The sequence below is a fragment of the Pleurodeles waltl genome, chromosome 2_1 (assembly GCF_031143425.1).
Source record: "Pleurodeles waltl isolate 20211129_DDA chromosome 2_1, aPleWal1.hap1.20221129, whole genome shotgun sequence".
Taxonomy (NCBI): domain Eukaryota; kingdom Metazoa; phylum Chordata; class Amphibia; order Caudata; family Salamandridae; genus Pleurodeles; species Pleurodeles waltl.
Genome location: NC_090438.1, coordinates 726,295,509 through 726,423,720, shown reverse-complemented (window position 1 = coordinate 726,423,720; position 128,212 = coordinate 726,295,509). Strand labels below are relative to the sequence as shown.

General features: G+C 46.3%; 1 long non-coding RNA gene across 2 annotated transcripts; it reads right to left on the bottom strand.

The window, feature by feature from the left end:
- Positions 1-6,568: 6,568 nt before the first annotated feature.
- On the bottom strand, positions 6,569-67,107 carry LOC138259121 (uncharacterized). Of its 2 annotated transcripts, XR_011198643.1 has the most exons (3): positions 66,983-67,084; positions 45,710-45,894; positions 6,569-6,783 (listed from the first exon to the last, which is right to left on the bottom strand). It is a non-coding gene; the product is annotated as an uncharacterized lncRNA (long non-coding RNA). The 2 variants fall into 2 exon arrangements; XR_011198644.1 differs by lacking the exon at positions 45,710-45,894 and having other exon boundaries at positions 66,983-67,107.
- Positions 67,108-128,212: the final 61,105 nt, after the last annotated feature.

The following is a 128,212-nucleotide window of genomic DNA, read 5'->3' as shown; positions in this document are numbered from 1 at the left end:
TCCAACAGCAGGGGCATTCATGGAGTATCCCATTGTCTGGGGAGATCCATGTAGTCTTGTTATATGCAGATGATGCATTATTCTACATCCGAAACATACAGGAGGGCATAGCTGATATCCAAGACATACCCCTGGAGTTTCATGTTGCTTCTGGCCTGGGGGTGACCTGTGCCAAATCATGCCTGTTTATGCTGCACCCGAACTGTCCCCAGCAGCATTTCATTGTGGATTCCAATCCTTTGTGTTAGGAGCCCCACACGTTTTGATACCTTGGCATAAACATCTATCACAAGACAAAGTATCTAATAGATGGCAACCTTATAAGAAGCATAGCAACCCACATCCCCACATGGCTTTTTGGAGCACTTTGCAAGGTAGAGTGTCCCTATCTAAGATGGTAATGCTCCCTCTGCTACTTTACTTTTCCTATAACCTCCTGGTCTGTGTCACCCAGAGGCACATCCCATCCATTACACTTGGCCATAAGGAGTTTCATTCAAAACAAGGGGAGTTGCCACATTGCACTCCGTAAACTACAGTTGTCCCTAGACTAAGGGGTATTTGGGGCTCCAGATTTTGAACATTACTAGTTGGCGGCCCAGGTGCATTGGTCGGCAAGTTGGTTGTCAGGCCATCACACAGAAGAACTTGAATCTCCCACAGCAGCCCGAGCACACTTTGTGGTCTAGCGGATCTTCCTTCCCCAGGACAGGCTTTCACATGATGCTAATGGATTATTGCTGATCACATGAGAGTTTTAATCAGAACTTGCGATACATCACGCAGATTCTTTGCTTGAGATACCACTGAGCTACATAACCTCATTCAGCAAAATGTTTGGTAGCGTGGGCACGAGGGCCTGGGTAGAGGCAGGCATAAGTACACTAGTTGCTTTGTATCAGGAGGGTACATTATTTTCTTATAAATGCTTACAGGAGGAACATGCCCTTCCAGCATGTCATTTCTTGGCATACGGGCGCTTGCTGGGCCACCATAGAAATACTCTGGGCCGTCACAGACAATATGCCAGTAGAGCGACAAACAACACATTACACATAGTTTATACAGTGGAAAAGGAAATTTGGCAGTGAATTACATCATGCAATACATAGCTATCAGCTATGTAGGTACCTTGCAATCTCATGTGCATGGGAACGTCACTCGAGGGTGGCCGTACTCCAGCTTGGGGATCATGTGCACTGCATTGTGAGGGCTGTCTGGTTGGGGCAGTGGAAATGGCCTGGTACGATTTGCAATTTGAGGGCGGCTAACTATGGTGGAAGGCTGCTGGTCAAGGAATTCAGGAGCACTCGGAGTTACGCTGTATGTAATAAGTGCTGTGTTGGGAAATAAACAGAAATAATTATTTGGAAAAGAGCTGAAATCTCTAATTGGGAGCAGAAAGGCAAACTTTGGCCGTGTGTCGGTTGTCCTTCAGGCCTCTTAATTGTATGAAGCGCCTGGTGACAGTGAGCACATAAAGGGTAGTTACATGAGAGGTTGCTTTAACAGGAGCGGATGGGTGGATTGAGGAGAAAGGTGGCGGTTCTCCTTTGTGATGTGTACACCTGCATAGGGGCATTGCAAGAGAAGTTCTCATCTGACTGTGGAATTGAGAGGTGTTGTGTGGGTAAACTGATGAAATCGTGATGCCTTCGTCAATATGGGGCCTCCCGTTGGCATGGGTAAGGTTCCACTTTGTCATTGGGTAAGGCTGTGGTTTAGTGAGTTATGGGTTTCTCAAGGGGAAGCACCTGTTGTAAGGGCCTTATATTGTAGCAACATCACATCCCATGCAGCTGCGATGGGGCACCGTCTGATACAGCCGGCCTCCTACCAGTGTAGTGCAAGCCTATCTGCCTCATCCTAGCAGGACACTGCCAATTGCCATGGGCCTGCGACGCGGTTGCGGGGCCTTTCAATACAAAGAGAGGAGGCATTTGGCCAATATGAGGGCCAGCTTAGCAAATTTGGCTTATACTTTGTGTTGGTTCCATCAATGGGAATAATCCTAGTGCGGTGGCATCCCATGTTTTCAGTGCATTAAGTTATGGGACTGTGGCCAAAGTGCTATGCATCTTGTCCCAAAAGTGTGCCAATGTGTAGCAGGACTAGAACATGTGTTGAAGGTGCACCACTGGGAAACAGCATCTCAGGCAGGTGAGGTGTGCCACTAGGAATATTCTGTTAAGGGGGGGAGGGGTTGAGGTAGCCCCTATGTAGAAGCACTTATTGGTTATTCTTTTAGCATGCTTTATGTGTTACCATCTTATGTGATTCCAGGGCCCTGGCACATTCATGGTCATGAAAATGCCTCCTGTGGTTCTCCGTACAGAACTGCCCAAGTTGCATCAGGGGTGTGTCAATGTGTTCCAATGGCTTTACAAAGCCAAATGATAAGATGTCACCCGTGTACCATTTGATATATTGTACAAACAACTTTGTGTCTAGTTTTTTCTGTAAGGATTTACCACAGGGAGTCCATTGAGGCAGCAGGCATCAGTATGTGAATTGTCCTGGGAGATGGCATAGTCCTGGTCAAAAGCTGGCCGTCCCGGAAGAGGTCTTCCACTGTGTCAAATGAGTGTGCCTGCCAGTCTGGTAGCTGCTCTCTTGTCAATGAGCCCTACACGCTGGTGAGGCCCTGTATTGCTATGTTAGGGGCATATGGAGCAATCTGGTTTGTTTGTTAGGTGAAAGTTTCTGGTTAGACATTTCCACAGCAACCATCCAGGAAAGGAGCAGGGCATCATCAGTGGTGATCTTGAATGTGTTTTTGCCCACCAGCCATCGAGCCACCCAATCAAGCTGTGCCACCAGGTAGTAAGACTCGAAACATGGGTCCCCTCAAACCTCCCTGAACCACTGTCAACCCATCATTCCAGATTGTATCCCCCATCAAATGTTCTAGATCACAGAAGTGGTATGGTGGAAAGGCTGGTACGTTGACAAAATACTGCAATTGGGGAAGGATTATCATCTTTGAGAATGCAATCTTGCCGGTGAGGGCTCTGGGGATCTGCTGACAGAGTTGCCCTCAAATTTGTCTTCCTGCAAGTGGTGAAGTGGAACCCCAGGTAACGGAAGGCTGTGGACTTCCAAGCTAAGGGTGTAGGGGCAATGCTGGCGGTGTGGGGTTTCACCTCGGAACAAGAAAGTATAGAATTTTCCCCAGTTAACTTGGAGCCCAGTCACCGCTTCGAAGTCCTGAAAGGCAGATGTCGAACAGGAGGTGTCGATTTTCATGTCTCGGATGTAAAGTAGAACATAATTTCCGTAAAGGAACACTAAGGGGGTCATTCTGACCCCGGCGGGCGGCAGGAGCCGCCCGCCTGGAGGGAACCGCCAGAAGACCGTACTGCGGTCAAAAGACCGTGGCGGTCATTCTGGGTTTCCCACTGGGCTGGCGGGCGACCGCCAAAAGGCCGCCCGCCAGCCCAGTGGGAAACAGCCCTCCATGAGGATGCCGGCTCCGAATGGAGCCGGCGGAGTGGAGGATGTGCGACGGGTGCAGTGGCACCCGTCGCGTATTTCAGTGTCTGCAATGCAGACACTGAAATACAAAGTGGGGCACTCTTACGGGGGCCCCTGCAGTGCCCATGCCATTGGCATTGGCATGGGCACTGCAGGGGCCCCCAGGGGCCCAACGACACCCCTCACCGCCATCCTGTTCCTGGTGGGCAGAACCGCCAGGAACAGGATGGCGGTGAGGGGGTCGGAATCCCCCATGGCGGCGCAGCAAGCTGCGCCGCCATGGGGGATTCCCAGGGCAGCGGAAAACCGGCGGGAGACCGCCGGTTTTCCACTTCTGACCGCGGCCGAACCGCCGCGGTCAGAATGCCCAAGGGAGCACCGCCAGCCTGTTGGCGGTGCTCCCGCGGTCCCCGGCCCTGGCGGTATTTACCGCCAGGGTCGGAATGACCCCCTAAGTTCCTCCATCCAGCTGTATCCCCCCCCGACAAACGGGGATCTTCCAACTGAGGCAGTGCGCCATTGGCTACATGGATATGGAGAACAGGATTGGGGAGATGGGACAACCCTGTTTAACCACGACCAACAGGAAAGGGGGGCAATATTAGGCAGCCCACTTGGACCCTTGAAGAGGTGTTTATGTTTAGTAGTTTGTTGTAAGCTAGGAGGCATGGACCTAGAAAGAAGGATGATAGGGTCGCAAACAGGTGCTCCATAAGAGTCAATCAATACAGACTATTAGGCTGATCTAGTATATAGTGGGGATGCCTGGTCTATTACACTGAATAGGCGACAGATATTATAGGGGTGGCCAGTTAGCTGTGTAGGTCAGAGTGATACATACTGAAGAATGGCAGATTGCAATTGTAATATCCAGCCTGTAGGCAGGGTGATTTCTGTTCTAGTAGGGGACCACCACACCAGCAGTTATCCAGGTTTGTCCCCTTATGAGTGGATTCGAGCTGTGTATTTGCTAGAGTTAGGCTGGCAATCTGAGAGATACTGCAGTACGGTGCCTCAGGAAGCCCTCGTTAATAGGGTGGAGCAGACTGATTAAAAAGCCGCCTACAGTGTTGAAGAAAGAAGTGGATGGGCTGGCCCGTGGTCTTTGGTTTTTACAGGTAGTCTGCTAATGGCAGGGTCACGAGTTCCATTGGCATGCTTCACGTGGCGTTAGCCTGGCATGACTCAGCATGTACCTAACAAGTGCACTTTGTCCAGAAGGTCTTGGGTGGTCTGTTTTTGGGTCTTCAGCTGTGGTACCATCTCTGTGATATTACGTTCTGTGTTGGTGAACCGGGAAGCCAGTTTTCGCAGGTCCTTCTGAAGGAGACCAAATTCCACACATATCTCCTTTATGTGCGCTTCTACTGATGAGCAAGAGGATTTATTGGTAAGTAGGATGGTGGCCTGTTTTTCACCCAAGTCCTGTGGAGAGCTGGAGGTCTTTGCCACGTGTCAAGGCTCCTCCCCATGATGGAGTGTGGGATAGGGTGGACGGGGTGAGGTTTTGGTGATTTCGGTTTACCCATGGTGTGCTCCCAGTCTACTGTGCCAATACGTTGCTGGATCACTGTATGCAGGATGACTCCAATCATGTTCCGCGGGGTAAAAGTCTGCTAGTGTCAGCTGTGGTCTCTGTAGTAGCCAGCTCCCTACACCCTCCCCCTCTGCCGGGCATGCCCCGGTATGGTATGCAAGGTTGGTTCTGGCCAGTCGACAGTCTGATGCGGGGGGGGGGGGGGGGGGTGTGTGTGTGTGTGTGTGATGGGAGGATTAATGTTGATTGAGGCATTCAGGTCCTGGAGCAAAGTTACTCCACGGCTGCCATCTTTGGCTCCATGGCAACCCCATAAGCACCCTTTCATACACACACTGTATATAATGGGTTGAGGCTGTAGACTTGTCACCTGGTTTGTTTGTGCACTAGCATACACCGCACACAACTTGTTAAATGTAGTCCTTAGGGAGTGGGGCTTAGGGGGCGAGTCGACAAGGAATACCAAGTTCAGTAGATCCTGCATAATATATTTCATATAGCTTACCTCACTCCTGCAACTCTGTCCTAAATGTTTGGGTCCTCCTCTGTTTGCCCAAGATGCCAACATGCAGGTGCTGACACGATGCACGTATTCTGGAGTTGCTCAGTCTGTAACCTTATGGGTGTCCGTGTCCAACTTACTGAGAGGTGACTGGATGTGTTCACAATGTAAGTCGCACTGTTGGGATTGTTCAGGTGCTCAAAAACAGATAAAGCTGCTAACCGGTTTATAAACCAAGCATTGCTGATAGCATGCAGACTAATTGCCATGCACTGGAAAGCCCAGGTATTGTTAGATATAGCCCACTGGTGTGCGGCAATACTGAAGTGGGGACAGGGAGAGGAGCTCAGGAGGCAAGAAATATGAGGACTACGCAAATACCACAGAAATGTGGAATGGGAAGCACTATTACTTGACTTGCACACATACAAGAGTTGGTGGCCAGTCACTTAAACCTACCCTGGCGGGGACATAACCCCCTCCTCCCCTGTCCCCTTTTATCCACATTCCCACACCTCCATCATAACCCCTTCCAGCCTGTCCATGGGTGAGTGACAACACCCTTCTGTTACACCCTTTGATGTCCCCGAATAGCTTCCTAGTGGCCATTATAGCTTCATGGATGTCACTGTTGATTTTCAATGTTTGCAGTACTTGCTTGAGATAGGAAGATTGAATAGCACTTATGGTAATGGCAGAATGTGAGTTAACATCGACACATGACTTGTTTTTTCCAATGTTGCTGTTTAAGGACTGAACCAAGGACTCCTGCTGATACTGATGTGAAACTATTTTATTAATGACGATGTAGCTGGATTGCGGATTTTACTAATGATAATGTAATTTTCATAGATGTCATTTATTCAAGATTGTGATCTTGAAAATGCAATTTAAAACTGGTTAAAAAAAAGTTATTGGAGATGCAGTTGGGTAGTTAGCTTTCACAAAAAAATACTAATGGTAGGTCAGCACTAATGAGGGACACATTAGCAAAGCACATTTACTTTTGATAATTATTGAGATTATGAACTATGATTCAATCTCAAGACCGGAGCCATGGATTATGCATTTCCTTTGTCCATTTTATTAATCAGCAGCATTTACAATTAGAAAAAAAACTTTATTTCACAGAAATCTTAGGGAAGGGGTATTCCACATAACCTATCAAACTCTAAATTCATAACATAGTCCATGTTTATGTCCCCTCTTTCTTCGTGAGATTAAAACGGTCAGTTCCTTCTTGTTCACTCCCGTTTGGAGCAGTCATTCCCTAGAAGAGAAAATACACCTTGTAACTATTCCATGCAGAACCAATATGACGTTCAAGTGGAGGGCACGCAAATAGCAATGTCACCTTAAATCTCAAATACAGTATTCAAAAGCATGATAATGGCAAAATAGTCATACTACTACCATAGGAAAGTCCCAAATGTATCCTGCATCAACTTTGTCACCGGGTCAACAGAAACCTCTTGCTAAAGCGGGTGTTGTCTTCATGTCCTTGACCCCTTCACTGCCATGGACATAATGCTATTAAAGAACAAGTAACTTACCTTCGGTAGCGACTTTTCTGGTGGATACATTAGCTACCTGTGGATTCCTCACCTAATGAATACTCCCATTGCGCCAGCATTCAACGAAAATCTTCTTCCTAGCTTCTGCACGTCGACGAGGACGTCACAGTTGCCCACGCGACGCCGTCTGACGTCACAGGCAATAAGAGGTCCTCGCCGACGTGCCGACGTCAGTACCAACATTTTTTACGTGCCTGAGAATAATAGGCCATTGAGATGAAAGAACAATAGTAATATTTAATGATATTCCAAACAAACACATCATTCTGAGAATTCAACCTACCATTTTTTTTTTAAACAAGTAAATAAATATATGAACTATATATATATATATATATATATACATATAAACATATATACATAATATATACAAATCCTCAAAACCAAGAGGAGCACACTCAAGAATTACTTGGTTAGACCAAAAAGGCAACGGGGAGGCAGGTGGGACCGTGAGGAATCCACAGGTAGCTAATGTATCCACCAGAAAAGTCGCTATCGAAGGTAAGTAACTCGTTCTTCTGATGGATACAACTACCTGTGGATTCCTCACCTAATGAATAGAGTCCCAAAGCAGTACCGCACTCGGTGGTGGGTGCCTGAATGGTCAAACCAAGAAATCCTGCAGCACTGACCGTGCAAAATGGCCATCCCTTCTGACCTCAGAGCCCAAGCAGTAATGCTTCGCAAAAGTATGAAGGGATGACCAAGTTGCGGCCTTGCAGATGTCGACCACAGGAACACCCCTAGCCAAGGCCGAAGAGGCCGACTTAGCTCTGGTGGAATGACCTCTTATACCATGAGGAGGATCCTTCTTTGCTAAAGAGTAACACATTTTAATGCAAAGAACAACCCACCTGGAGAGTGTTCTCTTGTGGACTGCCTTTCCTCTCCTCTTTCCCACATATCCGATGAAAAGCTGATCCTCCAGCCTGAAATCCTTTGTCCTGTCTATATAAAAGCTTAGCGCCCTCTTTGGGTCCAAGCGGTGTAGTCTCTCTTCTTCCTTTGATGGATGAGGCGGAGGATAAAACGTGGATAGAGTAATTGTCTGGGCCAAATGAAAGGGTGAAACAACCTTCGGAAGGAAAGCAGCCTTGGTCCTCAACACCACCTTATCCCCATAAAAAGATGTATAAGGGGGTTTTACCGATAGAGCCTGCAACTCACTCACTCTCCTTGCAGAGGTAATTGCAACCAGGAAAACCATTTTAAGAACCAATAATCTTATGGGGCAAGAATGCATAGGCTCAAAAGGGGACCCCATAAGGAAAGTTAGAACCAAGGTTAAATCCCATTGAGGCATAACAAAAGGAGTTGAAGGGAATTTATTCATAAGGCCCTTCAAGAATCTAAGTACTATTGGGGATTTAAATAAAGAAGGCTGGTCTGGAAGACAAAGAAAGGCTGACAAGGCAGACAAGTAACCCTTAACAATAGCCACTGCACAACCCCTCTGTGCTAAAGACAAAGCAAAAGATAAAACATCTGACAAATGAGCACGTAAGGGATCAATCTGCCTCTCTCCACACCAAACCACAAATTTAGACCACCTATTAGCGTAGATAGATTTAGTGGAGTGTCGCCTGGCCGATAAGATAACATCCACTACATCAGGAGGGAGAGAGAAAGAACTCAGGTTGCCCCCTTCAATCTCCAGGCATGAAGGTGCAGACTCTGGAGGAGGGGGTGTAAAACCTGCCCCTGCGACTGCGAGAGGAGGTCTGCCCTGAGAGGGAGACGGAGCGGAGGGCACAGTGAGAGTTGGAGAAGGTCCGAGTACCACACCCTCCTTGGCCAATCCGGAGCAATTAAGATGACTTGAGCCCTGTCTTGGCGAATTTTCCTCAACACACGAGGAATCAAGGGTATGGGGGGAAAAGCGTAAAGCAACTGGTCGCACCAGGTCATCTGAAACGCATCCCCAAAAGCTCCTTGTACCGGATACTGGAGGCTGCAGAATAACGGGCAGTGCGAGTTCTCCCAGGTGGGAAACAGATCTATCCGAGGAAACCCCCACATCTGGAAGATTAACCGGACTTGATCTGGATGGAGACGCCACTCGTGATCGGCCGAGAAATGGCGACTGAGATTGTCTGCACGTACGTTCAAGACTCCGGCCAGATGATTTGCTACCAAGTAAATCTGATGGTCCTTTGCACAGGACCATAGCCGTAGAGCTTCTCTGCAGAGAAGGTACGACCCTACCCCTCCCTGTTTGTTTATATACCACATCGCGGTAGTGTTGTCCGTCAGGACCTGAACCGACTGACCACGAAGGGATGGGAGGATGGCCTTGAGAGCCAGACGTACAGCCCGTAACTCCAACAGATTGATATGAAATACCTGTTCTACTGGAGACCAAAGTCTCTTGATCTCCAGGTCCCCCAGATGCGCTCCCCACCCTAGAGTGGAAGCATCCGTTATTACTGTGGCCACAGGTGGAGCTTGCGAGAACGGCCTTCCTCTGGAAAGATTGCCGTCCGCAATCCACCATTTCAAATCCATGGCAGCATCTCTGGAGATTCTCACCGAGCCTTCGAGATCCCCTTTGTGTTGAGACCACTGCCTTCGGAGGCACCACTGAAGAGCCCTCATGTGCCAGCGAGCATGCGTGACCAACAGTATGCAAGAAGCAAACAGACCGAGCAGACGTAGGACCTTGAGGACTGGAATGACCGCTCCACTTTGAAACATTGGAACCAACGCCTGAATGTCCTGAATCCGCTGAGGCGGAGGAAAGGCTCGGTTCAATGTTGTATCCAGTACTGCCCCTATGAACAGGAGGCGCTGACAGGGCTCTAGGTGAGATTTGGGCACGTTCACCGAAAAGCCCAGGTCGAACAACAACTGGGTTGTCGACTGCAGGTGATGCAACACGAGCTACGGACACCTGGCTTTGATCGACCAGTCGTCTAGATAAGGAAATACTGCTATCCCCTTCCTTCTGAGCTCTGCCGCAACCACCGACATCACCTTCGTGAAGACTCGAGGTGCTGAAGTAAGACCAAACGGGAGGACCGCAAACTGATAGTGCTGCGACCCCACCACAAAACGGAGATACTTCCTGTGCGACTTGAGTATCGGGATATGAAAGTAAGCATCCTGCAAGTCGACAGACAGCATCCAATCTCCATTGTTCAGCGCCAAAAGCACCTGAGCTAGGGTCAGCATCTTGAACTTTTCCTGTTTGAGGAACCAATTCAAGATCCTTAGGTCCAGGATTGGTCTCAACCGACCATCCTTCTTGGGAATCAGGAAGTACCTCGAATAACAACCTTGACCCCTTTCCTGCTCTGGAACCAACTCCACCGCGCCCTTTGAAAGGAGGACTTGAACCTCCTGTTCCAACAACAGGAGGTGTTCTTCTGAACAATAAGATGGGCGGGGCGGGATGGGGGCGGAAACTCCCGAAAGGGAAGGGTGTAGCCTTTTCTCACAATGCTGGTAACCCAGGAGTCTGAAGTTATGACCTCCCACTTGTGGAGAAAATTCAGTAACCCCCCCCCTACAGGAGTGGAGTGAGTGGGAATTGGTGGAAGCCTAAGGCTGCTTCCCCTGCTGTACCCCACCAGAGGAAGAGGCAGAGTGCTGCTGAGAGGCTCCCCTGGTACGGACCCTACCCCTCCCTCTAAAAGATCTATAGGAGAGAGCAGAGGTAGGCTGCTGGAATTTCCCTCGAAAGGAGGAGGAGGAGGAGGAGCCACGACCAAATCCTCGAAAACCTCCTAAAAAATCTGGAGGAGGCGGAAGAAGTGGCTTGCAAGCCCAGCGACTTGGCCGTGGCCCTGCTCTCCTTGAACCTCTCTAACGCCGAATCCGCCTTGGCACCAAAGAGCTTGTCCCCATCAAAAGGAAGGTCCAGTAGGGTCGACTGCACATCCGAGGAAAATCCTGAGTTACGAAGCCAAGCCTGCCTCCTCGTAACTACAGCAGTGCCCATTGCCCTAGCAACCGAGTCAGTTGTATCCAACCCAGATTGGATAACCTGAGTTGCAGCTGCCTGAGCGTCCGATACTAGATTTAACAGCCAGTGAGGGACCTCCGTATGCGTTGATGCAATCTCGTCCATCAGGGCATAAATGTACCTTCCTAAAATACATGTAGCATTGGTGGACTTCAATGCCATGCTACATGAAGAGAACACCTTTTTGGATGCCATGTCCATCTTCTTGGAGTCTCTATCCGAGGGCACAGATGGAAAAGAGCCAGGAGCAGACCTTGCAGAGCAGGAAGCCTGGACCACCAAGCTTTCAGGTGTTGGATGTCTGGTAAGAAAACCAGGGTCAGCCGGTGCAGCCCGATACCTCCTAGCCACAGATCTATTGACAGCTGAAGAAGACCCCGGCTTCTTCCAGACTTCCAAAACAGGGTCTAGCAGCGCCTCATTGAACGGCAAAAGTGGTTCTGCCGATGTAGAGGCCGGGTGCAACACCTCTGTCAACAAATTCTGCTTGGCTTCAGTTACCGGCAAAGGAAGATCCAAGAAGCTAGCTGCCTTCCTGATAACCGAATGGAAAGTGGCCGCCTCTTCTGTATACTCCCCAGGAAATGACAAGTCCCACTCGGGGAAGTATCTAGGCCACTAGCAGTGTCCAGCCCATGGAGACCCTCACGAGAGTCCTCAATCTCTCCTTCTTCCAGGTTTTGTCTCTGGTACTCCTGCTCTTCAAGGAGGCGGAAAGCAAGCCTCCTCGAGTGCAGCCTCTCCTCTATCCTCGGCGTCGAAATGGCATCAGCGGATGTCGAAGAACGACGCCGGTCCTCGGATCCGTCCGACGCCAGATCTACAGGCGACATAGGTCCCTTCGCGCCGAACGAGGAGTCGGATGGAGAGAAGACTGCTTCAGAGTCGCAGGAGTTCTAGACGGCGCCACTGGTTGAAACATCGAAGCCGCCAGAGCCGAAGTCTCAGGAGCCGATACCGGCGCCGAGCTCACGTTCCCCAGGGGGAGAAAGGGCATAAAGGGTGCCGGTCGAAGCGGAGCCGGAGCACCCATGTTGAAGGCCAAAGGGCCCGAAGGACCAGCCGGTCCACCACCTGGAGCCATCTGCTGGAAGATGGAAAACATTGCATTTAAAAATGCGGTACTATCAGCTCCAGGAGCCGGGAAATCCGGGTACTGGGGTGCCTGGTTCGAAGGCGACACCGACGCCGGTCTCGACGTCTGCAACGACTGAGAAAACATTTGAGGCTGCGGAACCTCAAACACTGAAGGTGGTTGGCCCGACAACCCAGGCGAAGTCGGTGAGGCTGGAGAAGGCAACAGTGTCGACGGATGGGGAGTGACAGTGGGACTGCCCCCCCAAGTCTTCCGACGTCGAGTTGATGGTGACCTAGACCGAGACCTCTCTTTACTCGACCGGCGCCGTGATTCTCGATGACGCCGGGAGTCCCGATGACGCCGATGAGACTTCGGTGATGAGGATTTTCGATGATGTCTCTTTTCCTTCCTTTTCGACTTCGCCAGAAAAAGCTTAGCCTTGCGCTCTTTCAGGGCCTTAGGATTCATATGTTGACAAGAATCGCACTTGTCAACATCATGATCGGAACTAAGACACCACAAACAGTCAGAATGTGGGTCCGTTACTGAAATTTTGCCCCCACACTCACGGCAGGGCTTGAATCCTGACTTTCTTTGCAACATTGTAATCTCAAAGAAAAAATAGATCCAAAAAACACACTGTAGCTGTCGAACAGCAACAGTAGCTCCCTCGAAGATAACCGTTTCGAATGGCACGGAAAAAAGTGAACTGACGTCGGCGAGGACCTCTTATTTCCTGTATGACGTCAGACGGTGTCGCGTGGGCAACTGTGACGTCCTCGTCGACGTGCAGAAGCTAGGAAGAAGATTTCCGTTGAATGCTGGCGCAATGGGAGTATTCATTAGGTGAGGAATCCACAGGTAGTTGTATCCATCAGAAATAGGCCGATCTGCCCCCAGGGAGGGCAGAAGCCATTAGGCACCAGGGATGTTTTTATTTATATTGAGAACAGGAGCGACCCCTTAGGCAAGGGTTTGTTCCCCCCCTCAACAATTTTTTTAAAAGACCATTTCTGCCCCCCCCCCCCAGGGGGCAGATTGGCCTTTATTAATTAGGCCGATCTGCCCCTTTTGGCAGGGGGTGGGGTGCAGAAGCCACTAGAAACCAGGTTTTTTTTTTTTTTTTTTTTTAAACCTTTATACTGATAAGGGGTGCGACCCCTTATGCAAGCTCCCAAATGGCCTAAAGTACAAATTACTTACCTTCGGTAACGAAATATCTGGTAGAGACATATTCTAGTTGCAGATTCCTTACCTTAGAATTTCCCCCCAGGCGTTAGACTGTATCCCGAGATTTTTCTTCGAGCAATACCCTTGGGCGTCTGTAGGTGGCGTTGTTCGACTCCGCAGGCATCGACTGATGCCTTGATGACGTCGGGAGTAGTACATTGACGCCGCCCTCGCGCAGTGATGTCAGTTTCTTTTAACGACTTTCCATGCCAGAGCGCAGAGCCGCTAAGAACACTGAGATTGGTGCGACAGAGCTAAGGACCTGAAAGGGGGAACACCTGTCCCTAGAAATAATTTTGCAAAGCGGGGAGGATGGGTGGGCGGTAAGGAAGCTGCAACTAGAATGTGTCTCTACCAGATATTTCAAATACCGAAGGTAAATAACCTGTACATCTGATAGAGACTTCTAGTTGCAGATTCCTTACCTTAGAATTGATACCCAAGCAATGCCACCCTATGTGGTGGGCTGCGAACAAAGATTATACTAGAAAGTCTTGCAGGACTGAATGACCAAAGTAGCCGCCTCGACGGACCTGACTATCCAGGCAGTAATGCTTGTCAAACATGTGCAGGGATGCCCATGTAGCTGCCCGACAGATATCCAGGACAGGAACACCGCGTGCTAACGCAGTGAAAGCCGCAGTTTCTCTGGTGGAATGAGCACGCAAGCCTTCAGGAGGTTGCTTTTTAGCCAAAGTGTAGCACATTTTGATGCAAAGAAGCACCCATCGAGAGATGATATGCTTTTGCACCGCCTTCCCTTTCTTAGCACCCACATAGCCAAAGAGTTGATTGTCCACCTGGAAATCTTTAGTACAATGGAGGTAGAACACCAACACTCTTTTTGGGTCCAGACAGTGGAGTCTCTCCCCTTCTCATGGGAAGGGTGTGGGAGTGTGTAGAAGGTAGGCAAAGTGATGGACTGGCCTACATAAAATAGTGTTAATACCTTAGGAAGGAATGAAGCTCTAATGCATAACACCACTTTGTCAGGGTGTCCAGACAAGTTTGGAGGCATTGAAGAAAGCACCTGGAGCTCACTCACCCTGCAAGCAGAGGTGATGGCGACAAAGAAAGACAGTTTGAATGCGAGGATCCGCAAGGGAAAATTATGCATTGGCTCAAAGGGGGTACACATTAAATAAGTAAGTACAAGATTAAGATCCCACTGAGGCATAATAAATGGAGTGGGAGATAATAAGTGGGTGAGCCCTTTTAAGAACCTACTGACAATAGGAGATTTAAAGAGTGAGGGCTGATCAGGTAACCTTTAAGGGTGCCAAAGCAGAGCCCTGCTGGGCTAAATAATGAACAGAAGAACCTCTGACAGAGGGGCACAAATGTGATCAACAGATTTGTTGGTACACCATGCCACAAGATTTATTCCAACGACAGGCATATACAGTTTTAGTCAATGGATGCCTGGCTTCCAAGAAACATTGCAGACTTTGGGTGGAAGGGCAAATGCATTCAACTGTTGCAGCTCAATCTCCACATATGGAGGTGGAGGTTGGACAGGTGCCGGTGGAGAACCGTTCCCTGCTGCTGTTACAGAAGATCCGCCTGAAGAGGCAGTCTGAGTGGAGGATAGATGGACATGCTTAATAGCTCTGGATACCACACTCTTCAAGCCCAGTCCGGAGCCACCAAGATAACTTGGGCCTGGTCGTACTTGATTTTCTTGAGAACTCTGGGTAGAAGAGGGCTAGACGGGAAGGCGTACAGGAGGCTGGAGCTCCACTCGAGATGAAAAGCGTCTCCGAGCGAGTGCCGTCTTCGAAAATTCCAACGTGCAAAACAGCTGACATTGCGTGTTCTCTGCGGAGGCAAACAGATCTAACCAAGGCTCTCCCCACTTGAGACCTTGCGTCACCTCCGGATAGAGACGCCATTCGTGATCGACTGTGTGTCGGCGGCTGAGTTTGTCTGCTCTGGCGTTGAGAGCCTGCCAGATGTTCAACCATCAGCGTAATGCCCTGATATTCCAGCCATGTCCAGAGGCGTAGTGCTTCCTGACAAAGGGTCCAGGACCCTACCCAGCGTTGTTTGTTGGAGTACCACATGGCGGTAGTGTTGTCTGTGAACACCTGCACCACTTTCCCTTTGAGAGAGGGAAGGAATGCTTTTGACCTAAGCCTGATTGCCCGGAGCCCGGAGCTCCAGCATTTTTATGAAACCAGAGGCCTCTGATCTCTGCTTCTCCCATGTGGTCACACCAACCCACAAGTGATGCATCTGTCACTATAGAGAGATCTGGTTGGGGAAGGGAGAGGGATCTGCTGTTGACACAATTTGGATTCTAAAGCCACCACTGCAGGTCTTTCGCAGTCCCCTCCGAGATCTGGACCATGTCTGAGCGATTTCCCTGATGCTGCGCCCACTGGAACTTTAGGTCCCACTGCAGAGTGCGCATATGCCATCTGGCATGTGTACTAGCAGGAGACAGGAGGCCATGAGGCCCAGCAGGCTCACACTCACCGAAACCCAAGACCGAGGCTGAAAGAAAGATCTGAATCATAGCCTGAAGGTCTTGGACTCGCTTGTCTGGAGAATAAGCGAGAAATTGCACTGTATCCAGAACAGCTCCAATGAAAGTGAGCGTCTGAGAGGGAGTCAGGTGTGACTTCGGCACGTTTATAGTGAACCCCAGCTTGTGCAGGAGGTTCGCCATAGTCTGAAGGTGAGAGACAACTGTCTGGGGAGAAGGCGCCTTCAACAGCCAGTCATTGAGGTAGGGGAAAACTGAGACCCCTAACCTGCACAGATGAGCTGCAACCACCGCCATCATTTTTGTGAACACCAGAGGGGCGCTGGTAAGGCCGAAAAGGAGCATGGTAAACTGAAAGTGCTTGTGACCTACCATGAATCGTAGGTAACGTCTGTGGGCAGGCAGGATGGGGATGTGAAAATAAGCGTCCTGCAAGTCCAACGCTACCATCCAGTCTCATGGGTCTAAGGCAGACAGAACCTGAGCCAGGGTGACCATTTTTAATTTCTCCTTCTTGAGGAAGTAGTTCAGGACCCGAAAGTCTAGGATTGGATGTAAGCCCTTGTCCTTCGTTGGTATAAGAAAGTAGCAGGAATCACGACCCACTTCTGGCACAGGGACTCTTTCTATAGCTCCCTTGGCCAAGAGAGCCATGACTTCCTGGTGGAGAAGCACAAAATGATCCTCCGGAAGATGATGGAAGCATAGTGGCATGTGTGGTGCTGCAGATTAGAAAGGAGGGTGGGGAGGAGTAGCCCTTCCGAATGATCTCCAAAACCCACCCATCAGTGGTGATAAGTTCCCAGTGGGGCAGGTGATGGCGGATCCTGCCCCCAACTGGGTAGGAGTGACGGGACGGACTAGGAGGGTTTGGAGACTGCAGCAGGGGGGGGGACAGAGGTGGAATGGACAGACCTATGGTTCCCTGTCTCACAGCCACGTGGAATTCCGCGACCTCGGCCATGCATAGGCTGCCCAGCGTGCGTGGCACGGTGACTGGGTTGAGGACGTGACAGGGTGCCCCTTCCGTGTTCCACGAAATGGATGAAAAGCTGAATGCGGTGGGCGAGTGGCAGAGGAAAGACCAAGGGACCGAGCCGTAGACTGGGAATCATTGAATATCTCCAAGGCAGAGTCCGCTTTGTCTCCAAAGAGACGGGTGCCATCAAAGGGCATGTCCATGAGTGACTGTTTGACATCCCCCGAGAAGCCACAAGTGCGTAACCAGGCATGGCGCCGTAAGACCACTGTTGTTGCAACCGATCTGCCCAGAAAGTCTGTCATATCCCGCCCACAACGGATAGTGAACTTTTCTGCATCTCTCCCATCTTTCACTGCTTGGGAGACGATAGCACGGGCCTCCTCCGGTATCTGCGGCAGGACTTGCGCAACTGTAACCCACAGGGAGTGGGTATAACGTCACAAAAAACATGCAGTGTTCACAGACCGCAGTGCGAGGCTGCAGGAAGAAAACAACTTCTTGGCAAATTGTTCCAGCCTTTTGGATTCACTATCCTGGGGTACGGAAGGGAATGCGCCTGAAGAAGTGGAAGCCTGGATAACACGACTCTCAGGAGTGGGGTGTTGGAACAGGAATTTTGGGTCGGTCGGTGCAGGCCAATGGCGGCTAGCAATAGTCCTGTTCACAGGAGCCCCTGTGTTGGGTTTGGACCATGTACCCAAAAGGACATCGGTGAGGGCCTCATTGAATGAGAGAAGGGGTTCTGAAGTAGAAGCCCCAGGCTGAAGCACCTCTGTCAGGAGATTAGACCTGACTTCCACAGTAGGTAGCTCAAGGCTGCCCTACTGACCACCAATACTGTAAGTTGCTCCCTCCGCCGTAGCCACAGTAGGAGGAGACAGCATGCCAGCGTCAGGAGAAGTATCCAGACCACTGGCTTCGCCCAAATCCTGTTCCCAGACCACAGCATGGTCATCCTGGTATTCATAATGGTCCAGGGATCCATCCAATTCCTCCCCATAGGAAAAAGGGTCCGAATCAGACCTTGGGTGAATAGGCCCCACTGAAGCCGATTGTGCCGTCGACCGATGCTTCTCCGAGTCGTCTGGGATAAATTCTTGTTCTCCTCCAGGGGAACCCACAAACTATGGGTACCTCTTGAATCCCTATGAAGTTGGCAAAAAATATAAATAAAAATAAATACGTTTAAAAAAAAAAAAAAACGCACATTTGGCATGGGTAGCTTATGTGGCCAAAAAGTAATGAAAGCCTAAGCACGAACTGCCCCGAATAGCCAAGAAAACGCCTGGCACCTGAGGGGGAAAGGCCTGGCAGAGAAGCGGTTAGTAAAATGTAAACTTTGTTATTAAAGCTGGGAAATGTTATATTCGGTGTCAGGAAAAGAGGTGAGGATCATGCTAGCCGCAGACATCTAACCTTAGAATCGATACCCAAGCAATACCATCTCCGGTGGTGTGTTTGCAGACCAATTTCAAAGGCGTAAGTCCTGATGGGGCAAAGGGGCAAAATTCTCATTTTTATGGACCTGGGCCTACCTGGCAGTAGTGTCTGATAAACATGTGCAGGAAGCAGACGCTGCTGACTGGCAGAGGTCCAGTAACAGAACTCTTCATGCCAACGCAGGGGTCGCATCTTGAGATCTGTTGACATGAGCCTGCAAACCTTCACATGCATCAAAAATGCATAAATATCTTACCCGGCCTGCAGAACGATTAGACTGAATCTACTTGACCTATCTGTAATATACTTGACCTTCACACTGTTGTTAAGTTGTGTGATCCTAGGCAATATTATATTTAGCTGTCATTTTTTCATTATCGTATATGAGAGCACATTCAAATATGAAAGTTCAGCATTTCTGCTGTTCAAAAAACCCTTTTTGATTTAATAGGCCAAACGTTTGCTTCATGCATATTACAAATCTAGCCCACATTAGGCTACACATGAACCCTGACTTGCCTCTTAGTTCACTAATATCATTGTCATCAGGGTGGGGGCAGAAATCTGTTAATTATTGATAAAGATCTCAGTTAAAAAAAATATATTGCTAAAAAGTGATATGGTTGTGCACTGTCATTTTCAAACATTTTCCATTGACATAATACATTTTCAGAATAACCTTCGGTAATAATTTATCTGGTAGAGACATTTTCTAATTGCAAATTCCTTACCTTTGGATTTCTCCCAGGCGTCAGACTAGATCCGGAGATTTTTTTTATTATCGCAATACCCTTGTGCACAGTCAAGTGGTGGCAGTCGTCTCCGCGTCTGTCGTTGGCGTCGTGGTCGCCGTGATGGCGTAGGAGGTCGTATGTAGACGCCACCTCAGCGTAAAGACGTCAAGTTTCTTTTCACAACTTTTACCTCAAAGCACAGAGCCATGAAGAACACCAAGAACGGTGTCCCAAAACTAAGGCCCTGTAATGGTTATCCCTGTCCAATGAAATCAGTTCGCGAGCAGGAAGGATGGGTGGGTTGGTAAAGAAACTGCAACTATAATGTCTCTACCAGATACATTTTTATGGAAGATAAGTAACTAGTTCATCTGATAGAGACTTCTAGTTGCAGATTCTTTTCTCAGAATAGATACCCAAGCAAGACCATCTTCTGAGGTAGGCTGATAATCTAAGCTCATACTAGAAAGCCCTGCAGGACCGAATGACCAAAGCAGCCGTCTCTGCGGACCTGACTGTCCAGAAAGTAATGCATTTTAAATGTGTGCAGAGATGCCCACGTTGCTATTTGACAGATATCAATGACAGGAACTCCAGGTGCTAACGCTGTGGTAGCAGCATTAGCTCATGTAAAGTGAGCACGCAACCCCTCAGGGGCTTGCTTCTTAGCCAAAGCGTAGCACATTTTGATGCAAAGAAGCACCCATCGTGAGATGTTACACTTCTGCACCGCCTTCCCTTTCTTCGTGCCCCCCCCCCAAAAAAAAGAGTTCATCATCCAACCCGAAATCTTTGGTAAGATTGAGGTAGTATGCCTAGGCTCTTTTTGCATCCAGACGGTGGAGTCTCTCCTCTTCGTGAGAAGAATGTGGGAGTGAATAAAAAGGGAAAGTGATGGATTGGGCTTCATGAAAGGGCGTGACCACTTTGTGAAGGAATGAGGCCCTCGTATGGAGCCCCACCTTGTCAGGGAAAACAGACAACAATGGGGGTTTAGAAGAAAGTTACTTACCTTTGCTAATGCTTTTTCTGGTGGATACATTTGCTACCTGTGGATTCCCCACCTAATGAATTCTCCCCATGCGCAGCATTAGACAGAAACTTCTCTCTCTAGCTCTGCACGTCAGGCGAGGACATCACAATTGCCCGACTCCACGCGGCTCCGCTTGACATTATCGTGGCAATAAGAGGTCCTCGCCGTCGTGCTGACGTCAGTTCATGCAATTTTTTAGGTGCCTTTGAAACATATAAAGAACATCGACAATCTACACCCTTTAAGATTAACAAGAATAAACTTTATAGAGAATCTTCATCTAAAAACTTTTGCACAGTTCTTTAAATAAGGGCACATACCAACATGAATGGTTTGCAAACTTGAAAATAACTTGAATGTGAACTATAAACATATATACATATGTAGAAACATTGAAACTGAAGTGCACACCCAAGGCGATCCTGGTATGACCAGACAGACAACGGGGAGGCGGGAGGGACCGTGAGGAATCCACAGGTAGCTAATGTATCCACCAGAAAAAGCGTTACCGAAGGTAAGTAACTTGCTCTTCTGATGGATACAACTACCTGTGGATTCCTCACCTAATGAATAGAGTCCCAAAGCAGTACCACCTCGGAGGGTGTCCGTCTGGTCAAACCAGGAAATCCTGCAGCACCGACCGTGCAAAATTGCCATCCATTCGCATCTCTGCATCCAAACAATAATGCTTCACAAAGGTGTAGAGGGAAGACCAAGTCACAGCCTTGCAGATGTCCACCATCGGAACACCTCTGGCCAAAGCCGATGTGGTTGACTTGGCCCTGGTGGAATGAGCCCCGATCCCCTCAGGAGGATCCTTCTTTGCCAATGAGTAACATATTTTAATACAAAGAACGGCCCACCTGGAGATCGCTCTCTTGTGGACGGCCTTCCCCTTCCTCACGTATCCAATAAAGAGTTGTTCATCCAACCGGAACTCTCTCGTCCTGTCAACATAAAAACTGAGAGCCCTCTTAGGGTCCAGACGATGGAGTCTTTCCTCCTCCTTAGATGGATGCGGAGGAGGGTAGAACGTCAAGAGAGTTATTGATTGTCCCAAGTGAAATGGAGACACCACCTTGGGTATGAAAGCCACCCTGGTCCTCAAAACCACCTAATCCTTATAAAAAGTGGTGAAAGGCGGGTGAGCAGAAAGAGCCTGCAGTTCGCTAACACGTCTAGCCGAAGTGATGGCCACCGTTTTGAAAAACAAATATCCTAATGGGCAGCAATGAAGTCAACACCAAATTCAAGTCCCACTGCGGCATAATAAAAGGCCTGGGAGGAAATTTATTAGTAAGCCCCCTCAAAAATCGAACAACCAAAGGAGATCTGAATAGGGAGGGCTGATCTGGAAGATATTAAAAAAGTCGAAAGGGCCAAAAGATAGCCCTTAACAGTGGGCAAAGCACAACCACGCTGAGCCAATGACAACGCGAACAACAAAACATCAGAAGGATGGGCACTTAAGGGGAAACTGGTAGTGCTGCGATCCTACCACAAACCGGAGATACTTCCTGTGCGACTTGAGAATGGGAATGTGAAAATAAGCATCCTGCAAGTCAACCAACACCATCCAATCCTCCTTGTCCAACACCAAAAGCACCTGTGATAGAGTCAGCATTTTTAATTTCTCCTGTTTGAGGAACCAATTCAAAATCCTCAGGTCCAAAATAGGCCTCAGATGACCATCCTTCTTGGGGATCAGGAAGTACCTGGAATAACACCCCTGACCCCTTTCTTGCTCTGGAACCAACTCCACTGCACCGTTCAATATTAGGGAAGAGAACCTCCTGTTGTAACAGCAAGAGATGATCTTCTGAACAAAAAGGAAAGACGGGGAGGGAAGTGAGGCGGAATCTCCCGAAAGGGAAGGGCGTAACCTCTTCTCACCAAACTGATGAAGTCTGTTGTTATGGACTCCCATATGGGAAGAAAGAGTGAAAGCCTCCCCCCTACCGGAGAGGTATAAGAAACAATGGTGAGAGGACTAGGGCTTCTTTCCTTGAGGTAACCCTCCAGCGGAAGAGGAAGGGTGCTGCTGCTGGGTGGCACCTCTTGTGCCGACTCTACCCCGCCCCCTGTATGAGCGATAAGGGAGGCTGGAGGACTGCTGCGATCTCCCACGAAAGGAAGAACCTCTTCCAAAAACATGCAGCCGTCTAAGAGATCGAAATGGGGTAGCAGCAGCCTGTAGACCCAAAGATCTAGCTGTGGCCTTCATTCTTTAAAGCGCTCTAGCGCAGAGTCCGCTTTTGAACCAAACAGTTTTGCCCCATCAAAGGGCAGATCCAGCAACATAGACTGGACGTCTGTCGAAAATCCGGAAGTGCGTAACCACGCATGCCGTCTAGAGGCAATGGAAGTCCCCATGGCTCTTGCAATAGAGTCCGTGGTATCCAGCCCTGTCTGAATAACCTGTGTAGCCGCCACCCGAGCGTCCGAAAGAAGACTACACAAGTCCTGGCACATGTCCGGAAGTACAGTCTTCGTCGCATCCATTATGGCATGGATATACCTGCCCAGAATACATGTTGCATTGGCAATTTTAGAGCCATGCTGCAAAAAGAAAACACCTTCCTGGCCGATTGGTCCATCCATTTGGATTCCCGGTCCGAGGGTACTCCCGGAAACGAACCAGGGGCCGACCTCGAAGAGCAGGATGCTTGCACCACCAAGCTCTCTGGTGAAGGGTGTTTGGATAAAAACTCCGGGTCCCCAGGCGCAGATCTATAATGCCTGGCCACCGACCTACTATCAGCCAAAGAAAAAACAGGCTTCTTACAAACCTCTTCGATCGGATCCATCAGGGCTTCATTAAATGGTAAAAGAGGATCCACCATGGCTGTAGCAGAATGCAAATCCTCAGTCGAAAGGTTGGTCTTCACCTGCGCCGTCGGTAAAGGAAGATCCAGAAATGCTGCAGCCTTCCTAATAAGATTGGTAAGAGGCTTCCTCCTCTGTATATTCATCAGGGGAGGCCAGATCATATTTGAGAGGTATCAAGACCACTTGCTGTGTCCAACCCAGGGAAATCACCCTGGGGGTCAGTGATCTCCCCTTCTTCGAGGAATTGCTGCTGATATTCCCTCTCCTCTAAAAGTCTAAGTCATGGAGCAGAGCAACGTCGGTGAATGGCGCCGGAAAGACGTCATGACAGGTTCTCCGGATCCACCGACGCCGCAGATGGATCCATCAGCGCCATGGAGAAGGCACCCGCATCCGATGCCGACATCCGACCTCTCGGCCCCATCACCTCCAGCACCAGCATCAAAGGTCTCTCTCTCGACGTCGAGGGCTGCACTGTCGGCAGAGGGGCCTGACTTGAATCTCCAGCCAAACAAAATGACATAAACGGCATCGGTTTATATGGAGCTGGAACGAGATTGAAAGCCAGGGGACCAGTGGGGCCAGCCGGCGCACCACCTCCCGGAGCCATATTTTGAAAAATCTGGAACATGGCATTAAGGAATGCCGCAGGATCGGTACCTGGAGCCGGGAACGAAGGATAAGCCTGTGGAGCCGGTGCCGGGCTGGACTCTTCAGGTTCAGTATGCACCGGCGAAGCCAGATGACTGAGGATCCACAACTTCAAAGACTGACGGGGCCGGGGACGTTTGCGGCGTCGCAGGTTGAGGGGGACACAGTCGGACTCACTTCTCAAGACTTTTGGTGCCGGGACGATGGAGACCTCGACCGACTTCTGGACTGACGTCGGGAGTCACGATGACGTCACTTCTTATGGGATGACTTTCCAGAAGAGGACCGATGGTGCCGCTTCCTCTCCTTCTTGGACCTTGCCAAGAAAAGCTTTGCCTCGCGTTCCTTCAATGCCTTCGGATTCATCTTTTGGCAGGATCCGCATTCTTGGAAGTCGTGATCGGAACTGAGGCACCAAAGACAATTGTTGTGCAGATCAGTCACAGACATGCAACCTCCACATTCCCTGCAAGGCTTGAACCCCGACTTTTTCGGAGCCGACATCCTGGAAATACACAAAGTATACCTTCCGAAGAGCTAATGATACAGGTAACAGAAAAGTAACTGTTATCGAAGGCACGGAAAAAAAGTGAACTGACGTCAGCGAGGACCTCTTATTGCCACGATGACGTCACACGGAGCCGGGCAATTGTGATGTCCTCGCCGACGTGCAGAGCTAGAGAGAAGTTTCCGTTGAATGCTGCACATGGGGAGAATTCATTAGGTGAGGAATCCACAGGTAGTTGTATCCATCAGAAATGCAGTTTTAAGAATAAGGAGCCGCACAGAACAGCTGTGTAATGGCTCAAAGGAAGCACATATCAGCTAAGTAAGAACAACATTAAGGTCTTACTGAGGCGTGATAAAGGGGGGGGGGGTTACAAATGGGTAAGACCATTAAGTAATCTACCCACAAGAGGAGACTTAAAAAGAGAATGTCGGTCCGCCAACATTAGGGAGGCTGAGAGCCGCCAAGTAACCTTTAAACAGTGCCAATGCAGAGCCCTACTGGGTGAAAGATATGATGAACCAAAGAACTGCAGAGAAAGAAGTGGGGGTGGGGGGAGGGGGTCGGTGGAGGAAATCAAGAGACTTGTTTCTACACCATGACACAAATTGATGCCGACAAGCGTATACCATTTTGGTAGAGGGACTCCTGGTTGCCAAGATAAACTCACAGACTTCGTGTGGAAGGTAAAAAGCCGTCAACTGCCGCCGCTCTATCGCCACATGGAAGGCGAAGATTGGACAGCTTCAGATGGAGAACCATCCCCTGCTGCTGCACCAGAAGTGCCTCCCTAATTTGCAGTCTGACTGGAAGATCGGTGGCCATGCTCAATAGCTCTGGATACCGTACTCTCCGTGCCCAGTCTGGAGCCACAAAGATTACTTGGGCCAGAAGTGGTATTGGCAGGAAGGCATAAAGGAAGCCCGAGATCCACTCAAGACTAAAAGCGTTGCAGAGCGAGTGCAGTCATGAAAACTTCAACATGCAAAACAGCTGACATTGAGTGCTCTCTACAGAGCCGAACAGATATAACCAAGGCTCTCCCCATTTGTGAAAGAGACCTTGCACCTTTTCTAGATGTAGACGTCATTCTAGATCGACTGACTCAATGACTGCATTTGTCTGCTCTGACGCTTGGGGATCACACCAGATTTTGAACCACCAGTGATATGCCCTGATGTGCCAGCCATGTCCAGAATCACAGAGCCTCTTTATAAAGGGTCCTGGACCCTACTCCACCCTGTTTGTTGCAGTACCACATGCCAGTAGTGCTGTCTGTGAACACTTGCACTTCTTTCCCTTTGAGAGAGGGAAGGATTTCAATGCAAGCGTGATTCCCTGGAGCTCCAGAAGGTTGATGTTGGGCCCAGAATCAGCATGAGACCAGAGGCCTATGATCTACGCCTCTCCTATGTGGCCGCCCCATCCCAGTAGTGAGGCATCTGTCACTACTGAGATATCTGGTTGGGGAAGCAAGAGATCCAGATTCCAAAGCCACCACAGCAGATCTTTCACAGTCCCCTCCGAGATCTAGACCATTTCGGAGAGATTACACTGATGCTGTGCCCACTGGAACTTAAGTCCCATTGAAGAGCCCGCATATGCCATCTGGCATGTGTCACTAGCAGGATGCAGGACGCCATGAGGCCCTGCAGCCTCTGAGTTGTTTTCACCGAAAGCCAGGATAGAGGCTGAAACATCAGAATCATGGCATGAATATTCTTGATTCGCTTTTTGGGAGGATAGGTCCGAAACTGCACTGTGTCCAGAACAGCCCCGATTAAACGGAGCATCTGATAGGAAGTCAGGTGAGACTTTGGCATGCTTACAGTGAACCTCAATGTATGCAGGAGGTTCGCCTTAGTCTGAAGGTGGGAGACAACTTTCTGGGGGGGTGTCTGCCTTCAACAGCCAGTCGTCGAGATAGGGGAAGACCGAAACCCCTAACCTGCGCAGATGAGCTGCAACCACCGCCATCACTTTCGTGAACACCCGAGGGGTGCTGGTAAGGCCCAAAGGGATCACAGTAAATTGAAAGTGCTTGTGATCTACTAGGAATCGTAGACAGTACACGTGGGCAGGCAGGATGGGAATATGGAAACAAGCACCCTGCAAGTATAACGCTACCATCCAGTCTCCTGGGTCTAAGGCAGACAAGACATGAGCCAGAGTGAGCATTTTGAACTTCTTCTTGCAGAACAGAATGAGGGCCTGAAGGTCTAGGATAGGACATAAGTCTTTGCCTTTTTTGGGCACCAGAAAGTAGCAGGAATAACAACTACAACCTACTTCTGGCACAGGGACCCTCTCTAAGGCACCTTTGGCGAAGAGAGCCGTGACTTTCTAGCAGAGAATTGCCAGATGATCATCTGGTAAGGGGCCGTAAGATGGAGGCATGGCCGGTGGGGATTACCCCCTTTGTATGATATGCAAAACCCACCTGTCTGTCGTGATGGTCTCCTAGTGGGGCAGGTGAAGGCGAATCCTGCCACCAACTGGTATATGAGGGTGGGTACGGACTAGGAAGGTTTGGAGGCTGCACCAGGGTGGAGTGGGCAAACCTGTGTTTTCCTGTCCCATGGGCCTGCAGGACTCTGCATCCCCGGTAGCTGTAAAAGGGACACAACAGGAAGCCCGTTCCGTTGCCACGAAAGGGGCAAAATATGGACTGTTGGTGGTGAGGTGAAACAGAGAGGCCAAGGGATCGAGCCATAGCCCAGCACTCAAACCTCTCATGCGCCGAGTCCGCCTTGTCCCCAAAGAGACAGGTGCCATCAAAGGGCATGTCCATGAGGGTCTGTTGGACATTTCCTGGAAAAACAGATGTCCTCAACCAGGCATGGCTCCTCAAGGCCACCGTCAACGCAGCCCATTTACCTGTAGAATTGGTTGTGTCCATTTCACAGGGAATGGTGAACTTAGCTGCATCTCTCCCATCAGCAAAGGCTTGGGAGATGTTAGCCCGGGTCTTCTCCAGGATCTGCGGCAGAACTTGCACGACCGTATCCCACAAGCAGTGGTTAAAGCAGCACAAAAGGCATGCAGTGCTCACCGACCGCACGAATATTATGATGATGAGTGGTGGTGACTCCGCGAACAGTCTCAAGACACTCCTCATGAGTGACACCATGAACGATGCAGAGTCGAGCGTCGGGCCTTCATGAGCTTTAGGGACCGCTCCCTCAAAGCCTTCGGGTGCATGGCCTGGCACTCAAAGCACAACTTCGGGTTGCACTACAAACACAAATGGACCGGATGCCGATCTGTCCCCGACATCATATGGTGACAGGCCTCGCAAGGCTTGAACCCGTTCTTCGGGGACATCATGATGCGCCAAGGGTCAACACAAAAAACAGACAAAAGGGTCCAATACACTTAAAAAATTAACAGGGTATCTCTTCTCCAGATCAGCGTGTGGCACAGAAAAGAACGGACGTCACTACGCCGATTTCCTCAAGTAGTGGAACTAAAATGTTGTGGATGATTGCATGGCAAAGTAGTGGCTTATGGAAGGTAGGTATCCATACATAGACTTTTGAAAGGTTTCCCTAATGGAAGGTAAACCTCAGTCAATTTCGAAGTACTTAACTTTTGTATGATACAACAAGATACAAGTAGGAAAATACAGGTCTGGTTGAGATGGGAACTGGGGGCAGCAAACAACACTCTACAGCCTTTTCCCCTGCTTAGGTCAGACTTTAGAATGACAACATGGTTGAGCCTTTTTTGGGCGTTTCAGGTATGAAATCACAAAGGGGGTTATTCCAACTTTGGAGGAGGTGGTAATCCGTCCCAAATGTGACGGATTTACCACCAGCCGTATTACGAGTTCCATAGGATATAATGGACTCGTAATACGGCTGGTGGTATAGCCGTCACTTTACCGTCACTTTTGGGACGGATTACCACTTCCTCCAAAGTTGGAATAACCCCAAAGTGTCCTTTTCACCCTTGCTACGTTCTGCAGAACATATGAAGTGGAGGCTGCCGCTTCTGTAACAGTAAGACTTTCAATGACAGGCAAAAGAAAGTGAAGGAAAAACACAAGACTTCATGTGGTTGTCTGATGAGGAAAAAAATACGCAATGTACTTTACCCTCTGGATTTGGAGGATAAACAATTTCTAGCACCAAGAAGTTTTATGACAAACATTGTATGGATGAAGAAACTGGTTCTTATGCAGTCCGCCCAATGAAATCAGGTGATCAGAAGATGAGCTGGAATCCAAAGGCACCTAACAGTGAGCTGTAGCCTCGGAGTTCTGAGCAGTATCCACCAACTGATAGGGAGTAAGAACCGCAAGTCCTTAGGATTCACAAAACCTATTGGTCCTTGAGGTGGGCAGAAGACTTTAGTAGGAGTGTGAACCTCTGGGGCTCTGTGTATACTATTTCAAAGTATGAAATAGTCTGCACAAATTCCAAGGTTTCCCCTTAGAGGTAAGATGGTGGCAAAATCAGATAATACTAATGCACTATTTGTGGTAGTGTGGCCGAGCAGTAGGCTTATCAGAGAGTAGTGTTAAGCATTTGTTGTACAGCCACATGCAATAAATGAGGAACAAAGACTTACTCCAGTCCAATAGGTTTTTATATTGAAAAATATTTTCTTAGTTTATTTTAAGAACCACAGGTTTGCCTTTGCTGATGCCAAGTTATGACTTGAAAGTATGCTGGGACCCTGGTAACCAGGCCCCAGCACCAGTGTTCTTTCCCTAAACTGTACCTTTGTCTCCACAATTGGCACAACCGTGGCACTCAGGTAAGTCCCTTGTAATGGGTACCCCTGGTACCAAGGGCCCTGATGCCAGGGAAGGTCTCTAAGGGCTGCAGCATTGTCTTATACCACCCTGGGGACCCCTCACTAAGCACATGCCCATTGCTTCACAGCTTGTGTGCTGGTGGGGAGAAAATGACTAAGTCGACATGGCACTCCCCTCAGAGTGCCATGCCTACCTCCCACTGCCTGTGGCATAGGTAAGTCACCCCTCTAGCAGGCCTTACAGCCCTAAGGCAGGGTGCACTCTACCACAGGTAAGGGCATAAGTACTATGCCCATACAGTGGCCAAGCAAAACCTTAGACATTGTAAGTGCAGAGTAGCCATAAGAGTATATGGTCTGGGAGTTGTTCAAACATGAACTCCACAGTTCCATAATGGTTACACTGAAATCTGGGAAGTTTGGTATCAAACGTATCAGCACAATAAATGCACACTGATGCCAGTGTGCAATTTATTGTAACATACACCCAGAGGGCATCTTAGAGATGCCCCCTGAATGCCAACCAGAATTCTAATGTAGGCGGACTAGTTTTTGCCAGCCTGCCACAGACCAGACATGTTGCTGGCCAGGAACAAAGCCTGTACTGGGTGGAAGTGCTTCTCACCTCCCCCTGCAGGAACTGTTAACACCTGGAGGTGAGCCTCAAAGGCTCACCCCTTTTGTTACAGCACCACAGGGCATCCCAACTAGTGGAGATGCCCGCCCCTCCGGCCACTGCCCCTACTTTTGGCGGCAAGGCTGGAGGAGATAATGAGGAAAACAAGGAGGAGCCACCCACCAGTCAGGACAGCCCCTATGGTGTCCTCAGCTGAGGTGACCCCTGCCTTAAGAAATTCTCCATCTTGAGTTTGGAGGATTCCCCAATAGGATTAGGGATGTGCCCTCCTACCCACTGCGAGGAGGCACAAAGAGGGTGTAGCCACCCTCCAGGACAGTAGCCATTGGCTACTGCCCTCCCAGACCTAAACACACCCCTAAATTCAGTATTTAGGGGCTCCTCCTGCAACCTAAACCAAGAAGGACTGCTGACCTGAAGCCCTGCAGACAAGACGGAGACGACAACTGCGTTCGACCCAGCCCTACCTGCCTGTCCCCTGACTCAAAGAAAACTGCAACAGCGACGCATCCGACAGGGACGAGCGACCTCTGAAGCCTCAGAGGACTGCCCTGAACCTAAGGACCAAGAACCTCCTGTGAACAGGGGCCCTGTTCAAAACCAGCTACTTATTTGCAACAAAGAAACAACTTCCAAAGATTGCAATTTCCTGCCGGAAGCGTGAGACACTACACTCTGCACCTGACGTCCCCGGCTCGAGATGCAGAGAACCAACACCACAGAGAGGACTCCCCGGCGACTGCAAGCCTGTGAGTAGCCAGAGACGACCCCCCTGGGCCCCCACAGCGACGCCTGCAGAGAGAATACAGAGGCTCCCTCTGACCACGACTGCCTGTAACAAGGGACCAGACGCCTGGAACCAACACTGCACGCGCAGCCCCCAGGACCTGAAGGAATCGAACCTCAGTGCAGGAGCGACTACCAGGTGACCCTCTGCCGAGCCCACCAAGGTGGTGGCTGTCCCGAGAAGCCCCCGCTGTGCCTGCCTGCAACACTAGAGTGACCCCCCCACCCCCGGTTCCTCCATTGTTTTCAACCTAAAACCCGATGCCTGCTTTACTCACTGCACCCAGCCGCCCCTGTGCCGCGGAGGGTGTACCTTGTGTGCCTTCTCGTGTATCACCCCCACCCCCCGGTGCTCTACAAAACCCCCGTGGTCTGCCCCCCCAGAGGACGCAGGTACTTACCTGCTGGCAGACTGGAACCGGAGCACCCCTGTCCCCCATAGACGCCTATGTGTTTTGGATATCTCTTTCCTGTGCACGTGACCAGCCCTGAGCTGCTGGTGTGGTAACTTTGGGGTTGCCTTGAAACCCCAAAGGTGGGCTGCCTATGCCCCAAACTTGAGACTTGTAAGTGTCTGTCTTACCTCCAAAACTAACCTTTACTTACCTCCCCCAGGAACTGTTGATTTTTGCACTGTGTCCACTTAAAATAGCTTATTGCCATTTCTAAAAAGACTGTACATGATATTGTGTTTATTCAAAGTTCCTAAAGTATCTACGTGAAGTACCTTGCATTTAAAGTGTTTGATGTAAATCTTGAACCTGTGGTTCTTAAAATAAACTAAGAAAAGCTATTTTTCAATATAAAAACCTATTGGCCTGGAGTAAGTCTTTGAGTGTGTGTGCCTCATTTATTGCCTGTGTGTGTACAACAAGTGCTTAACACTACCCTCTGATAAGCCTACTGCTCGACCACATTACTACAAAATAGAGCATTAGAATTATCTCGTTTTGCCACTATCTTACCTCTAAGGGGAACCCTTGCACTCTGTGCACACTACTTCTCAATTTGAAATAGTATATACAGAGTCAAGGTCCTACATATATGTACTCCCTTAAACACACTGCAACCTGCCCATGAGGCTACCAAGGGCCTACCTTCGGGGTGCCTGACAAGTAGTAAAAGGGAAGGTTTAGGCCTGGCAAGTGGGTAAGCTTGCCAAGTCGAATTGGCAGTTTAAAACTGCACACACTGACACTGTAGTGGCAGGTCCGAGCCATGGTTACAGGGCTACTAATGTGCTGCAGGCCCACTAGTAGCATTTGATTTACAGTCCCTGGGCAACTCTAGTGCACTTTACTAGGGACTTACCAGTAAATCAAATATGACACTCATGGATAAACCAATCAACGGTACAAGCTCTATAGGGAGCACTTGCACACTGATTAGAAGTGGTGAAGTGCACAGACAATAAACCATCAAAAACGGACCAGAAAAATATTGTAGGAAGGCAGCAAAACGTTTGGAGATAACCCTGCAAAAAGGGCCATTTCAAATATCACACCTGCAGGAGCTGATGGTGAGCCTCAAAGGCTGAAGCCTCTTGTTACAGTGCCATGGGGCACTCCAGCTAGTGGAGTTGTCCGCACACGGACAAAGCCCCACTTTTGGCAGCAAGTCCATCAGGAAAATTATGGAAAGCAGGGAGGAGTGACCCCACAAAACTCACCCCTCCCCCTGCCATCCAAAGCTAGGGCCATCCCTAGGGTGTCCAGAGCGGAGGTTGCCCCCCCCACCACCCCCCCCCCCCCCCTTCCTGCAGAATCACCCATCTTAGTTTGGAGAACAGAAACCAATAGGGTTAGGTTTGCGTCCCCCTCCCCAAAGGGAGTGGACACAAGAACGGGGTGTAGCCACCCTCTGGGACAGTAGCCATTGGCTACTGCCATCTGACCCCTGTAACCCCCCTAAATCCAGGATTTAGGGGCTTACCTGAACCCAGCTCATGAGATTCAGGCTGACCTGACAAGAAGGAAGGAGGACTGCTGAGCTGAACCCCCAGCAGAGAAGACAACGACAACTGACTGCCTCAGAAAACCTGCACAAAAACAGTGAGGCATCCAGCGGGGCCAGCCACCTCGACCAAGTTATAGAAGTCTGTCCTGCACCCAAAAGGACCAAGAACTGCAGTGGACAGTGGCCCTGTCCAAGAAGGAAACATCCAGGGACTCTGGCACACCTCCAGACACGCGAGTCCTGACCACCCTGCACCAGACACCCTACGGCCGGTGACCACGTGGCCCAACCAGCTAAAGAATCATCAGGTGATTGTGAGCAAGTGCCCACCCTGGGTTGACCTTTGACCCCCCCCACAAAGATGCCTGCAGAGGGAAGACCGAGGACCTCGACCCCTGAACGCGAAAGCACTGGATGAATATACCCGCACTGTGAGAGGCTGGCACCTTATTGCAGTACTCCCCCACATTTTTGCCTGGTTTCCGAATGCAACTTGGACTGGAGTGCACTGGGATCCTGCTAACTAGGTTCCCGGTACCAGTGTTCTTTCCCTAAAACATTTTAAAAGTAATTGGATACATCTTTAGCTATCACTACAAGTCCCTAGTAAAAAGGTACTTAGGTACCCAGGGCATGCAGTACTTTGGATAAGCCCCTGGTGGCAGTGGCACTGATTGTGACAACCTCAAGGGACATGCATCAACATGTGCACAGCACTGCCATAGCAGACAGAGTCTCCTGCTGCAAACCTAAAATACAAACTCTACTTGGCACACTACCTGTGTGCCCGGTCCACCGTACACTGCATTAACTATGGGTAAGACACCCCTATAGCAGGCCTTACAGACCTGAGGCAGGATACTCCATACTATATGTGAGGGCACAGCTGAATGAGCAGTATGTTCCCACCGTGTCCCTGGCAAACCTGGGATATAGTGAGTGAATAGAGCTGCCATTTTAATGTATGTCCTGGACAATGGCCAACATGAGATTCCCAGCAAAATAATGGCTACTCTGAACCCTGGGTTGTTTGGTATCAAACCACTCCGAATGATAAATTCAAACTGGTACCATTACTGGATTTATAATAAAATGTACCCAGGGATCACCTTAGAGGTGTCCCCTGCAAAAGCCAACTATCCTGGCATATTTTCTGACTGGTTTCATCCAGCCTGCCACACCCACACAGTCCATATACAAACCTTGGTGGAGAGCCCAGTCTCCCTGGTTCGTAAACCAATGCCCTCCCTTGGTGGAGGAGCTAACCACCCACTCCCCCAGGAACGTGCAAAACCCCGGTAGTGAGCTTCAAAGGGCTACAGCCCCTGAAACTCGAGCCTCCAGGCCTGCTGCTAGCATCTGAGGGGTTGCCACTTTGCAAAACACCCACTTTTTGAGTGAGCAAAGGTGGGAAACCACACAAAGATTAGGAGTGGCGGCCTAGCATGCACCACCTCTAAGGTGTTGTCTGCGAAGTGGACCCTCAAATTCAGTTTCCTCCATCTTGAAATGAAGGAAACTAGCCAATCAAGTTTAGGGAAGTCACCCTTCCCAAAAGAAGTGGACACTAAAGTGGGTGAAGCCACCCATAGGTAAGTGTCCCATTGGACATTACCAGGTTTCCCCTAGAACGCCCACTAAATTCTGTATTTATTGGACATCCCTAGAACAAGAAATCAGATTTCTAAATACAAAGAAGACCTGCACCAAAGAAGATCCAAAGCAAGAGAACTACAGACCTGTTGCACAAGAAAAGGCGCCAAACCCTGCCTGCTGCACCCAGGACCTGCAAATTGCTGCTGTGGAAGAGCTGGACACTGGACCGAGCCCAAGAAACCCAGGTAATATCCAGGCTTAAAGAATCACCCCAGATATCCCTTTTGAGTAGAGGCACCACTCAAAAACCAAGCAAGATCCAATAAGCCAGTGAAGGTCGCTTCACTGGCTGGCCGATATGTCCACAACCGGAATTTGCAGCCGGACCCCACGACACACTAACTACCGTCCCGGACGTGACCTACAAGTGTGCCAAGATTGGTGGCACTGTGCCCTCCAGTGGGCGAGTTACGCCAATTCCCTGGGACAACCTCAAACCAGCTCCCCAAGAGCTGAAAGGATCAGGAGGAAGCTCCTGTAGAGGGACTTTAATAACACCCTGGGACCTACCACCAGAATGCTCACAGTGTCCTGTAAGCAGCCAGAGAGACTCACCTCCAAAAGGACTCAGTTGCGCACAGCTCTGGATCTCACCCCGCATCCGGCCGCTCTGCGTCCGTAACAAGGAACCAGCTGTGCTCCACTGATCCCCAAACACTTGCGACCTCGACAGCCCAAGGGGACCCCCATAAACCATCTTTTCCAAGTGGCCCCTAGAGGTGGCCCTGTGCCAAAAGCGTTTCCTACACTCCTCCCGCCGGAAACGGGAGCCACAAGAGGCTCTCCGGCTGGTGCAAGGTGCCTACTGACTGCTGCGACCACCCTGTAAAAAAAAAAAAAAACACAAAAGAGACTGGTAACTTAATTGTACGATTTTGAATGGTAACTGTACATTGATTCCAATGATGCGCAATTATGCGCAGAAAGACTAACTTTATTACAACTTTTAAAACTAATATCTAAAAAAGTATTTGAAAGATCTTGGTCTTAACAATTAAATAAAACTGAAGTATTTTTATAAACTCTGGTCTCGAGTTATTCATTGAGTGCATGTGCTGCATGATTGGTTTTGTGAGCACAACAAATGCTTAGTACATCTCCTGGATTAGCCTAACTGCTCGACCAGCTACCTTAAAAATTGTAGCATTAAGTGGTCTAATTTTTGCTCATGGAAACCAAAGTGTGGTCGCCTGGACCCACTGCATAGTGTGCCTAGTTTTGCACACTGCATAGAAGGCCAGCCTCCTACAGATGCCTAAAAGACCACTGCACCCGCAGCCCCCAGAGAACCCGACCTCCAGCACAGGTACATTCCTCCCTGTCTAGCTTAGGGTTTGCTCCAGGGGACCCCCTGGTCCTCACATGCAGCATCTGAGTGACCCCGCGGTCTCCTCACAGAGATCTATTGGAAACCCAATGCCTTGTTTGCATCCTGCACCCAGCTGCTATAGTGCCACTGAGGGTGTGCGTTTGATGCCTCCTTGTGGCCCCAACAGTGCCCCTCTAACACTCCCCCTCCTACCCCCAGGTCTGCCCACCAAAGAACAGGTACTTATCTTCTGGCATATCTGATTCAGAGTGCACCCTGTCTCCGTAGGAGCCCACTTTAAAATGGCTCAAATTTGCCCTCTGCACCCGAACGGCCCAGTGTTGCTGGGAGGTTGGGGTTCACTTGAACCCCCAGCTGTGGACTTCCTAAGCCCCAGAGACTGAAACTGTAAGTCAAGTACTTACCTCTAAAACTGTGCTTTAGTTTCTTCCCCAAGGATGTGTCCTGAATATTGCAGTGTCAACATTTAAAATAGTTTTATTGGCATTTATTCAAAAACTGTATGCTATATGAATTCCATTCAAAGTATTATTATTGATATATATGTGAAATAATATCTATTGATGTAATTACATGCAAAGAGAATCTTGTGATTCTAGAAATAAACAAAATTTATTTTTCTATATAAAAACCTATTGGTCTGTAGTTCAGTCATTAAGTGTGTGCTTCTTCTATTGTGTCTGTGTGTAGAACAAATGCATTTGTAGTATCTACTTTAGCCTCTGTGGAACACCTGGAGTCTGTGCATGTCATTTTGATATAGTATATAAAGAGTGAGCTTCCTACAAAGGGGGACTGACTGAGTTGGCGAGGTAGCATGTTCCAGGTCTGTGCTGCGATGTAGGAAAAGGATCTCCCTCTGGCTGCATTGTTACCAATTCTAGGGGTGGCAGCAAGGGCAACTTGTGCAGAGCTGAGTTACCGGTCTCTGTTTGGGTCTGAGAGACTCAGTTGGTGCACGAGTCGCTGAGTCTGAGTGGCTCTGTGAGTGTGCGCATGAGTACCTCAGTGAGTGTGAGTGCTTGGGGATTCTCTGAGCAGGTCTGTGTGAGTTCAAGAGTGCCTCTGTGGGTGTATTACTGGGTGCATGAGTATGTGAGTATTGTAGGAAGCAGCATATATAGTGAACCAAAACGAGGTACACTGCGCAAAAAGTCAAAGCAATCAGAGGAACAAATTACATCCCAAATGCTCCTTTTTTCGGTAGTGTGGTCAAGCGACTCCTACGGTAAGTGAGACACACACTGAAAGAAATCACACCAATAACATGTACTTTTATATAAAGTCTGATATTTTGATTTATGAATTTTTACAGCTTGCAAAACTTGATACAGTGCATTTTTCAGATGTGGTAAAGTTATCCTATGAAGGAAGAACTAGCACTGCATACAGGTATAGTAAAGCGACTTACGTGATCAATCTCCTGGACTTCGGCCACACGGACCATTCACCTCAGGCAGCAGGGTGCATGGGTACAGCTCAGCGTCAAGTGCCCCATGTAAGTCTATGGGGACCGGTTTGGTCACAAAGTTGCTTGAGGGATGGATTGGGAGTCCACATCAGAGGAACCCACGTGGGTTTCGGACCTTGAGACCCTTAGGCACGTAGGGACACCACCGATCCACTTCACCTCAGGCTGTGGGGTGCAGGTGCAGTGGTGTTTTATCGCATCAGGTCTGGTGCTGGAGTTCCTTGTGGTTGTAAGGAGCCCCGCAGAAACAGTCTATACAGTAGGCATCGACTTGGGGCTTAGTCCGAACAAGCCAACAAGTGGCCTCAGGTCTCACGAGGCAGAGAGATGTGGGGACAGCCTTGGTCCTCTTCTCCTAGGCCCAGGGCAGACGGGTGCAGAGGTGTCCTGAGACATGGGGTCTTTGTCACTCACTGTTGCTAGGGGTCTGCAGAATCAGGCTGCAAACGCTGTCAGGAAGTCCACATAGGGCAAGCTCTGGGTAGGCTGTGTGACACCACTGGACCACTTCAACTCGGGCTAGGCAGCTCAGCTGCTGTGATGTTGCCCAGTGTTGGGTTTTTGGCAGTCAAGGTCCTCATGGTTCTTCCTTGGGGGCCTGCAGATGCAGGGCAGCAGCTCCTGTAATCCAAAAGAGTTCTTCTTGGTGATTTGTGAAGCACGGACAGCGCTCCCTGATTTTTGGAACCTGCAGTGGCAGGACAGGTCAGACGCTCCTCAAGGGCCAGGCACAGCAGGCTTGGCACCACGTCAGTCGTGCTTCTTAGGTCTATGGTTTTGCAGTCTTGTTGCACACTCCTTTTGTGTCATGGAAGAAAGTCAGAGAATCTGTGTAGGAAAGTGCCCTTGTTGGCATGGTTGCCCCCCACTTTTTGTCTGATATTGGTGATAACTTGACAGAGCGTGATGGGATCCTGCTAACCAGGCCCCAGCACTAGTGTGCTTTCCCAAAACTGTAGCATTGTGTCCACACAACAGCACACCCTTGGTACACAGTTAAGTCCCTTGTAAAAAGTACCCATGGTACCAAGGGCCCTGTTAACTGGAAAGTCCCCAAGTGCTGCAGCATGACTTATGCCACCCTGGGGACCACTCACCTAGCACATGCACATTGCCATTGCAGCTTGTGCGCGCTGGTGCTGAGAAAAAGGCAAATTCGACATTAGACCTCTCAGTGTGCCACACCACAAACCACTGCCAATGGTATACGCAAGTCAACACTCAAGCAGGCTTTACAGCCCTAAGGGAGGGTGCACTATACCATAGGTGAGGGCATACCTGCATGAACAATATGCCCCTAAGTGTCTAAGTCCATTCTTAGACATTGTAGGTCTAGTGGGGCCATATTAAGTATATGGGCTGGGAGTTTGTCATTATGAATTCCACAGATCCATAAACTAAAGTCTAGAATGTTTGGTATCAAACTTGTCAGCACAATAAACCCAAACTGATGCCAGTGCTGGTTTTATTGAAACATGCACCCAGAGGGCATCTTAGAGATGCTCCCTGTATTTACCCATTCCTTTAATGCAGGACTGACGGGTCTGCGCCAGCCTACCACGAACAGACAAGTTTCTGAATCCCTGGGGTGAGAGCTTTTGTGCTGTCGTAGGCCAGAAACAAAGCCGACACTGTGTCCGTGCTTCACACCTCCACCCTGCAGGAATTCTAACACCTGGTGGTGAGCCTCAAATGATCAGGCTTCTTACCTAGAAGCAGGCCTGATTCTGAGTGCCCCCAGTGTCCATAGGTTCCCACTGTAAAACCCGGCAGCAACGTTGACCTCTGCATAAAGCCAGCCCCGTGTGGCTGGTGGAGGGTGCTTGGCACTAACTCAAACTCAGACCCATGGTATTATAACCCCCAGAGAATGGAACTGTAGGTCTGGTACTTACCGCCATAACTGTACTTTCTTTTATTCCCTACGGAACTGTTACTGAAAATTGCAGTGTGTCAACTTTTAAAACATATTTGCTATATTCACATAAGCCATTTATATTGCCAAATTAAAACAAATAGGTATTGATACATATTTTGGATACTTACTTGTAAATGTGCTTTCCTTGCAAATTGAAATTTGTGGTTCTAGAAATAAATGGACAAAAACAAGTTTTGGTATCTAAAAAGAATTGGCCTGAAATTAGGGCTTTGAGAGCATGCTTCATTTATTGCCTGTGTGTACAAAAAATGCTTTGCACTACCCTCTGATAAGCCTAACTGCTCGACCACAGTACAACAAAACAGCATTAGTATCATATTTGTTGCCTCTAAACTCTGGTGAATCCCTGTACAGACTATATCTCAATTTGATATAGCATATCCTGAGCCATCTTCCTACAATCTGGTATCAGTGGTTCCCCTAAATACTCAATGTAGGGGGCGGTATTGAGAGTGAAGGGTAGTAATCACTGGAGTACTGTAGGAATCTGGCCTGGTGTGTGCTAACTACCTATGGTATGATCACCTTATACAAGGTCCATGTATCCCTTATGAGTGAGGTGGAGTCAGTGTCAAGGAAGCCAGGCTCTCTAAAGGTAGCTGTGGATAAGTAGCCAAGGCTTATTTAGGAGACATGCAAAGCTCTCATGCAATACCACTGTAGTCATACAGCAGTTATACAAATGAAAGAAGGCACTCAGTGCTACGAAAATAGAGGCTCTTTATTAGAGTAATACAAACACAAACACTAGTTATGCAATACTCTAATTGTAGCTAAGTAAACATACTATACATGTACAGTAACAATCAGGAATAGGCTTAAAAAGCAATTGAGAACACTGAAAAACAGCAGACAAAACTCTAGACCAGGGGGAGTGGGGGTGGGGTGGGGTGGGGTGGGGTGGTTTTGGTGTTGGTGTTGGTGTTAGGTGGATGCAGGAGTTGGTCGACGGAGGAAAGAAGACGGTCAACACTGGGGCAGGTGAAGAGTTCCTGGCTGATGCGGTCGAGGTCCCATGCTGGATGAAGGATTGCAGTCAGTCTGTGGAGTGAAAAAAAAACACATACAAGACCTGAAAAAGGAAAATATTGCAGTTGCTAGCAGTGGAGCTGTTGGGGATCAGGAAGGCCAAGTGAGGGGGAGAGGGAACTAAACCCACAGGGGATGTCCGTAGCGACCCTCGGCAGTGTGGAGAGTCCAAAGAAGAAGATGCAGCCCACACAGATGACTCACAGGCAAGGAGCACAGGAGTCATGGTGAGGCCCATGCAGGACACTTAAAAAGAAGTCCCACGTCGCTGAATAACATGCAAAGGGCTGAGCGTCACAGGGAAGAGTGATGTGGACAGGAGCAACACAAAGACTGAAGTTCCCCTGGAGGCGGTGCCATCAAGCCTTGTCTGTTGCAAGAGACACTATGCATGGAGAAGGGAAGGTCCTACCTTCACCCAAGTTGGACAGCTGGTAGGGAGAACGCAAAGGACCACCAACTGTGATGCAGGATCCACACAGTTCCATAGAAGAGGAGATCCATGCAGCCGGTCATCATTGCAGCAGAATGCCTGCAGATGCACAGGAGCGACTCTTTCATTCCACGGGAAGTTTGCTTCTTAGGGCAGACTGAAGACTCGCCACCCTCATATGATGCACAGCTGGGGAAATGTTGCAGTTGCTAGAAGAAGCCAGAGAAACAATGTTGGAGAGCAGAGGCGTAGCTGTAGATGCGGACTGTAGGTCCCTGTGGAGTCCAGCTGCGGTTCGAGAGGCAAGTTTCAGTAAACGATGCAGATGATTCCTGCTGGAGTCTTGCATGTCGAATCTGGGAACCCACCCATGAGGAAGACCCTAAATAGCCCTGGAAGGGGAACTGGTCACCTAACCACATGGCCACTAAGATGCCCCCAGAGGCCTCTGCCCACCCTAAGGTCAAGATGGCAGAATCAAAGGGCCATCTGGAGGAGCTCTGGGCACCAACCCTGGGGTGGTGATAGACAGGGGAGTGGTCATTCCCATTTCCATTGTTCAGTTCCAGGGCAGAGCAGGGATTATGGGTCCCTCAACTGGTGCAGATTGGTTTTATGAAAGGATGGCACCAATGGTGGCCATCAAAGCATACCAGTGGCTTGGCGAGGCTACCCCTCCCAAGTCATTTAACACCTTTTTTCTACCCAAAGGCAAAGGGTGTTGCCTCCGTCACCTAAAGGAAATTCTTTTGTTCTGCCTTCCTGGACTACAAGTCGGAAACGTTTGATAACAAACATGCCCATGTTCAGAGTTACCCTTATGTAGCTGGCAAAGGTAGTGACCTATGTCCAGTACACGCGTGAAAATGGCATCCCCGCACTAATGAAGTCCAGGAAAATGGAGATGAGTCTGTGGGGGAATCTCGGCTCATGCATCTCGGCATCTGACATCGGTACTTGCAGGAGGCCCTGCCTTAGGAGTGACTTACAGGGACCTGGTGCAGTGGTCTTCAGTGAAAGGGTGCATGCACCTTTTCATGCAGGCTGCAATGCCAGCCCTGCAAACACATTTTACATAGGTCCCCATGGGTGGCATAACATGCTGCAGCCCATGGGGAACCCCTGGTGTCTCCCCGCCCTGGGCACCATATACTAGGGACTTACATGGGGGCACCAGTATGCAAATGTGGGAAGTATGAAGTCATAGCAAACAAATGTATAGGGGGAGTGCACAGTAACTGGGGTCCTGGTTAGCATGCTGACAAGCAAAAAGTGGGGGTAACCATGCCACAATAAGGGTACTTTGCTACAGCTACATACCCTGGAGTCACAACACCCTGTAGATGACCACTTTCTGTGGGGAGTGGGCAACACCATGTCCAGAGGTCCTAAATTCCACCAGACACAAGTAGAATTTCCTAGGCTGTGTCCATTTCGGGCTGGTCACCCTAGGGGTGTGTCCAGCCTCGAAATGCAAAATGCCTCCTACATAGCTAATGTTCCTGAATATCCAGGTGCCAGATGGGGTCTGGGGGTGGGCATCTCCCTCTCAGAGACTAGATCTGTCTTGGAATGCAGATCATGCTATGGGAAGGGGTGTCCAACACCTCACCCTGAGAAGCTTTGTGTCTGACCTGCAAAGAGCAAAGGATCTCACCCCTGGATCTCACTCTAGTCTGTTGGTGGCAAACTGGCTAGAACTGGTCAGTTAGCTCAGAAGCAGTTGTTATGTTTTCAGGAGGAAACTGTAAGGTACACTCTGGATGCGTGCATTAATAAATCCATCGCCAGGGCTTATAAAACATGAGAGGTTCAACATCCCTATTTTCATTGAAGACATCATGGAGTTGGGCAACTAATATTAATCAGTGGCCAACACATCTATTTAAAATGGATTCCCTGTTCACCTAATATATCTAAGAAACGACAGACCTAGCAGGGGCATATCTTCTCTTGCAGATATGACCACGCATATAATAATATGCACCCTGCCTTAGGGCTATAAGGCCTGCTATAGGGGTGACTTACAAATATTACATGCAGTGTTTTGGGGACATGGCACACAGTCCATAATTTATGTTGCGTTTTCACTTTTAGGGGGCACCTTGTCAAGCAGTCTGCATGAGGTCAGTGCTGGGCCCCCTAGAGAAGAACAAGTTCTGCTACAGCTCTTAGCGACCCTCTGCAGTACCGAGGCACTCTAGGTAACACTTACTATGGGACTTAGAAGGGTGCTACAGAGCCTTATCACTTGGGATCAAGGGATCAGGTGTCTTGTTTTGGGGAAAGACTGACACTGGGGACCAGCTTACCAGGAAGCCAGTGAACTTCAGTTAAAGCTGCATCAAAACTTGGCAACAAGTTGGGAGGGGGCAAGGGACGGACAGCTAAGTACAAGTGTGAGTATGACTTTTTTGTGATGTTTGTTAATTGGTTGCAATGTTACACAAGGAGGACGGGCTGGGAGTTGAGATGAATTTGTGAGTATGGCACGTGGTGCCAAAAAAATCTTGCCATTGAATGTATTATGACCTTGGCCTAAGTTGTTAAATATAGGGCTGCTCAGTTCCAAGGCAACCAAGACTTACTTGGTTTCACCTTATCCCATTTTCTTCTACCGACCTACTCTTCCTTTCTCCTTATTTTATCCTTGCAGGTTCATTTTCTTCTCTACTTTCTCCTGGTGATTGCTTCTCTATGACCCTGTTCCCCTTCCCATTCTGCCTTTTGCTCTTTGGCCAGGTCACTGGCACACTGGTCTACATTCTAAAAGTTTTAACATCTCATTTTCAGGGATAGGGAGGTCTTTCCATTATTGTAACACGGGAGCAGCTCACTACTATTCATGGAAATAATATGTGTGACACCCTCACATTTACAATATATGAGGTTCTATTTTGATATATGTAGGAAGTTGGCTCTGAATATACTATCTTAAAGTGAGAGATAGTGTGCACAGAGTCTAAAGGTTCCCCTTAGAGGTTGATAGTGGGAAAATTAGATAAGTTGAATGCTCTATTTTTTGGTGGTGTAGTTGAGCAGTAGGCTTGTCAGAGGGTAGTGTTAAACATTTGTTGTACACACACAGGCAATAAATGAGGAACACACACACTCAAAAGACTTAACCCAAGTCCAATAGTTTGCCTGCAGAACATCAGGATCCCTCGGCGCCGGCGAAAAGTGAGGGCTACTTTGAGCGACCTCAAAAACTGAAGGGACCAGTGACAACTCCGGACTCTCCTGCTGAGGCGTGACAGTAGGACTCATTTCCCATGTCTTCTGGCATCGTGAAGATAGAGACCGCGACCTCGATCGGCTCCGCTCCGAACGGCGCAGAGAGTCATGATGACGCTGCTTCTTATGCTTTTTGGGAGAAACATGGAAGGAATCCTTTTTATGGCCCTTCTTCTTTGCTTTGGCTAAGAAGAGCTTCGCCTCGCACTCCTTCAGAGCTTTTGGATTCATGCTCTGATACGAAGAGCAACCTTCCACATCATGCTCTGAACTAAGGCACCAAATACAGTCCGAGTGGGGGTCGGTCACTGACATCCGACCCCCTCATTCTCTACACGGCTTGAAACCGGACTTCTTCGGAGGCGACATTGTAACCACCAAAAATCGTTACAGTTAACAACGAGCCAGGAAGAAAAACCGTTGGCGTCGAAGGCACGGAAAAAAGGAAAACTGATGTCAGTACGCCGACAAGGACCTCTTATTGGCACGTTGACGTCAGACGGAGTCACGTGGAGCCATGCCATTATGACATCCTCGTCGACGTAGACAGCTAGGAAGAAGACTTTCCGTCGGATGCTGGCGCAAGGATCCAATTCATAAGGTGAGGAATCCATAGGTAGTTGTATCCATCAGAAATATATTTTAATTTATTTTAGAACCACAAGATTCAACTCAGGTTACTCATGTTATCGCAGTCGCCTGGGAGACCCCTCTGCGGTATTTGTTTTCTGGAGCTCGAGGTGGGGGCATTGGATGCAGAGTGAGAAGTCTCACGCTTCCGGCGGGAAAGGAGAGTTCTTTCAAAACTTGCAAAAATGTTGCAGTGTCCTCAGAGGTCGCTGTTCCCCGACAGATGCGTCGCTGTGCAGTTTGAGTCTGGGGACAGGCCGATAGGGCTGGAGCCAAGTCAGTTGGTGTTTCCGTCATATCTGCGGGGCTTTCAGGTCAGCAGAACTTATTTGTGCAGGTTACAGGAAACTGATTTCCTGGGTTCAGGGTCGCCCCTAAATACTCAATTTAGGGGTGTGTTTAGGTCTTGGGGCAGTAGCCAGTGGCTACTGCCCTTGCGGGTGGCTACACCCTCTTGGTGCCTCCACCCTGAGGTGATGGGGGCACACCCATATTGCTTTTGGGGGCATCTTCCAATCTCAAGATGGAGGAATTATAAAAGTTAAGCGTCACCTCAGGGCACCTTAGGGGCTGTCCTGGCTGGTGGGTGGCTCCTCCTTGTTTCCCTCATCATCTCCTCCAGCCTTGCTGCCTAAAGTGGGGGGGGGAGTCCATCTCCACTAGCTGGGATGCCCTGGGGTGTTGTAACAAAAGGCATGAGCCTTTGAATCTCCCCGCCAGGTGTTACAGTTCCTGCAGGGGGAGGTGAGAAGTATATCCACCCAGTACAGTCTTTGTTCCTGGACACAGATTGACAAAGGTACTCTCCCCATGTTGCTAGAAACTCGCCTGGTTGTGTCAGACTGGCAGAAACTGGTCAGCCTAGCACTAGGAGTCGGACTGGTATTCCGGGTCCCTCTCTAAGATGCCCTCTGGGTGTATTTTAAAACAAATACCACACTGGCATCAGTGTGCATTTATTGTGCTGAGAAGTTGGATACCAAACTTCTCATATTTCAGTTTAGCCATTATGGAACTGTGGAGTTCGTGTTCGTTAAACCCCCAGACCTTATACTCTTATGGCTAACCTGCAATTACAATGTCCAAGGTTTTGCTAAGACACCGTAGGGGCATAGTGCTCATGCCTTAGGGCTGTAAGGCCTGCTAGAGGGGTGACTTATCTATGCCATAGGCAGTGTGAGGTTGGCATGGCACCCTGAGGGGAGTGCCATGTCGACTTAGTAATTTTCTCCCAACCAGCACACACAAGCTGGCAAGCAGTGTGTCTGTGCTGAGTGAGGGGTCTCCAGGGCGTCATACGGCATGCTGCAGCCCTTAGAGACCTTCCTTGGCAACAGGCCCTTGGTACCAGGTGTACCATTTGCAATGGACATATCTGTGTGCCAGGGCCGTGCCAATTGTGGGTACCGGTTAGGGAAAGAACACCAGGCAGATCTTATCCTCCAAACCCACCCTTGCTGCCCTCCACAGAATCAGGAAGAGCACATCTGAAGGCAGATGCTTTTCTTACCTTGTAGCCCAGTCAAACACGCTTCCACTCAAACTCAGACATGCAGACTCACTGAACCAGCTCACAAAGGATCTAAAGACATGGATCGCAGAGTGTGCAGCACGTCCGCAACAGCTATTTGAGCCTCCATGGGTGATAAGCCGCCCTTTAAAAGCGTCTGATTGCTCAAATGACTGATGTGTGCAAAAATACCTTTATTAGGAATGAAAAACTTTCTAACAATAGCTTTACAAGTATGTCTCAATAAAAACATAAAAGAAAAGAAATGTTTTACCTAGAAGTTATTTTGAAAGATTAGCAACACATAACTCACCCACTGTTGAATATCAGTCATGTTTGGCCACTAGAAATGGCTGCCAATACTCTTTTTAGTTTTGTTAGTTCCAGAGTGACCTCCAATTAGTGAAGAATGTAACTTATTAAAAATGTGTTTTGCCAATTCTTCACCAACGATAACTTGTGCCTTCTTCCCCTTTCCTACAAAGAACACCTTTTCACCTAATTTGCCAAAAAAACATGAGAACGTTTAAAGGACGATTTCTATTTACTGCAGATATTGCACGAGAGATACATTAAAAGCACGTAATATATATATATATATACACACACACACACATACACACACACGCTAACAATCATTAAAAAAAATAAAATATAATGAAATGAATCAGACTAAACAATATTTGTTAACACATAAGTAGGTAGATCAATATAATTGAAAGGATCACCAATTCATGAAGCTTCATTCAAACAAGTACAGTAAATTGTATGAATGTATAACAATTTTCTAATTCCAAAGTAATTTGAAAAATAACTTACCATCAATGGTGATTTTTTTGGAAAGTCTCCGTAATACATACTTCATTATTTTACTGAAATCATCAGGGTACACATTACTGCGTATATAAAATTCAGAATCTGGTTGTACTTTGTAGCATCCATTGTTCTTTACAATAACAAAATAAATATAAACTGAAGAATATCTAAACATCGTAATAGTAAAAAAATAAAATCACATGGATGAATATACGTTAACAAAAGGTAAATAATGTGTTCCTCTGATTGACAATTTGCACCCACACATTCGTTTTTTGAGAATGGATACCATAAGAATATCTCTCCACAGTAGCTGCCTCCGCTCTGGTGGGAGGAGCACATAAGGCATCAGAAGTCTGCTTCTTCGCCAAGGCATTGCACCTTTTAATAGGAAGAAAAAGATAGTTGGAGATGGTCCTCTTCTCTCATCAGCTTGCCTAATTTTCACAGCAATTAAGCAAATAAAAAGCTGATCATCCATTTAGCGTTGTTTAGTACAATGAATGACCGCTGTGGGTCAAATATATGTAAGAATGAGGAGGTAGAGAAAAAGTCGTCAGGACAATATTTAGACCAACGTGAAAGAGTGAACACTTTTGGAAAAAGAGAACCAGCTTGCCTCAATAGATGGTAGTTAAATGTGTGGCTACAGAGAGGGTTAGATGCTCGTTAACCCTTATGTAAGAAGTAATTACGGGAAAAAAAGAATATTGTATCGTCAACAAACCTATAGGTCCTCATTACAACCCTGGCGGTCGGTGTTAAAGCGGCGGTAAAACAGCCAACAGGCCGGCGGTAAAAAAAATGTAATCACAACCGTGGCGGAAACCGCCAACATAGACAGCCACTTTAACACTCTGACTGCCACAGTGGTACAAACAAACAGCATGGTGGTCACCACCAACGACAGGCGGAAGACAATGTATCACCCACAGTATCATGAGAGGCCAATCCGCCACCTTTTCAGGGGCGGATTCAACGCGAAAAAAAACACGGCGGAAAAAGAACTTGGAAGGAAAAATGCTCACCTCTACACACCATACGAGGAACCAGGATGCCATGGAGCCGGAACTCCATATTCTACCAGCCATTGTCTTCTTGCTCCTCTACCAGGAGCACGAACGCCAGCGGCGAAGACCACAGTGAGTACTGCACCTACGACACAGGGGGGGGGGAGGGAAAAGAGTGACACACACACGCAACACCCCCACCCTCTCCCACTACAACACACACACAAATACATGTTGATACATTACAGTTACACCCCCCCAAGGCCCCCGGAAGAATGCAAGGACAATGGAAATGATTGTAACGATTCTGATCAATAAAAATCCAGTACTCATAAATATATATACACACTATTAACAAATATATACACCAAGAATTAAAGTCCATGTGCTGCACATACATAGTCCGTGGACCACTGAGCCCAAAATGCATGGGCGAGGCCCACACAAGATATCCAATCAAAACGGAGCGAACACTGCAGGGGCATCAGATCGAAATACAACAGGCACCTCAGGGGGAAAGGAAAGGGGGCACCTCAGCCGGATGAGTGCACAACGCCAGATCCATGAGGGGGCTCCATGCCCATTGATGTATCCTGGGGAGTGCAACGCCACAGTCTCACAAGTCTTTTCAGTGGGTGGTTTGCCCACTGCTACATCCTGGGGAGTGCAAAGCCACAGTCTCACAAGTGAATAACAGTCTCCACTGGTTCTGGAGGGGGGTTTGTGCCCAGAGTGCTTCAGCCTGCCAAGGACTGAGGTAGTGGATGCTTTTCTCCACTGGTTCTGGAGGGGGCTTTGTGCCCAGCGTGCTTCATCCTGCCAAGGACTGAGGTAGTGGATGTGAATCTCCACTGGTTCTGGAGGGGCCTTGGTGCCCAGAGTGCTTCATCCTGCCAAGGACAGAGGTAGTGGATGTGAATCTCCACTCACGGTGGGCCATGGAAGCTGTCCAGGCCCCTGAAACTGACCACCAGCTTCGTACGACTGACCACGGAGGATGGCAGCCATATCTGCGGTGGTGCCACTGACATATGTGGCGTGTCCACTGGCGGTGATTGTGGCAGCCTCAGTAGCGGCGGTGCTTGCGGCGCTCATTGGCCTGCAGTGCTGGTGGGTGGCTCAGTGAGCGTGCTGGTGGCGGCGGTGTCCTGGGACGCGGTGATGGTAGCGGCGGTGTCCTGGGAAGCGGTGCTGGTGGTGGCGGTGTCCTGGGAAGCAGTGCTGGTGGCGGTGGTGTCCTGGGAAGCAGTGCTGGTGGCGGCGGTGTCCTGGGAAGCAGTGCTGGTGGCGGCGGTGTCCTGGGAAGCAGTGCTGGTGGCGGCGGTGTCCTGGGAAGCGGTCTTGTCCGCCGTGCAGGTTGGCGGCGACTTCCCTTTCTTTCTGTGCCCCTTCCCCACCTTGGATGGTGGCGCAGCTGTCTTCACACTCCCAACTGTAGTCCTGGGAGAGCCCTTGGTGGCAGGTGTTTTGCCCTTCTCCCTCCGGGCTGTGGCCAACTTCTTATGTTTCTGAGGTGGGGGACTGTCTGTGGTCTGGCTCCTTGGTACACTGGCTGCCCTGCTGCTTGGCGCACTCCAGAAGCCGGTTACTGCTGGCACCACTGTTCCCGTTGATGTGGTGGCTGAGGTGCTGGGTTGTGACCTGGAAAGCCGTGCCATAGGGGACGGAAGGGGTGGTGGAGGTGAGGGGGAAGAGGTCAAGGTTTGACAGGAAAAGTTTTAGACACACTGGGAAGGGTAGATGGAGGGGGTTTGGGAGTGGAGGAAGAGGTAGTGGTTGTAGGAGGTGTACATCTGCTGAATTTGGGTGAAGGTGCATGGACTGGAGGCTGTTGTGAGGTGGATGGGTGTTGGGTGGGTGGGTGCCTGCGTTTGTGTACTTTGGGAGGAGGGCTCACAGACACACTGGGAGAGGAAACTGGGGATGTGTGACTGGTAGTGGTGTGGTGAGTGCACATGAGCGGTGTGTGGTGATGGACGTAGTGGCTGAAGATGTAGTGCATGCAGGTGTGAGTGGAGACGTGACAGGGAGGGATGAGGGAGACGAGGATGAGGGGGACACAGTGGAGGCAGTGGATGTTGGTATGTCTGCATGGGTATGATGCTTGTGTGAGTGCCTGTGGGATGTGTGGTGCTTATGTTCGCCAGAGCTACCCTTGTGTGTTGAGGTGTGTGCATGCTGGTCTGATGGTGTGCTTGGGATAGGCTGAGGTACAGGGGATTAGGTCTGGGTGGAGGAAGTTGGAGTGGGGAGGCTGGACACAGGGACAATGGCTGCCATCAGTGCTGAGGCCAGCGTATGAAAAGCTTGCTGTTGGGCTGCCTGACCAGAATGAATGCCCTCCAGGTATGCATTTGTCTGTTGCAACTGCCTCTCTACACCCTGGATAGCATTCAGAATGGTAGACTGCCCAACAGTGAGGGATCTGAGGAGGTCAATGGCCTCCTCACTGAGGGCAGCAGGGCTGACAGGGGCAGGGGCTGAGGTGCTGCTGTGAGGGCGGTGCTGGTGGGGGGGGGGGGGGTGGCGGCTGTACCTGTAGATACAGGGGGCACAGAGGGGCCCGCCACCGCAAGGGAGCTCCCATCAGAGGAGGAGTCCGTGTCGCTGGTCTCAGCTCCTGTCCCCGACGTGGAACTCCCCTCGCCCGCCGTTTCGCCCTCCAGGGCCATGTGGGATGCAGCTCCCTCCTGCTCCGGTGCCACTGCTCCTCTGCCTGATGATGCTGATGCACACAAGAACAGGTAGACCACAAAAAGGTGGGGAAGACAGAAGAAAGACATGTTCAGTGCATGCAATACCGCTACAGTTGGCGGACACTACAGACACAGCAGCCCTCTGCACTACGCCATGCACTTAGAGTTCCCTAATTAATCACAGGGACATGGGGTACAAGGCCTATGCCCGACTGCTGCACACATGAGTCACAAGAGCCTGACTAGGTGTAGATGGCTCTTAACACTGGTGGGGTGCCACATAGCCTGCCTTACGGAGGGAACATGCCTACAAAACTCGTCCTGTCCAAGGGGTACCCACAGCCCACCTCCCCCAACCAGACACCTCCAATGTGCGCTGAATCAGCTGAATGAGAGTGTACTCACCCCCTTGTGGCTGCTGTGATGCTCAAGCGCCCATCCAACTCCGGGTACGCCACCGCCAGGATCTGGAACATCAGGGGTGTCATGGTGCGACGGGCAGCCCCCCCCACCCCCCATGTTGGGAGGCCATCCCCAGCTGGGCCTCCGCTGTCTTCTTGCTCAAGCGGCGAATGTCCTCCCATCTTTTACGGCAGTGGGTGCTACGTCTGTGGTGGACACCCAGGGTCCTGACTTCCTTTGCGATGGCACGCCAAATATCCTTCTTCTGGTGGGCGCTGACCTACAGGAATAGGACAGGGGAAAAGGAGAAGATATAACCGTCCGCACCGTCACAGTCATTGGCCCGCATTCCTACCCTTGCCATGACACACATACACTCACCGTCATTTCATGCATGCCTAATTCTCCCCTTCCATCTTCCATCCACACAGGCATTGCCCATACAGCATGCTCACAGTGTACTTACCTGTTTGTCTGGAGGAACGTAGAGCAGCGTGTACGGGGGGAGGACCCCATCCACTAGTTTCTCAAACTCCTCCGTGGTGAAGGCAGGGGCTCTTTCCCCAGACACATGAGCTATTGTCTCTTCCAGACTGAGGTCACAGCAGCACTTGCAGTGTAGGTCATCTCCTGTTGAACATCAGGTATCAAGTGAGTGAACAGATAGAAAATGGCGGTCACGTCCACTGCGGTGCGTACCGTCACCGCCAGCGTACATCGTCATTGGCTCCTGGGACCCATAGGGCCCAATGTTAACCAATGCAGGATTGCGCCGCGGTCTTCGACCGCCTACTGCGACGGTGTACAACGCCAGCGCAGTTACCTCATATCCCATTGTCCCACCTTACAGGTCAGGCAGCCGCCATTTCAGGGGGCCACATGGCATTATGTTTAAATGCGTCACACATACCTAGGCCTTGCATACACACTAAGACAGGCACATATCGGATTGAAAAATATGTGCAATAAAATTGTGTTTTCGTACATCAGTGTTGGCTGACCCTCTGCTCGTTGTTCTCCTCCACAGAGTACGTCCGCTGGGGCAGGTGAGGAGATGGCGGCATCCTCCGGTGTACAGACCGCTGGTGGACCTGTTGACAATGGAAGAGCGACATGTAATTGTCACCTACAGACTGGACCGTGCCACAATCCATGAACTGTGTGCCCAGGTGGAGCCAGACCTGATGTCAGCTATCCGCCATCCCACAGGTATCCCCCCCTATAGTGCAGGTGCTGTCAGTACTCCATTTCCTGGCAAGTGGGTCTTTTCAGACGACAGTGGCCATAGCCTCTGGGATGTCCCAGCCTATGTTCTCTAACGTGTTGTCCAGAGTGTTGTCTGCCCTGCTGAAACACATGCACAGCTACATTGTGCTCCCTCAGATGGACGATTTGCCTACAGTGAAAGGTGACTTCTATGCCCTGGGACATATCCCCAACATCATAGGTGCCATTGATGGGACACCTGTGGCCTTGGCCCCCCCCGCAGGAGTGAACAGGTGTACAGAAACCGGAAGAGCTACCATTCAATGAATGTGCAGATGGTGTGTTTGGCCGACCAGTACATCTCCCATGTGAATGCCAAGTTTCCTGGATCAGTGCATGACGCTTACATTCTGAGGAATAGCAGCATCCCTTATGTGATGGGGCAACTCCAGAGGCACTGTGTGTGGCTATTAGGTGAGGACATGGACCCTATACAGTGTGACTAGGTGTCTGGGAATGGGGTTGCCCCTAAGGGTAAGTGTGTGTCTAACAGTTGTAACAACATTTGCAGATGACTCTGGCTACCTACCCCAACCTGTCATGGCTACTGACCCCAGTGAGGAATCCTAGGACAAGGGCAGAGGAACGCTACAATGAGGCACATGGGCGTATTAGGAGGGTTATAGAGAAAGACCTTCGGCCTCCTGAAGGCCAGGTTTAGGTGCCTACATGACGGGTGTTTCCCTATTCTACGCACCAAAGAAGGTGTGCCAGATCATCGTGGCCTGCTGTATGCTGCACAACTTGGCTTTGCGACGACAGCTGCCTTTTCTGCAGGAGGATGGTCCTGAAGGAGGTCTTGTGGCAGCTGTGGAGCCTGTGGATAGTGAAGACGAGGAAGCAGAACAGGAAATCGACAACAGAAACAAGGTGATTCATCAATACTTCCAGAGACACAGGTAAGACAACATCACTGCCTGCTACATCTGATACACTTGTTCTACCTCTCATCTGTCTGTCACTTTCACCCAGTGTATGGACCCTGATTTGTCACTTTCCCTTTCGATTTCACAGATGTGGGTCCCACTGTGTGACCTCTGCTATGTTTCCTCATGGACAAGAGCTGTGTGACATAGGTATGCTGACAATACAATGGATATTGCTATTTTCCTCAGTTATTGCAAATACACATTTGTGAAAGCACAGACTGACTCCAGATTGTTTTGTGATTTAAGTGTGTTTATTTAAGTGCTAAATAGTGGAGGGGGTTGTAAAATGGTTAGGGGTGATGGTGGAGGAATGTCCATGGCAGAGTCCAGTCTATTTGTTTCACAGGTGCATTGTCCAAAGGGACATAGGAAGTGGAGCTGGGGCAGTTGGTGGATGGACAGGGTGACAAAGTGGGACAGAAGGATGACAATCAGGGTGGTCTTATTTCTTGACGGGGGTCTTGGCATCGTGCTCTGTCTTTGTCCTAGATCTCAGGGACCGCTTGCGGGGTGGTTTTCCATCTGCAGGGGGTGGGGTGCTGGTGTCGAGGTCCTGTGGCGGTGCCTCCTGTCTACTAGCGCCGGCGGTGGGCAGTTCATCGTCCAGGCTAGTGTCAGGGGCCCCTTGTTGTGCCACAGTGTCCCTCCTGGTGTTCACGAGTTCCTTCAGCACCCCTACAATGGTGCCCAGGGTGGTATTGATGGATCGGAGTTCCTCCCTGAACCCCAAATACTGTTCCTCCTGCAGCCGCTGGATCTCCTGAAACTTGGACAGTACTGTTGCCATCGTCTCCTGGGAATAGTGGTAGGTTCCCATGATGTTGGAGGGCCTCATGGAGAGTGGGTTCCCTAGGCCTGTCCTCCCCCTGTCGCCCAGCAGCCCTCCCAGTTCCCCTGTGTTACTGGGCCTCTGTCCCCTGAACCGTGTGCCCACTGCCAATGCCCCCAAGTCCCTGCTGTTCTTGGGGTGGTGGGTTAGCCTGAGTTCCCTGAAGTGGTGGACACACTGCTGCTTGACGTGTCATGGGGACTGAGGTAAGGGCCCGGTGGGTGCTGGTGTTTCCAGAGGGGGGAGGCTCCGTTGTGGCTTCTGCCAGTGTGAGGGGAACCGACTGTCCTGAGGTCCCAGATGGGCCGGGCTGGTCATCTAGATCCAGTTGGACAGAGCTGCTGTCATCAATGTGGGCCTCTTCTGTGGGTGGAGTGGACATGTCTGGAACATCCTGTCCGGTGACGTTGGTTAGGGGTCCTGCAGGGGGTTTAAAGGCATAGTTTATCTGTGTGTTCCATGGTGTGCAATGGGTGGGTGACCCTGTACCCCAGTGGTTGCATTCCTGTGTAGGAGCTTGTGTGCTTGATGTTTAGGGGTCTGTGTGGGTATGTGCAGTGGACATGCATTTATGATGGGTACCCATGCTTTGTTGTTGCATGCAGGGCCTGGTGTTGGGATGTGTGGTTTGTGATAGTGGGACATCTGTGAGGAGTTGGGGTGATGGGGGGTGAGGGTATGTGATTGCATGCAAGTAGGGTGGGGGATGAAGTAGTGAAAGCTTTGACTTACCAATTCCTCCAGCTACTCCTGTGAGGCCCTCAGGATGCAGTATAGCCAAGACCTGCTCCTCCCATGTTAGTTGTGGGGGAGGAGGTGGGGGTCCGCCGCCAGTCCTCTGAACCGCGATGTGGTGTCTTGAGACCACGGAACACACCTTCCCCCGTGGGCCGTTCCACCTCTTACTAATGTTATCCCGTGTTCTTGGGTGCTGTCCCACTGCGCTGACCCTGTCCACGATTCTGCGCCATAGCTCCATCTTCCTAGATATGGTGGTGTGCTGCACTTGTGATCCGAATAGCTGTGGCTCTAGCCGGATGATTTCATCCACCATGACCCTGAGCTCCTCCTCAGAAAACCTGGGGTGTCTTTGCGGTGAACATGGGGTGGTGTGGGTGATGTCTGAGGTGATGTTTAGGGGTGTGTGGTGTTTTGTGCGTGGATGTGTGTGTGATGGTGTTTTGTGCCTCTGTATGGTGTTGTCATCTTTGCTGTGCTGTCTCTCTGGCCTTCGTCAATATTTTAGGTAGTAAGGGTTTGTGGGTGATGTGGGAGTGGTGTGTGTATGTGTATAAGGTGCGTGTATTTGGAATTGTCCAATGTGGTTGTGTTTTGTAAGAGTGTATTTTGAGCGCAGCGGTGTGTTATCGCAAGTTTATCATTGACCTTTGGTGTTACCGCCAATGTTGTAATGAGGGCCATAGTGATTAGGCTCAAATGGAGTTCATGAGAAAATCTCCAAAAACAAATGTAAGATTTCAGTGTGCTCTAAAAAAACATGTTTAGGCTGCTAGTGAAACAAGCTGCTTGATATACTATCGACAGCTGGTGACTAACATGGAAGATCGGTCAGGCACCTGCAAACAGGCTGGAAACACTGAAAGATAACCTTTGTTTGTGCTCAAAGATGACGATAGTCCCACGCCAATGAGCTGACACCACCATCATCAGTTTTGTGAAGACACGAAATAGGATCACAGAAAACTTAAAAAGCTACTTGCTCACTTTGAAACACAGTTAACATGTGTGAAAAATTCAGGATGCGGGTGTGTGAATAAGCATTGTGAAGGTCCAGCACTACTATAAAGTATCCTGTTTGAGCACTGACAACACCTCAGCCAGGGTGTGCATTTAGAAATTGTCTTTGTGGAGGTAGCTGTTGACTGACCACAAAAAAAATAAAAAAAGGACCTTTTAGTTTTTTTTGTGCACAAAGAAATGAAAAAGAAAAAGAACCACAACCTATCTCTGGAGGTAGGACAACCTACTCTGCGCTTGTGCAGAAGAGAGATGGAAACACCCGCTGGAGCAAGGAAGATTAGCTCTCCATCAGACACTGAATGAACATAGGAACAGGTCATGAGCTTCGCAGGTTTCTAAACATAGATGACCACTGCTGTTGCTTTTGCCATCTCCATTCCTCCCAATGACTCCCTCCCATTTCTGTGAGTCAGCACAAACCTTGGCACTGAAAAAATAAAAAATACCAAGCCAAAGGCACTTTACCATCAAGTCTGCGAAGATTCACATCCAGAGCCGATCCCAAATAGCCTGCTCTTCCTTGCCAGCACCAAATGTTGCGGCGTTAGTCACACAAGCGCAGAACATTTTGATAGCTGCCTGTGGATCTTCCGTGGTGTGTACAAGCTTGAACTATCTGGTGCAGAGCCTGTGGGTGTCTAAAACTGAAACTTTATAACAGAGGGCACAAAAACGCATAGACCTCAGCCAGATTATGTTGTGACTTTAAAGACTCATATTGACTAGCAGGCTGTATGTCACCACACTAGCCTGAGGAATAATAGTGGGTAAGAGACAAAGAGCCCACACAAACAGTTGTAGACTACAGTTCTAAGAAAGACTATTATTTTGCCACACTATGTTCTATCTTGCGTGTGATGTTTAATTAAAAGACAAGTATTAAATGGAACATTTGTTGTACACACACGGGCAGTAAATATGAACACACACTCAATGACTTAACCCCAGACCAATAGGTTTTTTATATAGAAAAATATTCTTCTCTTAATTTACTTTAGAACCACAAGATTCTGAATTCAAGTTAGTACATAAATTGTAAGGTACTTGGCATAAGCAAATATAGAACTTGGAATGAAAACAGTAAGGTACACAGTTCTGGCAAATATGCAAATAACCTATTTTAAAAGAGGACACTGCAAAATTCAACAGTTCCTGTAGGAGGTAAGTAGAAGTTAATTTAGCAGGTAAGTAAAGCGCTTACAAGTTCAGTCTCCAGGTCATAGACAGCCGACTGTTGGGGGTTCAAGTCAACCACAAACACCCAGCACCAGCAACACAGGGCCGGTCAAGTGCAGAGGTCAAAGTAGCATAGGCGCTTATGGAGAAAAGGGGTGCTCCGGTTCCACTCTGCTAGCAGGTAACCACCTGCGTCCTCTGGGAGCAGACCTGGGGAGTTTTGTAGAGCACTGGGTTGGGGGGTGTCCCAAACAGGCGCACAGGCCCAGCCAGGTGCAGTGTGCAAAGTAGGTGTCAGGTTTTGAATAGAAATCAATGGAGGGACCCAGGGGTCACTCTGGGGATGCAGGCAGGGCATGGGGTTCTTCTTGGGCCAGCCACCGTCTGGGCTAGGATGAGGGATGCCTGCTGGTCACTTCTGAACCGGTAGTTGGTTCCTCTTGGGCCTGGGGGCTGCAGGGACAGTGCTTCTTCCAGGCGTTGGGGTTTCTGTTACCAGGAAGTTGCGGTGAGGGGGAGCCTCTGGATTCTCTCTGCAGGCTTCACCGTGGGGATGCAGGGAGATTGTCTCAGGGTGGCCACGTCGTTGGAGTCACCTGGGGGTCCACGCTGCAGTGTTGGTTTCTCTGGACACAAGCTGGGGCGTTGGTGCAGAGTGGTGGGGACTCACGCTTCAGGAGTGAGGTCGGTGTCCCTTTAAAGATGGTTTCTTCCTTGTTGTTTGACAGAGCCCATATCCACTAGAGTTTTTTGGTCCTTTGGGTTGAAGGGCATTCCCCCGAGTCGGCAGAGGTTGCTGGTCCCGCAGGATGCGTCGCTGTTGCAGGTTCTTTGAGTCTGGAGACAGGCAGGTAGGGCTGGGGCCAAGTCAGTTGTTGTCTACATCTTCTCCACGGGTGTTTTGAGGTCAGCAGTCCTTTAGGTTTTCAGGAAATCTGAAATCCTGGGTTCAAGGTCGCCCATAAATACTGAGTGTAGGAGGGTGTTAGGGCTGGAGGGCAGTAGCCAATGGCTACTGACCTTGAGGATGGCTACACCCTCCTTGTGCCTCTCTTTGGGGAGGGGGGCACATCCCTATCCTTATTGGGTAAATCCTCCAAAACAAGATGGAGGATTTTCTAAGGAGGGGGAGGGGGTCACTACAGCTCTGGTCAACTTAGGGGTGGAACTGGCTGAGGGGGTGACACATCCTTGTTTTTCTCATTATCTCCGCCGGACTTTCCGCCCAAAGTTGGGGCTGTGTCCAGGGGGCGGGCATCTCCACTAGCCAGAGTGCCCTGTGGCAGTGTAACACGAAGCCTGAGCCTTTGTGGCTCACTGCTAGGTGTTACAGTTCCTGCAGGGGGAGGTGTGAAGCACCTCCACCCAGTGCAGGCTTGGTTTCTGGCCTCAGAGAGCACAAAGGCTCTCACGCCAGGAGGTCAGAAACTAGTCCCTCTGTGGCAGGCTGGCACAGACCAGTCAGTCTTGCATTGAAGGATTGGTAAAAATCTAAGATGCCCTCTGAGTGCATTTTGTAATAAATCCAGCACTAGCATCAGTGTGGGTTTCTTATTTGGAGAAGTTTGATATCAAACTTCACAGTGCTCAGTGTAGCTATTATGGAGCTGTGGAGTTTGTTTTGACAAACCTACAGACCATGTTCTTAATATGGACACACTATATTTACAATGTCTAAGAATGGACTTTGACACTGTAGGGGCATATTGCTCATGCAGCTATGCCCTCACCTGTGGAATAAAGCCCTAAGGCAGGGTGCATTAAGGCCTGCTAGAGGGGTGACTTACGTATGCCAAGGCAGTATTTGGTGTACATGCCATCCTGAAGGGGATGCCATGTCGACTTTGCCTTTTTATCCCCACCAACACACACCAACTGCAATGGCAGTGTGCCTGTGTTAGGTGAGGGATCCCTTAGGTTGGCACAACACATGCTGCAGCCCTAAGGGACCTTCCCTGGTCACAGGGCCCTTGGTACCACTGGTACCTTTTGCCAATCAATCAATCATTAATCAATCATTAAATTTATAAAGCGCGCTATGTACCCGTTAGGGTTTCAAGGCGCTGGGGGGGGGGGGGGGCAGCTGCTATCGGTCGAAGAGCCATGGTCGAAGAGCCATGTCTTGAGGAGTCTCCTGAAGGTGAGGAGGTCCTGGGTCTGGCGCAGGGAGGTCGGGAGTGAGTTCCAGGTCTTGGCGGCGAGGTAGGAGAAGGATCTGCCGCCAGAGGTCTTGCGTTGTTTTCAGGGAGCGATGGCGAGGGAGAGGTTGGCAGAGCGGAGTTGGCGGGAGGGGACGTAGAAGTTGAGTCTGTTGTTCAGGTAGGCGGGTCCGGCGTCGTGTAGTGCTTTGTGCGCGTGGGTGAGGAGTTTAATGGTGATCCTCTTGTCCACGGGGAGCCAGTGGAGGTCCTTCAGGTGGTGGGAGATGTGGCATCGGCGGGGTATGTCGAGGATCAAGCGGGCGGATGCGTTCTGGATGCGTTGGAGTCGTTTGATGTCTTTTGCTGGGATGCCTGTGTAGAGTGATGCCGTAGTCAAGTCTGCTACTGACAAGGGCCTGGGTCACCGTTTTTCTGGTTTCCGTCGGGATCCACTTGTAGATTCTGCGGAGCATGCGGAGGATGTTGAAGCAGGAGGATGAGACTGCGTTGACCTGTTTGGACATGGTGAGAGCGGAGTAGAGGATGAAGCCGATGGTGCGTGCGTGGTTGGCAGGAGTAGGTGAGGGACCCAGTGCGGTGGGCCACCAGGAGTCATCCCAGGCCGAGGGGGAGCGTCCGAGGATGAGGACTTCCGTCTTATCGGAGTTTAATTTCAGGCGGCTGTTTCTCATCCATTCGGCGATGGATTTCAGTCCCTCGTGGAGGTTGGCTTTGGCGGTGTGTGGATCTTTAGTAAGGGAGAGGATGAGCTGGGTGTCGTCGGCGTAGAAGAGGATGCGGAGGTTATGCTGACGGGCCAGCTGTGCAAGGGGCGCCATGTATACGTTGAACAGCGTTGGGCTTAGCGAGGAGCCTTGGGGGACGCCGCAGGTGAGGTTGGTGGCTTCGGAGCGGAAGGGTGAGAGTCTGACTCTCTGGGTTCTGCCGGAGAGAAAAGAGGAGATCCAGTTGAGGGCTTTGTCATGAATTCCGGCTTCGTGGAGACGAGTTAGTAGGGTGCGGTGGCAGACCGTATCGAAGGCGGCGGATAGGTCTAGGAGTATGAGGGCTGAAGTTTTGCCGTTGTCCATTTGCTGTCTGATGTCGTCTGTGGCGGCAAGGAGTGCAGTCTCGGTGCTGTGATTGCGTCTGAATCCGGATTGGGAGGGGTCTAGGGTGGAGTTGTCTTCGAGGTAGTGGGTGAGCTGTGCGTTGACGATCTTCTCGATGACCTTCGCTGGGAAGGGGAGAAGGGAGATCGGGCGGAAGATTTTGAGGTCGTTGAGGTCGGCCTTGGGTTTCTTGAGGAGGGCTTGGATATCGGCGTGCTTCCAGCTGTCTGGAAAGGTTGCGGTGTCGAAGGATAGGTTGATGATCTTACGAAGTTGGGGGGCGATGGTGGAGTCAGCTTTGTTGTAGATGTGGTGTGGGCAGCGGTCTGAGGGGGATCCTGAGTGGATGGAGTTCATGGTCTTTCGGGTTTCGGCGTCATCTACGTGGGTCCAGGTGGTGAGGCGTTCGGCGTGGGAGGAGTTGTCAGGAGTGGGGTCTGGCAGAGGTGTGGTGTTGAGGCTGTCGTGGATGGCGGCGATTTTCTGGTAGAAAAAGGTGGAGAGTGCGTCGCAGAGTTTCTGGGATGGTGGGACGTCGTTGGCGTTGGAGAGCTTCACGATGCAGAAGAGTTCCTTGCTGTCGTGTGCGTTGTTGTTTAGGCGTTCTGTGAAGTGGGAGCGTTTGGCGAGTCGGATAAGTTGGTGGTGCTTGCGGGTGGCTTCCTTGTGGGTTGCGAGGCTGTCGGGTGTGCGCTCGAGAAGCCATTTTTTCTTGAGTTTCTGCCAGGTGCGTTTGGAGGTGATCAGTTCGTCTGTGAACCAGGCAGCTTTTTTCTTTTCTTGGTTGACGGTGGGCCTCTTGAGTGGTGCGAGGGTGTTGGCGCAGTTGAGGATCCACTGTTGGAGGTTGATGGCGGCGGAGTCCGGGTCGGTGGGGTCGGACGGTGGGTTCTTGGCGAGGGTGCTGGTTAGTTGGTCTTCGGTGACTTTTCCCCAGCGGCGGTGTGCCGGTAGTGGGGTGCTCGGTGTTTTTCTTGAATGTGAAGTGGACGCAGTGGTGGTCGGTCCAGTGGAGTTCGGAGGTGTGGCTGAATGAGATGTGGTTGCTTGCAGTGAAGAGTGGGTCTAGGGTGTGACCGGCGATGTGGGTGGGTGTGTTGACCAGTTGTCTGAGTCCGAGGTTGGAGAGGTTGGTGGTCAGTGATGCGGTGTTGGCGTCGTTGTTGTTCTCCAGGTGGAAGTTGAGATCTCCCAGGAGGATGTAGTCCGTTGAGGCGAGGGCGTAGGTGCTTGCGAGGTCGGAAATGGTGTCACTGAAGGGGGCTCTTGGTCCTGGAGGTCGGTACCAGGCACTTATCTGTGTGCGAGGGGTGTCCCAATTGTGGAAATAATGGTACATTTTAACTGAAAGAACACTGGTGGTGGGGCATGGTTAGCAGGATCTCAACACACTTCAGTACTCAGTAGAGTCAGCATCAATAGCAGGAAAAATGTGTTTGGGGTAGGTGGGGGTTGTGGACTGCAAAAAGGAGGCATTTTCCTACAGAGGGTGTGTAAGCTTGTTGAGGAGACAGCGTTAATTTGTTGTGTTATTGATAGGGAAGCCAAGGGTAAAGGCCAGGTTACGCAATTCGTTAATGTGGGCGGGGGCATTAACATGAGTGGGGGGGGCACCAGGAGTTGTTCCAGGCAGAATGGGGTGTAGGCAATCACAAGCATTTCTTGTCTGAGTTGAGCTTGAGGCAGCTGACGTCCATCCAAGGGCAGACTGCTCTCCTCCCATTAGGAAAATGCATCTTGGCTTGAGCAGAGTCGTCCAACATGGAGAGGATCAGTTGGGTGTCATTGTCGTAGGAGACTATCTTTACCTCGTGTTGGATGATCTAAGCGAGCGAGCCATGTAGAGGTTAAAAAGCTTCTGGCAGTGTGTGGATCCTTGGGCTACTCTGCAGCAAGTGTCTAAGTTCTGATGTGAATGGTGGTAGCCTGACCCTCTGTGTTCTTCTGGTGAGGAAGGACCAGATCCAGCTCAGGGCTTTGTCTCAGATGCCAGCGTCGAGCAGCCTGTCACAGAGGCTGAAGTGGGAGACTGTCTAAAATGCAGTAGAGAGGTCTAGAAGGTTGAGTGTGGCAGTGCCTATGCTGTGCAGTATGATGCGTATGTTGTTGGTGGTGGCCAAAAGTGCAGTTTCGGTGCTGTGATTGCTTCCAGATCGGAAATGGGAAAGTTCTAGGATACGGTGTCTCTCGAGGAACTCTACGAGTTCCTAGTTGATGGCTTTTTCCGTTACCTTGGCTGGGAAAGTGAGAAGAGACATGGGTCAGTAATTCTTCAGCTCCCTAGGGTCGGCTTTGGGTTTCTTGAGTAGCGGGCGGATTTCTGCGTTTTTACAGTCTGAGGGGAATGTGGCAGTCTTAAACAATAGGTTGATGGTTCAGCAAAGCTCTGGTGAAATGATGGGAATGACAAGCTTGAGGATGTGATGAGGGCATGGATCTGAGGGTGCTCCCAAGTAGATGGAGTTCATTATTCTTTGGGTGTCCTCTACAGTAATAGTGGTTCAGCAGTTCGTATCTGGTGGGGGAGCAAGGTCCATGGTGCTGAGCGGTGAAGGCGGGCTCTGTATGCTGAAGCCTTTGTAGATGTCCCAGATCTTACAGTGAAAGAAGGTGGGGAAGATCGTTGCGGAGGTCTTGGGAGGGAGGGATGGATGAGGTTTCTGCCCTGCGGTTCGTGAACTCTTTGACAAGGATAAAGAGCTCTTTGATATTGCGAGTGCTGGTGTTGAGGCATGCTTGAAATGCAGCTTTTTGGGTGGCTCGTATGTTCTGGTGGTACGTTGCGTCAGTATTTTTGCAGGCGGTGCGGTTTGGTGGATTTGCGGAGGCTCCATTTGCATTACAATCGTCTGCAGGCGCGCTTGGATTGATGTAGGTCTTGTGTAAACCACTTGGGAGTTTTGCTATGTAGATTCCATGCCAATTTCCTTAGGGGGGCTACATTGGCTGCACATTCAGAGTCAGCGCTTTAGTTTGCCTGCGGATTCATTGGAGTGGTTGACAGCGTTTGGTGATCTGTGCTTCCGTGACTATACCCCAATGTTTGCCAGGGGGTTAGGGAATGTGGTGGCGTGCAGTGTTTGAGTAGGTTAAGTAGATGCACTTGGTCAAGCCAACAGTGTTTGGAGGTGTGGATGAAGGTGAGGATGTCCCCCGCTGAGAGAATGGCGTAGAGGATGTGAATGGGTTTGTGGGTAGGGACGATGACTAGTTGTTTGACGCCGAGAATTGTGGGGTCGTACAGGATGTTTGATGTATTGGAGGTCATTGAGGGTATCAAGCTGTAAATCGAGATCACAGAGTGGGATGTAACAGGAGGAAGTGAGTGCTTGGAGGGGCAATGAGGTTGACAATGTCTTGTAAAGACTGGGGTTGAGGTGCAGGTGGTCTGTAGATGAGGGTACCACGTAGGAAGGTGTTTCGGTTGGTCAGGATGTGGAAATGTAGATGCTCATGCGTTGACAGAATGCGACTAGATGATGAAAGGCGGAGGTTGTTCTAGTAGATTATGGCAATTACACCTCCAGGAAGGTTGGCTCTGTCCTTGTGTATGATTTTGTAGTTGTGCGTAATGGCCGTGGCAATGTCCGTGGTAGCTGCAGGGGTGATCCAACTCATAGCGAGATGGTGACGTCCAGAGCTGTTGAGTCGAGGTCTCAGACTTGTAGTGCATGCTTGACGAGGGAGCATGTGTTAAGGAGCAGTGAGGAATCATGGGGTGGTACTTGGGAGTATGCTGGAGCAGGCGCAGCAAGAAAATGATCCATGTTTGTACATGTGGTCAGCTTGGTGGCATGCTGATGATCTTATGGGGTTGAGGGCACGTAGAGTGCTTGCATTAAACCAGCAGAAGGGGTGAGAACCAGGGTCCCTGGTGCTGGGTGGCGTCCTTGCACAAACAGGCTTCCCTGTGGCGCACTAGCGTGGCGGCCGTCGTTAAGGAAGAGAGGTATGGAGGCGGTGGTCCAGCGATAAGGAGGTGGGAGAAGCGCTTTGCATGGGGCAGGTGGGGATGCTGGGACACCAGCAGTGCGGGGTAAACACAAGAGGGAGATAAAGAGAAAAGGACAGAAAAGCAGCAAGTGAAAGGGAAAAAAGGTCCAATTATTATGCCCAGTGGTGCCTCTGAAATGGGGGAGACTTAAAAAAGAGGCCTTTGAAGAAAGTGCAAATAGGACAGGAAGTGCAGTGACTAGTTGCAGACTCGCTAAGGGGGATTATGCATCCATGTGTGGGAAGAATAGCCAGCCCATTTAGATGTGCCAGCTGCACCATTTCATCCTGCCAAGGGTGGGCCATCAGGATATTTATGATCCAGTCACACCTGAGCTTCCTTGGCGTGTGCCTGGCTGGAGGGAATGCACAAGAGATGATGCGTCACCCACCCAAACATGTAGACATGCCAGTAGGCAGTAAATATTTAAGAAAATAAAACGGCAAATTTATTAATGTGACATTTTCAGCCACACAAATTAATGTTAGACTTGACCATAAGTTGTGATTTTGAATTGCGAGTCCATAGACACCAAAGTCCAAATTTTGTTTTTTTCAATTCGAAATTAGACAGGCTGCTTCAAGGTAACCCTGATGTTAGCTTAAGTGAAAGTTAGGCCTTGCGGTGGTGAAAGACAAGTGTAATAGGTTTTGTATTACCACGACAGGTTAAAATTAAAAATACACGTCCAACTTGCCCCTGCCCTTTGATCTGTCCCAGGCCCACTAAAGGGGTTACATATGTTTTAAAAATAAAGGTTTGAACCTGGAAAGATTTAACTTGACAGATCAAAATGGAAGTTTAGAACTGCACACACAGACTCTGGAATGACAAGCAAGTTATGTTGACGTACTACTTAATTGGGATGCGCAATCATTACTGTGGGCGCACTAGTAGCCTTTAATTTACAAATCCAGGGCATAGGTAAGTACAATTTATTAGGGACTCATAAGTAAATGAAATATGCCAACTGTGTTAAGCATACATCACCATATTTTAAGGCAAGAGCGCATGCACTTCAGCACTGGTTAGTAGTGGTAAAGTGCTCAGAGGCCCGACAACAAGAAAAAGTCTGAGAAAGAGTAGGAAGGCCAACATTTGGGGGTGAACCTTAAGAGAAGGACATTTGACAATAAGCAAAACGCAAAATACATACAGATATTGTATTTGATTCTCATTTTTGAACCACTGTAACAATATGTCCTGCAGAAAAAAATATAAACTGAGCAGATAGGATAGATGCTCGTACAAAATACCAGTAGACTGGACTAACCAATTAACTGAAAGAAGAAATTGACTGCCCATACACAATTAAGTTCAGCTGCTAACTGTACATCAACTATATTAACATTGGAGCTATACTATATGTGAGTTATACTAAGTATGATGATGTACCTCAGCTAACCAGTACCTCACCTACTTATCTCAAATGTCCGTAATACAAATGAAGGTCACTCTTCTTTCCATGAAAGAAACAGTAATGGGGCAGATGTCAGACAATACAAGATCGTATAAATCCTCTGAAAAATGGCCATTTAATTTTGGAATCCTTGAGAAACACTGCACTGGTCGCCACCATACTCTACACCACTCTACTCTGTACTAATACATTCTGCACCAATACACTCTATTCCACTGTATTCTATGACACTGCTCTGCCCCATGCCACTGTACACTACGCCAGTGCACTCTAAACAACTGCACTGTATGCCGCTGCCCTTTACTCTGCACCACTGTACTCTATGACACTCCACATCACTCCACTGACACTACAAAACTGCACTCTACACCACACTATTCTTTACTACTGCACTCTATGCCACTACACTGCATCACTGCACCCTATGCCACTGCACTCTAGGCACTATACTCTGCACTGCACCACTCTACGCCACTGCACTCTGCAACATGAGTCTACTCTGCACTCTATGACACTGCACCACTCTGCATTACTGCACTCTCTGCCACTCTATTGTATGCCACTCTACTCCACTCTATGCTACTCTACCACATGCCACTGCACTCTAAACTACACTGTACACCACTACCTTCTACTCTGCAACATTGCACTCTCCGCCACTGTACAGCAATTTACTCTGTACTACTGCATTCTACGCTACTGCACTCTATGCCACTCTACATCAATCCACTGTACGCAACTGCACTCTACAGCACTATAATCAACTCTGCACTGCACCACTCAATACTACGCTACTGCACTCTCTGCCACGCAAGTCTACTCTGCACTCTATGCCACTGCACCACTCTACACTACTGCACTCTGCCACTCTATTGTATGCCACTCTACTCCACTCTACTTTGTCCCATGCCACTGCACTCTACGCAAATGCACTCTAAACAACTGCACAGTACCCCACTGCACTGTACTCTAAATGAACTTCACGCCACTATGCCACTAACTTACAGCCATGCTAAACAGCAGCCACTCTGGTCAAAACACATTGGCAAAGCTAATAACTCTTGCGTAGACAAGACCTATTGGCTTTGCCAATGCCTGTTAGTACTATGAGGTAGGAGGTCCCTGAAAGAACTGTGAATGTGTAAGTCCTTGTTTTAAACATGCAACTGATGCCTCGTCGGGGGTAGTAAACGTTATATAAATACAATTACATCATAATATAGGCTGCTACAAAATGTGCAAATACATTCCAGTTACATTTTTTTAAAAGTGTATTTTCAAATACAGATTTGATTAATATATAGTTTATACCTAGTACTAACATTATTTATAACAGTCTAATAAAACCACACACTCCACTGCTCACCTTGGAACACCATTACAGTATCTCTCTGAAAGAAAATATCTTTGCTATTAGAAAACTTTAAGTGACTCCTTTGGTTAAAGCCAATGCAGGTTTTCAAGCCCCTTTATGTTCGCAGATTAACCAGTTGCCCACGTTTGCATTTCTTCAGGGAAGGAGACCCCCTGGCAAGAAGGCAGTTTCTTATCTATCTGCCCCTCCCTGCCTCTGAGCACAGGAGACCCCCTGCCTTTCAGTCCAGTTGGGGAAACTAATATGCCTGTAATTTGGCCCAGCCTCCGTTGGCCTTTTGGTGAAAGGCTTAAAATTACGGACAAATACCGTCCCTTAACCCTTTCATTGCGGACAACGGGCGGCAAGGCCAAATTACAGGCAGTCCGTGGAAATTACCGACAGGTGGTCACTCTAATAACAGTAACATTCATCCCTGCCCGCCTGGCCCCACCTAAACAGAGGCTCGCATTTCATAATGGTAATAGCGCTAATTGCCATTTATTTAGTGCTCACAAAATGCGTGCGGCGTCCCGAGCTGCTTCTAACGGCCCAATGAGGTGCCAAGAAGCAGCTCGGGAACAGGTAACTAGTAGAAGGGCAGTGACACAAAAGAAAGTCAGTGAAAGAGGAAAGCCGAGATTATATATATAGAATATATAATCGGCACGAGTACTGACCTTAGAGAAGGGGTAGCGCCGCTCCGACGCGTCCGTAAGGAGGCAGTAATGCTGCTCCGACCGCAATCTGTTGTGCCCCTGGCAATGCCGACCGTTAGAATGAAAAACGCGCATGCGCATGCGCGTCATCTTCAATAAAATTCAAAGCACGCATGCGCTACAGAAGTGCCCGTTGAGGGGAGCAGTTCCAGACGGCGAAATTGACAAAATCGCCGGTGCGCATGCGCACATAACACAGCCGACCCGATTCAGACGGGGAGCGGCTAAAGACAGAACACCGGCAGAAGATTTTTCCATTTATCTCTTCCATAGCCAGAAAAAAGTAGCCTTGGAGCTAATCTCATTCCAGGATTGACTATTGCAATACTAAAGCACTTTAGCAAACCTGCAACTTCTGCAAAAATCAGCACAAGGATGACAGATATCCCCAAGCATCTGTCAGTCTCAAGAGGATTGCTTGTACTTCACTGGCTTCTGGTACAGAAGTGTGTTACTTTTAAAGCTATGTGCATTGTTCATAAAGCACTGTACGGTGCCAATCTTTCGAATTCCCTCCCCCCTCCCACCTCTATTTGACCTGAATAAAACTGTATGCACCTCCTCTTTGTAAGAAGATTAAATACTTTGTCTTATGCTTATGGGCCGAGTTTACTCTCAAGATTAGCGCTTTGACACCTTTTGGCATTTGTAGTGCTATATACATTTTCAACATTTCATTTAATCTGTGGCAGAAGAGCAAATGCAGACATTCTTTTTTATCTTGACGGATATCCTTGATTACTGTTGACGACACGGGGGTGAATATTTTGGTTCAGCATTAGGTTTGACTGCTTTTTTGCTCAAAACTTGCTTTTTTCACACTGTTCTCTTTTTACGATGTGCTCTGTATTTTTTATTCTTTTCACCTGCTTTTAAATTACTGTTGAGAAAAAATTGAATCTGTGGGCTGAATTATGACACTTCAGTTTATCGTTAGGAAGTGAGAGCAGCTAATAATCGAGCCATGATTAAGATTGGACAACTAGAGGCACTATATTAGGGCAGTGCGCACTCTGGTTGTTCCAAGGCTGGTGAATTAAAGGGGGCACACTGTGCAGACACAGCGGGCGGGCTGCTGGCATGCCAAAGGCTTGCCTAGGGCAAGCCCGTCTGTGCCCATCAGTGTTCCAAAAGTGACCAGCGCCAGCCGTGCTGCCTGTTCTTCACCAGAAGGTAACAACTTCCGCAAAGCAGAGATGCTCTTTGGAGTCTTGTCCCTGATCATAAATGTAATGCTCCACCGCTTACAGTTTCTCCCAAAATCAGCTACCTTTGCTCCCGGTGTAATTTTCAGTTGATTTCCCCTCAAGTGAAAGGGGAACTGCCCCCATGAGAGTAAACAAGAAGGGCAGGACCCAGTTTTTGGCCGCACTGATTAGTGTCCACTCGCTACCAAAGAACACAGGTCATATTTTTGATTTGTTGGGGGGAGATAGTTTAGGTCTACTTTTTGTGACAGAGACATGGCTTGCTGACACTACTTATCCGGCCATTGCTATGGTCGTTCCTAAGGGCTTTAAGAGGTATAAGAAGGATCACCTGTTAGGCAAGGGAGGCAGCATAGCCTTGATTCTTAAGGAAGCTTGTAAGTCCCAGACGTTTGCTAAGCCAGTTTGATCTTTCCTATCAATGCCACTCTTGCACTGTAGAGTTTGCTTATCGCTTTGCACACTCTGAAATCGGGCAAGCATTCTGACCCATGCTGCCTAACCTGTTAGTAGTAGGGGCTTCCATCATCAACCCTTTGGAAAAATAGATCGTTAGCAACTGCGACAGTACCCTACTCCTGGAAGCAAGTGAAGATTTTACCTCAGGTAAAGAAGCTATCTGCAGACCCTAGAATTCCTTCAAACTGCAGGCCAATCTCCCTGCTTCCAGCACTTTCTAAAATTCTTCAAAAGTATGTGGATCATCAGCTTTCCCTATATCTGGAAGCCAACAATTTACTCCACCCTAGCCAGTCTGGCTTTAGGTCCTGCTTTAGCACAGAGAGAGCGCTTATGGATGTCTCTGAATTTATCAAAGGTACTCTGGATAGGGAGTGAAAGGCTGTGCTGATTATCCTAGACCTATCAGCAGCCACTCAAAGCTTCTAGCAAGTCTCCAAGCTACTGGTGTAATGGGGCTAGCCTCGAACTGGCTCGCCTCCCCCCCGCTCCCTCTCCAGGTTTGCAGGAGGGCATAGTTAAAACCTAGTGGTTACGTTTGATGACAACCTGCTTTTTAAGCCTCAAATTAGGTCAGCGGTTGGCACTTATTTTGGGATTCTGCAATCTCTAATAAAGTATTTGCACTTTATGTCCTTCACAGCAAAGGAGACGGTTATTCAGGCCCTGATAACCTCCAGACTGGATTATGGCAATGCCCTGTAGTTTGGACTGCCGGAACAGCTGTTGGGCAAGATTCAAGTAATTCAAAATGCTGCAGCTCACCTACGTTTGAACTTGCCTATCAGAACGCAAATGTCCTCCCATCTGCGGGATCTCCACTGGCCCCCCTATCATGAAAGGAATCCTGTTCGAAGCACTAGATCTGGTTTATGGGGCTTTGTACAAGACTGTCTGTCTCAGAGGAAGATTCCGTTTTTATGCTCCATAAAAACAAAAACTGAGATCGGCTACCAAATAATTCCCCAAGTTCAAGGGGCCAGAGCATGTATTTTGGGCCGTGAGAAAACTCTGAACTCCACAGCTGTAAAAGGTCAAAGGTGCTGGCACGTCCATGGACCGCATGTTGACACTGCTGAGGTGCAAATGCGGAGATGAAGAAATATGCTATATAAATGGGCAGTTCAGATAACTTAACATTCAGCGGACTATTTGTATCTTTATTTAAATCGACTTGTTTTAAGCCTTAAAATGAACGTACTATTAGCAAGAGTGGGCATTCACTTTAAATCCATAACTTTAGATCTGCAATAAAATGCCGGTGTCATATGGTAGAGTAATGCGTCATTGCACAGTGAATAACCAGGAGATCGCAATATGTGAAAGGAAACAGATTACAGTTGATGTCTCCAATGCTCATTCGTTTTTCTGTACGTGGACATAGACAGCAATAGTACCTGACTCTATGAAGGAAGCAACTAATAAAACACTTTTTCTTAGCTTTTAGACTTCTGTGGATCCCCACTGGATCGTTACTGGAATCTGGGGATCCCCACTGAATCATTATTGGAATCAGGAGACCCCGCCTAAGCAACTTTGATGATTTGATAAGCAAAATAAAACACAAAAATACTGACACAAGGATTAATCAAATACAGAAATGCTGAAATATATTTAGTCTACAGCCAATAATGAAAAGAAAATCAAAATTCTAATTTTAGCTGGAAGATTGGAGCTTTTTTAAATACAGTTGAAGCCACCAATTATCCGTACTATATTTGGTTCATGCACTTGCACTGCTCAAACAAATCAATCTGAAGAAACCAACTTAATTTTTATCCTCCAATTTCAAATTCCTTCATGTTTACAAAATGTTTTAAAACTTTCAGTTTTACAGTTTGCTTCTTTAGTTAATATTTATTATGTAGACTTTATCGATATTTAAGTATTATTTCATTTTCTAAGCAGTCGAGGACCTCCGAGTAGGTGTTACAGACCCCCAGGGGTGCCTGGACTGTAGATTACTACTAACATCCAGTAACACGACTGCCAGAAAAGCTTGCAAAGGCCAGCTGGGCGACTTCATGGACAAACTGCAAGAAATGCTTGAACATTCACAATAAACATTTACTGTATAAAAAGAAAATTACAGTCTACTAGGCTAAATTTTGTAATAATCTTCTAAGGTAGACTGAAATATCAAAAGAGCTATAAAATGAAGCAGCAAGCATTGCTTACAAAATTATCATCTTCACTGACCTAATCATAGCCCTGTAGCCAAGATTTCCAATTTGCAAGAGATACGCCAAACATATAGTTCTAGGCATGGGAAAAATGCCATGATAGAATCAATAACGGCATCAAATGGGCAAGAAAACAACTGTTTTATCAAAACTAAACTGCTACTGAATTGGTGGCGGGTTGAACCTTACAAATGCACCTGTCTTGGACTACCATAAATATTAAAACTCTGTGAACTATATTGTCACCCAATATCTATGGCTATACCTATGCACAAATCACGGCACCTGCCACCACAGGGGCAATCCTGAAAGGATTACATGCAAAAAGATATGGATAGTGCACCACTGCGCAAAGTCAGTAAAGTCCAGTAACACAACGTTGTCTTTAAAAAATCTTCATTTTTTATTATTGCTTTTTCTTGAACAAACGAACAATCAGCCAATGCGTTTCGTCCTACACAAAAGGACTTCTTCAGGGCTTATATTTGCATGGTCTTTAAATTGATTGTCTTTCCATATTATTGGAATTAAATGTCCAACCTATTATTACCCATAACATAAGGGATCAGCCATCTCCGTCCCGGTGGGCAAAGAAAGTAACTTTTGTGTAGGACGAAACGCGTTGGCTGATTGTTCGTTTGTTCAAGAAAAAGCAATAATAAAAAATTAAGATTATGCACTATCCATATCTTTTTGTTTTATCAAAACTATTAAGGATAATTTTCATATCTTCCAAGATAAATGGTGCAACCTGATCTGTTCCTCTTTAGATCAAGGTATTTTTCCCACAGTTCTGAAGATCAATCAAATTGTCAACATAAAGAGCCCAAGCTCGATCCCCACCAAGCATCAAACTGTTGTCTATCATTCAACCTGCCATGATTTGGAAAATCCAGAGGCAAAATAGTGGTTAATCAGCTAAACAGTCCCAAAAGAACACCTACGTCATCACTCATATTACAGGGCAGGTATTCATATGAAAACTGCTACTGTGAAAGTATGAATGTAAATATAAAGTGATTCATTATATATTTCACATTTTGGAAAAAAAGCAGTGCATGCCTTCTAGTCATATTGGCAGTCTTGAATACATTTGATCACGGATTACTCAGACATTAACACCTCATAGGCTTACTTGGCAAAGTCCTAATATGGTTAAAATTCTCCCTGGCTAAAAGATCTTAAGAGTGGAGACCACATATATAGCATTGTACGTCTTAATTTTGGTGTCACCATTATTCAGTGTATACATTGAGCCACTAAGCCAAATGCTAAAACAGACAGATGAGGCCCTGCACCACTAACAAAAACCACCCAACTTTACTTATAAACCTCAACACCTGAAGACCTCCAATCTACAACTCTGTTACAAACCTGGTCGAGGGAGAGCCTCCAACTGAACCTACAAAAAGCAGAATTCCTCCTCATCGCCACATCCACAAGTATAATTGATCTTGATCTCCTGGAATCTGACTCAACCTGCCAAATCTAGAGGCTTCTCCCTAGACTTGCCTCTGACACTAATACCTCATATAAACACCCTGACCAAATCCACCAACTTCCAGCTGAAAATTCATTGCCTTATCTCCATTGATAATCTTAAAATATAATTTCATTCTCTAGTTATCTTTGGATGCAATTTTGGAAGTACCATTTTTGGAGGAGCCCCCAAACTCTAAACTGCAACAAGGCTGGTAGACTCAGTGAATATATATAACTATATGACTCCTATATTTCACAGCCTCCACTGGCAACCCATCACAACCCTAATCACCTTCAAAATTTTCTGCCTCATGCCGAAAGCATACATGAAAATACCCTTCCCTAAATAGCAAAGCTTTTTAACATCTTAAGTGGATCAAAAGGACTCGGGAGCCCCAGAACCCTTCTCCTTGTGTCACCTAAATTCAGAAAGTCAGCTGCTAGGAAGCAATCATTCACTGCTGCTACAGCATCATTGAACACTTTTACTCTCAGTTTCAGAATGTTGACTAGACCTTCCCCTTTGTCTCCTCCCCCTTTAACATGCAAACACCTCAGTGCTTAACTTTCTACAAAATGCACAGACTAAATTCTACAAAACAGTCTTCAAACGTTAATAAAGTCTGTTCCGGCTAACACGGGTTTCAAAATTATCTGACCTTCACCATCTCAATGTAATCTGTGACATGTTAATTTTGTTGTTGAGTAAAGCACCCTTGGACCACCCAAGCCCTAGTGTGCTATAAAAATGGATAAAAAAATAATGACATGTAAAGCTTATATCTGAATGGGAAAAACTAGAACCACGTTTCGCCCTATTTCTTTTTTATTTAGACATATTTATTGGTTTTATATAAATTGAAAAAAATAGAAACAACACTTTTATTGGCTGTTTGGCAGTTACACTCATATTTAAAGGGTCCCCATACCCAAGTCATCAAGGTGTCAGTCAGATTAGTTGTTTCTGATAAGCCATCCTCTGGAAGTTTAATTAGTTCAGTTATACATGAACTGACCAAATAACCGGACTCCTCAGGAGCTTTACCATTACCTGGAGCGCATGGATTAAACAAATTGATAATTTCAATTCTGTTAACCTTTGTTAATAAAAACATGACTGTCTTAACCGTAGTTAATTTAGGAGGTAAATCAGTAATATCCTCTGAAGACCCAGTGAACACAACGCCTAAAACATTCTCAATTTCAAGGCCACCCGTCTTTATCAGATTCCTCCAGGGTCACTAACTGTGGAAGACTTCCAACCTTACCTCAGTAAGAGAAATATGAAAAAACGGACAAATCTGTGCAATAAACTTAATATTAGCAACTAATCAATTAGTGAAAACAAACACCCAATAGCTGAACAAGAGTTATTCCCATTTCTCAACAAAAAGCACAACCACAAAAACATGAAGCACCAATACAATAATAGCATTAAATAAGGGTCCTCATAACTCATGATAACCCTTCCTGCATAACAATGCCCATCACTAATTGCAAGGGATGAACAAGTGCTATTTTGAGATGTTTGCCAAGCTTAATTAGGAATGTTACTGAAACATCAGTAGATACGAACACCTAGGAAAGAAATCTATATTCATATCCCCCACCGTTGATGGAGAAACTTGAAAATCAACTTGCCCAATGTCTTGCGGGGAGTCTTAATAACATGGCAAAAACACTTATACAATCCAAACAATATCAGCTTGTTCTCCCTTCCGTTTCCCATTGTACTTTGTAATTGAGATTGCATAGAAAAATACCCTACAACCAAAAATGTAGTCAAGTCTTTGCAGGTACGTTTTCTGCTTATATTGAACTATCAGCTTAGGATTAGTCAACAAAACCTTTATCTGCAGCCTTTTACCATTTAATTGCTAACCAGAGAATAAAAAGGACTAAAACAGTTGAACATGAATCTTTGAAATCGATTTTGCCAGCTTATCAGTCGGAAGGTATTCACAATTCCCCAACCTGACAAAATAGTCTAGAACATCTTTGAAAAATGTTAGAACTTATCAAACTAACAAGACAACATTTAATAAGGTTAGAATTTATTCCAGCAAAACAACTGATAGAGAGAACCCATTTTTACTTCATGGTTGACTTCAGAGTAGTCCAGTAAAAACAGGCAAAAGGTACTGGTCAAAATGGAAATAAATATTCAATCAGTTACTAAATTGAAATATCAAACACTTTTACACATGCAAAAGATAGCTCTAATCTTACTTCCAAAGACATCAAATTAGAAAATTAAGGGCATAGACACACTTCTTCACAATAAGATTGACAACCTAGAAGTTACTCTCAGAAGGGATTGTGTGACAAATAAACAAGTACACTACCCAACTCCAGGAAATTAATATAGCTCATCTCAGTACAAATACACTTTGGTTAATTTACCACACAACTGAAAAAGATCTATAATGTACCTAATTTGCAGCACTCTGATGTAGCTTCACACAGAAAAATATTTTGATCTGTTCATAGGACATTGTGGGTATCAACAGACAAAATGATATGGAGATGAACTAGAAAATTTCCATAATAAATATGACATCTGTCTTCAGGGATCCTGGTGGGCTCCCAGTTATACCTAAAACAACTTCTACTTCTGAATTACCAGCAAGAAAATATCCCAGAGACTGTCCAGCCATGGTCTTCTAACATTAGTCAGCAACAAGAGCTACAGAAAGGACCAGAGTGAAAACAAATTCCCCACATTCCCTGGACACATTGTTAAAAAAACAGTAGCAAACCTGTGATATTAATCACAAGTGTGTACTTCCCTCCCAGACTTACATAAAAGTTCAATGCAACAAATTGCCACCTCTTTTGACATCCATAGTCACTGCAAAAATTATGATAACCAGATATGTCAATGAATTCCTGCTGTCAATGGCACAGCATTGTTTAGCAAATAGTTCACTCAATTCTCTCTGTAACATACCACCCGTTCTGTCAAATGAAAAACATACCAAATTTACTGAAAGGAAATCCGTGTTTTGCAATGACCTTTACTTTGGAACATTAAAAAGATGTTTCATTTAGGGTTGTGCAACTAATCCTACCTTTAAGACAAATAATGTCAAGTCTACTCTTGATTTCACATACAGTATTTATATGAAGCAGACTATGACTTCTGCAACAAATAAAAAATAACAAGAAAAGCAAGGGACCACAATCCCCAAGACATCAGTCTCCGTTTAAAACAGTTGAAAAAAAGAGATGATAAATCTAAAACACTCAGGTCAGAACAATACACTATTTCCAGTAACTGTAGGATACAATGGAATTCCTCATCTTTTAAACAGCTAAATTAGCTTTTAAGTAACTTTTTTACCGACTTGGCAAATCTACTAAATAAAAATTGTGAATTTTAGAATAATTACAATTTCTCAATGGGAAAGAATGCTCCATGAAACAGTCTATTTTCTTTCAATTTTGACTGGTTTGTAAAATGAGAAAGAAATGCAATTTATATGACGTACAAACCTTAGCCAAGAAAACTAAGATTGCTGCTGAAAGAATACAACTCTATTAATTGTGATCAAAAAATTACAAACTTGAGTCAACATGAGTTTAAAAAAATCAGCAGCCACTATTGTACGAAGCAAAACATGAGGAATTCTGGATGAAGCTCAAGAATAAATCAAAACAAACTCTAGAAAATTCTGTATGTTTATCCTTTACACATAACACATTAAATGATTATACCATCTCATAAGGAAAATAAACCTTATTCCTCACAGAACTATATGCGCAAAATCCATTTTCTACTTCTGACATCAGTAGTGTCTTCCCTCAAAATGTCCTGGTCACAATTAAGGAAATCGCTCTGAAAATCAACAATTGCTGATCTTCCAGAACTCTGACCCTAATGGTATTGCAATAGTGGTCTTTAAGCCAAAACACTTTTATGGAGTAAATCATTGAGGCACATTTTTGGCAAAATCCTAGGCCCATATTTATACTTTTTGACGCAAAACTGCGCCAACGCAGTTTTGTGTCAAAAAAATTAGCGCCGGCTAACGCCATTCTGAAGCACCATGCGGGCGCCGTATTTATTGAATGACGTTAGCCGGCGTTAGCCGCCGGCGCCGTCTGGTGTGCGTTAAAAAAAACGACGTACACCAGGCAGCGCCGGCGTAGGGGGATATGGAGCTTGGGCGTCAAGAAATGGGGCAAGTCAGGTTGAGGCAATTTTTTCGCCTCAACCTGATTTGCGCCATTTTTTTTCACTCTCAACCCCCATAGAAATGACTCCTGTCTTAGCAAAGACAGGAGTCATGCCCCCTTGCCCAATGGCCATGCCCAGGGGACTTCTGTCCCCTGGGCATGGTCATTGGGCATAGTGGCATGTAGGGGGGCACAAATCAGGCCCCCCTATGCCACAAAAAAAAAACACTTACCTGAACTTACCTTAATGTCCCTGGGATGGGTCCCTCCAGCCTTGGGTGTCCTCCTGGGGTGGGCATGGGTGACAGGGGGTGTCCCTGGGGGCATGGGGGGGCACCTCTGGGCTCCTTCAGAGCCCACAGGTCCCTTAACGCCTGCCTTTTGCAGGTGCTAAAAAACGGCGCAAAAGCGGCCGTACGTCATTTTTTTTGACCCGCCCACTCCCGGGTGTGATTTTTGCCCGGGAGTATAAATCCCACGCACATGCCTCGGAGTCGATTTTTTAGACGGGAACGCCTACCTTGCATATAATTAATGCAAAGTAGGTGTCCACGCTAAAAAATGACGCTAACTCCATGGACTTTGGCGCTAGACGCGTCTAACGCCAAAGTATAAATATGGAGTTAGTTTTGCGTCGAAATTGCGTCAAAAAAAATTACGCAATTTCGGCGCAAACGGAGTATAAATATGCCCCCTAGAATCAGGTCAGATAGTCAAATCTTGGAAAGAATCAGACCTTCTACTAATTTACAAAAAGGGACCCAAGTGTGAACGTGCAAACTATTGTTTAATAGCTTTGTTGGATGCAGACGGCAAAATATTTGCAAAATTCCTGCATCACAAACTAGCTGAGTGGGCTGAAAATAACAATATACTGAAATATTTTCAAACTGGTTTTCAGGCCATCATGCTCCATGCTAGATAACAGACTGACTCTAAATCTACTTGTAAAGAAAGGATAATAATCTCTATGTCTGTTTTATATACAATTCTCAACTGCTTTGATATAATTAATAAAGTCCTGGGGAATTGATAACACATTTCCTAATGAAATTACATAAAGAGATCTAGGTTCAAGTGAAATTATCAAATGGGTCTGGATTAACACCAAGAATTCCAACATTTAACCGCACCAACAATATTTTCCTTATGTAGCCTGCTTGTCGAGTTGCCTTGATTCTTGGTTGGGCTTTCCACCTAATCTTACACAACACAAGATCAGCCATCTAGCATATGCAGATGATCTTTTTACAGTTTCCCAAACTCAATGAGAACCCTAACACCAACTCAGTTGTTTTAATGAAGATGATATGAGCAACTGTCTATGGGTGAATCTCACAAAAACTAAGAGCATTTATTTTGCAAGGACAGCTAAATGCTTCAAATGGAAACTAGTGATCATATCACTTGAGCAAGTAGACTTGTATGCCTATCCCGGACTATTCATTAATAACTGTTTAAACTGGAAGAAACACCTACAGAGACTGAAAATTAAATATAATGAGATGACGATAGCTGTAAAACGATTTCCATCCTAATATGGAGGAAGAGCAATTGGCTAAACCAACACTACCACTATTATGCATTTGAATCCGATTCTTCTTTATGGTTCCTCAGTTTTTCAGCATAAAACCACTGACACAATTTTCTTTAAAAACTTTTAACTCCTTAATTTAAGATCCTCAACTCCACAATGCTGTATTAGATTATGTAGAGAAAGAACTCTTTTAGTATGATCACCCCCAACATTTTTGGACTGATGCTGCTGGTTTTTTGACTTTGAAGTGCACTGGGCCCTGCTGACCAAACTCCAGTGCATATTCTCTGATCCAACAAAAGTGTATGTGCAGTGGGTTAACCCTGATAGGCATATTTAACTTGTGTATAAGTCCCCAATATATGGTACAAAATGTACACAGGGCTAGTAAGCTGAATGGCATTAGCAGACTACAGTGCTTAATTGTGCCACTACTGCAGTGATAAAGTGAAAACATGGCTCAAGGTGGGCCACTCCTGCCTTTTTAGACAGCACTTAAATTCTCAACCTGATATGGCAACATAAACTTTTTTGCCAAGTTTAAACATTCCTTTTTAATATTTATGTCCCGCATCGGGGAGGCCTTAGTAACCGATGAGGCAGGGTGCTTAGTATTAAAAAGAAGGTCATGTTTCTTTTATGCTTTATATATCTTGACAGTTGAATCTAGCAATTGATGTGTTCACTGTAGCAAGGTTCATACTCCAATTAGTGCAACCGCTCAGTGCTAACTTCCATTTGGGACCAACAAATATAGTATTCAAGGTATCAAATCAATTGTTACATTAAACCCGACATTGCTGAGGATGAATTTATAGCAACCTTTTATATAAAGGTGACTATAAAAAGTCACCACTTTCTTGCCCCTACGTTCTAGTAGCTGTTTCTCATTCACCACAGGAGTTGTCACGCAAGACACCCTGCTGCCCTTCTGCCAGAAGGTGACTCTCAAAAAAAAGGGATGGCAAGAGGATTGTAGCTGAGGATGGCTTCTGCCTCTGATAGGCCAATACAAGTCACAACTTAGCTTGCCCACTCATTTATGCAGGTAGACACGCTGGCATTTCTTCCAGTTACTACCAACCCCACAGGAAGTCATTAAAGAGTGGCTAGGATTTCCCCATGGGAATTTTACCCCCATTGGTTAGGGAGTTCTCCAAGCCCACAAACTTGAATTGGGGATAAAAGTGGCATGCCTGTCTCCAGGCATCAGGACACTGCTGGACTCTTGAAAAATAGAAGAACTACACCTGCTGAACCTGTGACCCTCAGAAAGAAAAGCTTCACCAAGAAAAACTTCAGCTGCTAAACCAAGACAGGACTTCAGACAGAGAAGGCTGCTCCTGCTGTTGAACCTGTGGCAAGAAAACCCACTTGTGTCAAGGACCAGTCAGTGGACTCCAGGGCCTCGTTGGCTAGCCTCCTGTTAAGCTTCAGGTATCCAAAAGTTAAAGAATCCCTGCGCCTACACTGTGGCCACCTGACTGGTTGCCACTGGCCTTACCCTGACTCCACTGCTGTAGCCCACGTGATTGAGTCCTAGCCCTCAATTGGTGCCCCACAGGTCTTGGACCCTTAGTTGGTATTAGAGTGTACTCTTTCTTCACATAGACCTGAAACTTGTGGGCCTTAAGCAAAATACAACTTATTTTGGGCACAGGCTACAAGACTCATACACTACAGCTACTTGCCTGTTTGTAGGTATTTTCAAATAGCAGTCAGAACCATGGCTTCCTCTGGACCATTGGACTTCATCTGTTTTCAGATGTCTAGCCCAAAACTGGTCTTAACCTGCAGCGGAGCCTGTCATTGAGTAAAAGAACCAGAAATGTTTCTATGTGCAAAGGTAAAATCTGGACCGGAACCAACCCAGCCCCGCCTCTGATCTGCACTCCATTGCAGCCGTCCTAACAGTTTGGCCTGGACCAATCATGGCTAATAGACTACTGTTAAGAGTGAAAAGCAATTATTTAAAAAACGTTTTTTGAGTGAATTGCAGTAATTTATGAAAACATTGCAAAAATCATAACTCTGGTTCCCTTCATCAACTTTTTGTCATTTTGGTGTCTACATAGAGATAGAAATATATGCTATTTTGTATACATTTTAGGGGGATTTTTACTGCGTCATATTTCTTATTGTCTGTTTTGGTACTGATAAATGCTTTACAATTGTTTTCCTTTGAGTGAAGCCATAGTGCTCTCTGCCATAACTACCCAGGATTGAGCTAAGGTTTGATATAAAGAACCCTAACTGACCTTTACTTGACTAGTGACATTTATTACATTACTTGATGAGGTCTCACAGCCACCCCAACTAATAATCCACTTTCTCATAGATTAGAACAGGGCTTCACATCATGATAGTCAGTAAGCAATATTGCTCTCATGAACAACATGTGATTGCCAGAAGGTAGCTTAAAGGAAACAAATGACTAATTATTATTGGAAATTACTCTTAGTAATTCAAACTATAATCACTGCCAAACATGATTTACCCTCACTTGATTCACTATTCAAATTCAGTAAGATGAGCCATAACCAACTGATCAACAAGAAAATAATGGAAAGTTCCTACCTCCATGACTTATTACTGCTCTCCTTATGCAAACCTGTACATTTGATCCAAGACGTCTATACCATAACAAGATAGCCATATCTATATTTCAGTGTTGACTCAAACCAGGAATTCTTATCTACAATTTGGATTTATGTATATTCCTTTTCTTCAAAGTGAGGGTAGCTGGATGAATTCAGAAAAAGAACAATCACTGTGCTGTTCCTTTAACAAAATGAATGAGACTTTTAGTCATATTATCTGTTTTTATCCTAAACTCCTACAAATTTGGACAAAGTATCTGTGACTGTTTTTTTAGAACTGCAAATAAAAGAACAATCAGAAGCAGCATTATTTATTGCTTTCAAGGTCAACCCAATACTTTTAATGATTGTCTTATGAAAATCTTAAGAATTGCATACAATCATCATTTAGCTATGTTACCAGAATAATATTGTTTTACAATCTGTTCAATCAAATGACTTTTATTAACTTGTCACCATTGTTGATATATGTATTGTTGTTGATTTTCTAAACTGGAATAAACACTTGGAGTGATTTCCTTGCAAGCGCAATACTAATCCCAATAACCAACAAAAACAATAACTGATGGATTAATCACAAATCTAGGGTTCCAGAATAACATGCTACTCACCACAGAGCTCTTCAGTGCCTCATAAGGGATAGTAAGTGCTATATAAATGCAATTACAATACAAAAACACGAGGTGGTGCAACTCATGCAAACATACACTTGCTTACTTTATCTCACTGATGTAAGCAATGTATGCAAATGTCTAATATTCGTCTTGTGTATTACTGCTACTGTTATGGGTTGTTTCTAACCAAGCATCTTCATCTTCAGATTAACACTTGGAAAGCCCCTTCGGACTAGTAAACACAACCATTGATTCATTGCTAATATTCTGATTAGTATTGCTCTGCCCACTTGTAACATTAGAGGAAACTGTGATAAAAAAAAACTAGCTGTGAAGCACCCTAGTGTTGGTGAGGTTGATCCTAGTGTGTATTTAAATCCTTTTAAATATTTCCTTGCCAGCAGTTTTCCTGTTGCTTTTGATGCATGCAAAATAGTTTCTAATGGCATGACTCAATAAATTCTGGGTATGCTATTTGTAGTAGATTTCTAATCTGTGCTATACTGTGTGCTGTCTGTAAAGCATAACATTCTTCTTTGGGTTTCAGTGTTATATATTGTTTTAGTAAAATTGAAACCACACCAGCTACTTTATTAAGGGTTGCATATGAGAACTTGTTAGTATTTGGCCAATGGAGCAACATGATTGCTTCCTGTGGTAGTGCAAACAAGTTATATCATATTCACAACATTCAATCCTTTCACTCACTGTCTTATTCAATTAATCAAAACAAAAGATTTTTGTCATTACAAAAAATTCTTAAGAAATTGCTTGCTTTGAATAGGACAATAGTGTACACTGGTCCGTCAAGTTTGTTGAGTTGCATTCATTAGGCAGCATTTATTCCTTACATGTAATGGAAATGGCCAATGAGCTAATACAATCAGGCTTACTTAATAATACAGGTTGTTCTTCTTGGGATTCTTCAAGAATAATATAGAAGAAACAAAATCCTAATTTGTCGTACCACCCACGTTTCTTTTTTTAACTAAACAGTTTACTAAATGTGAATTAACCATGTAATACCTGGTTGTTTGTCTGAGTGAATGGAGATATCTCAAATTGTTTTACTGAAACTAAACTGCAAGTTGAGTCCAGCTTACTGCATGTTTTTAATAATCATTCTTACTGTACATATGGTTCAGAAATCGTGGAGTCTTTAATAAGCACTGTGAGATTTTAGTATCTATAAGGAAGATTGCAATGCAAAGGTAACTTTGTACTGCTCTTGTTCATGTATGTAGCACTCCAATGTATTTTTTATAATCTTAAGGGCAGATTATATCAATTCTAAAACTGAATAGATCCTTTCTTTCAACTTCCTAAGATCTCCATCTCCTATTCTAAGTGTGCCTCTAATATTTTCAGTGCCTATCTCCATAATTCTCCTGACTTCCTCTTGTGCAGTATTGGCGGATGTCTGCATTAATGTATTTGTTATCCACAATATTAAATCCCTTTATCACTTGCTCTTCTGGTGCAGTCCCTCAAATAAACATTTACATTAATTTGCTTGTTAAATGATTTATTAAGTTCTGTGGTAACTTGGGTATAATTCTTACACTATAATTGACAGAGCTTACCAATCTTATAGGTGTTGACATGGACTTTACTATACCCAGGATTCCCTCTATTTGTTAGTGGTCACACAACTCGAACACATCTCTGATGACAATTATTTCTGTTCAGTTCAAAGGGCTTATTCCCTTAGATTCATCTGTTACTTACTTAAAAGTACGGTAGCAATCAAGGCATTTATTATCTTGTCCCTATTTTGTGCCCTTTTCGACCCAAACTTGGAAAGTGAGTAATTATATTTAAGAACCATTGGAATCAATGTTTTCCTAGCATCTGCAAGCAAAAAGAATATTATTTGTAGGGTGGTATCATCCAAAAACATAAAATAATAAGGATAGTAAAATGTAAGATAAAGGGTACATTTTCTCTGAATCTGACACTCATCAGTTCCCCACACTCCCTTTAACAGGATGGTTTTATTACACAATACAAACCCCTGTTCAGCATAGTGACTCAACATATATAGGAGAATAAATCATTTTGCTGTCATCTTGAAAGTAGACTCCTTGGACAAACTCCTATTGACTCTGTGTAGAGTTCCCTGTCTGTATGGCTTCATCATTATTAGGCATTGATTCTCAATTGCTGGAATGTAGACAACGTGCACCATTGGAATAGAACACTCCACAAGTGTTAGCCAAATTGTGAAACCAATTTCACTTATCTAGACATAAGACCAAGGAGATTTAGCATAAGTCTCCATTGCACACCTGAAATCCACCTGTCTACTTTGCCAATTTGGGTGTGAGCTCTCCATATCGGTCCTTTCTAATCTATAGTTTTATTCATCAGTGATTGAATGAGTAATAAACATTTCAAACTCAGACAGTTTGGAGTAAAAATTTGGTGAGATTTAGGTACTTTAATTTAATCAGCTTTCAGTACAGTCTGAGACAGGGGTTTGTGGACGGTGTTGTAACTTCACTTTCAAGCATGATGGTGCTTACCACTCTGTGACTGTATGGGATGAGCCACATTGTATGGCTTTAACAAGTCAATGGGCATCTGGCTCTTCTTTTACTTCCTGGGAAGTGGTGATATTGCTGGGGCAGACTTTTCTATATCTCAACCTCCAGGAATAATCATTAAATAATTCTGATTACTGGTCGTATGAATCTTTGAAGTTGACAATGACTAATAAGGATAAAGCATAATCAGTCATTAAATCTTTTACTTCAGTCAATGAGAAGAGTTATTGTGAGTTAAAAGGTTTTATTTTAAAATTTCTTAGTTATTCATCTTTTATTAAAGTGTTATCATTAAAAGTTAATATAATCCATCAATCAATATTTAATTATAAAGTAAAACAGTATGTACGTTAATATTACAGTCAATATAATAATAATGCAGCAAGTATGGAAGGAAGTTCTCTAATGTATATTAAAGACTGTAAGAAAAAGGTGTCAGTTGAGATACCCATAAAGAGTTCTGATGAGAGAAGTCAAAGCATAAAGCTTTTGCATAATAACCTAGAAAGTATTCTCAGCTCTAAATCAGCAAACAAAAGAAATAGGCTAAAGCCTTGCATGCAGAGCAGGGTAAGAAATTCAGAGTGTGAGGAATAGGAGTCCAGAGTTTCTGGATCAGAGGTTCTGTGTATCGAGAAATGGAGATCTGTCTCTCAGTCTAAGAAAAGGGAAAGGCCTCTCCTACTCTAGGAACACACACTAATATAAATGCACAATTTCTATGTTGCAATGTTATTTTATTTCTTTTTCCTGATGACCAGTAGGATTTCAGTATGCTGCTGGGAACAGGTTCAATCCCCATCTTCTCACCAGAGCATAATCATCTTTCAGACATGAGTCTTGAATGTTACACCTTGCCTTTCTCGTGGTCCAAAACTTCTTCCCGTGAATCATTCTTCCTGTCGACTCCATCTCCTCACGGGGAGAGTCTTTCTATCAGTTGTCAAACACAAAACAAGTGTCTATTCATTAGCTAACAGTAGCTTCCGAAATGGCAACATTTGCAGTAAAGAGATGAAAAACATGTACACAAACAACTATTCAATGGAAATAAAACAGGGATTTCAGTGTTAATGTATGATTTTTCATTTAACATGACACCGTCAGTTAAAGCTAAGTTTAAGACAATATTTCTTCTCTGTTTTACAGGCCTAGAACATTAAAGTATGGCTGCCTACAAACTTATTTGCAGTTAGCATGTTTTATTTTTACTGTAAGCTTTGCACATCATTTTAATAAAGCATTTTGTCAGCCAAACAATTCCTGTAGGAGGCTGGACTGGCTTGTAGTGGGTACCAAGGGGTACTTACACCTTGCACAAGGCCCAGGTATCCCTTATTAGTGTAGAGGGGTGTCTAGCAGCTTAGGATGATAGAAAAGGTAGCTTAGCAGAGCAGCTTAGGCTGAACTAGGAGACGAGTGAAGCTAGTACAGTACCACTAGTGTCCTATGCACAATATCATAAGAAAACACAATACACAGATATACTAAAAATAAAGGTACTTTATTTTTATGACAATATGCCAAAAGTATCTCAGTGAGTACCCTCAGTATGAGGATAGCAAATATACACAAGATATATGTACACAATACCAAAATATGCAGTAATAGCAATAGAAAACAGTGCAAACAATGTATAGTCACAATAGAATGCAATGGGGGCACCTAGGGATAGGGGCAACACAAACCTTATACTCTAGAAGTGGAATGCGAACCACGAATGGACCCCAAACCTATGTGACCTCGTAGAGGGTCACTGGGACTGTAAGAAAACAGTGAGGGTTAGAAAAATAGCCCACCCCAAGACCCTGAAAAGTGGGTGCAAAGTGCACCTAAGTTCCCCAAAGAGCACAGAAGTCGTGATAGGGGAATTCTGCAGGAAAGACCAACACCAGCAATGCAACAACGATGGATTCCCAGACAAGAGTACCTGTGGAACAAGGGGACCAAGTCCAAAAGTCACGATCAAGTCGGGAGTGGGCAGATGCCCAGGAAATGCCAGCTGTGGATGCAAAGAAGCTGCCACTGGATGGTAGAAGCTGAGGATTCTGCATGAACGACAAGGGCTAGAAACTTCCCCTTTGGAGGATGGATGTCCCACGTCGTGAAGAGTTGTGCAGAAGTATTTTCCCGCAGAAAGACCGCAAACAAGTCTTGCTAGCTGCAAGGGTCGCGGTTAGGGTTTTTGGATGCTGCTGTGGCCCAGGAGAGACCAGGACGTCACCAATTGCGTGAGGGGACAGAAGGGGCGTCCAGCAAGATAAAGAGCCCACTCAGAAGCAAGCAGCACCCGCAGAAGTGCCGGAACAGGCACTACAAATTGGAGTGAATCGGTGCTCACCTGAAGTTGCACAAGAAAGTCCCACGCCGCCGGAAGACAACTCAGGGGGTCGTGCAATGCAGGTTAGAGTGCTGGGGACCCAGGCTTGGCTGTGCACGAAGGAAATCCTCGGTGAGTGCACAGGAGCCGGAGTAGCTGCAAAACACGCGGTTCCCAGCAATGCAGTCTAGCGTGGGGAGGCAAGGACTTACCTCCACCAAACTTGGACTGAAGAGTCACTGGACTGTGGGAGTCACTTGGACAGAGTTGCTGAGTTCAAGGGACCTCACTCGTCGTGCTGAGAGGAGACCCAGAGGACCGGTGATGCAGTTCTTTGGTGCCTGCGGTTGCAGGGGGAAGATTCCGTCGACCCACGGGAGATTTCTTTGGAGCTTCTAGTGCAGAGAGGAGGCAGACTACCCCCACAGCATGCACCACCAGGAAAACAGTCGGGAAGGCGGCAGGATCAGCGTTACAAGGTCGCAGTAGTCGTCTTTGCTACTGTGTTGCAGTTTTGCAGGCTTCCAGCGCGGTCAGCAGTCGATTCCTTGGCAGAAGGTGAAGAGAGAGATGCAGAGGAACTCTGATGAGCTCTTGCATTCGTTATCTAGGGAATTCCCCAAAGCAGAGACCCTAAATAGCCAGAAAAGGAGGTTTGGCTACTTAGGAGAGAGGATAGGCTAGCAACACCTGAAGGAGCCTATCAGAAGGAGTCTCTGACGTCACCTGCTGGCCCTGGCCACTCAGAGCAGTCCAGTGTGCCAGCAGCACCTCTGTTTCCAAGATGGCAGAGGTCTGGAGCACACTGGAGGAGCTCTGGGCACCTCCCAGGGGAGGTGCAGGTCAGGGGAGTGGTCACTCCCCTTTCCTTTGTCCAGTTTCGCGCCAGAGCAGGGGTGAGGGATCCCTGAACCGGTGTAGACTGGCTTATGCAGAGATGGGCACCATCTGTGCCCATCAAAGCATTTCCAGAGGCTGGGGGAGGCTACTCCTCCCCAGCCCTGACACCTTATTCCAAAGGGAGAGGGTGTAACACCCTCTCTCTGAGGAAGTCCTTTGTTCTGCCTTCCTGGACCAAGCCTGGCTGGACCCCAGGAGGGCAGAAACCTGTCTGAGGGGTTGGCAGCAGCTGTAGTGAAACCCCGGGAAAGGCAGTTTGGCAGTACCCGAGTCTGTGCTAGAGACCCGGGGAATCATGGGATTGTCTCCCCAATACCAGGATGGCATTGGTGGGGCAATTCCATGATCTTAGACATGTTACATGGCCATATTCGGAGTTACCATTGTGAAGCTATACATAGGTAGTGACCTATGTATAGTGCACGCGTGTAATGGTGTCCCCGCACTCACAAAGTCCGGGGAATTGGCCCTGAACAATGTGGGGGCACCTTGGCTAGTGCCAGGGTACCCACACACTAAGTAACTTAGCACCCAAACTTTACCAGGTAAAGGTTAGACATATAGGTGACTTATAAGTTACTTAAGTGCAGTGTAAGATGGCTGTGAAATAACGTGGACGTTATTTCACTCAGGCTGCAGTGGCAGGCCTTTGTAAGAATTGTCAGAGCTCCCTATGGGTGGCAAAAGAAATGCTGCAGCCCATAGGGATCTCCTGGAACCCCAATACCCTGGGTACCTCAGTACCATATACTAGGGAATTATAAGGGTGTTCCAGTATGCCAAAGTAAATTGGTAAAATTGGTTACTAGCCTGTTAGTGACAATTTGGAAAGAAATGAGAGAGCATAACCACTGAGGTTCTGATTAGCGGAGCCTCAGTGAGACAGTTAGTCATAACACAGGTAACACATACAGGGCACACTTATGAGCACTGGGGCCCTGGCTGGCAGCTTCCCAGTGACACATACAATTAAAACAACATATATACAGTGAAATATGGGGGTAACATGCCAGGCAAGATGGTACTTTCCTACAATTCCCTACAGCAGTTTCACCAACATTCTTAACCTTTCCTTGCTGGGACTGGTATAGGCTCTCTGTAGGCAGAACCACCCTCTTCATTCTCTCCCAGGTCTTAGTCACAGGTTCGGAAACCTTGAGTAGCCAGCCAATTACAACAGACAATAATGACTAGACCACAGCTTCTTGTGCTTTACCCCCATTTTTAAGATGAGCTGCAAATTCTCTAACAGCTCAAGAGTTGATTGATCATGTGTGCTCTCCCATTCCAGAAGACTTGGTAAACACATTTTCATCCTTGACAGCATCTTATAAGGCGTGCGGTTCATAAAAACATCCCTTGAGTTATTGCAAGCTTTCTATGCTGTAGAGCTTTTTTAGCCAAGGTACACAATTGCTTAAGCTCCTTACTGTCAAGGTTGTTTAAACACACTGCTGCCTCTCTGAACTTCTCTGTTTGAACTAGGCCTAAAAGAATGTGAGAATTGAAGGTGTGGTCACACCTCAGTGAACGCTTCTGCTAATATCTTATTGGTAGAAGCCAGCCATTGATCTGAGTGAAAGATATGAACTCCACCCATTGCTACTAAGTACAACAAATCTTTTGCTGCACCAGCTGGGACTTAGTGCTGCAGCCAAATCTGTATAAAACAAATACAGGGTTCTACTGCTAGCAATATATATATATATATATATATATATATATATATATATATATATATATATATAGTTAAGCAGACCAATCTGTTTGAGGTATATAAATGAATGAATGCAAGTACTTGTAGAGCGCACTGTCACTCAGAGCAGAGCATCCTAGTGCTAACCTGGATACAAATATCATTCACTAATTGCAGTGCTATCAAAAACCCTAAGAAAAGACTCAAGAGGGAGCAACCTGAAGGAAACAAATTAAATAAAACAAATTCTATAGCTCATCTACGGCCAAAACAGCTGGGTTTTTAGGTGTTTCTTTAAAGCTGCTTCATTATCCATGAATCTGAGAGAACAGGGCAATGTACTCCAGGCTCGGAGCCTAATAAGGCAAAAGCTTTGCCGCCTCTGGAGTTCAACCTACAAATTTGTTAGGAATGTGTAAAAGCTTGGCTTTGGAACATCTAAGAGTCCTTTGAGTTCCATAATATGAAAAGCAATCTCACAGATATGTAAGGCCAGTAGAATGGAAAGATTTGAAGACCTGAAAACCATTCACCTGGCCATACATATCTGTGAGATTGCTTTGCCTGAAGACCAAAAACAAGGATTTAAATATAAGCCCCTCATGTATAGGTAACCAGTGCAGTTTTCTGAGCCCCTGAGAAGCGTAGCTCTTAGGGGGAAGTATAAGAACAAGTCTTGTGGCCGCATTTTGAACCACTTGGAGTCTATGTTGTGGTTGCTTAGCCATGAAAGGCTATTGCATCAGACTAACTTTGAAGTTATAAGTGCAAAGGCTACAGATTTCCTTGCTGCCAAAGGAAGAAATGCAAAGATATTTTTAAGTGAATTAATCATTGAAAAGCATGTACCAGCTACTGATAGAACTTGAGGTCAAAAGGACAACACATCATCAACTTGTATTCCTAGATTTATAGCACTTCTACTGGAGGAGGAGGATGTGGCAGAATATTAGGCCACCAGGGTCATGGGGAGGACATATTGTTCTTCCCGCACAGAAGGATTTCAGTTTGTTCTGCATTGCACTTCCAGATAATTCATTTCCATCCAGTGGTTAATACTGGAGAGACAAGTCTTATTTTTTGCTCTGAGACAAAATAATTTTTATCCAAAGACATAATCAACTGAGTATCTTCTGCATAGGACGGGGCCGAAATGCCAAAGGGGTCAATCAGAGAAATCAGCGGGGCCATATAGATGTTGACTAAAGAGGGACTAAGTGACAAGTTCAGCTCACCACCATATTTCAATGATTTCTCTCCTGAAGTGAACTGTCCGATTGACACCAATTATCCTCCATTTGCAAGAAAAGACTGTACCCAACACCATGCTTTGCCATAATACCAGTTTTAGAGAGGCGCTTAAGAAGTACAGAGTGAGAGACGTTATCAAACACTGCTGATAAATCCAAGAGAATAGGACCTTGTTTTGACTATTGCCTAGCATTACTTTTATTGTTTCCAAGAACCTCAAGGAGGACTGATTACATGGAGTTTCTAGGCCTGGAACTGGATTGTGACAAATATGAGGACTTGGAACTTTCCAGAAATGACATTAATTGTTCATTAACAAATGTTTCCAGCATTTTAGTAAGAGCAGGGAGCAGGTAAATTGGCCTAAAGTTGGCAAAAACAGAGGGTTCAGCCATTTTTTTTTTTAGAAAGGTTTTACCACCACCTATTTTACAGGACTCTGGAACTACGGCTGAAGAAAATTAAGTATTTAATATGTGGCTGATCAAATGTTTGACCAGATGACTTCTGAGCATGGATCCAAAGGAGATCCAGATCTGCAAAGAAGGATGGCACATTCAGATTGCTGCTAAGAAACAGGCTGAAAGTTGGACAAAGTGGAGTTAGAAGGCAAAAATGATTTTGAGGAGCCTTGAGAACTGGTCACCACTAGCCTGTTATTCTCAAAGCCCTTTTTTCAAATAGAGTTTGAGATGGAGAAATATCTCTTTGAGAGGCTTTAGGTTTCAGGAAGATCTTACTCATTTGAAAAGTATATGAAAAGTGAAAAAGTATTATTGAGTCCCTTATTGATTTATGATATCTTTTCAGAGCTACTTTGAATCTAGTTAAACGTTCAGGTTAATAAGAAGATCTCCATTTTCATTCAAACACTTACAGGTAAGCTTTTTCCTTGGCTAATGATGCCATAAACCAAGGTGCAAAAGTGTCAGGGAGCATTCTGCCACTGTGGGTGGACGAGAGGAGCTAGATCATCTAAGGCATCAGTTATCCAATGGCTAAATAGTTCTAGGTCATTGTAAAACTCTTCTGTGAGAGAGGGAGAGATGAAAGCTAACTGACTGACCAAATTGGAGCAAGTTATCTTCCCCGCAGTTTTAAAAATATTTAGGACAGTTCCACAACGAGTTATCTTCCCTAGAAGCCCTCTGCAAGGCACCACTGGGAAATGATCTGATGCCAAGCCTGCTCTGACATTTACTCTAGCTGCATGTCGCACTTTAAAATACTCTCTCATGCTCCTATGAACTTGTATGAACTGTAGTGTTATTGTGCTTTTTTCATTTATTGTTTAATTTTATTTTTAACTGTTTTGTCTGCTTCCTTTTGAAATTGTACCATTGTTGGTTTTTGTGGGAAGATCTTTATAGTAGGCCTTTTTCTAAATGGCATTTTTCTTCCATATTAGCAGTCTATTGATACTTGGGAGGCAACGGCAAAAGAGGAAGGCTAAAAATATGAGCAGGCTTGCTGAGCGGATACAACTGCTCTGAAACATTTTACTCTAGCTGCAAGTCACACTTTAAAATACTCCCTCAGGATTTACTCATATGGACTGTGGTTTAACTGCAGTTTTTAATGTATTGTTTAATTAAATTTTTAGCTGTTTTGGCTGCATCCTTTTGAACTCATGCTCCTGTTAGTTTTCATGGCAGGAGTTCAGATCTTTGGCTATCTATTAGTGTGCCTTTTTCTAGATGTCTTTTTTCATCCAGGTTAGCAGTGTGGGAGGCAGGACAGAAACGGAAGACTGGGGATGAAAGGGAAGGCTGGGAATATGAGCAGGCTCACAGAACGGATGCACCCACTCTGACACATGTTACTCAAGCTTAATGCCGTAAAAATACTCTCTAAGAATTTACTTGTATGAGCTTGTAAAAACTGTGTTTTTCCTGTATTTTTTAATTTATTGTTGGATTAAATTTTTAACATTTCTGACTGCTTCCTTAAGAACTTGTGCCTCTGTTGGTTTTTGTGGGAACAGCTCAGATCTTTGGCCTTCTCTTAGTTTGCCTTTTTCTAGTAACCTATTCATTGACAACGCCTCGATCACCCACTTTTGGTATGGTAACGTTAGGGAGCTCATCTTGTTCCTGGAAATATTTATTTCATCTTAGATATAGATCACATATACTACCCCTTATGAGGCATTGAAGTGTTCTGAAGATCAGGGTAGTACACTACTCCATGGAGCCCAGAGTTAGTTTGTAGTGCTAGTTTTACGTTTTGCACCAGTCACATAGTATAATACATTATTAGAGTTGGCATACTGCTTTGCATGCTAGTTGTTTTGATGCAGATGTTTTAGTTGAGGCTACAAAAGCTCAGTGATAATCATTCTGGGCTACAGTGGATGTGATTGTGTATTCTTCACAAATGTGGGCATCAGATGACATTTTTCTCATCATCATTTCCCCCTGACCTCTGAACACCACTCTAACATTCAAGGGTCTCTCCAGCCTGTTCCAGTGAAGCAATGTTATCTCTGTCTTTTGAGCTGACTTTTCACACCTTGCAAACAGTGCACACAGGCTCTCTCAGCTTCCTTCCCTTTACCTTGTTCAATCAAACATTGGCAACCAAACATCATGATTTGACCACAGTATGAAGGGAGTAACTCTGCCAAGTTCTCTGGTTGATGCTGCTCCACAAAGTCTGCTCTTGAATCATAAGGAGCCATTGGTTTCCTATAATGCGAGGACCACGTCATCTATGAGAAGCAAATTGTGAGGGTATATTGAACCAGGAAAACTACCATGGCGTAAAGCAAAATAAAAGATGGCTTCCCTGTAGCTCATGCCAATAAGACTCTAAACCATATTTTTTAGTTGATATGAACTTTGAGGACTCCCAAATGTCCATGGGCTTCTGCTGGAAAGAGTGTATAAAACGATCCTTCACCCTCTTTCTACCAAGTTACATCCTTTGATGAATCATCCTTACTGTGTAGTGACCTCTGTGTCCATCCCTTTGCTATTGCTGTAGCAATTAGGTGAATTGTAAGCTTCAGTTTCAATGCGTTATGAAACCCCCCATGGAGACCCATTAAATTGACATGGAGTACTATATTAATGTTGTGCCTTTCAAAACATTGAATTGGAAAGGAATGGACAGGAAATGTATAGAAGCCCACTTGATATGTTGCTCTTTTGAATTTGGTGTAACAGCTTAGAGCTTTTTCATGTATTAATTTAAACCTACAGTACTGTGATAGAATTTGGGACTTGCTCACAACATCTAGCCTATACTTTATCCATGTAAGAGTTTCCAAAACTACTTTTCCATTTGTATTTAGCAGGAACAAGGAAACTAAGTAGTGTGTTATTGACTATTTAATGTTATCACAGCAATGGTGTGTGATATGCTGAAGCAAGGAAAGAGATGAAGGTTTATCTGGGAATGATGGCCACTTATGCCTGAAACATCTGGCAGCACATGCACCCCTACTCCACTGGCCACCAATTCATGGCTCTTGTCGACTCCATTGCTCAGCAACTTGTTCCCGATTTCTGCTGTCAGCTGTATTCTCCAGTTCCCCCATAACGGCCTCTCATTCCAGGATAGGAAGAGAGAGTTCTAACCAGGGCATTGTACCACAGAAGTTGAGAGGATGATCCATGTCTCTCAGGTAGAGTGGATCAGTGGGTAAAACTGTATAAGCCATCTCGTCCCAGTTCTGGTTTGGGCACTCTGCAGTTGGAAGATGTCTGCCTGGAGCATTCTGCAGATAGAAGAGGATGTGGCAATCCACAGTTAAGCACTGATATCTAACCTGTATCCACTGTCCGTGGGTCAATGTCTCAATTTTGGTTTGACAGTGTCAGTTATGTTCACAGAGCTGCTGCATCAGTGCTTTAAGACATGGCTGTAGCACAGCAATGGCACTGGGCTTCACTGACATCTTCAGACATAATCAAAGGAACAATTGAAAGCTATGTATAATACCGCAAGCTTAAAATATTGGTGACTCAAAACGTAATGTTTTCTGGGACTACTAGGAGTATTAAATGGCAGTGATGACATCTGCATTTACGTGACAACCAAACACCAACATCACTTTCAGTTAAGAGTAAACTTGAAAAGAATATGTGGCTACAGACTTATTTTTCACTCTGCTTTTCAGAATAACAGCAGTCACTGTCCAATGAGGAGACATTGATGACCTGGTTCAAGAGCTACCTTCGATTTTGGCTAGACAAAGACGGGCCTTCTTCTGAACTGGAACGTCTGATGACCTTGCCTCTAAGGCCTGATTTGTCCCACATTATCAGCATGTGATTATCTAGCTATGCACACTTAAGAAGGCCAGTGGACTGAAACTCTTGATCCCCAGTGAATGACTCTTGATCCATCAGTGAGTGGCTGCCAATTTTGAATACTCTATGGCCATGCCGAAGCTTTCCAATTCATCAAAATACAATCATGATCAAACCAGCTCATAAACAAGGATTTTCAAGGCACAGGACTGTGCAATTTTGAAGTTTGTAACACTTGTGTAACATAAATATTCTTCTCATGAGCAACTGAAATGGATTAAAAGAGCAAGTGATTCACTTGAATACAACAGTATTTGGGTGTGACCACAAAGTAAATACTGCCTGGAAAATAATTCTAAAATAAAACACTTCTTCTACAGTGTCATTAAAGAAATACCAGGTATCACCCACAAAGAAGCTGGAACTGTATTCTTTACGGAAAATGAAACATACAGGAAAATACCAATAACCATCAAAAGCGAAACACTGAAAACATTTTTTCAATCCTAAATTAAACAAATGGAAATCATCTCACATAGAACAATCAATCAAAATATATAAGCTGTCATCTCGGGGCCATATTGTAAATTTAAAAGTGGACTATAATTCCAAGCAAATAAAACTTTAAGAAAAATAGGAATTTGTAAGAATACGACTTTCAAAGCTGATGTCAATAGTTTTAAGAAAGATTATTTTTTCAACTTCACAAAATTGAATAGGATTATATACTTACTATAACAAGCGTAATGCAATATTTCACAAGTGTCAAGAAGACCTTTAAGGAAGAAAACAGAACATTTAAATGAGAATCCTTTAAATGCTAGAGTTGCAGTATTTATGTGCAGGGGTATATGCAGCATGAGCTGTGAAAAAGGTGGAAACTAAACAGAAAACATCTGTTGACTGATGCGGTCTGACCCACTTGCGTTCAAGTTAAATCATTAGAACACAAAATCCTGGAGAAGTAGACTCAAGTAATAACGTTTTAGAACAACCCTAATCAGGGGGCCTCCACGAGGAAGAAACAAGAAAATGTTTAAACAACTGAAACATGATTGACTCAATAAATGGGAAGACTTAGGGCCTGATTGAGATCTTGGTGGACGAGTTACTCTGTCGCAACAGTGACGGATATACCATCCGCTGAAAAATAAATTCCATTATATCCTATGGGATTTATATTTCAGCAGACGGGATATCCGCTAGCATTGTGATGGAGTAACTCATCCTTCAAGATCTCAATCAGGCCCTTAATGATAAATATATCTTGGAAACAATTACAGAAAACTAATTTGAAGACATTACAATGGGACTAATCTTCATACCTATAAGATGTTCAAAGAGATCTAAAACTCAAACGTGCTATTTAAAGTACATAAGAGTCTTATAAATCCTCAGCTGCGACCTATTGCGGCAGGAACACATTTATTTTGTTCCAGTAGCAATAGATCTAAACTTTTTGTAAAAGTTATTGGAGTTTAAACCCATACTAATAAGGCTATTAGGCCAGGCCCTGAGGTCAGCGCCCTATAACCTTGCACCATGCATGGCCTTCTCCCATGCACAGTAGGGGTTGCCCGCAAGGGCTGGCCTGCAGCCAGTCCCTGCGGCCAACTCTCCTAACCACCCAACCTGATGCTGTGCACAGCCCCTTCCGCATGCACAGCAGAAGTTGGCCGCAGCCTCTCTGGGTGTAAGAATAGGTGAGAGAGGCTGTATCTGAGGTAAGACTGGCTGTCAGAGTGGCTGTCTGGTTGTGAGAGTGCATACATCAGCATTTTAGTGGGTGAGTCAGTATGTGTGCGGGTCTGTGAGTGGATGCATCAGGATGTCAGTGGGTCTGTGAGTGGGTGTGTGAGTGGGTGAGTGGGTGAGTGAGTGGGTCGGAGTGGGTGCATGAGGGTCTGACTGGGGCTATGAGTGAGAGCTTGATGGTCTGAGTGGGTCTTTGAGTGGGTGCGTGAGTGTCTGAGTGGGTCTGTGAGTGGGTGTGTGAGTGTCTGAGTGGAACTGTAAGTGTCTGAGTGGAACTGTGAGTGGGATCATAAGTGTCTGAGTGGGTGTGTGAGTGGGAGATTTGGCTGAAAGAGAGATAGAGTGAATGAACGTGAGAGGGAGAGATCGTTTTTTAGTCTTTGATGTCTGATATACTTAGAAAGATTTATATGTTTCCAATTTAAAATCAAAAATGTATTTCTTTTAAAGTACAATATTTTTTTTCCTTAAAAAAACAAAACTGAAATGAGTCCAGCTGAACTCGAACCACTATAGTTCAGTGTCAAGGTCCGTGACCTTGACACTGAGCTACAGTATTTTTATTTCTTTTTATTTCTTTTAGCCCTTTATGGACTATTTGGGACCTCGCGGAAGGCTTCAAGGGCTCCCCTGCGATCCCTATATATTTGTTTGTTTATTTACTTATTTTTGTTTTTAATAAAAAGCCCTTTATGTGTTATTTGGCACCGCAGGGGTAGCCTTAAGGCTTTGACAGCAGCTCTGTGCTTGCTGATGCATTTCATCTCTGTCCCTGCATATGTCCAGGGGACAGAGATGAAACTATGGATTTTGACAGCAGGACCTGCTTTACAGATCCCTCTGGCAAAACCCAAAGTGTTTGCTGTGACTAGGCTGCTGCGCTGCAGCCAAGCCACAGCAAACAGCTATGTCCTGGGGGTGGGCGCCCCGGGGCATAGCAGGAGCAGGCCTTAGGGGGTGGCGGTTCCCAAGGCCTTCAGAGGCCATGTGGACCCCCTCCAATATTTACATAGCACCAGGGGATGATGGTCCCTGGGGGTATGGGGTTCCGGAACTAACCCCCTTCACTCTTTTTTTTCTCTATGCCCCAGGGGTGGTGGTTCCCAGGTGTGGGGGGGGGCAGCTTCACCCCCATATATTTTAAACGAAGCCCCGGGGTTGGTGGTCCTCGCCTAGGTGTGGGGGGCCCCCTGCATACAGTTTAATAGAAGCCCCGGGGGTGGTGCTCCGTGTGGTGTGGGGGGCCAAAGGACCCCCACATATAGTTTAATAGAAACCCTGGGGAGTGGTAGTTCCCGGGGCATGGGGAGGGTTCAGGCCCCCTGCATATAATTTAAACAAAGCCCCAGGGGTGGAGGTCCCCGTGGTGCAGGGAGGCCATATCCCCCCTAGTATATGATATAATAGAAGCCCCGGGGGTGGTGGTCCCCGTGTCACGGGGCAGCGGGACCCCATATATAAATATTAAAGCCCTGGGGAAGTGGCAGTCCCCAGGGCAGAGGGGGGCCATGGGACCCCTGCACATAGAAAATGAAAGCTCTGGGGAGGTGGTGGTCCCCGGGGATGTGGGGGGCAGGGAGGTCCCCCACACAAATTCTTTTATGCACCTGGCACCTGGGTTACCCCAGGCACCTATAAAAAAAAACAAGCAATGTAGCCTGTGCTTAATTTTATTTTTTAAATTGCAGCAAATTCGTGAATGTCGTGAATTTGCAGCAAAAAAATAATTTAAAAATGTGTTTTTGCTCTGGTGGGGATCCCTCCACCAGAGCTAAGGAGTCAGTGTGTCTCTACCCTGGGCCCTTTTATTATTTAGTTTTTTTACTGGGACTCAGCTGCAGTCGAGTCCCCAGATGGTTGCCACCACTTCTTGGTTTGCAGTGTTGGCAGCCAATCAGAGCTGTGCATTTCCCTGCACAAGCTCGTCTTTGTTCGTGAATACTTTACGGCCAGAGATATAAAAAATTGAATTTCCCTACATTTCTCAAAACCACTGAATGGATCTACTCCTAATGAAGGCGTAATCTGCGTATTGACAGCTAGCTCTCTGCCAAATTTGGTGTAATTCTGTCCAGTGGTTCGGGCTGTAGACATGTCTAAAGCATCCTATGGGAATGGGAAACGCAACATTTTCGAACCCCCTTTTCTCGGCTGCTGCTTGACGGATTACCCTGCAACACTTTTTTGGGAAAATTTCATGAAGATTCATCAAACAGTGCCAGAGATGTAGGCAAGTCAAAAACGCTTTTTCTATTGAAACATGGTCCTAACTAAAAATGGCTAGTGTTGGCTGCCATTAGCATATATATACTTTTTGCATATTTTATGTGGCATGCTAAGCCAGAAAGGGTATTGTCTTGACTTATTCTGGGTGCTTTCTTGTGTCTTGACAAAGCTATACCTCCCTGATGAGCTCTACCTAGAGCAAAACACTTGGGTAAGGGGGTTGCCTTTATTCATTCCAGGTTGGCTTGGATGGTGCATTACCAATTCAAAGCTATAATGGTAGTGTGCCTGGAGTGGTTGTCTATTATACTTGCTGATCTCATTTTAAGAAATAAATGATTGCCTATAGGCCATCCTTATGGCCACTAGAGGTATAAAGTAAAACCACATTTTCTGACACCAGCCACATGTCCTCTCCTCAAGGAATGTCTTGTAAATGTAACAGCACATCATTTGCGTCCCTTAAATAAGGCATCAAGTCGGTAATGAATGGCACAAGAAAACTGCCAACCTACCATGATGGATTTTTCTATCAGGTTTCCTATACCTAGAAACTTGAGTCTATCGTTTGAGGCCCAGTCTGCTACATAGGCTTCTTCAAGTGATCCTGTCTGACCAATACCACCACAGCGCTGCTGTTATTAGTAGATTTGTATCTGAATTTCTGCTTATCTCAAATTAAAATGTCTTTTCTCCTTTATCTTACATCTTTATAGCATAAGATTTCACCTTCCCTGCTTTGCAGCTGTTTTAAATGTATTAATGGTCTTGAAATTACAAACTGCTGTAGTAAATTTAGATTTTACCTTAAATAGTTTGTCTCCTCTAGTTGAATTTAAAAGACCAAATTCCGTTCCATGTGTTGTTTTCATAAATGTGAGGCTTTTCATCTAAGGATATCACTGTTGTGATGTCATCCAGCTCATGAGTTGTTGAATTAGTCTTGTGTGATGAGACACTTGGTTGTAAGCAGCTTGTAAAATGTTTTGTAACAATATTTACAAAATTAAATTGTTTGGGAATTTATATAAACTGACATCAGAAATAACATTATAATCTCTCAGTGGGGAAAAAGACAAATATAATCAAATAAGTCTTGGCCAATAAGAGTTATTTTCAATAAATCAATCAATCAATACATTTATTAAGCGCGCTACTCACCCAGTAGGGTCTCAAGGCGCTGTGGGGGGGGGGAGGAGAAAAAGGGGACAAAATGCCAAATTACTGTTCAAAAAGCCATGTCTTGAGGTGTTTTCTGAAGGTCAGGAGGTCCTGGGTCTTGGGTAGGTTGGTGGGGAGGGAGTTCCAGGTCTTGGAGGCAAGGTAGGAGAAGGATCTACCTCCGGAGGTGGTGCGAAGGATGCGGGGGACTGTGGCGAGGGTGAGGTCGGCCGATCGGAGGAGACGAGTGGGTGTGTGGAAGTTCACTCTTTCGTTGAGGTAGACTGGTCCAGTGTTGTGGAGGGATTTGTGGGTGTGAATGAGGATTTTGAAAGAGATCCTTTTGCTGATGGATAGCCAGTGAAGGAGTCTGAGGTTGACGGGGATGTGTTTGTGGCGTGGGAGGTTCAGGATGAGCTGTGCGGCTGCGTTCTGGATCTGCTGGAGTTTCTGTTGAAGTTTGACTGTGGTACCAGCGTAGAGAGCGTTTCCGTAGTCTATGGGTGACGGTTTTCCTGGTTTCTGTGGGGGTCCATTTGAAGGTCTTACGCAGCATGCGGAGGGTGTTGAAACAGGAGGAAGTTATAGAGTTGATTTGCTGGGTCATGGAGAGAGAGGAGTTTAAGATGATGCTGAGATTGAGTGCGTGGGTAGAGGGTGTTGGGGTGGTCCTAGGGCGGTGGGCCACCAGGAGTCGTCCCATACTGTCCTGTTGGGGCCGAAGATGATGATTTCGGTTTTGTTGGAGTTGAGTTTGAGGTGGCTTGCTGTCACCCATTTGGTGGTGGCGAGGAGTCCGGCGTGAAGGTTTGTCTTGGCGGTGGTGGGGTTCCTGGTGAGGGAGATGATGAGCTGGGTGTCGTCTGCGTGGGATATGATGGTGATTCCGTGGGGGCGGAGGATGTTGGCGAGTGGGGCCATGTAAATGTTGAAGAGGGTAGGGCTGAGGGAGGACCCTGGGGGGACCCCGCAGATGATCTTGGTTGCTGGGGACTGGAAGGGGGGGAAGTGAACTTGCTGGGTTCTTTCGGCGAGGAAGGAGGCGAGACAGTCCAGAGCCTTGGGACGCATTCCTGCGTTGAAGAGGCGTGTTTGGAGGATTTGGTGGCAGACAGTGTTGAAGGCTGCGGAGAGGTCCAGGAGGATGAGTACGACGGTCTCGCCCTTGTCAACTCTGGTTCTGATGTCGTCAGTGCAGGTGATGAGGGCGGTCTCAGTGCTGTGGTTCTTGTGGAATCTAGACTGGGAGGTGTTGAGTGCATTGTTTTCCTCTAGAAAGTGAGACAGGCGGGCATTCACTAGCTTCTCAGCGACCTTGGCGGGGAAGGGGAGGAGAGAAATGGGGCGGTAGTTCATGAGGTCATCCGGGTCTGCTTTGGGTTTTTTGAGGAGTGTGGTTACTTTGGCGTGCTTCCAGGAGTCTGGGAAGGTGGCGGTGTCGAAGGAGCTGTTGATTATGGAGCAGAGCTGGGGAGCAATGATTGGGCTGGCCCTGTTGAAGATGTGATTGGGGCACGTGTCCGTGGGGGAACCCGAGTGGATGGAGTTCATGGTTGTTTCAGTTTCTTCATCGTTGGTAGGGGCCCAGGTGTGCAGTTGGTTGGGGTGGGGGGTGTTGTGTCGTAGGTCATGTCGGTGGTGGTGTTGGTGGGTGCAGGTGGTGTGAAGCTGTTGTGTATGTCTAGAATTTTGAGGTGGAAGTGGTTGGAAGGGGAGTCGCATAGATTTTGTGTGTGAATGGGGTCGGTGTTGCAGGATTTGGGTTTGGTGAGCTCTCTGATGATTGTAAAGAGTTCCTTGCTGTTATGTGAGTTACTATCTATACGTTCTTTGTAGTAAGCCCTTTTGGTGGTTCTGATGAGTTGGTGATGTTTGCGTATGATGGTTTTGAGGGTGGAGAAGTTGGTTATGGAGGGTTCTTGTCGCCAACCATTCTCGGTCTTGCGGCATTCACACTTGGAGGCTTGAAGTTCAGTGGTGAACCAGGGGGCGGCCTTGATGTTGCGGGTGGTGTTGTTACTTTTCAGAGGGGTGAGAGAGTCTGCGCAGATTGTGATTGATTGTGTGAGGTTGTGGGTGGCGACGTTGGGGTCGTTGGCGAGGGGGGGAATTTGTGAGAGCTTGGCGAGCATGTGTTCTGTGGGGATCTTGTTCCACTTACGGTATGGTGTGGTGTGTTGTCGGTAGTGGGTGGGGGGTTTCGTGAAGGAGAAGTTGGCGCAGTGGTGGTCGGTCCAGTAGAGTTCGGTGGTGTGTGTGAATGTTATGTGGTTGCTGGAGGTGAAGATTGCATCTAGCGTGTGTCCTGCTGAGTGTGTGGGTGAGGTGACCAGTTGTTTGAGTCCTAGGTTTTTGAGGTTGTCTAGCAGGGTAGTGGAGTTGTGGTCGTGGGGGGTTTCCAGGTGGAAGTTGATGTTGCCAAGGAGGATGTAGTCTGTGGAGGTGAGGGCGTGGGGGCTGATGGTGACAGCGATGGCGTCGCAGAAAGGGGGGCGAGGTCCCGGTGGTCTGTAAATGAGGGTTCCTCTGAGGGTGGTGTTGGCGTTTATGTGAATTAGGAAGTGTAGGTGCTCTGCGCTATCTAGGGTGTTGTGGGTGTTAGTGTTGATCTTGATGGTGCTTTTATGTATGGTGGCGATACCTCCTCCCTGTTCGTTTAGACGGTCTCTATGAGAGATTTAGTAGCCTTCTGGGATGGCTATGGCTATGTCGGGTTCAGATGAGGGGTTCATCCAAGTTTTCGTAAGGAAGGCGATGTCAGGGGAGTGTGTTGTGATCAGGTCCCAGAGCTCGATGGCGTACTTGTGTACAGAGCGGGTGTTTAGGAGTATGCAGTTAAGGTGGTTGTAGGGGCTGTTGTTGTTGAGGAGTGAATTGCTGTTGTTGTGGAGCGTCTTAGTGATGGTGTGGGGTGCGTTAGTGTTGTTGTGGGGCATGTTAGTGTTGTTGCGGGGTGTGTTATAGATGGGGTGTGGCGTGTTAGAGTCGGTGTGGAGCGTTTTGGTGTGGTTGGTGTTTGTGGAGGTGCAGGAGAAATGGCATGCATAAGATGTGTAGGGCCCGTGTGTGTGCTTGGGGTTGGCTTGGGCGCAGGCAAGGTGTTGACCTGGGTTGAGGGCATGGAGTTTAGTGGAGGAGTAATGTTGCCTATGGGGTTCGGGGCAGCGAGGGCCAAGGGGACTGGCGCTGGGCGGAGTCCAGGTGTGGACAGGCGCAGACGGGCTTGCCTCTGGTGCACGGCCGCCATTAAGAGGGGGAGGTGAGAGGGTGAAGCAGCTGGGAGGTGGGAGGGAGGGCCAATGGGTGTGTGAGGGGGGGCGGGGATGCAGGGGACGCAGAGGCAGGAGATATGGGACTGGCGAGAGCCAGCAGAAATGGGCGGACACAAGAAACATCAAGCGGAATACATAGGGGGCCCAGGGGCAGAGACATAATGCAAAAAACACACAATAGCTTTCACATTACCTGCCCCCTGCCATGTTGAACATTATTTCCTTTTTCCAAATCTTGTTTGTATTCCTTCTTCAAGTTATTTTCTTGCCCTTCTGCTCCTCTGTGTCTTTCTGTACCACTTGTAGAAATATACCACATCCATCCCTTTTGTCATTGCTGTTGGGTATTCTGAATTTCGGCCTTCAATGTTATAGTGGTTAAGGTATCTTCACAGAATTTTGATGTCTCAGATTATTTTGACGAATGTTTTCTACTTCCAGGAGCAATAACCATACATTTGTGAGATGGTATGCACTATATTCAGTTCGTACAAAAGCTTTTTGAAACAATAAGACTGCTGTTGCATCCTGACTTCCAACGGGACAGATCTTTCAATTACTGATTCTCTAAAAATGTGATTATGCCCAGACAGCTTTCAAATGGAGCCACTCTACGATGCTCAATGCTAATACTAGAAACATAACAATTAAGGAACTGTGGATGGTTTTATAATAGATATATTGAATTCTGTAATGCACAGGAAAGTCACTGAATTTTCACACTGTTTGCTAAGAAAATGGGAGACAGATGGGGAGTCATGGTTTGTTTACATCCCCCAGTGCGACTGATCCTCACATCCAACCAGCCCCCTTTTATCCATACTAGCTTCAGTGGGAATTGTGGTGACTACTTCATACTTGGCTAGTCCCGTGGCTGCAGGTGTACAACTCTGAGCATATAGCCCCAACCCATAAGTTGTGCCTTATGTTGTATCTTAGCAACTGAATGCTTTCCCTACTGGATTCTAGACTGTGGAATCTCAGGAGCAGAGAGCAGGCAGTTGCTGAGAAGGAAGGACATGTCAGGGGTTGTTGCTCTTAGATAATAAAATTGCATGACTTAAGTAAATTGAACTCCGGGTCTTAAAAATGTTGACGAGGAACTGATGCTAATGCCTAAGAAGAAGGCAAGACCAGCATCTGATCAGTATTGATTTACAAGTGAATTTCTTAGGAGAACTGGTCCATGAACAACCCCTGGTCCTCGCTATGGATGCATATGCATTTGTAAGGCTGGTAAATATCTGCTGTTACTCGTGAGCTCCTACTTTGGATGTGTAATACTTAAGGATAACAAATTAGCATGCATTTTATGGCGTGGAGGAAGGACACATAATTAAACTAGACAAAGTATACTGCCAAGTGTCCGAGTGTGTGACTATCGCAATATCGCTTTGTGTGATTTAAACATGGTACAATATTGGTTAAAGCTGTACCAGAGGACGTTTAGTATAATGCTGTTGGTTGCCAAGAACAAATTTAAATATCACCGCTTTGTGTGCGACAGTGCTTACTTGCGTTTGGTGTCTTCACATGCCTTGACAACCAACGTGAGGAGTATTCTAGCCATCTGTGTTGGACTTTGTTACATCCATGTCATGATGCACGTCTGCGAGTGACGCTGGCATGCGCTATTGGTGCGTAAGCGGTGCATAATAATTAGTCTGAGGCGTGGCACAGTGATGGCTGAAAACCAGGAAATGCTAAGCACGTAAGACGCAGTGACGGCTGAAAAACCAGGAAATGCTAAGCGTGGAACCTACCAACCTGACAACTGAAATTAGTGCGGTGTCTATGCTGGTGTGGAAATCAACCTGAGGAAGGGTGACCTGTGGAATGGCAACTCTCTATGAGGACTCATAACAAGCAACGTTTGCAGTGCAGAGGATTTGTGCTTAACTAAAACGGTAACCTCGAGCTAGCACATGTAAGTTATATGCATGGTGAGAGGGAATTTGAGAAAGACGACTGTGACTACTTTATTTGTTTCAGTATTATTAAGAACAGCAGCAAAGGAAGACAGACAAAGGTGACCACTTTGTTTGTTTTAATTTGTTTTGTTGGTATTTCCTGGAGAAAGTGTTACACAATATGAGTCTGTGCTGAGAACATTAGCTTTGACATGTAAATTCAAAGACTTACAAGAAGAAATGATAAGATATCAGTTCATAAATGGACCAGTAATGTTAAAATACAGGAGAGACTATTAGAATGGAAGGATCCATCCTTACAAAAAACCATTAACATAGCAAGACAGATACATCCAGATACACGAGGGAACCTCATGAGGGACAGTGTAAGGAGAAAGAGAAGGAGGAACAGGACAAAGTAAATGTAGTGAGTAAAAAGGAAAATATAGTATATGGTCCCGGCAAAATATCTGCACCAAAAGAAAACTGCACATGTTAGAGATGTGGCAGCTCCAGACATACTTCTGATGCAGAAACATGTCCGGCTATGAAGCCTAAGTGTTTCAAGTGTAAAAGAATAGGAAACTTTTCATTTGAATGTAAATCAGAAAGTCGAAACGGAAACAGACGAACAGTGAATGTGGTCAATGAAGGGAGTGATAGTCATTCAGAAAATGAATATGAAGGAAAAGAGTGTGAGGTGCTGGTGATATGTGAAAACCTTGTAGGAGGGATAAAAGAAGGATATCGACCTTCCAAATGCCTTTTGAATATTAACAAAAATGATATAACGGTTTGTGTAGATTCATGCTCACCTTACACTATGATCAATAAAGACATGTGGGTAAATATGGGGAAGTTCAAATTATCACCACCTGACATAGAACCAAATGGGTATTGTGGAGTAAAACTACCACTATTGGACTATTTCAAGGGAGACTTTTCATACAAAAACAGGTATGCAGTAGGTAAAGTGTACATGGTGAGAAAAGGAAGAGCTTTATTAGGATGGAATAAACAAAAAATGTTGGGTATTGTACTTGATCCTAATCACCCAGAACAAGTACTATTGACAGAGAACACAAACAAAAAGGATTGGAAGGTGAAATACCCAGGTTTATTCACCAACAGGCTAGGATGTTTGGAGAAATATGAGCATCTGATTATATTAAAACCTGGAAGCGTACCAAAAGTACTCAAGGTTAGGAATGTTCCTTTAGCTGTAAGGGCACAACTTAAGGATGAATTAAATCGTTGTGTGTGGCAGGCGTAATTGAGCCAATAAAGGCTTTTGAATGGCTTAGTCCCATAGTATTAACACGTAAAGCTAATGGAAAGTTATGCATGTGTGTGGACTTAAGGGATCTTAATCAGAATATTTGGGTTGATCACCATCCTCTACCACGCATAAACAAAATGATCTCCACCATTAAGGATGCAAAAACATTCTCCAGTATTGATTTATCTAATGCATATCATCAGATCCGATTACATCCGGAATCAAAACATCTTACTTCCTTCAGAAGTCCTGAAGGAGCATTCCGATTTGTACGCATCCCTTTTGGTTTGGCATCTGCGTATGCTGTATTCCAAAGGCTCATGAGAAGCATGTTAAAGGGAATTATTAATGTGCTTGTTTTTCAGGATGATATCTTAGTGTAGGGCTAAGATTTGGATGGTCACAATGTTACTTTAAATGAAGTATTGGCTAAGTTGCAAAAGGGAGGTTTAACAGTAAGTGAGGAAAAATGCAAATTTAGTGTTTCACAAATTGACTATCTGGGACACACATTGTCTGGGGACGGAGTTAAACCCAAGATGAAATTACTCGAAGCAATTGAATCTGCACCAGCATCTGCTAACAAGGAACAACTTTGTTTATTTCTAGTTCTGGCCGAATATTATTCAAAGTTTGTGCAGCATTTTTCTGACAAGGAACATGTTTTAAGGGGATTAATGAAGAAGGTAGCAAAGTTTGAATGGACGAATGAGTGTCAGCTAGCACTTCAAGGAATCAAAAGTGAAATTGTGAGAGCAGTAGTTATGAGACCTTTTGACCCCCACGACAAAATCATTACTGTGGTGGATGCGAGTGCTTACGGTCCTGGTGCAGTGTTGATGCAAGAAAAAAATGGTCAGGAACGAGCTGTAGCATTCGCATCCCGAACTCTAAACGGGGCTGAGACAACGTATTCCGTAATTGAAAGGGAAGCATTAGCATGCTGATGGGGTGTGAACCACCTCAATACATATGTGTGGGGGACTGCTTTCGAATTGCGTTCTGACCATAAGCCATTAATGGAAATTTTCACAGCCAAGGGTGCGGGCAGGACTACTCCCAGGATTGCGGAATGGATATACTGGCTACAGGAATATCATTTTAAACTACAATATGTACCAGGCAACAGGAAAAAAATGATGATTTTTTTAAATCTCGATTACCATTACAATTGAACAAAATAGAAGGGGATGAAGACAATGAAGAAGATTGGACTGTAGAGTGTGTGAATGAGCCATGTAAGGGGGCTGTAAAAGAAGAGGAATGGAAACAGGCGAATGAGGAAGATGAGGTTTTAAGGCAACCAATGATGGGTCTGCTCAATGCTACGTATCAGTCTAGAAGTGCAATGAAGGATTCTGGAGACTACAAAACAACATTTTCGGACCTGTCCTCAATGGATGGCATACTAAGAAGCAATGGAAGATTGATAGTGCCAGTGGGTTTGAGAACAAGAATGTTAAGTTCATTGTATAAAGGACATGGAGCCATCTCGGGTATAAAAAGGAGGGCCTGTGTTGACTTTTGGTGGCCGGAAATGGACAGGGAAATAGAAAGATTTGTGTGGAATCGTGAGGCATGTATGTGCAGTGATAAGTCTCACAAGTCAGAGGAATCCTCTATCCCTCCCACCAAATTATCAGGGAAGCCATGGCACAAAGTGGCCATGGACGTATGTGGTCCGTTCAACAGCAAAGGGATAGAAGGGAAGTATGCCTTAGTTTTGGTGGATTCTTTTTCTAAATGGCCTGAATTGGCTTTTGTGTAGGACATAACATCATCTAGTGTTGAGTACTTCTGTGAAGAGGTATTCAGAAGAGAGGGTTATCCCGAACACATTGTAACAGACAATGGCCCACAATTTGTGGCAAGGGAATTCCAGCAGTATTTGAAAAAGGTGGACATATAACAATTTAGAACCGCTGTATACCATCCAAAAGAAAATGGTCTTGTTGAGAGATTTAATTGTGTTATAAAAGAGTGTGTCCAGTTGAATGGTGAGCGTGGTGATGACTGCAGATTGGCCGTCAAGGATATGTTGTGGAATTATCATAATACGCCACATTTGGCCATGGGAGAAACTCTTTTTTGCTTGATGAAAGGAAGACATGCTAGTACCAAGGTGACTCCTGTATGGGTAAATAGGTTAGTCAGCAAGAAACCCAACATAGAGGATTTGGAACAAAGAATAAAGGTGTAATCAAGAACAATATGCACACAAATGTAACGATAAATTGAAACACAAGATTAACAAGTTTAAGATGGGAGATTAGGTGAGAACATCCTTTGTCGGTGGACAAAAGTCTGGGGGGTCGAAGTGGTCTAAACCAAAAGAAGTGAAGAAGGTGATTGTAAATAGTGTATGGTTGGATGGCAACAAAAGATGAAACATTAGGAAAATCACTATGTTTAATGAGTTTGAATGTAATAATCACAAGGGGTATGATGAGGATAAAATTGTATCTGGCGAAAAGGTTAGGCTGAAGCCAGAAGGGGTGCAAAATACGAGAGGTCGAATCGAAAGGATACCTGTTTCGCATAATGACTATGTATGTACATGATAAGGTAATTCTGGAAATAATAATAAAAAAATATTGAGTTCAATATATAGGAAGTCATTACGACCCCGGCGGTCAGTGTAATAGTGGCGGTAGTACCGCCAACAGGCTGGCGGTACATACCTCAACTATTACGACACATAATGATAATAACACACCGACCGTCACGGCGGTAACGACCGCCGGGCTGGAGACTGCAGTCTCCAGCCCGGCGGGCGTCACTAGGCCGCCCGTGGAATTTTGACCCCACCCACTGCTATGGTTTCTGTGGTTTCTGTACCGCCACGGAAACCATGGCGGTAGGCACTATCAGTGCCAGGGAACTCCTTCCCTGGCACTGATAGGGGGTCTCCTCTTCCCCCTCCCCAGAGTCCTCCTCCCCCTCCCACTCCTGACCCCCTCCCATATACACACATACACACACATACATACACACACATACATACACACACATACATACACACCCATACACACATGCATACACATAATCACCCACGCATGCATACCTTCATACACACTAACAGCAACACTCACAAACTTACATCCAGGCACACAAGCAATCACATGACACAACATGCACGTACACACACACCCACTCATGCACACATGCATTACACAACCATGTACGCATTCAAACACAGTCATACACACCCCCACACACGCACACAACACCCCTTCTCCTGTCAGAGAACCCGACTTACCTGCTTGCAGGGGGTCCTCCAGCAGGAGACGGGATGCGGCGCTGCTGCCAGCAGCAGCGTCCGCCAGCAAAACACAGCCAGGCCATATCATGGGACATGACACGGTAGGCAGCTTTTTGCTGGTGCAGCAGCGCCACCTTACTACCATCCTCCGCCATGACCGAAGCCATCATTCCACCAGCTTTCTGGCAGAATTCCGGCTATGGTCATAATTTGGTGGACGGTCAGTATGTTGGCAGCCGTCGCTGTGGCGGTAGGCGGTTTTTGCCGCCAATCTTGTAATGAGGGCCATAATGTAATGTGATATAGTTATTTTGCTGTAAAGAAGGGAGATTTGTTGTATATTGGCAGCTGGATGCTTTCCCTACTGGATTATAGAGTGTGGAATCTCAGGAGCAAAGAGCAGGCAGTTGCTGAGAAGGAAGGACATGTCAGGGCTTGTTGCTCTTGGCTAATAAAATTGCGTGACTTAAGTAAATTGGTCTGCGGTTCTTAAAACCTTATAGTGATTTTGAATGATGAAAGTAACACATTCCTGGTTCATTTACTGCATTCACATCATTATCACAATTACTTCAGATTTGAAGAAGTTTTAGGTTCTCGTGTTCAAAATATTTTATTGAATTTGTAAAACATCAATATGTCAATCACATAACCAATTACAGAATAAACAATACCTTTATTGTAATTTAGTAGTTTAACAAGCCTGTCCTATAATACCATAGAAACATGGCTACACAGTTGTAAGCGAATGAGGAAAAGAAAATTAAAAAATAACTATATATATATATATATATATATATATAAGTATATATATATATTTTTTTTTTAATTGATACAAAAAAATACTATTGTAAGTACTACATATTATCTATCGATAGATATATGTATAGCTTACAGAGCACTGATAGACAATGCCCCCTCTCATCCTTCACCCTTTGTTCTCTGACTACACTCCTAGGAGAACCTCTCGGTCCTCTCACACTCAACCGGAGGCAGTTCCCACTATCAAAAAGGCAAAATGTAGGGGGTAGATTCTTTGGCTACAATGCTGCCAGACTTTGGAACTCTCTCCCCTACTTATTGTGGACAAATGGAAATGAATTAAACTTCTGAAAACGATCAAAAACCATTCTCTTTGCAACTTAATCCTTATAGAGACCCCAGTTTCAGCCTATGTCTCACTAACAATGTTGTGATGCCTACAGGTAGGCCTCATAGAATAGAATAGGTTGTTATTCTCTAAATCTCCAGGCTTCCAGAATCATTGATAAATGATAAAGTTTATTTAGAAACAGACGTGCACCTTTATGAGTAAATGTTCTCCAATGTAATCTATTCTTACCAAGATTGCACAGAAAACACTGCAGTCTCTTTCCAGTTACTTGTAATTGTTTTCATTGCAGAGGGCACACCAAATTCAAATAATCTCATTTGCGTTTGGTAATCGGTCAGATGGTGCTTATGATTTACAAATAATTGTTTTATAAGTAATGCTATTAGTAACATTTATGTTTTTGAAATTATTTCGAATATTTTATTCCATTGTTCAGAGATTATTGAACCATCATATGTCATATGCTTTAGGGTGCCAGTTTCTGACAAGCGATGCCAACAAATTGAGCTACCTGGGAAATCAGCTTTAAATACTTTGTGAGGCATTCAAAGATTATTAAATAACACATATACATTAGTTTTATAAAGCCATTGGCAAGGGATAAAAGATGATAAAAGTTCCTAATTCCAAAAATAAGATGCAGCAATTAAATTAGGAGTGTCTCAGTTTACAAATGTCTTATGAACTTTGGAGGCTAAATGAACTGACCTGTTATAAATGTTTAAAGATATGATAGGTTCAGCTGCTTTGATCACTAGAAGTGCTTCAGGAAATGTTTGAAGAATAGCATCACACACAATTCCATATCTTAAACATTCTGAGGATTGCAGTTCAACTTGAGCTTGTCAATCTAAAACCGATGGAAACATATCACCTTGACAAATTATGTAAATAAATAATGTTTGGCCTCACTTATATGTTGGCAGACATGCAAACATATGACCAAGACAAATATTATGTAAACAAAGAATACTCTCATCATTTATATGTTGTCTGACTTACCACTGTTCCGCCATGGGGACAGAGTAAATACCTCTGTACCCATGATTGAGGGACCACCCGCCAAATTTATAAATGACTGCCAAATTGATAAAAAGTTAAAAGTTATCAATGTGATTTAGCACACTGCCAGCACATTTCTAGATTACAATAGTACTGTTTTTTAGTCACTCATGGCGAGAAGCAATTTTACCCGAGAGTAAATTTAGACCCTCAAGAGAAATCCATGTATATAAAGTTTACATTTGGTCTGCTCCCTTTAACGATGAATCCAGGGGTCAAGGTTAGAGGAGTCAAGTGTCCTCACTGTTGTCAATTTTGCAATGCTGTGATTCAAGATTTAGCGCATATTCTGTTCTTCTGTGCAGGTCTACAAATTTTGGGATCTAAATATTTGGTTCAGGTTTGGGAGAAATTCTCCTGTGAGACTTGTGAAGAGGTATTTTTATTAATGTTCAACCCTCATTCTGCAAATATTTGCTACCGTTTAAAAAGCTTTTGTATGCCATTTTAAATATTTTTAGGAGGCTATTTGCATTAGTATAAGATAGCTTCAGAATATTATACTGCACTTAAGGAAACAGCATGATAGGCTGTTTTCATGCTACTTGATGACTTTTCTTACTAAATTGTAATTATGTTTGGATTTGGAGCACATTTTTCCAAGCATGGCTGAAATGTTATTAATATCTGTCTAGTTGTTTTTAAGCCATTGTATTAATGTTGTGGACAACAGGGTCTCTGTGGATTTACTGCCGTATGCGTTGTTAAATAAAATTAATAAAATGAATAATATGAAATGATTACCAAGCAGGTTGGCATTTATAAGGCGTTGACAGGAACCACTCTCACAGCAGTTCCTATCAATGCAATTCACTGCTTGATGCAGGCCTCCTTCGGCATGCCACAATCATGCATCAAGCGGTATTCTCTGTTTATTTAAAAAATCTGCAAACTGGATTTATATTTTGACAATAAAAAAGTTATGCTGCCCTCACCATGGGAGTCATTTCCCAAGGCAAAGCAAGTATTATTATTTTTTTATTGTCCCTCACCTTGCCAGCGTTTGCCTTGCGGTGAGAGACAATAAAATAATTGCTACATGTCCGCTTCTCCTCATTGTGCAGGTGCACACATAGCAATTTCTTTGACAGTCTTTACTCCTTTGGGACGTCAAAGAGGTTTGGCTATGCCGATTGACGATGCCAGAACAGTCATTGCCGAATCCAAAGCAAAGGTCTGCCTACATTTAAATCAGGCAGGTAGACTCATGTTGGCAGTGTGTACATTCACTGTTCTATAAATGAGGCCCATCTATGTCAATCCAACCTTTGCAAAATTTGATAGTATTACTACATGTGAATAAGGGATTATGCCAAAGAGAAATAATCTTTGAACAGTTTATATCAAAATGAAAAAGTGAAGTGACTCCCAAAAGTGCATGTTTGGATGTTGTCATGATTTGGGAACATTCTTAAAGTTTAGTGTAGGACACAGTGGAAATAGCTGGCAACTTTAAAGGCTTAACCATATTTTGTTGATTATGATACATTTAGGAGCTGTTAAATTATTTAAGGGTTGAAACAACAAAGATCCATGTTTTGTTAAAAAACAAGGTGGTAATTATAAACATCAGATCAACCCATTCCTTCATTAGGTCTGGTAAATTTGAGTGTATTATAACCTACTCTTTGGGGTGTATTATTCCAGCTACATTTGGATGTTAAATTACCAATTTGAATAGCAATTTATTGGAAATTCTAAAGGACTGAAAAAAACAAATATGATGTTCCTGAAGCAATAACCATTTTAATTGGTTCTCTTTGGCCACACCATGTTAAATGTAACAAAGACCAATTGTCAATTGTGTCTTTAAATTTAGCATCAGCCATTGCACAATTTATATCAATTATTGTATTAATATACTTATAAAAGGCAATACCGAGACTGAGATATTATGTGAGTATTTCAACCGACACAATTTTTTTTAGCTTGTAGCATATCACGTGTGCAGTAAATATTCAATTCTATTTAGGGCCTGATTCACTTTGTAGTATGTTTTGTAGTACTAACGGACATACAAATGTCAAATCACAAACTACGTGATTACCTATGATTATGTGTGTGAAGTTCTTCAGCCCCACAGCAGAGTCTCTGGACACTTATGTATACCCTTTAGTAGTAAACCTGAGTAGGACTAGAGGAAGTAGGTGGGAAAAGGGGCAGACTTAGGGGTTGAAATTAGCAAAGAGTAAAATGGGTTTAGGGATGTCCGGGGAGGGTTTAAGGAAGAACATCACCCACCCACACAAGATTAAGCCAATTTCATTACTCTGGGGGTGAAGACGTACTTAAACTTCAGTAATAAATTTACATTCAGAGTTTGTGAATACCAAATGTGGTAAACGTACTTAAAAAGTGTAAACGTACTCAAAAGTGTAAGTTACCTTTGTGAATAAGGTCCTTAGGGTACAGCCAACTGTTGATTATTTGAAAGGTGGTAGGGTAGGAAGGTGGTAGGGATTGATTCAGTAGAGTAAGCTACAAATAATAAACTATCATGCAAGTAGGTCAGTGTTTTTTTATACATTCCTCAGAGTAAAGCCTTGAACAGCTATTGAATTTTCACTGCAATTAAGTAAGGGTTCAATTGCTAATAGAAAAAGCAGAGAAGATAAAGGGCAAACTTGTCTAGCAAAAGTAACGAGATCAAAAGCATCACAAGTAGTGAATAATTGATTGTAGAACCTTAGATAATCTGTTTGTCAAAACACTTTGCATATTTTTTACAGTCCTGATTTATTAATGAGATAAGTCTATAGTTGGACAACAAAGTATGATCTTTATTTGGGTTAGGCAAAACAATTATTAAAGCTTCAGTGAAGGAGTCAGAGACTGAGATTTTATTTTGAAATAGAGAACATAAAGGTGCTGAATATCAAATTAAATGTATTGTAGATGTTTATAGAACTCATTTGAAATGCCATCTAGACCTGCCATTCACCAGAATCACGTGATTTCATAGCTGCAATTACTTCATTTAACTAACAGAGAGAGCCAATTATTATGTGTCTTTAAGGGAAAATCACAAAAACATAAATATTTGCCTAGAGTTGGATATTAAGCCCTTAGCTGCTGCTCCCCCCCCCCCAGTGCTGAGCCTTTTAGTGGTATTTGGGGTAGATTGTGCTTAGGTCTCCATACCTTTTTTCCACAAACCGAGAAAATTGGGAAAATATAGCAACGTTTTGAGTTTTTTGAGAAAAATAGGGAAAAAGTACTCCAGATAAAAGTGTCTGTTTTTCCCCTAAAAATGGTATCAACTAAGGTTTACTTTACTAAAGTCACAATCTTCCCAGCTTTAAGGAACATGCAGAGCCTAATTTAGTAAAATAGTTTTGGCATATTTCTAAGAGGTCGCATATTTTCCCTATTTTTGTGCTCTCTACCTACTTCCAGTTTGTGGTGGAAACCAGTATGAAACCCATAAGTGATCCTGAAAAGCTATAGATTTCTGAAAAGTAGACAAAACTCCAAATTCAACAAGGTGTCATATGGACAATGACTGTTGAAATTAAGAAATATTGAAAATGACTAAGACAAAATGGGCATTTGTGACAATAAATGTATCTGTAACTTTTTGTCACGATGGCCGATTGACAAAAGAAATATACCATTATGTCTGCTAAACCCTTCTGCTTGTGGGGAGATTCAGGGTTTGTAGGTTCTCCAAAAAACCCTGGTCCCCAGAGACAACAATTAAGATGCACCATAGAATGGTTTTTCATTGAGTGCCAAGTATAGACCAATTATTATAGTGAAATAGGCAGAGTAAAAAATGGGAATCAAGGAAACTTATGTATTTTTTAAATGGACGCAGGATACAGAGTTTAGGAGCAGTGGCTATTTCTACATCTCTGAATTTGGGGGTACCTGTACTAGCGTATAATTTAGAGGGTGTCTTTCAAAATGTCATTTTTCTTAAACACTGTCGTACATTTGAAAGGCACAAATGCAGCAAAATTCAATAGGTAATTACAAATGTTCTTCTATTCTATGCTCCGACAAGTCTCCTAATAAAAATGGTACCACACTTGTGTGATTAGGCCAAGTGCCTGCGACAGGAAATGGCCCAGCGTTTTCATCAGGAAAAGTGGGGGAACGGTAGGTGGTAGGAATTTTGTGGATCCCGGCACCCGTACCTCTGGGAAGGTGGTGGACTACCTCTAGGAAGGTGGTGGACTCGAAGGAGCTGTTAATTATCTTCTGTAGTTGGGGTGTGATGACTGCGCTTACCTTGTTGAGGATGTGGAGAGGGCAGGGGTCAGATGGTGAGCCGGAATGGATGGTGTTCATGATTTCGATGGTGTCATTGTCATTGACTGGGGTCCAGGAGAGCAGAATGTTGGTCAAAGGTGAATCTGTGGTGTTGGTGGTTATTGGGGGGGGGGTCTGGGTGCTGAAGCTGTTGTGGATGTCTGCAATTTTGTGGTGGATGTAGGAGGCTGGGGAGTGTCAGAGGTCTTGAGATGGCAGGATGTTGTTGGTGTTGGAGCTCGGGTTGGAGAGTTCCTTCATGATGTTGAAGAGCTCCTTGTGGCTGTGTGCGTTGTTGTTGATTCGGTCTTTGAAGGCGGTTCTCTTGGGGTTCAGATGAGTTGGTGGTGTATGCAGATGGCGTTTTTGAAGGCTGTGTGGTTGTCCAGAGTCTGAACTTGGCGCCACTTTCTTTCAAGTCTACAGCAGGTTTGCTTAGATTCGAGGTCAGCGGGAAACCAGAAGGCCCTTCTGTCAGTACGTCTGTTGGAGGGATTCTAGATTGGGGCGAGAGTATTGGCACACGTGTCGATCCATTGCCTTAAGTTGTGGACAGCTGCTTCAGTGTCGGTAGTGTCGTTGGGTGGGTTCCAGGGGAAGGGTAATGATGAGTTGGTCTTCGGTGACCTTGTTCCAATTGTGGTGGAGGATCCGTTGTGGGTGGTGGTGTGTTGTGAGTTTCATGAAGGAGAAGTGGATGCAGCAGTGATCTGCCCAGTGGAGTTCGGTGGTGTGGCTGAAGGAGACGTGATTGCTGGCGGAGAAAATAGGGTTGAGTGTGTGTCCTGCGGAGTGGGTTTGTGTCGTGACGAGCTGTTTGAGGCCGAGGTTGCAGAGGTTGTCGAGCAGGGTGGCGGTATTGTTGTCATTGGTGTCCTGAGGGTGTTATTGTGGATGATGGTGATGCCTCCTCCTGGTTTGTTGGAGCGGTCCCTGCGGGTGATCTTGTAGCCGTCCGGGATGGCTATGGCAATGTCAGGTGGTGAGGAGGGGTTCATCCAGGTCTTGGTCAGGAAGGCGATGTCTGGGTAGGCTAAGTCGAGTAGATTCCATAGCTCTACTGCATGCTTATGGACGGAGCGGGTGTTGAGGATGATACATCTGAGATGGTTGCGTCCTGCCTTGGTGGGTGGGTCGTTGGCGTGGAGGCTGGTGAAGGTGCAGTTCTGTCAGGAGAAGGGTCCGTGGGTGGTCTGTGGGGAGGCTTGAAGGCAGGCGGGAGAGTGGCTGGTGTTGAGGGCGCGGAGAGTAGCAGCGTCATAATGAAGATGTGCGTGGTGGGGAGACGACAGCCAGGGGTTCTGGTGCTGGGCACAGTCGAGGCGCGGACGGGCGCAGATGGGCTTGCCTTTGGTGCACCAGTGGCGCAGCGCACATCGGCCACCATGAAGTAGGGAAGTGGGGGGAGGAGAGGACAGCTGGGAGGTGGGAGCAGGGGTGAAAAATGGTGTGAAAAAGGGGGTGGGCCGCGGGGGCAGCAACGGCGGGAGTGCAGCGCGAGAGAGAAAAGTACACCTCTCTGAAGAACGCCATAACCGCACACTTTGAAACATATGGCAATCCTGTCTACAAAAGATTCTTACTGCGCCAGGCCTGACAGAAGTCAGAAGAGTCAGTGGACGTTTTCTATGCCCTGATGAAAGAGCTATGCAGCATCTGCACACTGCCCGATGAAAAGGATTAAGTAAGAGCCTAGTTCTTTCAAAGATCTTCATCCTCGAAACTCCGTGAGCGCATTCTCCAGGAGCCCAACATGAGCATGCAGGACATCCTTACACTGGGATGATCAAAAGAGTTGTCTAAGCCCGGGTAGCTCACATGGAGCAACCTCAAACACCCCCAAGTTAAAGCTGAACCAGTCAATGCCATGCTGAAGGACTCTACAAGGCCAAAGGCAGAACGACCCAGACCGAAAGCAAAGAGCAGCTGCTGGTGGTGCAGAGGCCCATTGTCACATCCTGGAGAATGCCCAGCGAAAGGGAAAATGTGAAGCGTATGTGGCAAACTGAACCACTTCTCCGAAGTCTGCCATTCGACAAAGCAGATGGTATCCTTCAGCTCCAAGAAACCAGTGAAGGCTGTGGCTGCTCTTTCTTTCTCTTCCTCCGATAGTGACATGGATGATGACCAGGAGGTAGTTCACGTAGTAAAGACTGAGCCATGCCAGTGTCACTCAACTGAAGCTACCCACTTGCCATGTGATGATACAGGGACACCCCATTTCAGCTCTGATCGACACTGGGGCCTCTCTCAACCTCATAGGGGCAGCAGTGTACAAGTGCTCTACGACCAACCAGGGTACAGGTGTGCAACTTCTGCAGATAAACAGCGTCTTCACGACGATCATTACCTATGAGGCCTCCAGTCTCACAACTAAGATATATGTGTTGCAAAAAGAGTCAGGATTCCTACTAAGTTGCCAAACTATACAAAGCTTGAGTCTCGTCCAATTTGCCTTCAGGGTCCATGCCAGTGACCTCGATGACCTTGTGCAAGAATTCACTGTCCTCTTCGAAGGCATAAGGTGCCTGCGGGGCCCTCTCCTCCAACTACACGCCGACTACTCTGTCACCCCAGTGGTACTGAGACACTGAAGGATTGCCTTCCATCGCCGCCCAAAAGTAGAAAGTAAACTGCAATCCCTGGTGGAGGCTGGAGTCATTGAGAAGGTCTTGAGTCCAACCCCGTGGGTGTCTCTGATAGTAGTCGCCAAAAAAACATAGTAGCCTGATGCAGTGCGCATCTGCATGGACATGCGGATACCGAATCAGGCCATCAAGCGAGAGAGACATCGGACTGCGACCATCAATGACATCATCGGTGAGTTGTCTGGCTCCAAATGGTTCTTTAAGATGGACGTCAGGTCTGGCTATGACCAGATTCTGTTGCACCCGACTCCTGGCCAGGCACCACCTTCTCCACCCATACTGACCTCTGGAGGTACACCAGCCTCAACTTCGGCATTTTCATTGTGGCAGAGGTATTCCAGCATACCATCCAAGGGGTCCTATGGGGTATTTCGGGTGTTTTAAATGTCAGTGATGATATCCTTGTACACGCCCCTACCTTGGAATGCCATCTCACTCACCTATGGATTGTCTTCGCCAAATTACGAGACTGTGGGGTTACTCTTCACAGGGATAAATGTGAATTCCTGTGGACAGACATCTGCTTCTTTGGATACAAATTCTTTGAGAAAAGAATTGGTCCGAACCCTGCAAAAGTAAAGGACAATCAAGAAGCTCTAGCTCCAACCTCAGTATCGGGGTGTGGCAATTTTGGGCATGGTCAACTACTGTGGGTGATTTATGAAAAACCTGTCTGACATCACCGGCCCTCTAGGTGAGTTGACCAAAATCAACAACCACTGGGAGTGGGGAAAAGTCCAGGAATGTGCATTTTAAGCTATCAAGGATGCACTTTCAGCTAACACGATGTTCACACACTTCGACCTGCGGTGAGTCCCAACTGGTTCTTGATGCTAGCCCCACCGGGCTCAGTGCGGTGTTAGCCTAGAAACAGGATTGTGGCAAGTGGGCACATGTAGCCTATGCCAGCAGGACTCTAACTCCCACAGAACAATGGTATTCCCAGATTGAAAGAGAAGCCATCACCATCCACTGGGGGTGCAGACATTTTCACTTGTACCTGTATGGGAAACTGTTTACCATCCTCACAGGTCATAAGCCCCTCCTCCCACTTTTCAAGGAGTCATCCTCCAAGCCACCCCGAGAATCAAAAAGTGGATTCTACAGTTGCAGGAATTAAACTTCACAGTCAATTATCAACTGGGAAAGCACAATCCTGCTGACTTTCTACCACAATATGCGTGTCCCGTCACGCCACTAGAAACCCAAGAGGCAAAGGACACAGAGGATTATGCCCGGCTCATAGTCGATCATGCAAGGCCACTTCCCACACCCCTCACAGAGGTGAGAGAAGTCACCTCTCTAGGTGATTGTCTGCAGCTAGCTGTTGAAGCCGTCCAGTCTGGGGACTGCCAACCTTTACAGCACCAAGTGGCCTTCCGCACCACCGAGGCCAAGTCTAACCTTTGAGCCTTCTACAACATCCGGCGTGAACTATCCCTCAGTGAGCACGGCTGCCTTCGGAGAGGGCCCCTTTTAGTACCCCCAGCAGGACCGAGGTCCCGTGCTGAAATCCAATAACAGGCTCCGGAGCAAGGTGTGGTTCCCCGGACTCGATTAAAAAGTAGAGGAAACCATCAAAGGCTTCCTATTATGGCAAGCAAGTGGCCTACTGGACTCGCCCGTTTCTGTCATCACAGAGGATGGTCTTATGACTCCATAGCAGCAGGCCAGCGCTGACTTTGGGAGTCCCCCAGATGACTCTCACATGCTAATAGTCATGGATGACTTTTCTCGCTATCCAGAGGTGGAGATTGTTACGACTACATCCGCAACAGGGTCATCCCAAAAATGGAGAAGATTATGGCCACCCACGGTCTGTTCTGAGAAGTCTGCATGGATAATGGACCCCCATTCAAAAGTCGCAAGTGAGCCAAATTCCTATAATCCCAGAATGTCAAGCACCACCAAACACGCCTTGGTGGCCATAGCCCAACACAGAGGTGGAGCGATTTGTCCGAACTCTGGTGAAGACCCTACGAATTGCACTAGCAGAAAGCTGCAATGTGGAACGCGCCATCTACAATTTCCTCAGGGAGTGCAGGGTCACTCCCCATACCAGTATGGAGATCGTCCCGAGCCAACTCTGTTTTGGTAGGGCTGTGACTGACTCCATACCTCATCCTCTGATGTGGGACAACCGACCGAACCCTGCAAACTGGTCAGACACTTGGAGATCTTGCAAAACGATTATGCATCAGAGAGACGACGAGAGAAACAAGTGTTGATAAAATACTGCCACCCTGGCAGCAAGTTCTAGCTGCCTTTTAAGAAGGACCCCTGGACAGTGATCGAAGTGAAAGGCACCAGGATAACTGCGGAAAGGAGAGGTGATGTGGTCACGAGAAATGTGTCTCACTTCAAAAGGTTGCCTCTGCCTTTGTTCATGGACGAGCATCAGGACATCCTGTCAAGTGACGATCAGTGGGACGATGACCCGCCTGCTGGTTCCGACTTATATGGCTCATCCACCTCGCTCTCCAACTCGGAAGCTGTCTGTGTGCCAAGATTGAAAACCCCTGCAGAAGCACCGGTACCAAATTTACCACCCACTCAAGCGTCACCCCTGAGTGGTCCTGCAGTGGGACTCTCTGAGAGAGCAGGGGCTGAACGTTACGACCTTAGGTCCAACTTGGATCCATCCAGACCGTCGGCTGACTTTTTTACGGCATGAGCTGGTATCCTGTTTGTCTCCAGATTACAGTTATGCTGAAGTTACCTGTGTGTGATTGATTACCATGGTAGTGTTACTTGTTTTTTGCTGGGGGAGGGATGTAGTGTCGTCCACTGTGGGCGGCACCATGTGGAGAACAGAAACCAGGGGAGTCTGTGGGTCCACCCCTTTGTTTGGTTCCCCATTCTGAGAGCCCGGACATTGCGTGTGGAGGGGGAATATAAGAAGGGATGCCCCAGAACAAGGGGGTCAGTTGTGAGGAGAGAGAAAGTTAAATAAAGTGGTGTGACAGCAAACTGAAGTCCGCATCATTATTACCATTGTGGCCTCTATGTATGGAACATGGAAGTTTGAACTGCCCCAAGATGTAAATTTATTTAAATGGCTTCTTTAGACCCTGATCTCAGACGAGGTTGCTACATGCTGTAGTGGAAGTAAGGAGAAAGTTATGCTATTCAGATTAGTGACGAGATATTTGAAGACATCTTGGTGAGGTTACAATGTTCCTTTAAATACCTTTGAATACCTTTTTGTGTTTTTGCTGTAAAATATCTGAAATGTTGACCACATACGTTAAAGAACAGTAGGATCAATTACAGCATTTTTCTTTGGCTTACATTTAATTTCAGAAATAACGGTCTATTGCTGCTGCCAGTGAAAATTGAAGCACATTCAAATGGAAAACTAATTAGGTGAGGAAAGAATGTGTTAAGCTGTTAGTTGCTTTACTGTTGATCTCAAATGAACTATAGACGATGGTAGTTTTAAGATACCACTAACAGTTTTAAGTGACTGCACATTTTATGTTGTACTTTAGTCACACAAATTAGCAATATCTAACTAAGCGAGAATTCTGTAATTAATGTAAGAAAAACCGATGCCAGGATGCTATGAATTTCATTATGTGTGACATTCATTGTGACATAGGTTGGGTTTCACTTATGAAAATATAATTAAAGCGTGTTTGGGCGTTTTGAGAGTGATTTCATCCTATTAGTTCAAAGGGGACATATTTTAAAGAGGAAAGTGTGTATATGTTGCGAGACTTACTATTAGGTGAATGCTTAGCACAATCCAGAATTACAATTCTTGCATAGGGCAATCTTTTGGGGACTCTTCATCAGCGCAGGGCACATATCACCTATACCCCGAATTTGTTATTTTTACATATATCTGCATCGTACAAAGAATTACTATATATTATGGTTTATTTCCAGATGATGGTATGGTGTCCTGATGAAGGGATTTTTCCTGAAATGCGTAGAAAAGTAATTCTGACATCAAAACAGATTTAATGACCTGCTTAAGTTATTTTAGAAGTATACTTGACTCGAAAAGATTGAAAATTGGGAGATGCACGCATGAACAACTTACACTGATTACAAGAGAGTAGAGTTTGGGGGAGGGATGAGTGGCAGATGTCCTGTCTGTCATATTTAAAGTGTCATTGACATTAATTTCTCTCTTAATATTGCTGACTGGATACCTGTCACTTTTTGGAGGATATCCTGCATTTGTCCAATTCTTAATATAGCTCTTTTTCGGGGGGGAAACCTCCCCTTTACTAGGCATAGTGAATTATTTTGCTTTGATGATATTGTTTTATTGTATTTTGACGTAATGGGACAGATAAACAAAGGGTAGAGTGCCAAAAATAGCAACGATTGAGTTGTAATTTGGATATGGGCTCCCATTACCCATCTTCAACAACATAAAGCACAGTTCACATAAAGTAAACAGTCATGGAACTTCCAATTGGACACTCCACGGCAAAACCACCAAGAAAGAAAAGCCAGCAACTATCATCACATTCACATGTACAAGCCAACTGAACAATTTAAAAGGTGAACAAATTGCACTAGCACACAAATAGACAGGGACAGCCTCAAAACCTAAAACACACATAAAGCATACTTTACACACACACAACTACCAAAGAGCAAGGACCCACAATAGGATTTACAAACAAACTGTCAGAACACATACGAGAACATGACAAAAAATCTCCTTTATTTCAAGCAAAACTAACACAAAAGTCTAACACGTGGCGAAAGTATGCATAACAAACTTGAAGAACACAAGCCAAAGGAGGGCAAGATATGCTATTGTAGAAACCTCCTGTATCGCTATCAATGCACAACAGATCACAAGATGGCATGCACATGGAAACACTCTTCTACGTCTACATATGAACAACCTGTAACATCAGCCCTAAACCCCCAATGCATGGACGAAGGCCCACCCCATGGACCAATGAATGCTGAGAACCTATGCGAAATCCTCAGCCACATAACCTTGCAGATCCCTCTGGCAAACATGATTATGTGAATTCTAACATATGTATACAAAGATTCAGACTCTACAAGAACACCCTTCATCACCCCAGCATGCCCCAGGTCATATTTAACAACAAAATGCCTCACACCATTACCACATCCTACATAACATGCCTTCAACCGATGCCTCCCTGTCCTGGAAGATCACTGACAATCCTGTTTGGTCCACCGCCAATGCACCCACTACAGCGAAGAAAGAAATGGCAGGGATGGAAATGGCATACACATTGGACAAAAGACCACTCTGACCTACAGGAATGGACATTGAGGTAGTAGCATTGGGGCCAGGTGATTCAACAAAAGGTACTGCATGCACACGGAAGCCTGAAGCATCTCCAAAAGCCCGAACATGGGAATAACACAAACCCTCAGTAGGGATGCAGATGTGAGTATTGCATGCTGACATGCAGCCCTTACTATTATTATCCAGGGAATATAATCAACCATTATTCTATTCTCCCTCAAGAGGCCAGGCAAGACCATTCTGCTCTGGCACAGCATCATATGTTTTAGCCAACACACTGCCATTTTTGTTTGATTTCTGACATTTTTTGCATGTCCATTTAAAGGGCATTCACTGCTTAGCTTGACTTCGATCCCTATAACCAGGGCTGCTGGAATTATGTGGCAGAAGAGAGCCAAAGTCGGGTAAGTCGAGTAACACGCATCAAGAAAAGGCAGATTATGTGGCATACTGTGGCACATTTTGTAGTAATATTACTTCATTATTTTATCATTTTTAAACTTGGTAACCCTCTCTGGGCATTTATTCCACCTTATTGGTATCTAGTTAATACCCAAATATCCCACTAAGCAGCAAAAAGGTGACAAGCCCAGGATTGGAAAGGGCCTTTCACTGCACAGCCATACATGTTGCTTAATTTTTAATAACGTTTGAACCTTTTGAGCTAGCAACAATTTTTTTGATAAAATCTGCAGGTTATGCAGCAAATGATGGATGATGTGACAAAAGCAGCAAATCTATTAGTATGTGAAACTCGCTGTGGCCGCACAATTGCATATTTCTAGTGGCCCTGAGTTAGAAATGGGGTCTCTAGTTGGCAGCGATATTCGACTTTGTCCAAATAGAGGCCACAATCCTGGTCAGGGTAAGTCACACACAATCACATCAGTCTGTGCCAACCCTCTGGTAGCTTGGCACTGAGCAGTCAGTCTTAACTTAGAAGGCAATGTATAAAGTATTTATGCAATAAACCATACAGTAACATAGAGAAAACATTAAAAAAATACACCACACTGGTTTAAAAAAATATAATATATTTATCTGGTTAAGTTAAGGTCAAAACAATAAAGGTTCAATAAGCACAAGTTGAGATTAAAAATAGTCTTAAATCCAAGAAATAAATAGTTGTCTCTTGGTTTCACAAAGTACCTGGTTTGCATCAAAAATAACATGCACGGAGACTGTATAGGAGGAGATGCGTGAAAAGAGGATGTGTGTCGGATTTTCCACTGCGACACAGACAATGGGGGTCATTCCGACCTCGGCGGTCTTTTCAATAGACCGCCGAGGGACTGCCGTACGGAAGACCGCCAGTGCTGGCGGACTTCCGCACGGGCCATTCTGACCGTTGGCAGCGCTCCGCCCGTTTCCGGGCGAAGAGCCGCCAACAGCCATACTGGCGGCAGGCGGGGAAGTGGAGGTAGCTCCACCTCCACCGCCACGCCAACAGAACACCGCCCAGCGAATCACGACCTGTGATTCGCTGTGGCGGTGTTCTGTTGGGGTGGCGGTGTCGGCGGAGCTGCCCCCATGGGTCCCGTTCCCTCCCGGAGGATCACCGGAAAAGGTAAGGTGATCGTCCGCTAGGGAAGGGGGGTGGGGGTGTGTTGTGAGTTGTGTGCGTGCATGGGGGTGTGCGTGTGTGTATGTTGAGGGGGCGTGTGAGTGCGTGCATGAATGCGGGGGGCGTGTGTATGTGCATGAGTGTGTGCATGAATGCGGGGGGCGTGTGTATGTGCATGAGTGCGTGCATGAATGCAGGGGCGTGTGTATGTGCATGAGTGCATGCATGAATGCGGGGGGTATGTGTGTATGTGTGTGTATATGTTGGGGTTCGGGGTGGGGACGGGGGTCCTGCAACCTTTTGGGGGTGGCAGGAGTGGTGGGGGGTGTAGGGGAGGGAGTCGGGGTGGGGGTTGGGGGTGGTGGAGACCCCTATCAGTGCCAGGGAAGTGATTCCCTGGCACTGATAGTGCTTACCGCCATGGATTTCATGGCGGTCCCAAACCGCATGAAATCCATGGCAGTAAGCCGGGGTCAGGCGGGTTGGAATACCGCCGGCGGTATGTGGAGACCGCCGGGCTGGAGACCCAGGTCTCCAGCCCGGCGGTCGTTACCGCCGTGGCGTTCGGAACGGTGAAGCGGCGGCTGGCCATGGCGGTAACCACCATGGTCAGAATTCAAGAAAAAAGACCGCCAGCCTGTTGGCGGTCTTACCGCCGCTTCACCGCCGACCGCCACGGTCGGAATGACCGCCAATGTGTTGTTTCTTTCCATGCTGCAAGGGGTTTGCATCGATTTTCGTCACACAGGCTTGGTTCCTCACTGCCATGCGGGGATCTTTTTGATGCCCAGGGACGATGTGTGGAAATCCTGGGGATGCAGGACTAAGTCACTGACGTTGCCTCGGTCCGGTGTGGTGATGCATCAAATTTCTGTCACATGGCAGGCGCTGCATTGATTCTTCACTCGGGAAGTTGTGCTGTGTCATTCCGGTTTCCGGTTTGGCTGTGAGTCGATCCGGTAGGGCTGTATGTCAAATTTCCAGTCAAAAGGCAGGCGGTGCGTTAAATCTTCACTCTGGAAGTCGGGCTGCATCATTCCGGTTCAGCTATGCGGCAATTGTCTCTTCGCAAGGCAGGCTATACGTCGTTTCCAGCAAGCTGTGCGTCAATTGTCTGCGCACAGGAAGTTCCTTGAAGAGATTAAGGCCCTCATTAAAACATTGGCGGTAAATGCCGCTTACCGCCGTGCAGAAGACCGCCAACATACAGCTGCGGCCGCGGATATCCGCTACAGCTATTACGACCCACAGGCCGGAACCCACCAAAATCTAGACACCCACACAAGTCTGCCACACCAAAGGTCAGTGATAAACTGGTGATAACAAAACCTCCACCGTCACGCCAACAGGAATATGCCCACACTATCACGACCCACGAATCCACGTGGCGGTCTTTCAACCGCGGTATTCCAATGGCGGTACACACCACCGCGCTCAAAATACAGACACATTTACAAAATACAACCACATTGGACAAATCCAAATACTCATACCTGATACACACATACACACCACACCCACACACTCAATACAATATAAAACACACAACCACATCACCAAAAAAACCCTTCGACAAAAATTGAGAACGAAGCACAGAGAGAGACACCACCATCAACAAACTAGCATTCACAGGCACACACCATCACTCACACAACATCCACGCACCTCACACAACACACACAAACACATCCCCTCACACATCACAACACACACCACCTCACACATCACCCACACCACACCATGGCACCGCAAAGACACCCCAGGTTGTCTGAGGAGGAGCTCAGGGTCATGGTGGAGGAAATCGTCCGGGTAGAGCCACAGCTATTCGAATCACAGGTGCAGCACACCTCCATTGCTAGGAAGATGGAGCTATGACGGAGAATCGTAGACAGGGTCAACGCAGTGGGACAGCACCTAAGAACTAGGGATGACATCAGGAAGAGGTGGAAGTACTACGGGGGAAGGTGTGTTCCGTGGTCTCAAGACACCAGATTGCAGTTCAGAGGACTGGTGGAGGACCCCCACCTCCTCCCCCACAACTAACAACATGGGAGGAGCAGGTCTTGGCTATACTGCATCCTGAGGGCCTCGCAGGAGTAGCAGGAGGAATGGACTCTGGTAAGTCAAATCTTAACTATTATATCCCCCACCATACCTGCATGCTATCACATACCCCCACCCTCACCCCCATCACTCCAACAGCTCACATATGTCCCACTATCACAAACCACTCATCCCAACAACAAGCCCTGCATGCAACACCAAAACATGGACACCCTTCACCAAAGCATGTCCACTAAAGATACCCACACAGATCCCCAAACCAAATATCACACAAGGTCCTAGACAAGAATGTAAGCACTGGGGTACAGGGTCACCCACCCATTGCACACGATGGCACACACAGATGCAATAATCATGCCATTACACCCCTGCAGGACCCCTGCCCAACATCACCGTACAGGAGGTTCCAGACATGTCCACCCGCCCCCACAGAAGAGGCCCACAGTGATGACAGCAGCTCTGTCCAACTGGATCTAGATGACCAGCCCGGCCCATCTGGGACCTCGGCACAGTTGGTTCCCCACACACTGGCACATGCCACCACAGAGCCTCCCCCTCAGGAAACACCAGCACAGCACCCACCCAGCGGGCCCATACCTCTGTCCCCAGGACACGTCAAGCAGCAGTGTGTCCACCACTACAGGGAACCCAGGCAAACCCACAAACCCAAGAACATCAGGGACCTGGGGGCAGTGGCAGTGGCACACGGTTCAGGGGACAGGAACAAGGAAACAGGGGAACTGGGAGGACTGCTGTGCGACAGGGGGAGGACAGGCCCAGGGAACCCAGTCTCCATGAGGCCCTCTCCAACATCATGGGAGCGTACCATCATTCCCAGGAGACGATGGCAACGGTAATGGCCAAGTTTCAGGAGACCCAGCGGCTGCCGGAGGAACAGTATTTGGGGATCAGAGAGGAACTCAAGTCCATCAACACCACTCTGGTCACCATTGTAGGGGTGCTGAAGGACCCTGTGAACACCAGGAGAGACACAGTGGCACAACAAGGGGCCCCTGACACTAGCCTCGATGATGAACTGCCCACCACCTCCGCCGGCGCTAGTGGACAGGACACCCCCACAGGACCACAACACCAGCTCCCCCTGCAGATGGAGAACTACCCCCCAAACGGTCCC